Genomic DNA, 144,179 nt, shown 5'->3' on the forward strand with positions numbered 1-144,179 from the left:
ACATTTCCTACTCTCTTGGAGTCAATATTCAACTGGAGACTGAAGTCACTATCTGAGTGATCTTTATCTAATTTAATTTCTTCATTTTTAGTTACTGTCATCAGTCAACTTTTTGTTGCGGTGACCAAAATACCTGACGAGAACAACCTAGATAAGGAGAACTTTATTTGGAAACACGGTTTCAGAAGTTCAGTGTGTGGTCAGCGAGCTTCATTGTTCTGGACCTTTTCAGGTGTCTTTGGCAGAATGTTGTGGTGGAAAACCGTGGCAGAGGAAAGCTGCCCAGCTCTTGGGAGCAGGGAAGCAGAGGGAGAGACAGTGAGGAGCCAGGGACAAAATATAATATCCAAGGACAATCTCTCAGTGACTTACTTCCTCTGGCCACACCCTAGCCATCTACAGTTACCACCCAGTAATTCATTCAAATTATTAATCCATCAACAGGATTAATCCACTGATGAGGTTTCAGCTTTCATGATCTAATCACTTTACATTCCTGCATGGACACAGGAGTTTTGGGGGGGACACCTCAAATCCAAACAACAACAATTACTTAATTTCTCCCTCAGTTTTCTTCATATGTTAAAAGGAGGGTCATGATCTCTTACTTAGATAATACACAACTTTACAAAAGTAAATGGATAATATATGGAAAATTGAGCATCAAAATGGTTGATTATAGTTGGTTGAAAACTATTTGCTCTACTAAAAATCTATCAATCATAATGATAAAGATGAAATCAGAAAAACTAATTTGTTTCCAGATGAACTGCTTATCAAATCATCTTTTATTTTGAAAATTGATAAAGGAAAAGAATTAAGCATTCATCAGGGGTTGGGGAGATAGCTCAGTTGGTAGAGTGCTTGCCTTGCAAGCACAAGGCCCTGAGTTCGATCCCCAGTACCGCAAAAAAAAAAAAAAAAAAAAAAAAAGCATTTATCTGCTTTTAAAATAGAAACCATATTTTAGGGTAACTAGCTTCTGTTATTGAAGGAAATCTCTAATTTGCAGAAGACTGTCAGCTAGTAAATGTAGAAGGTAACAGAAAATTAGAAAATCATTAGTTTGCCACCCTTAAGGAAAGTATTGATTCAAGAAAGGATAAAACCATTAAATCATTAGGTTAGTGGTTGACTGGGAGGTTGACCATTCATTCCATTTGGACTGAGATGGTCCTAGTTTATGACTGTTGTCCAATTATAAATATTAATAGCACCCTTTTCAGCCTCAGTGTGATGGTTTGGATAATAAATTATAGGGTTGCCTTATTGATAGTTAACTGGTATTTGAATGGAGCCCAAATAATATCATGAAGAAAATAATCTGATTACCACGGAAGCATTGAACTGTTATCACTTCGCCCCCATGTCAATCTTGGTATCACTAAGGGTAGGACACCCAGATATGCAAGTTTCCTCATGTGATTCAGTAGAAATACACAGCATACCTATGAAGATCTTTTGTTAAAAACCTTCAACTTAAACCTTATCAGGTCTTTAGATCTAACTTTCTGCTTACAGGTAACACAAGGATTAGAGGAAGCAATCAGACAGATTCAGAAGGAAAAACTGGCTTGGGCTTCAGCAAGTCAGTATCATGACTGTTCTAATTTCAAAAGTCTTGGCATGGTTTTGAATTGGACCCTAATTTGATTAAAGCAGCTAGAAGGGACCTCTTGGGGACAGTCGGAGAAATTTAAATATGCATTTGGTTTTACTGTTGATATGGTTATGTATGAAAAATGTGTGTACACATACATATTTTATATATCTTGTGTGTGTGTATATATATATATATATATATATATATATATATATATATATACTGGTACTGAGGATTATACTCAGGGGTGCTCTACCACTGAGATATATTCCCAGTCCTTTTTAATTTTTTACTTTGAAACAGGGTATTGTTAAGTTGCTGAGGCTGGCCATCCTCCTACCTTAGCCTCTCAGTCTTTGGGATTACAGGCATGTACCACTATGCCTGACTGGAAAATATTTTTGCTGTGTAGGAAACTGTAGGATTTTCTGAAGAGATATATACTGACATTTTTAGGGGTAGAATGTTATGTCTATAATTTGCTTCAAGATACTTTAGCACTAAAAACAGTAAGTTGTCAGGTAAAAAAGACAAAACATGTAAAACATCATGCACGTCATGTTGAATGTCACAGATGTAGTAACAAGTGGTTGGAATACTATAAAGACAGCTAGGGTGCCGTAGGAAAGAACATAACAGGGGAAACTACCTATGTGTGGTGTCAGGAGGTCAGATTTTCTCTCTGAAGGATGTCTCCTGAAGGAGCCTGAAAAAGCAGTGTGGTAGGGCAGATGGCCTGCAGAGCATTCCCACCTCCTGAAATTCAGCCCTTGTGGAATTCCCTCTGTGGAGTGTTGGTCTGGACTTACCAACTTGCTTCTAATGAACAGAATATGGGCAGAAGTAATGGGATTTCACTTCTAACATTGTTATCAAAAGTCTGTGGCTTCAGCTTGAGCATTCTCTTGTCCTTTCTTAGATTACTTGTGGTGACAGAAGACACTGCCATATTGTGATCAGCTTCATGGAGAGGTCGGTGTGGTATGTCCTCAGCCTAAAAACCTGTTAGGAACTGACACCTGTCAATTATCAGGTGATTGCACTTGGAAGCAGATCCTTCAACATCAGGTGGTCTCTTCAACTATGACCCACAGCCAACTGCAACCTCAGTAGAGACCTTTAGCCAAAGACACTCAGGTGGTGCCGGGATCCCTGATGTGTGGAAGCTGGGGAGTAGTATATTTTATTTTATTTTTTTATTTTTTATTTTTTCCCAGGGTTTGCAGACATTTTGGGAGTAGTCTTGTTTACTTTTCCATAATTAGAATCAGTCTATTTATTTTTTAAGCCATTAAGGTGTATTGCATTTTTTTTTATTGTAAACAAATGGGATACATGTTGTTTCTCTGTTTGTACATGGCGTAAAGGCATACCATTTGTGTAATCATAAATTTACATAGGGTAATGTTGTTTGATTCATTCTGTTATTTTTTCCCTTCCCCCCCACCCCTCCCACCCCTCTTTTCCCTCTATACAGTCCTTCCTTCCTCCATTCTTGTCCCCCTCCCTAACCCTAACTCTAACCCTAACACTAACCCCTCCCACCCCCCATTATGTGTCATCATCCACTTATTAGCGATATCATTCGTCCTTTGGTTTTTTGAGATTGGCTTATCTCACTTAGCATGATATTCTCCAGTTTCATCCATTTGCCTGCAAATGCCATAATTTTATCATTCTTTATGGCTGAGTAATATTCCATTGTATATATATACCACAGTTTCTTTATCCATTCATCAATTGAAGGACATCTAGGTTGGTTCCACAATCTGGCTATTGAGCAGCTATGAACATTGATGTGGCTGTATCTCTGTAATATGCTGATTTTAAGTCCTTTGGGTATAGGCCAAGGAGTGGGATAGCTGGGTCAAATGGTAGTTCCATTCCAAGTTTTCTAAGGAGTCTATTAAACTACTGTGTTTGGGGGCGATTTGTTATACAGAAGTAGGTAACTAATACAGATAGGGTGAAAGAGAGCAAGAAGAGCATAATGCGCAGAAAGAAAACATATGAGATAGGCACCCAAGGTGATGGGAGTCTTTGAGGAACTAAAAGAAATCAAATATGATTAGAATTCAGAAAGCAATAAGGAAAGATGAAGCTGCAGACATGGATATGGTGTGGATTTTGAGGCCTATGAAGACCATGTCAAAAGTCTGTTCTTTACCCTCACGGGCAATGAGAAGTCCTTAAAAGGATTTAAGAAACTGATGTTGTAGAGGCTCAATTGGCTGATTCACAGAGAATAGAATCAAGGGGGCCAGGAAAGAAGCGAATCTGGAGGAAGAGCTGAGTCACCCAGAGGTGGTCGTGGAAAATATGTGCAATTGCCTTTCTCAACTCAGACTTTGAAAAGGTCAGCATTGCTTTATGACATACTCTGGTTACACAAAATTGCACAGGGATGGACATACAAATCAACACCAGCTAATATACTAGCTACCCAATGACCAATCAGGTTTTTTTTCCTCCGAAGAATTTGTACTTGTAGATAACAAGAGATTTGACAGTGATGTGCAGTCACTAGACAGTGAGGCGAGCTTGTTGTTGCTTTTCTGTCCACACTGAATAGGAAGAGGGAGATTAGGAAGTGGGTTTGCAGAAAGAGGAGGAAAAGATAATGGGAGGGAGAAGCCATGTGACCCGGGAAGGAAAGGAAGAGGAGGGAAGCTCTTCAGGTTCTTGCAGCCTTCCAGTTCCTGTAAAAGTCAGGCCAACTAGTCTTCCTGTCCATAGATTTCATGATTTCTCTTTCCTCAACCAATACTCATTTCACTGGCGTTGACTTTAGATTCTTTCCCTTGCAACCAAAAATAAAAATAAAAAGGTTTTTTTTTTCTATAATACATTTCTGCTTCATGATTGAATAGATACTTTGATTTCTATTTGTGGAAGTTATAAGGCAAATACTCTGTTTTATGCTGTTAACACTTCTATATTACTGAAGGCGTATCTTTGGACTCATGAAGATGCATTTACTTCAGTTCAGGAATTCTCAGCTCCATTTAGGCAGTCCATTGCTGACACTACATAATGGTCGAACATACAATAATGATTTCTGAGTTCTCTCACATTCTTAGATCTAGTGCAGAATATGGGCGGTGAGAGCATTTTGTTCTAAATTCCATAATTGGGTCACAGACCAACGAAGTAATAGAAGGGAGACACAACTGAGATGCCATCTAGGAAAGCGTTGCTGGCTGCCTTCAGACATTGGTACAGAACGGCAGTAGCATGCTTAGACTTTGGACCCTGTTGACTGGAGGTAGAGTATCTTGGTTATGAATGTGGACTCTGCGACCTGATGGCTTAGGTTTGAACTCCAATTTTCTCAATCACTGCTAACTGCAAGATGGGGAGTGCATTACTTAATCTCTCCTGGCCTGTGTTATCTATAAAGTGAAATAATAACTGCTTATATCATAAGTTTTTTTTTTTTTAGTAAAGGTTGAAACATGTTAACACATTTGAAGGGCTTAAAACTGCTGGGCATCGTGTTGGGAGCCTGTAATTTCAGAGACTCTAGAGGCTAAGGCAGGAGGGTCACAAGTTCAAGGGTAGCCTTGGAAACTTAGTGAGACCCTGTCTCAAAATAAAAAAAGCAAATAAAAAAGGTTGGGGTTATAGCTCATTGTTAGAGTGAGTCATTCCCAGGACTGAAATTAAAAATAAAGTGCTACAACAGTGCCTAGCATAGAAAATGATCAGTAATGTTACCTGCTAAATGAGATGCTTATGTAACACGTTCAGCATACCGACTCAGGAAATGTAAACTATTATTATTTTTTTGCTGTAGTCCTGCATGTTGAGTTCATGTTTCCTATTCACAGTAATATTTATCCAGATGTTGTTTCTTAGCTATCTCACTGTCTTTACATACATGTGTGCAAAAAGCTAGAAAGTATCTTGATTTTGACCTTTTTTGTAAAGAACTAGCTGACAAAATGCGCCTGTCTTAGTCCTTCAGACTGCTATAATAACATACTATAGACTGGGTGATTTTAACCAACAGAGCTTAGTAACTCCAAGATCAAGGAGCTGGAAGATTTGGTGTCTGGTAAAGGTCCTCTTTCTCACATAAACCTTCTCTCTCTAACCTCAAATGGCAGAAGAGATGAGTGTTCTCTGTGTTCACTTTTTTTCTTCTTCTTTTGGTACTGGGGATTGACCCAGAGGCGCTTTATCACTAAGCCATACCCCCAGCCCCTTTTTGAATTTTGAGACAGAGTCTCAATAAATTGCTTAAGCTCTATGTTGCTGAGGCTGGCCTCAAATTTACAATCCTCCTGCCTCATCTTCCAGACTTGCTGGGATTACAGGCATGTACCACCATGCTTGGCTTCTTTGTTCATTTTTATGAGGACATAAATCCCATTCTTGAATACTCTGCTCCTATGACCTAATTACTCCCCAAACACCTCAGCTCCTCACCTTCGGGGTAAGAATTTCAACATATGAATTCTGGGGGGACATAAACACTAATCATAGCAGTCCCAAACCAACTCTGTAAACAAATATTACTTAGTGATCATTTTTTAGTTGCTGCCTATTCCATGGTAAATAGTTTACAAGTGAAACCTCACAACAATTCATTTACAAATAAAGAAGCTGAAGCTATGAGAAATCAAGTAACTCGTACAAGATTATAGATCCAATAGTGGGCAGAGCCAGGACTAGACACAATACCTTTTTATTTTAATTATTATTATTATCTTAGTTGTAGATGGGCACAACATCTTTATTTTATTTATTTGTTTTTATGTGGTGCTGAGGATTGAACCCAGTGCCTCACAGGTGCCAGGTTAGCTCTCTATCACTGAGCCCCAGCCCTAATTATTATTATTTTTTTAATGTAGTGCTTAGGATTGAACCCAGTGCCTCACACATGCCAGACAAATGCTTTTACAACTGAGCTACAACCCAGCCCACTAGAGCCAGGACTAGAATCCTAATCTCATTTACTCAAAGCCTGTCAGTAACTGCTGTCCATGATGCCTGTGAGATAACTGGATGTGTACCCATAAGGCACTGTTTCTGAGAACTCTTTTTAGATATTTCAAAGACCAATGTTTCAAGAATAATAGTTGAACCTTGCTGGGGATATAGCTCAGTTGGTAGAGTGCTTGCCTCACAAGCACAAGGCCCTGGGTTCAAATCCCCAGTACCGGAAAAAAAAAAAAAATAGTTGAACCTTTAGAGTAGACAATACTGACCTTATAGGTGAGTGAACACTTTGTTAGGATCTGTGGATTCAGCACTGAAAATCAAGTCCTTTACAAGTAGAGGAAAGAGGAGGAAGTGACACATTAGACAGGATATTTTTCTGATTTGAGTGAGACTTGCGATTTGGTGGTCCCCAACTGGCTTTGGCGTAAGAAGCATAACTGGACTTGAAGCCTGACTTCTCCTCTTATCAACTATGTGAGTGTCACCTTGCACTAGTCATATAATATCTGATCCTCAGTTTCCCCATCTGTAAAATGAGAATACACCTGCGTTGTAGAGCTGTTGAGGGGATTAGAAATAGTATGTAAAGTACCTACCATGGGTTTAAGATAGCTGTGCAAAAAATGATTGTTAAAAGAAAAAGTCTGATTCTGCACTGAAATCACTTCTCCAGAGTCCCTTCTGAGAAATGTCTTCATAGTAGGTCTTAGGCTCTGATGTAGGTATTAGTTTTAAGCCAACACCATTTCTCCATCTCACTTTGATAATACTAATTTTGGAGCTCTATAATTCAATTGTTACCAATGGGGCAAGGATGGTATTTGTTATTCTATTCTGAACAGCTATGTACATTATTAGTATGGGAAGAATTATCAAACTTTGACTACTGAAACTTCCTTTGGTATCTAAAAAGATGGACTGAGTCTCTTTCTTTTTTTTTTTTTTTTGTTCACATTGATTCAACAAAAACTTCCAGATAATAAAACTTTCGATATCTCTGCAAGGAGTTTCTTCAAGTGATAGTTTATTTTCATCTTTTACATATTCCCATTATTCAGCTTCTAGATGGATCTATTTTGAGATCTTCTTGTCCCTTCTCCCCACAAGAAGGAATTGGTTTGAGGTGATCCATTTATACCAGTATATTTTCAGAATAATTGGCCAGGATTTGGGGATACCCTGATGTTGAAAAAGGGATCCACACTCCTCTCACACACTCCTGCCTTTTAGTCAGACTACAGTTTGTTCAGAAGTCACATCTTTAATGAAATTTTCATCATCCTTTTCTTCTCTGATTAAAACTACAAGTTCAGACTTTATAATTCTTTTTTTTTTTTTTTTTTTTGTTTGGTACTGGGGATTTAATCCAGGAGTGCTTAACCAAGGAGACAAATCCACAGTCCTTTTTATTTTTTATATTTTTGAGACAAGTTGCTGAACTTGTGATCCTCCTGCCTCAGCTTCCCCAGAGGCTGGGATTACAAGTGTGCACCACCGAGCAGGCCCTTTGTAACATTTTATCATACTTTTTGTATCGAAATATAATTCACCTACAATCAAATTCACTGTTTAAGCATTACAATTCAATGTTTTTTAGCCTATTTACAAAGTTGTGCAACCATCTAACTCCTGAACATTTTCATCAACCAAAAAGAAACTCCGTACCCAGAGTTAGCAGTCATTTCCAATTCCTCAATTTCCTTCACCTCCTGGAAATCGCTATTTTACTTTCTTTCTATATGGATTTACTTATTCTGGACATTTCATATAAATAGAATTATACACAATGCGTCCTTTTGTATCTGTCCTCCCTCAATATAATGTTTTCAAGTTTCATCCATTTTGCAGCACGTACCAGTACTTTCACTTTTTGACAAGTGCATTTTGAGACTGAATGAGAAAAGGTAAATCTGTAAATCGCAGTCTTGTCTTTTCCAATTTACTTTGCTTAATGCAGCAACTTATATAATGCACACAGTCTGCAACTAATTATTTAGCATAATTGGGGGGTACGTTTGCAATCTATCATGTACATTTTAATAACATGCATATAGAGTCCTGTTACTGTAAAGCCGGGAAGTACTTGGTTCCACAGTAACGCTGTGATTGGTCTACGCACGACCTGTGTCGATTTTGATTGGCTCACCCAAAGAACGTCGTCTCAGCCTGAGTTACTAATGGCCAACATGGCTCCATAACTAGCTCCTGGAAACCAGCAGACACGTGGCTACTAGAGGCTGGGGCGAAGGTGGGAGGACCTAGTTTTCCTTACCGCAAGGGGGCGCTGGCTGTTCCTTGTTGCCACAGTATCATTTCCCAGAAAGCCTCCCAGCGACCAATCAACTGGCTGTCTCAATACCGCTTTCAAAGTCGGCGGGCGCTTTGCCCAATAGTAAGGCAGACACCACCCCTAACCCTAAGATTGATGGAAAGTTCCACCAATTACCTCATAGATCTCGGATATCTCCGCCTCTCTCGCATAGGATTGACGATCCTTCTGACCAATAAGGAACGCCAGGTCGGCGGGTGGATGAACGCGGCCCTCTGTAATGGCGGAGCGTGGCGGGGACGGGGGGGACGGTGAGCGGTTCAACCCGGGGGAGCTCAGGTAAGGGACGCTCCCTTTCCTCATATCTCGGCGCGCTGGCTTCCCAGGGACTAGATCCGCTTGCGGCGATCCGGGGTGGACGGTGGGTAGGAGCCTCGGCGGCTCTGGGCGAGGACCGCATGGGGTTGGCGAAGTGGGAAGGAGAAGGTGGCTTGAATGAGAGCCGGGCCGCGGCCTCCTGCGTGTTCTCCGCAGCTCTCAGCAGTTTTCGTGGGGCCTCGCCGCCCCCCGCGACCCGCGGGCCAGGTCTGGCGCTCCCACCGTGGGGCCCCGCCTAAGCCGCGTGCCGCCTCCGCCTCGGCCGACCTCAGCCTACCCCAGCCTTCCTCCCGGCTGCTCCGTTGGCCCCGTTTCCTCATCGGCGCCCCTTTCACTCGGCGGCCAACTCTCGGGACCCCTGGCCCCTTTCGACTCAGCCTTTTCCATGCCCTGTACGGCCCTTTGGGGCCTTCACGTTTGTCCTGTTATCCTGTCTCCCACATGACTTGCAACCTTAACTTAGTGTCGCTTTTTTTCTTTTCTCGCTTCTATTTTTTGCATAATATTCTGTAGTTGTGAATGGTCACTGCAGCAGCCGTTCGTTAGGCGCTTACTGTGTCCAGTAAGTCCTTACTTAGTGTTCTCTCATTTACTTATCATAACCATTCTTTGGAGTAGTTGCTGTTTTCATTTTGCAGGCCACGGACTAGCGGCATCATCAGTTAAGTTACTAGCCCATCTTGAGCCAACAACCTGATCTAAGTAGAGTCAGTAGAATCAGAGCGCATAGGTGGAGTTGGTGGCTCCAGGAAGTGGCTTGAACCCTGGCAGTTAGGCTCTAGAGCCTGCTGCCTTGATCAGTATTCTCTTCGTCTTACGCCATTGCCCTAAGGAGTGCTGTGACCTTTCTTCCTGTGGAACCTCAGTGCCTATGGAATTTGTAATTAAAATTCGATTAAATGAGCGACCTGGAAGAATCTTTTGTTTGTAGGTGATTTTTGCAGAAAAGAAGAGGCACTATGCTTTATGTGTATTTGATGTGTGTGTGGTATGTGTTTCTTGTATGGGAACATTGTCATTTCAGATGTTCAGTTCCCATTCTGAATTGTGCTGTTGTATAAATGAAAAAGAGCAGTGTAGATTATGAGAATTCTGTCATTGTTTAGGCTTTAAGGTGAAATTGCCAAAGGAAGTGGTACTGTTATTGTTTAGAAAGAAATAATTTCTTTTAGATTCTGAATTGCTGCACAAAAAATCCCCACTTTGGCGGGAATAAAATTTTGTCTTATTTCAGAGATGAATCTCAAATTCTTTGAATCTCAAATGTACACTAATGAGTGATCAGAGTGCATTATTGGGGTCTTTTAGTGATGAAAAGTTTATTCTTTGATTTTGATCCCAAAAAGTTACTCACCTATTCTGAGATAGATTTATTAGGGAATATTTTGCATTTTAGAGATCTTCAGCTTTACAGTGAATAGCCTTGTACACTTAATAGTCTAGACATTAGTGCAAAACTGATTTAAATAGGGCTTTAAATTAGGTGGTCTTTTGCCTCTTTGGTTAGAACACATTGTGCAGACCTTTATTTTATTGTTGCTCATGATTCATAATTTAACTATTTATGTAGCTGTTTTGATGGCAGAAGTTGGTTGGGGCTTTGTTTTGTAACCCGAATGTATTTCATGGTTTGGCAAATAAGGTGTTTAGTAGATATAGAGTAAGCAAGTGAAGATAGATTTAGAGATGGTTCACTTATTGGTTGGCATTTATTGTGTGCTATGAAATAGTAAAGCCCTGAACCAGACCAAAAATGGTCTTTGTCTTCAAGGAGTTTCCATTTTAATTAAGGTTGATGTAAATTTTAAGCTGAACCAAACCCATCAGAGAGGAAATCAGCTTACAAGTGTGAAGTGACTTCTACAAGATCCCTGGGTAGTGGTAGGTTCTAGATTAAAACCTAGATATATTGACTAATAGTTTCAACAATTTACCTTCTATATATAGGTAGTATTTTTACATTCTTGCTCTTTTAAAGTATTTGCAGTTTTGTCTTCAAAACATTGGGATAATGGTGTATCTGGATGGCATACTTCAAGAAAGAAAAAAATACATTTGTATTTTCCTGGCGTTCTGGTGAAAATTTTTGTGTGTTCTACTCACGCACGTAGTCTTTTGGTTACCGTGTTTTAAGTGGTGGGAATGCAAATCCCCTACAATAGATGGAAAGTTCAGAGACCTAAATGTCATTTATTCCGTTAAGGTTGACGGCCACTAAAATAACTTCTAGAGTTATATAAAAGTATAGATCCTTTACCTTGGTCTTTTGTTTACCTATTAATACTTATGACAAGGTACTTCAGATTTAAATTTCCTCTTATAAAAATGGGAGTAAGAACTATCCTGGTGTTACTACTGACTAGCTAGCTGCCTTAAATTATTGTTTCCTCTGCCAGAATGGATTGTTGCGAGGATTAAGAAAGTTAGTTCAACTAATGGCCATATAACTACCTGGTAAATAGGAATTACCCAGTGTGCACTATCATTAACAAACAATGTGGTACTACAGTATACTGAAGGGAAACATATACTAGTGGGTAGTAGTAATGCAAAAGTTCATAGCTTTTATCGTAATTGAAAACTCAAGTTGGGTAATGAACCAGAGAAGGGACTGCAGGAGGCTAGAGGTAGGGAAAAAGTTTTGAGGTGACATTCGAACTGAGCCTGAATAATGAGAAAGCAGCTAGTCAGTCATGTAAAAAATCTGGAAAGAACATTCCAGGCAGAGGGAACGATAAGCACAGAGGCTTCAAAATAAAGAACTGGAAATATTTGATGATCAGGAAGACTAGAGTTTGTGAAAAGGTCAACAAAGGCCAGGTTATTTGAGTCCTGATAATATATAGTTAGGTAATAATTATTAACACTATTGCCAAAATTCATGTTATTTAACAGTTGACCAGTACTGTTACTTTACAAACATTACAGCAGTGGTAATAGTAGCTAGTACTTATGTAGCACTTAGTTTTAGTTGCTGTTCCAAGTACTTTTATTAGTACATTTAATCCTCACTGCAGGTTCTGGGAAGGTGGTTGTGATAAAGCAGAGTATATAAAGAACTCAACACATTTTCTACACATCACTGACATCAGAAATAGCAACTTTAGGCTGTCGAAGGAGGAAATTATGAGAATTTTGTCATCATTTTAGTGGCAGACTTTTGAAAGCCATCTCGTCAAATAAGTACCTCTTATAGGTAAAACACTGTTAGGTTTTGTGGGGAGATGAAAGTAACGATAGTTGAAATAATTTACTGAGTACTATCCTAGATGTTTAACAGAGATTATTTCATTGAACAGAAATATGAGGTGGATTTTATTTCTGTTTCCTGTTCATTTATATCTGAGGAAACTCAACTCAAATTATGTAACTAACCTGATAACAAAAGGCTATGACTTTTTCTTGATTTTAGAGCCTAAATGCGTGAAGCTATTAGCAGGAAGTATGAAATTCCCAAAGGAAGAAATATTATAGTTTTTTTTTTTTTTTTTTTTTTTTTTTTTTTTTAAGAAAGGTGAGGCAGACTGAAAGGAAATAAATCTAAGATTAAGATATATTATTAACTCAAGTCTGAAACAATATCTTTCCTTGGTGATGAACTTTTTTCTGCCCTAAAGGTTAAGACGTTCTTTAAGTAACAGTGACTATCTTGGAGGTGCATATATTTTGAAAATGACCTGGTTATTCTGATACTATCCATATTTTACAATCACTGTTTTTCACTCAAGCTTTACAACATTCTGAGCAGTAGGATCATTTGCAAATTTGCTTAAATATGTTTGTCTTAGTAGTTCTGGGCTTGTTTACAGTCCTGTTGTTCTCCTAGAAGGTAAATTGGTTCTTCATTAGCAGTTTCTCAGTGTGTCAGATTTGAACTGTGGTGTGAAAAATTTAGAGAAAGTTCAAAGGAAAATCATAAGCAGAGGGTTGAAAAATGTAGGAAAGTTGTACAAAACTCAGCCTGGTGAGGAGAGAATATAAGAATGATTATTTTCAAGTATATATGAAGAATATAATGTTAATCTTCTCTTGGGAACATAAGTATGGGCTGCATATATAATGTAGAGATTTATAGTAGCTACTGGAAGCTCACTAAATTGACTATGGCAGATTGAGACAGGTTCTCACAGTGTTACCAGACTGGCCTCAGATTTGAAATCTTCCTGCCTCAGCCTTTCTGAGTATGTGGGATTATGGACATATGCCTGTGCCTGACTGTAGTAAAAATAATTATTATGAGATTCAACATACTTTACTTATAAAGAAGCTTAGGTACATTATCACGTAGGTATTCATTGGTTCATGCAACAGATACTCATTGCACTTTGTCTAGACCTAAGTATGTGCTAGAGACATAAGAGTGAACAGAATTCCTACACTGGAAGGGCTTACATGACACCATGGTATAGAAAAGCCACTTGTTTGTGTGTGAATACTGACTTTGTCACTGAACTACCTTTGTTGCCTTGGGCATGTTATTTTACTTCTCTGTGCCCTACTTCCTCATCTCTAAAATGAAGTTAGTAGTAGTATCTTTCTCATAGGATTGTTACAGTGATTAAATGACTTAATATTTGAAAAGAGCTAAGAGCACTGGCCCTGGAACATATTTAGCACTTTTTTTTCTTTTTTTCTTTTTTTTTTATTATTGTAAACAAATGGGATACATGTTGTTTCTCTATTTGTACATGGAGTCAAGGCATACCATTTGTGTAATCATAAATTTATATAGGGCAATGTTGTTTGATTCATTCTGTTATTTTTTTTCCCTTCCCCCCCACCCCTCCCACCCCTCTTTTCCCTCTATATAGTCCTTCCTTCCTCCATTCTTACCACCCTCCTTATCCCTAACCCTAACCCTAACCCTAACCCTAACGCTAACCCCTCATATTTAGCACTTTTAAGGTTAATGATGTTTGTTTTAAAGTGCTGGCACGGGAGCCGGGGTAAGATAATGTTGTCATTTATGATATTATTTATTTGCTTACATGCCATGGAGAAAATACACGAGGGTATTTAGCTAGAGTAAGGGGTAGGTCAGGGTGTAGTGAGGGAAAGGCTTTCCCTTTAAATAGAAAGACAGGTGATCTCTGAAGCTACCTTTTCTATCCCCCTTTAAAAACTTTGTAATTAATTTCAAATTTAAAGTTGCATGAATAAAGTTTGAACACTATTATTTTTCCACTTCTGCTTATAATATTTGCTCTTTTTTTACTCTGAACCATTTGTAACCATTTGTAAGATAATAACTTTATGGCCTTTTATCCCCAAATACTTCAGCATGTATTTTCTAAGAATAGAGATACTCTTTTGCTGAACTACAGTCCAATTATCAACTTAGAAATTTACAATATTTTATTGTCAATTGATATAATAATGTCCTTTATAGTATTTCTTCCCTTTAGGGTAGAATCCAATCTATACTTTGTATGTGTTTTCATGTCTCTTTAGCCTTCTTTAATCTGGAACATTTCCAAAGCCTTCCTTTGTCTTTTCTGTATAACATTGACATCCTGAAGAATACTCTCTCCCTTTAATAGACCATTCCTCATTTTGTGTTTGTTTACTACTTGCTCTTTATTAGATTAAGATTGTGCATTCTTAGCTGGAATAGGTGATGTGTCCTCTGTCACATGTTATTCACCTGTCCTTTAGATGATATTTTGATCATCCTGTCAAGGTATTGCTCAGTTTTTCTATTATATAGTGTTTTTCATCCTACCTTGTAGCTATATCTTATGTGGGGAGACAGTTGTAAGACCATTCAAATATGTCCCTCATCCAAATTTTCTCCTACATTTGGCATCTTGGGGTTATTCTCACTGATCTGGTTTTTACCATGAAGGTTGCAGAATGATGGCTTTCCAATTCCACGTGCCTTATAAATTTGATTTAATTAGAGGTCAGTAGCTACTCTTACTGATTTTGAAATTAAAATATTATTATTATTATTTTTTTTTAAATTTATTTATTTATTTATTTTTTTTTACGTTTACATAGGGTAATGATGTTTATTATATTTTCCCCCTCCCCCCCACCCCTCCCACCCCTCCCACCCCTCCCACCCCTCTTTTCCCTCTACACAGTCCTTCTTTCCTTCATTCTTACTGTTTTAAAATATTATTACTCTCTCATCCAGGATGGCTCAACAGCAGGCCTTGAGGTTCCGAGGCCCTGCTCCCCCACCAAATGCAGTGATGCGAGGCCCACCACCTCTCATGCGACCTCCTCCACCTTTTGGTATGATGCGAGGCCCTCCTCCACCACCTCGGCCCCCTTTTGGACGTCCTCCTTTTGATCCTAATATGCCGCCAATGCCTCCTCCAGGAGGGATACCTCCACCTATGGGCCCTCCACACCTTCAGGTAAGGCATATAGAAGTTGTCATTTCTTTGTTGGCATTGGTATCAATATTATGTATGAATTTTGCTTTAAAAACTTGCATTTTTAAATAGTTTTATTTTATAGGAAAAGAGAAGCTAAAAGAGACACCCATGTATTAACATGTTGCTCTTAAAATTATGGTAGCAGTAACTAGTATAGAAATTTTAGAACAGGAATTCAGATGATGATAGAAAAGTATACATAAAAATCTAGGATTGAGTAGGATAGGTCTTATCTACCTTTAATAGTTTTGTGCATTATCTTTTAATAGTCTGTCTTCTCTATGGGACATGAAGGTTGAAATCTTGAGATATTGAGTAGAGGACATTCATTTTCAATGATTTATATTGCCAGTAAATATAAAAAATGCATGTGTGTATATGAATATTCCTGAGTAATTATTTTCCTCAGAAATGATGCCTAGGATAGAATCTGGAAAGTGACAACAGATTTTGTAAGAATAATGCTTGAATGTTTTTTCTTTCCACCAAAAAAAAAAAAATTGTTGTTAGTATTTTAGAAAAAGGTTTACTATGGAATTTCTTTAAATGAAAACTTTTTTTTATGGTATTGTAACCTGAGGCTTGTATCCCTCTTTAGTGTTTCTACACTTGTTTTCTGAATTGAGGTCACTGAAAGTATCGACTTTCAAATGTTTGTTTTGGAGATTGTCTTCTTTTTGAGTATGTGTTTATACTTTCTTAGTTTAGACTGCATGTTTCTGAAACCAAGTAAATTTAGTGTTGTTATCTGCTTTTCATTAGGTTAGAAAATTAAGAATTAACTATACTAAAAATTGAAAAAGATAATGATGTCCTTTTTAAGTGATGTGGTTTTGTATTTGCTTCACGATTAGAAAAAGATAAAACTTTTTGAGCTAGTGACTAGAAATTTACTACATGTGAATTTCTTTTATTTGCACATTTAAGAGTTAAACTTTGGAATATTGTAAAATGTAATGAGCTAGCGTAACCCCCTAATGGGGGTTAGCAAATATTGTGATGAAATACTCTTTGATGTAGTGATGGTTTTCTTGGTCCTAATGGATAATTTTGTGGCTTTACATTAAATGCAAATGATTTTTAGGTAAGGGTACAAGAGACATATTTGGGGTAGATAATTTATGTATCATGGGTCTGTGTGCTGATGCTTGAAGGACATGAAACAATCAAACAAATAAGCATGGGAAAGAAATATTTTTAGGAAAATGAATATAGATTAATACAAGCATAGTTTCAGTTCCATTTTTCCAGCTGAAAGTGCTTTGGACAATTGAATTTCAGTATTACTTATAAATCATAGGAGTCTTTTTTAATCCTTGTTCAGAATCTGTCTTTAAAATGTCAGACCCAATATCCATTATATTTTTAGGTTAGAAACTTTTTTTTGCACAATGAAAACTTTTTCTTGAAGGATCCTTGTATTAAAGAAATTGGGTATATATGGTAACAAAAGAGGCAACTTTTAAATGTTAGTAAGTAATTGCAATTAAATTGTTTGGGATCTTGCATTATGTCAATAGTCATTGAAGAATGACAGTGAAGGAATTTTCTGAGATATGATTATGTTAAATTAAAAATTATATATACTGTATCCTGAGTCAAACTCTGATTTTCCCTAGAAAGGACAATAGGAAGCTGGGGTTATTTTTCAGTTGCATAATGCACATGAAGTCCTAGGTTCAATCTTGGCACCAAAAAAAAAAAAAAAACTTGATTGGTAATTTTTTTACCATATTTTAAAAACTTAACTGATATTCACATCTTTGATGAACTTTATTACTATTATATGAAAAATAGGAAATGGTGACTGTTTTCTTAGCTAATTTTTTTCTTGTAAGAAAAGAGAATAAAGGGTTAATAAATCTATATGATTTTTCTTTTTTGGTTATTTCTAAGTTATTTTGTGAAATAACGTTTTCTCTTATGGTAGTATCTATTATGAGATATTAAAATAGAATATAAAAATGAATTTTTTTCTAAAAGCATTCCTGTGCCCACTGTTTGAAAAATAAAGTACAAAAAGTTCATCCATAATGCTATAACCCATAGTTGACTAATGTTAGAATTTGATGTATATCTTTATTTCTGTTTAGTAATCATTTTTATTACAGAAACTTTGCTTATGTAGTAGATAAATGTATTTGAATGGACTGTAAAACTATTTTCTCTTTTAGTGTTTTACCTTTGGGATAAAAGTCATAATAATTTGAAGGAAATAAGGTAATTACAAGTGAATGTAACCATTCTTGTGAATTAACAGAGACCACCTTTCATGCCTCCACCCATGGGAACCATGCCTCCTCCTCCGGGTATGATGTTTCCACCAGGAATGCCTCCTGTGACTGCTCCTGGCACTCCAGCATTGCCTCCTACTGAGGAGATATGGGTTGAAAATAAAACTCCAGATGGGAAGGTAAATTATAAATACATTTAACTCATTATCTCCATGGTAATGAAAGAATAAAAACTTGAGTTCTGGCAGATTGAGATCAATTGTAGTACCTTTGTCAAATAAGAATGAGCCTGAGCCAGGTGCAGTGACCAGCAGCTCCGGAGGCTATAAACCCAGCAGCTCCGGAGGCTGAGGCAGGAGGATAGCATAAGAATGAGCCTTAGTTGAGCAGGGTTTTTGGTGGGACTCCTGGAAAAGTAACTGGATTAGACTTCTACACTTTCATGGAGTGCTCGCCTACATTGACCTGTGTTTCTGGAAGCTTATGTTCTAAATGATGTGTCACAGCTTCTGAAGACAATTCCCAGTTTTGGCGATGGCTAGCAGGGGTTATCATAAAGTTGTACTCATAGCTAAGACTAATTACAATGGTAGGATGCAAAACAAAACTAGCAAAGAGAAAAAGATGTATGAGGCAAAGTATGAAGGAAATCAGGTATAAGCTTCCAAGAGTCTTCTCCCAGAGGAATCAAGGATGTGGTTAATTTCCATAGCATAATATGGTGACAGCATATGTTAAGTGTTTCCTAAGCTCACCTGAGCCTACAAGTCTTCACTAGGGGTTTTACATAGTTGCCATCTGCCTACCGTATACCCAAATTCTAGACTCCTAGAAGGAAAGCAGATGTTCAGCAACAACTATGTCATTAGCATAAACAGTTTAGGTGTAGGAGACATTCCTGTTAGGAATAGTGGTAAGCCTCTCAAAATCCAAATTCCCAGGTCCTAGCCAATGGCTGACTTTGAAAGAATAGCAGTCTCAGGCCAGTCTTGTTGACTTTTGCCCAAAATGTAATTTTTTTTTTTTTTTTTTTTTGTTGTATGTGTTAAAAATGCAATATGTTCATTATAGAAAATTGAGAATTACTATAGTCCAGTAAAATATGGATAACCTATTTTTATATATTTTCTCTTTTCTAAGTTATTTTAAAAATCTTTTAAGACAAAATATAGTTGCATAATCATTTTTAATAGTAGTTGACTGATTCTGTGTTACCAGTGACTTTTGCTTCTTCTGCAGGTTTATTATTATAATGCTCGGACTCGTGAATCTGCGTGGACCAAACCAGATGGAGTTAAGGTTATTCAGCAATCAGAACTGACACCTATGCTTGCAGCCCAAGCACAGGTTCAGGCCCAGGCCCAGGCCCAGGCCCAGGCGCAGGCTCAAGCCCAGGCCCAGGCCCAGGCCCAGGCACAGGCGCAAGCCCAGGCCCAAGCTCAGGCTCAGGCACAGGCACAGGCACAGGCGCAGGCACAGGCGCAGGCACAGGCCCAGGCCCAGGCCCAGGCGCAGGCGCAGGCGCAAGCTCAGGCCCAGGCCCAGGCACAAGTACAAGCACAAGCAGTAGGAGCTTCTACCCCTACAACCAGTAGCCCTGCACCTGCAGTATCCACTTCAACATCATCATCCACCCCATCCTCTACCACTTCTACCACAACAACTGCCACTTCGGTTGTGCAGACAGTATCAAGTGAGTACCTGCCAAGCATGTGTTTATATTTAGGGGCTAGAAAAATATACAAGTAGGGATTGTATGCTGAAATGATCCTAGTGTTTGTGGTATTATTCTTGATGTTATTTTAAACATATTTTTGACATTAAAATCTGGGTTAGAGAAAAACAAATTTGTAATAGTAGGAGAAATTATTTGCTTTGTTCAGTTTATGAAATTAAACTGCAGAAGTGCAGTTAACTGTTCAACTTGGCCAGCATTACTGGCAGGCACTGTAGGGTTTGCAAAATAAATCTAAGCCTCGACTTATGAACTTATAGAGTAATTGAGGAGGCAGGAATAATACATGTGAAGTAGAGTAATGTGCAGAATTATACAATGAAAATAAATGATGTAAGACTTTGAGAAATGGAGAGTTGAGTGAGTTTCGTACATGGGTATTGAAATTTATTACAGAGAATATGGAATAGGATTTGACAAGATTCACAAAGAAAGGATTTTCAGGTAGGAACAGTATGAACAAAGGTCAAGAAATGAGTAGTAGTGCAACTTACAGGATTGAAAACTTCTGAGGTGAGACAGTTTGTATTGATTAGTAGACTAGATAAGAGTGAGACCAGGTTATAAAAGGTCCTAAAAACCAGGCAGATGGGTGAGAAAAGCATTAGGAAGCCTGTATAAATGCAGTGCTTTGAAAGATTTTTCGGGTGCTAGTGTTTTGAGTAGTGGAGAAATCAGGAGAGACTTAGGAACTTTTTCAGTAATCTCTAAGCAGTGGCGGATTCTAGAATGGGATTTAGGCAGACGAAATGAGCTGTGATAAGATCAGTCAGAAAAGCAATAGAATTTTCAAGTATTAAGTCACCAGGGCCCCTCAATTAGATCTTTTCCCAAAAAGGTGAGAAGGTGAGAGAGTATAAATAGAAGATTCCAAGGAGACGGGGATTTATTTATTTATTTATTTATTTATTTATTTACTTGTGTGTATTGATGTTGCTCTTTACTCTGCAAACTGAAACTGAGCCCAAAGTACTTAATAATTTTATTGATTTGATTATTGTTATGGTACTGCACTGAAGATACATGGCTTTCCTGATGGGGTGATTGTAATTCGTTTTATTTTACTATCTGGATAACGAGTAAGAATTTTAAAGTCTTTTTTCCCAGTAGCTTCAGGGACTTGGAATTATTGGTGTGTAAAAATATGTACATGAGAGAATTTAATGACAGTGGGTTCAAATTTGAATTTATTTTATGGTACAGGAAATAACTGAAGAAGTAAGATATGTGTAATAAAGTTTTTAGAGACCCTACTTTAATAATTTTTAGGTAGCCTGAGGGAAATGTAAGAAACAGGAAAATGTAAATAATACTTTACAAGTTTGTTTTCTTTTGTAGCTGAGATGAATATGGAAGTGTAAGAGTTGTACTTACTAACTGGTTGAGGGTCCCTTACCTTTTTATAGGCTTCATTCCTTTAAAACCAGTGTGGCAAGGCAGAAAACTGCCAGTTTGTGGAGTACCTGTGGTGGCAGTGGGAGAAGGATATTGATAAAGGCAGTGTAGTTCCATGTGGAGGCTCTTTGTTGCTTAAACTTTCTTCCCTGCCTTCTTAGGAAGGAGAAATAGTAGTACTTTATTTTGTTTTAAGGAAGGTGTTTATACTGATATTTTAATTATCCTATTTGTATATTCTGTTTCTTTATCACTACTCCATCAGTAAGCTCAGAGATATCTTTGGGATAATCAACTATTCTATGAAAAATGCCATTTGCTGTTTTTTCACATTGCCCTTCAGTGACTGGGAGGCCAGTCCCTGAGAAAAAAATAGCAAAATCTTGTTCTTTTGACTACTTTTAAACATTAGTTTTGATGTTGTCTCTCTGAGTATTCCTGGTTATCTGTTAGTTATGTTTCACTTGGTTCAGTATCTTAAAGTATTGTCATACTAGTCTTAATATTTTTTCATCTGTTATATATAGTCACTTGTCTTAAAATCTGAGACTGGGTTAGCAGTATATTTGGAGGTATAGAGCTTTACTAATTATCTTAACAAATGGAATCAGTAGGAATTTACCCCCTAGTCATAGGTATCATTCTCCCAGTTTCCCATTTAATTCTTTGATTGCTTTTACCCCTTTCCTCTTATGACTCATTACCACTAATAAAATAAGACTATACTGTGCTGGAAAATAAAAGGAATGCCCTGAGTAAATACTTTTTTGCCATCCTCATTGGTGATCCTTTGTACTTGAAATTTGATTCCCATATGAATTAATTTTATTTTCCTGGTGGTAGTACTTAGGATCATAATTTTAGTAGTATTTGAATACTGTTATGATATCTTAAAATGTACTACAGTATAGGTACGTGTGTAGGTAGGACTAAAAATTAATATGTTTTAATCCCTATTGAGCATAAACTCATTTTGTGTAAATTTTATGAAAAATAAGCATGAAATCTTCGCAGGGAGTTTGGGAAGATTAAATATATTTTCAGCCATTATAGTAGATTACAAATGCTAAATGGTGTATGTATGGGACTGGGCAAATGTTGCATGTAATTTGTATTTTTCACACTGTTATAAAATTATATTAATATGATACTGTACCTTAAGGCTAGGTCTATGCTAGACCAACAATTCATTCCTGGGCCCCTGAAGATACTTGTTTGGCCCTGCTGTCTATTTAGCCAAGGTGAGTCCCTTATTAACAAGTATGAAATTGCTCACATCTTCCCAGCCTAAGTGAGTTTTTCATTTTTAGAAGCTAGGAAAAGATACAGATTTTGTTGTCAGATGGATTATTGGTGCTTTGTATTAAGCAGCGTGCTATCGTCTGTAATTAAAGACATATAAAGATTGGGAAAGCACTCCCCTGCCCCCCATTTAATTTGTTAAATTCATTTTCAGGCCAATACAGGTAGAATTTGACACTTTTTTTTTCTTTACATCAAGAGAAAGATAAGCTACTTGCTACCAGTGAATTACCAAAGTGAATTTTATTTTGAAATGAGATAGCTATGAATAAATAACAAAAATGTTTTGTAATATGTGAGAACAAACTTTTTTTAAAAGAGAAATTTGGATTTTATTTTTTGGTTAACTTTACGTGACTATTAGGAATGAGGCGTTTTATTTTTGATAATTAAAAATAATGTATTAATAGAACCTAAATTATCCTGAATTTCACATTCTCCTGGTCTTAAAATGGAAACCTGAACTTTTTTTTTTTTTTTTTTTTTGTGCTGCTGGGAATTGAACCCAGGACCTCATACATGCTAGGCAAGTGTTCTACCACAGAGCTTTAACCATAGCCCAAACCCAAACTTAAGAAAAAAATGTTTTCTAGAAGAATTTTTAAATGATCAAGGAGAAACCTGAGTTATTTTTTGACTTTGGTCATTCATATCCAGTCAGTCATTATTATTTGCATATCTTTTTTCCTCTGTTCTTCATTGCTTGGAGAATTCTAATAATGTAATTGTTTTTCCCACTGCTGTTCTACCTTTCTTCCCTGTGCATATGCTAGGTTTAAATGAACATTGATTATTACTGTTCCACACAAAATCCATTAGTCTTTCTTCCTCATATTTTAGGAAGTCACACACCATGAGAATGCATTCTTAATAAAAATTTCAAACTCTAAGATGGTAGGTATATATTGTTAAAAGTTAGCTGGCCACAGTTGTGCATGCCTATAATCCCAGCTACTTGGGAGGTTGAGGAAGAAGGATGGTAAGTTTGAGGTCAGCCTGGGCAACTTAGTGAGACTGTGCCTCAAAATGAAATAAAAAAGGACTGGGGATGTATCTCAGTGGTAGAGTGCTTGCCAAGCATGTGCAAGGCCCTGGGTTCATTTCTCAGTACCACCAAAAAAAAAAAAAAAAAAAAAAGTGAAAGGCATGGACAGAGGTAATTACTGTTAACATATATCAGTATATGTTCTAGATCATTTTCCCTTTCCGTACCAAGCAAAACGCAGACTTCCTAGCCTTCTGTTCAAGGCTTTCTACTATCTACCTCTGGCCTACATTTCCAGCCATAACTTGCTAGTTTTGTTGGTACACCTAATGTTTTACCGGTTGATTGCTGACCTTCAATTTTTTGAACAATTTCTTGTTGTGCTCTAATCTTTGCCTCTACTCAGAATCCTATCACTTGTTTATTTTTTCCCTTCCATTCCTTTTCCTCTCTGAAATCTTGAATCTTGCAAGGCTCATCATCCCACTATAAAATTTTCTGTAGCTTCTCTACAGTTAGAGGTGTGGTATTCCGGTCTTGATTTATAGCCCTTTATGTTTATCCCATTTCACTTTGTTTTTATTTTTTATATTTCATTTTACTATTTTCAAGCTTCTTGAAGACTGAGACCATTTGAAAATTTCTTTACAGTGCATGGAATGGTCCTTTAAATACTTAGTGACTGAGTGAATGCTGAATGAATATAGTAAAATGGTTTATGAAGGAGTGATACATTTTTTTTTGTTTTATCTTTTATCAGCACCCACAACACAAGATCAGACCCCAAGTTCTGCTGTTTCTGTTGCCACGCCTACAGTTAGTGTTTCAACTCCTGCTCCTACAGCCACACCTGTGCAAACTGTTCCCCAGCCGCACCCCCAGACGTTACCTCCTGCTGTTCCTCATTCAGTACCTCAGCCAGCAGCAGCAATACCTGCTTTTCCACCAGTAATGGTACCTCCGTTTCGTGTTCCCCTTCCTGGCATGCCAATTCCACTTCCAGGTAAACCAACAGATTGCAATAGCCTTTGCAGCTCTGTTTTCATATTGTCAGTTAGTTTGTTCTCATGTGTCTGTTGCATTTGAAATTTGCCTTGAATCTCACCTGTGTGAAATGTTTTCGAAAGATTCATGGCTAACTGCAATATTTCTCTTTTTAAGTTTTGGTAAATGTCCTTTTTTTTTGTTGTTGTTTACATGTCTTAAAATTAGAGTCACATTTAAAGCTACACTTATTTTGTATAATAGCTGCATTGAATTAAAAATGAGCATCTTCTCATGTAAATATGTTCTAAATGCAGTATTTTTAAGGAATTGAGTCTGTGAAATTGAGAAATCACCAGCCATAATAGCCAACACAAGTTGAATGCTTTATATACAGTACACTGTTCTCAGCACTTTTTATGCATTAATTTCTTTCATTTCACAACCATCTAAGAGGTAGGTACACTGACAGGTTAAATTATTTGTCCAAGGTCACATAGCTAATAAGTGATGGTGTTGGAATTTGACCCTGTGCCCTGTAGATCCAGATAACAGGATCTTAATAATTATGTTATGCTGGGAAGAAAATGTGAGTTACCGAACTTAAACAAACCAGAAGGTTCCCAAATAACATTTGTGAAGTAAAGTATAACATTCATCATTTAAACTTTAGGTGTTATGGTGAATTTGCATGTTTTATTGTCTTATGAGGAATTGTTAAAACTAGATAAGGAATTAAAAGATTGTGGAGTAGAGTTCTTCCTATAGGTAGTGGGTAGTGGTTGTGTCGGGACTAGGGGTAGTATTGGGAATTCTTATTTGAGTGCGGTAGCTGTTGTCAAATGGGTTTATTTGATCCTTGAGCCATGATTCATTTTTCTTGTATTATAGTTGAAAGTATACCTTAAAGAGGTCAAGTTTATAAGGCTAGTTTGTAGCAAGGATGAATAAAACCTAGTGCCCAATCTCTCTATTTTTGCCACTTTATTGTACTTGTTTCTGTGTAAAAATAGTTGTGATATAGCTGTTTGTTAGAATTGCACACATCTTAATTTTCACTGTTGTTCAGTTGTCTTTTTCCTCGTGACCACTTTGAAAATGACACTTCCAGATAATATACCTTGGCAAGAAAGGAACCAAAATTTTTAACAATTAGTGGTTTTTTTTTTTTTTTTTGATAGATCTTTTACACATTATTAATGTAATTTTATATTATTAAATGTGCTATATGTGATGTGTAAGAATCTCAAGTCATTAAAATTAGATGAAAATAAGAAATGTTTTCTTTAATTCTAGGGATTATCCATTTTCTAAGTTAAATTTAAGACAAGCAGCTAGTACTTTCCTCGGGATATAATTTTTGTAGGAAACTAAGTGATAAATGAAGAATAGCTTAGCATTTGTCATAACCACTTTTTGAAATTTTGACCTGCTTTAGAGTTAAGGACTGTGTCTAAATAAATTCTGGATTCTGAGTGATCTGAAGGAGCTGGGTTGTTAAATCTGTAGAGAGAAGATTGAAAGGTAGCATGATAATACTGCTGAAGTATTTTGAGAGGTGATCATCTGAAAAACCTTTTTGTGTTGCTCTAGAGGATCAGAAGGTGAAATGTACAGAATAGTAAAATTCATTTCTGCAGAAAATGAAACTGTCACAATAAAACCCCTCCAGCTGTAGCTGCAGTTTGATGTCACATGTTCTTCCCAGAGCCTTGTCCCATCATTAAAAAATTGTCCTAACACATAGTACTGACCATTGGGTGACCAAATTGTGGTGGCATATGTGATGTCTGGCAGTAAAAGGCATAAATGGCAGTTGTTATGAAATTTTGTAGGTCAATTGTAAGAAAGCTTGAATTGGATAGTTTTTAAGATTTTATCCAAGACAAGATTCTTTGGAGAGGGAGCTAGTCTCCTATAGAAAATGATACCTGTATTAGTTTATTTTTCTCATTTTCCTTTTTAATTCAATTCTATATAGTGAAAAAGAGAACTTTTCTCCTTGACAGATTTTTGGTTTTATGTACACTTTACCTCAGTTTTTCCCTGTTCATTTCTTGTCAGTATTAAGGAGAACAGGAGAAATTTATATGTAATTTATTTTGGAACCTTAAATTCTATTTTAAATAGCATTATCTGGCTCTAACGAGGATGATTATGGGATAATCAAACATGATGAAGGGAAGGAGTAGAAGAATTAGGTAAAGTATAGGAATAAAGAGTAGAATTTGAGAATAGTAAATTGCATTGGGATTATAGGATTTCTAAAATCATTTTGAATTTTAAGGAACTTGCTGTCATTGACATCATGATTATCCAAAATGTTAAATGAAATTTTCTAATTTCCAGATTAGAGCATAATTTGAGGACAGAGTTGTAGGAAAATTGGATAAGTGTTCTCTTTAAAAAAAAGTTAGGTATTTAAATGTGTGGTTATCTTGTGAGTATTCATGATATGCATGCAGTACCCTGAGAGAAAACTTTATCTTGTTAGCCATGAGAAGAAATATGTATAACTCTGTGGCATAGTGTTTGTTAATTAAATGGAAGAGTTTTTTTTTTTTGACCCAGTTGATACTTAGCAATGGCAATTAAGTCTCAATATGAGTATATTTAAGTTTCATCAGTTACATAGTTAAATTAATTTTTTGGAGGATGGTTTTGGAGAACATTCTTTGAGAATAAAGTTAATATAGCCCAAGAATTGAGTTTCTAGTGCCTGTTTAATAGGTTTTGTGGTCCTGTAGGTGGCACTATTTATATTAATTTAAACTTAACACAGGCTGTAACTGCCCTAAGCAAATGAATTTTTCTATTGCTTTCTTTTAATACTTGGGAAAATAAAACTATACATATAAATTTACTCAGCTTCCTCTTATGATCCAGTTTTTTTATTTTAGTTTAAGAGGTAATGAAAGTTTAGCTCTACTATTCTCTTCTTTTTTTGTGTGTGATGCTGGGGGTTGAACCCAGGGCTTTGTGCTTGACAGGCAAGCACTCTATGAACTGAGCTATATCCCCAGCCCAAGCTCTAATATTCTTTATCTAAAATAATAATTAGAAGCTAAAGGCACTTTTCAAATACTAGCAGTATTTTTGTGTGTGTGTGTGTGAACATAGTTACATTATTTACAAATGGATCTAACTCTGAATTAGGAGAGATTTCTTTTCCTGTCCTGGGGAAAGTAGTTGTTTGTTATTTTTATTTATTTTTTATGGGTACCAAACTAAGTTTAGGTTTTTTTTTCCAGCCAAAAAAGATTTTTTAAATTTATTTTCCTAATATTATTCTTCAGCCTTCAGTCTTTTTCTTTTAAATTTGCACTTTATTTTGAATTTTTCTTAGTTTTAGTTTTCCAGCTTTTACCTTGATTCCCTTATGACCATTGTAATGCATCATAATGAGTCTTCAGTCTACTCAGAAATGTACATAATTTCCATTCTTTAATGCAAGTGGTATTTCTTTAGCCAACCTAAATGTTAGCGGTTTTTGCAGCCATCAGCCTATATGGTGATTAGTAATAGTAAAGGTGCTGGATGTTTCTTAGTTACATCCTGCCTCCACAATGTTCCAAGCTCTTGTAATTCCATAGAGCAGGCACTCAACATGAATATTTTGTCATTAGTTGAATGCTGCTATCCTTCATCTTTGCCTTTCTTTTATTTGAACCATTATTTGCAGTGGAATATTTGGATCCATTTCAAACCTTATTTTCTTCCTATGCCACCTACTCCTTTTGTCCTTAGTCTTTTCTTACTCCTTTTCTACTTCTGCATAGTTGTGCTACATCCCTCAGCTCCTGCATGTAGTTTCAACTTAGCAGCATAGAGTGTCTTGTTAGTGTCATGCTGCGTGTCTGCCTTTCTTTGGCATCTAAGCAAGAGCAGCATGGATTTGATGTCCTGTGGGAAAATGCCCCACTTGAGAATTTGTTACATATATGTAATGAAGGGGCTTTCTTTTGTTGAACTTAACCTCTGAGACTCCTTCAAATATTATCAGGGCTGGTAGGTACTTGATGTTGTAATTTAGAATTAGAATCATTAAATTAAAATGACACCACTTCCCACAAAATGTAAAACAAAGAAATTTTACTCCATCCTTGGTCTTTTTCATTGGAAAGAGCATTCTAAATTGCAGTGGTAAATTATTTCCCTGAATCCCAGTGGTAGCTGACATACCATGGCAGCTTTCCAACCTGTGCTTGCTTATCCATTTTACAGGTGTAGCAATGATGCAAATAGTCAGCTGCCCGTATGTAAAGACAGTCGCTACCACCAAGACCGGTAATTTTTAAAACCATCTTAGTTTGTTTTGTCTGTAAGTTGGCATGGTAGTGAATGTTGTTGTTTATCCTTTTATTTATTTTTGCCCAAGTGAGTGGATTTTTTTATATTTTTCTTTTTAACGAGTAGTATAAATGCAGTTGTCATATTTGGCCAACACTTAATTTTCCCAATTGCCTGTAGTATTAGCTTCTTTGGTTCACAAAAGCAAATAAGGTCAGATCACTTTATATCTTAATTTATGTAATAAGTGTAAACAACTTCATTCTCATATTCATAACATTTAACTTTATTTTTGATGTGTGTTTTTAAGTTAAATATAAAAAAATCATTTCCATGTGTAAAGTGATGTGATTATGCTTGCATGCTAGTGAGTATATGTGTGTGGATATTTGTGTGTATAGTATAAATTTAATTTATTGAAGTAACATAATTACCTGGAACTTAGATTTAAGAATCCCCCCTCAATTTTGTTTTCATGTGTCCTTATTTTAATAGTATTTTATTTTATATAGTATTAGCTCATTTAGTTATCTTGTAAAAATATATATCTTGGCTTGTCTTTTCAAAAGTAGAAGCAGCCTTTGCTTTCTTTTAGGAAAAGAATAAACTGATGTTGTACAGGGATAACTGACTCAATCTTTTGGATTTGATAAACTCAGTCATTTACTTTAAAACAGAATTTTATTATACTATTATTAAGTATTTTAAAAGGCAATAATTTTGCCTCAGGAAATATGCACATTAAATATTATTATCATTTCATTAGAATTTGAGAAATTATCTTTAAAAAACATTTCTATTCATATGTACCATGATTTTTATAATTTATGTTAAGACATATAAGAGGAGACCCAAATTTCTGACTGTTCTTCAGGTACTTAGGTTGAATTTCCATGTTGAATTTCAGAATTAGAACTAAAAACCCAGAGAAAAAGAGCTGAGTAATATTTGAATCACCTTTTTATATATATATTTTTTGTTCTAACTGGTCCATTCACTTATTAATATTTAATAGAAAGATTTAGCTCCTATTTTAAGAGTGTGTTTGTATCCCAATTTAATATGTGATTCTAATTTTTTATTATTCTTTTTTTAGGTGTATTGCCAGGAATGGCCCCTCCTATTGTACCCATGATACACCCCCAGGTTGCTATTGCAGCTTCACCTGCTACCTTAGCTGGAGCAACAGCAGTTTCTGAGTGGACTGAATATAAAACAGCAGATGGGAAAACCTATTATTATAACAACAGAACATTAGAATCAACCTGGGAAAAACCCCAAGAACTAAAAGAAAAAGGTATATTGTTTTAATGACTTGGGGCATAGTATGAACTGTAATGAGTATACTGTTTGAAATTCTGAAATGATTTCTTTTTAACATGCTGGATACCTAATTACACAATTATGGGATTATTATTTTTACAAAATTGATGGATGTGTATTTATTTAAAAAGTCATTTCTTCTATTTACATTTTTGCCATAATTTTTTCTGTCTGGGGAAATTAAGTCATATGTGCACATTATACACACAAACACACACACATTTTTCTTTTGTTGATAATTGTTATATTGTCCTTGAGATTGGCAAAATTGATCAGGAAGGAATGTGTTTATTGTAAAGAAAAGAACTTAGGCTTTTGGAATCTTAGGTGTAGAAGACTCCACTTGCTGTATCATAAGTCCCTATTTCTATTTCTAAATTCCTTAGTATCTTATCCCTTTGAGCAAAATATATGATGACTACCAGTGATATGCTAATGACCTGAAAGACGTATTCCTTTGAAGTCAGCAGGTCTTTAAGGAGTTTCTTGATTGCATTGGGTTCAAAATCAATGGTATTACAAGGAGGAACATTTTATCTTAATGCTTAACAACTAGTAGTAGAATATCACAACTGCTAATTCTCTGCAAATTCTTTAAAAGTTACATCAAAACCTTTGCCATTAATTGTTTAACAGAAAAATTAGAAGAGAAGATTAAAGAGCCAATTAAAGAGCCCTCTGAAGAACCTCTGCCAATGGAGACGGAGGAGGAGGATCCTAAAGAAGAGCCCATGAAGGAGATAAAGGAGGTACAGGGCCCTGACCTGCTAATCTGGTAGCCAACCTTCATTGATTGGTACAAGTTACATGTAACTGAATATCTATTTGGAGTATAGTTAAATAATTGCTATAAGTTTTATTTTTTATATTGAACTGAGGCCCTAAGAAAAGAGTGGGTCTTAGACTTGAGCTCTAGCCTTCTGACTTGCAGACTGATACATGTTTAAGCTAGAAGTGCAACTTCATTGGATAAAAAAATGTGGTGTGTGTATTTATGTACATACATATAGTGTTTTATTCAGCCATAAAGAACAAAAGTAAGTCATTTGCAGGAAAATGCATGGAACTGGAGACCATAATTTTGAGTGAAATAAGCCAGTCTCAGAAAGAAAATTATCTTGTTTTTTCTCATATTTGGAAGTTAGTGGGGAAAAAACAGAAGAGGAAAAAAAGGGAGTGAACACCATGAAAGAAGGGAGGCCATTAGGGCAGAGGAGAGGGATCAGGGGGAGTGAGGAGGGGAGGGGAGGAGAATGAAAATGATCAAATTAGGTTTTTATATGTGTATGAATATACACCAGTAAAAGTTTTTATAAAAGCATGACTTCATATTTAGGGAATGTTGAGTGATTATATTTTCTGTCCTCCCTACTATTGTATTTTAAGTGTGAAATGATCCCTTTTTGTTACTAAGAGGTCTCTTTTGTGGAAACTTCCTTTATTTGGTGTGGGAGCCAATGGTAGTCATGTTTCAGTACTAGGGAAGATAGCAGAAATAAGAAACAACCTCAGATGAATAGGTCTTCTCTAATTTCTATATGGTATAGTTTTCCATTTCTGCTCCTAAGCATATGGTTATTAAGTTTGTAAGATAGGACCGGCTGCTGCTACTTCTGGGTTCTGCTATTATGAAATTCAGTTCTTTTGGTGGGGCAAGGATTTAGGAATTCTCTCCCAATTCTAGTAATAGACTTTATACTTTGTGATATTTACAGTGATAACTGACTTTTGTATTTTTTCATGTTATTAATTAAATATGAATAATATCATTTCCCTTAGGAGCCCAAAGAAGAGGAGATGACTGAAGAAGAAAAGGCTGCCCAAAAGGCAAAACCAGTAGCTACTACTCCTATTCCTGGTACTCCATGGTATGTACTTAGCTTAATTTAATGAGTTGTTTTTATTCTATTTTTTTTTTTTTTAATCATACCTGTTTAATTTTTTTCTTTCTTTAGGAAGAAAAGGTACTTTTAAAAAAGCATACATCAAATATGTTTTCATCTAGTGAATATTTTGGTCCTTTTTTGTTACATTTGGGTTGTTTAAACCCAAAATTCAGTTGCTACAAGTGTATTTTTCATTTCATGGTCTATTAATGTTTATTCTTAATAATTATATACTTGAGCCACTGAGAAATCCTGAATCTGCTGGGGGTTTTTGATTTTGGTACTGAGGATTGAATGCACTGAGCAATATCAGCAGCCCTTTTATTTTTTGCTTTGAGACAGGTTCTAAGTTTCCCAGGATGGCCTCAAAACTTGCGATCCTCCTTCCTCAGCCTCCTGAGTCTCTGGGGTTACAGGTGTGTGCCACCACACCTGACCTGTATCTTTCTATATTTGAAATGTTTTAAATTTGCTTATATTTATATACATATTCATTCCCACTTTATAATTACATTTAAAGAACTAAGTAAAGTTGTGTCTTTTCGTAATTTTTATAGTTATGTCCTTATAGTTTTTATAGTTTAGTTATATCTTTTTATTTTTTTCCTATAGCATCCCAAAGTGTGGATTTTTTAGAATTAATTCCCTGTGGTATTATTCAGTAGGGTCTTCCATTCCCCAAATTTCCTTCAAACTAGCTAGCAGATTTAGAGCTATGTGGTCAGGTTGAGGTTTGCTCTTTTGGCCAAGATTAATTCCCTCAAAATGCATCTAGTTGTCCTTTTTTTGTGATGTTAGCAACCATTGATGATGACAACTAGATGTACTTTGAGGAAGTTAGTGGTTTTCAACCAGGAGTGATTCTCCCCAGTGGACATTTGGCAATGCCAGGGGACATTTTTGGTTGTCACACTTCAAGAGTATTAATAAGCATCTAGTAATTAGAGGCCAGGATGCTCCTAAACATCCTTCCATGCCCAGGAAAGTTCCCCCTGAGAAATATTTATTTGCCCAAAATGTCAGTAGTGCAAGATTGAAAAACCCTCGCCTAAATCCTATAAATCATTAAGGACTGAGAGTTGCAATGTATTTCCTTTATTCTCTTTTAGTTTATTAACTGAAATACTTAAATATTTCTCCTCATCAATATTGGTTACTTAGAGGAACAAACTATACAGGAAAGAAAGGATTTGCCAGTTTACAGAATAATGAGTTAATTTGAGTATTCATAGATTTAACTATAATACTATACATTCCTATCCATTCATTCCTATCTATTGAAGTTATCCTTATTGATGATCAACTGTCTTATCTTTGGTTTTCTTAAAACTGCTCCTGAGCATTTTTGTTAAAATTTTGTCTTTTATATCTTCCTTTCTTTCTTAGATAAGCTGTTCTAGGCTTCTCTTACTATTTCCTGTCTCAGACCTGGAATTGGTTGTTTCTTCAAGGAACCCTGTTTTCTTTTTGTGAGAAGTGGTATTTATAAATCAGAGCATGAAATCTGTTTTTCAGTGGGGATAACATAATTACTCATTTGCATTGCTCATATGATATACAGTATCAGTACCAATACTATCACTTAATATGATTGTTGAAGACAGATAACTTTTTTTTCTAGTTATTTTTATGTGTAGGGCATTTCACCCTAGAGATATATATAGCCAAATTATTGTGTTTTAAAGATATTTGGCATAGTTGCCTTCTATAAGGTTATTTCACTGACTTCAAAAACAAATTATTAAAAAATAATTATGGAAAATATGTATCTGGTTCCAAAGTCACAGTTATGAAAATAGCCCGTATTCAAAGAATATATTCCAGAGTTGTGATTTCTCTCTTTGAACATGTACATGAAAGACCAATAATCAACTCTAAACTCCCTCAGTTTATTTTCAGATATGGGTCTATCCTCAGGTAACTAAAAATTTTAGAGTTTGTATGATTCTTACTTTTCTTCATTTGTTTTTCTTTTCCTTTTCTGGACAGCAGTAATTTATGTATGAGGTCTCTTAGATCTAGTCTTCCTCTAAGCCTCTTAAAATTTATAGTTTTCTTAAAAACTTTTTTTGTCTTAGTTGTAGATGGACACAGTACCTTTATTTCATTTGTTTATTTTTATGTGTTGCTGAGGATCAAATCCAGTGCCTCACTTGTTAGCAAGCACTCTACCACTGAGCTACAACTGCAGTCCTGTATCTATAGCTTTTGCACTCTGCTTTGAGTTAGTTTCTTATTGTTTTTCTGACCCCTGAGTCAGGTCTGGTAGTGACCATCTTATTTTCTCCAGTTCTACCCAGAATGTTATAATTTGGAAAACCTTTTTCTGAAACTTTACAAGTCAGTCTTAGAGTGTTTCTAATGCATTTAAATTTGGTGGTTTGTAATTGTACCTGATCTCTCTCTCTCTCTTTCTCTCTCTCTCTCTCTCTCTCTTCTCTGGCTTCTGGGCCCCCTTAACCTTAGGTAGGCTGTTACTTTTCTCCTTTGGTTTACTGGGGTATTGTTCTGTTACAGGGCTACAAAAAGACTACTTTGCTGCTAAGGTACCTGAATAAGGCTGCTCTGTGCCCATTCAACTGTTTTTAGTTTTTATAGGTCAAGGATACTTGACATTCCCATAAATGATAGTTCCTTCCTCCAGAGCATCTACCTACTCTGCAATGTCAGGTTCTTTTCATGGGATTTGCTTTTTGCTGTTTGCTTGCTCAACCCAGAGAGAAGCCTTCTCTGCATGCGTTCTCCATGTTGGGACCCATGATCCCAAGGTTGCAGTTATTACTATCACTAGATCTTAATAGTTTTTTGGCTCAGAAGAGTCAATTAGTTTGAAATTGGGAATGAAGAAGGAAGGTTGCTATGTTGCATAATTGATTATATGTAAGTCTGTAATATTATTGGAAAAGAATGGCTGAGCTAATTTCACAAAAAGCATAAGTTACGAAAATTATATGAAGTTAAAAATTGTAGGGTTCTGCTAGGTATAGTGGCACATACCTGTATGCCTATAATCCTAGCCACTCCAGAGGCTGAGACAGGAAGATAACAAGTCCAAAGCCAGCCTCAGCAACGTAGTAAGACCCTGTCTCAAAATAAATTTAGAAAGGGCTGGGAGTGTGACTCAATGAAGCACCCCAGAGTTAAATTTCTGATACAAAAAAAGTATGTTGTAGAATTTTACCTTCATCAAACCACCACATTAATAGAAGGTTTGTACATATATCTTCTAGACCTTTTGTTGTATTGTTTTATGAATAGGTGTATAGGATATGTGTGTGGTATACGTGTGCATCATGAAATATTTCTAAAACAGTATATTGTTCCTGTTTTTTATTAAATATGTAAATCTTTTTATAACAGCATAGTTTTTCTGTTGTATGAAAATGCATGGTTTTCCTACAAATGGATGGTTAGATTGCTTTCCTTGTTTTGTTTTGATCCTGGAGTTACAAAGGACATCTTTATAAATATTTGTGAATACATTAAAGTTATTTCTGTTGGATTGATTCCGAGAAGTGAAATTGTTGAATTAAGTGATAATAATTATTTAAACTTTTGGAGAATATTGCTAAATAGAACTTATAGGGTTTTGGACAGGGCTTGGGTGAAGGAGTTATAATTTTGCAAATTACTTTTCCAACTAACATCCTGAGATTACCAGTTTTCCCTCACACTGGTATATTTATATCATATTCCTTTTAAATCTGTGTTTTTGGAATGCTGGTGTGGTTGAAACTTTTTTATATTTATTGGCTGTGTGGTTGCTTTTGCATAGTTTTTGTTCTTTTTTTTTTATGGACTTCCTTTTTTTAAAAAAAAAAAAAAACGTGGTGGCTTTTTGTGTATACTCCTTTGACTTTTACATGTGTTTTAGTTTCTCTCACTGTGTTGATTTTTGCTTTGCTATCTTGTCCCATATACGTTTTATATTTTGGGAGTAGGAGGTAGCTTAGTGGTATAGTGCTTGCCTAGCATACACAAAGCCCTAGGTTCATTCCCCAACACCACACGCACTTTTCGTAAGGTCAAATTGATCTCTTTATTTATAGCTTTTAGGTTTGGTGTCTGTCTTAGGAAGTATCCTTACTGCACCCCCAAATACAAGCATATGTTACTAGTGCTTTTGCAGTCCATCTGAATGTATGAAAGGTAATGATTGTTCAAATGAATTATTTTCTAAGTTATTAATGAAGGAAGTGTAATTTGAATTCCCTACTTTCTAATTTCATTTTTCTCATAAAATAGATGAAGTGCTAACTTTAAGCATTTTAAATAGATCTTTTTGTCTATTGATATCTTCAAATGTTGCTTTTCAGTTTATTGTTTCTTGGAGATAAGTTAAGGAAGTAAGTGTAGAACTTGAAGTCTCCTGGTTCCTTTACCTGTACTGGAATTTCCTTCCTGGTATTTCATGACCTTTTTTTTTTTTTTAAATTTATTTTGATTGTAAACAAATGGGATACATGTTGTTTCTGTTTGTACATGGAGTAACAGCATACCATTTGCATATTCATACATTTACATAGAGTAATGATGTTTGATTCATTCCGTTATTTTTTTCCTTCCCCCCACCCCTCCCTCCTCTCTTTTCCCTCTATACAGTCCCTCCTTCCTCCATTCTTGCCCCCCTCCCACCCCCCATTACTTGTCATCATCCGCTTATCAGTGAGATCATTTGTCTTTTGGATTTTTGAGATTGGCTTATCTCACTTAACATGATATTCTCCAATTTCATCCATTTGCCTGCAAATGCCATAATTTTATTATTCTTTATAGCTGAGTAATATTCCATTGTATATATATATACCACAGTTTCTTTATCCATTCATCAAGTGAAGGACATCTAGGTTGGTTCCACAATCTGGCTATTGTGAATTGAACAGCTATGAACATTGATGTGCCTGTATTTCTGTAGTATGCTGATTTTAAGTCCTTTGGGTATAGGCTGAGGAGTGGGATAGCTGGGTCAAATGGTAGGTCCATTCCAAGTTTTCTAAGGAATCTCCACACTGCTTTCCAGAGTGGCTGCAGTAATTTGCAGTCCCACCAGCAATGTATGAGTGTACCTTTTTCCCCACATCCTCTCCAACACCTATTGTTGCTTGTGTTCTTGATAATCGCCATTCTAATTGGAGTGAGATGGAATCTTAGTATAGTTTTGATTTGCATTTCTCTTATTACTAAAGATGGTGAACATTTTTTCATGTTTGTTGATTGCTTGTGGATCTTCTGTGAAGCATCTGTTCATTTCCTTAGCCCATTTGTTGATTGGGTTATTTGTATTCTTGGTGTAGAGTTTTTTGAGTTCTTTATATATTCTGGAAATTAGTGCTCTATCTGAAGTATGAGTGGCAAAGATATTCTCCCACTCTGTAGGCTGTAGACTCTCTCTTTGCATTGCTGATAGTTTCCTTTGCTGAGAGAAAGCTATTTAGTTTGAATCTATCCCAGTTATTGATTCTTGCTTTTATTTCTTGTGCTATGGGAGTCCTGTTAAGGAAGTCTGATCCTAAGCCAACAAGGTGAAGATTTGGACCTACTTTTTCTTCTATAAGATGCAGGGTCTCTGGTCTGATTTCAAGGTCTTTGATCCATTGTGAGTTTTGTGCAGGGTGAGAGATAGGGGTTTAGTTTCATTCTGTTGCATATGGATTTCCAGTTTTCCCAGCACCATTTGTTGAAGAGGATATCTTTTCTCCATTTCATATTTTTGGCACCTTTGTCTAGTATTAGAAAATTGTATTTATTTGGGTTCATGTCCGTGTCCTCTATTCTGTACCATTGATCTACCTGTCTATTTTGGTGCCAATACCATGCTGTTTTTGTTACTATTGCTTTGTAGTATAGTTGAAGTTCTGGTATTGCGATACCCCCTGTTTCATTCTTCCTGCTAAGGATTGCTTTAGCTATTGTGTGTTTCTTATTCTTCCAGATGAATTTCATGATTGCTTGCTCTCTTTTTGTAAGGTATGTCATTGGGATTTTAATTGGAATTGCATTGAATCTGTATAGCACTTTTGGTAGTATGGCCATTTTGACAATATTAATTCTGCCTATCCAAGAACATGGGAGATCTTTCCATCTTCTAAGGTATTCCTTAATTTCTTTCTTCAACGTTTTGTAGTTTTCATTGTAGAGATCTTTTACCTCTTTGGTTAGATTGATGCCCAAGTATTTTATTTTTTTTGAGGCTATTGCAAATGGAGTTATTTTCCTCATTTCCCTTTCAGCTTTTTCGTCGCTTGCGTATAAAAATGCTTTAGATTTATGCGTGTTGATTTTATAGCCTGCTATTTTGCTGAATTCATTGATGAGGTTTAGAAGTTTTCTGGAGGAGGTTTTTGGGTCCTCTAAATATAGAATCATGTCATCCGCAAATAGTGACAGCTTAAGTTCCTCTTTTCCTATTCATATCCCTTTAATTTCTTTAGTCTGCCTAATTGCTCTGGCTAGAGTTTCGAGGACAATGTTGAATAGAAGTGGTGAAAGAGGACATCCCTGTCTTGTTCCCGTTTTTAAAGGGAATGGTTTCAGCTTTTCTCCAATAAGAATGATGTTGGCCATGGGCTTAGCATAAATAGCCTTTACAATGTTCAGGTATGTTCCTACTATCCCAATTTTTCTAGTGTTTTGAGCATGAAGACGTGTTGTATTTTGTCAAACGCTTTTTCTGTGTCAATTGAAATAACCATATGATTCTTATCCTTAAATCTATTGACATGATGGATTACGTTTATTGATTTACGAATGTTGAACCATCCTTGCATTCCAGGGATGAACCCCACTTGATCGTGGTGCACGATTTTCTTAATATGTTTTTGGATACGGTTTGCCAATATTTTGTTAAGGATCTTTGCATCTGTATTCATCAAGGATATTGGTCTGTAATTTTCTTTCCTTGATGTGTCTTTTCCTGGTTTGGGTATGAGGGTGATATTAGCTTCATAGAATGAGTTTGGTAGGGTACCCTCCTTTTCTATTTCCTGGAATACTTTGAGAAGTATTGGAATGAGTTCTTCTTTGAAGGTCTTGTAGAACTCGGCTGAGAATCCGTCTGGTCCTGGGCTTTTCTTGGATGGTAGGTTTTCAATGGCTTCTACTATTTCATTGCTTGATATTGATCTGTTTAAATCGTGTATGTCCTCCTGGTTCAGTTTGGGAGGAGCATATGTCTCTAGAAATTTGTCAATGTCTTCAGTAGTTTGTATTTTGTGGGAATACAGATTTTCAAAGTAGCTTCTCATTATGTTCTGTATCTCAGTGGTGTCGTGATATTTCCTTTTGCATCAGGTATTTTAGTAATTTGAGTCTTCTCTCTCCTTCTTTTTGTTAGTGTGGCTAAGGGTTTGTCTATTTTGTTTACTTTCTCAAAGAACCAACTTTTTGTTTTGTCAATTTTTTGACTTGTTTCTTTTGTTTCAATTGCATTGATATCAGCTCTGATTTTAATTATTTCCTGTCTTCTACTACTTTTGCTGTTATTCTGTTGTTCTTTTTCTAGGGCTTTGAGCTGTAATGTTAGGTCATTTAGTTGTTGACTTTTCATTCTTTTCTGGAATGCGCTCCATGCAATGAATTTTCCTCTTAGTACCGCTTTCATAGTGTCCCAGAGATTTTGATATGTTGTATCATCGTTCTCATTGACCTCTAAGAATTTTTTAATCTCCTCCCTGATGTTTTTTGTTATCCATGTTTCATTCAGTAGTATATTATTTAGTCTCCAGGTGTTGGAGTAATTTCTGTTTTGTATTTTGTCATTGATTTCTACTCTTAGTCCATTATGATCTGATAGATTTCATGACCTTTGTTTGACAATTTTGTGAAAATAATTTTGTATTCTCTGGGATAAACTTCAATTGGGTAAACTTCAATTTCTGGTTCTAAGAATTTTTAATGTTTTTTGAGAAATAGTTTTATTTAGTTGCTTATTTCTTTGCAGTACTGGGGATCAAACCTGGGGTTTTGTGCATGCTAGGCAAGCACTCCACCACTGAGCTATACCTTTAGCTCCTATTATTCCAATTTATATTGATATATTTGTGACTTTTTTCTTAGCATTTGTCTCCTTTGCTAATACACAAGGTCCACAGAATCAAGGACTGTTGCCTAAAAGGTCTTGAATTTAGTTTAAAGCACAGCGCCTGGCATATACGAAGTACTCAGCTATTTGTTGAACAAACAAATCTTTTTTTTTTTTTGCAGTATTAGTGATTGAACCCTGGGACTCACATGTGCTAGGCATGTACCTACCACTGAACTACACCCCCAGCCATTTTTTAAATTTTGTGATAGGATCTTGCTAAGTTGAACTTTAAATCCTCCTGCCTCCATCTCCTAAATAGCTGGAAGAAATTCTAGACCAGGAGGCATCAGGACTGAATCCCTGCACTCCATGTGGCCTTGTCTGTAGATAACCCACCCAGTAAATCAGGGGAATCCAGAGGACAAAGCCTGGTTGAGGAAGCAGCCAGCCAGCACAACAACTAGGAGAGTGGTATCAGAACATGAGTGTCTTAATTTTCACAGCTAAGAGATGGTACTGTGGGCACCATGTGGACAAAGGAAGCTACTCCCTTTTCTTTCAAGGCATAAACTCCTGTTTCTCACTTTTGATAAATGTTTTTTTAAAGGACACAAATTGTAATTTTTTACATTGGTTATTAAGATTGTGCAACAGTTTCAGATTTTAGTAGTTCTGTACTATTGCATATAATAATGACTACCTGTATTTGCCATGCTTTATCTGTAGTCTATGTTGGTTTTAACTTGACAAAAAAAAAAAAATTATTATTATTTTTTTGTACTGAGGATTGAACTCTGGGCTGCTGTACCACTGGGGCCACATCCCCAGCCCCTTTCATTTTTATTTTGAGACAGAGTCTTGCTAAGTTGGTTAGGGTCTCAGCTAAATTGCTGAGGCTGATCTTGAACTTTAATCCAACTGCCTCAGACTCCCAAGTTGCTGGGATACAGGTGTGCACCAGCATGCCCAGCTTAATTACCTATTTTATCTCTGAATTTAAGTCAATTTTGTGTTTACTAAGAGTGGCATGTAATTTTTTCTTTCCTGCTGTGCTTCTATAGTTTTTGTTTGTTTCTATAGTGTTCTCCCAGTATTTTATGACAAATTTGATACTTAGAGAAACATTTAAATAATTCTAAGTATAAATGTATGAACTGTCTAGATTCTGTAAGTTAACATTTTACCACATTTGCTTAATCACTTATCTGTCCATCTCTCAGTACATCTCAGTCTTGTTTTATTGTTGCATTGAAAGTTGTAGACATTAGTATGTTTCACTCCTATGTACTTTATCATGCATATTACTCTTTTAGGGTAGTTTTATGTCAGATGAATTCTTTGTTGTTTCTTGGTTAATTCTGAACGGTCTGACATCTCTATATACACATATACGAACCCCTGCTGGAGTTTTGATTGAGATTGCACTGAATCTTTAGAAAATTTAGAGAGAATTGACATTGTAACAGTATTATCTCTAACACTTTTCATGAACATGATTTCTTTCCATTTATTTAGGTCTTTAATATCTCTTAGTGTTATGATTTAGATATGGTATATTCCCCAGTAACCTTGTGTGATAGCCAAAGTAGCAATGTTCAGAGGAGAAATTGCTAGATTATGAGTGCTATAACCAAATCAGTAGATTAATTAATTCAATAGATTAACAATTTGAAAAAGCTACTATACTGGGTGGTAGCTGTAGACAGGTAGGTGTGACTGGAGGAAGTAGGAGTTTTTATTTTATTTCTGTTGCCTCAATCTTGCTCTCTGCTTCCCAGTACTATGAGCTGAACAGCTTTCCTCTGCTTCACCTTTCTACCATGATGCTCTTCTCCACCTTGGGGCCCAGAACAATGAAGTCAGCCCACCGTAGAATGAGACCTCCAAACCCAAACTAAACTTTATTACTCTGAGTTGTTGTTCTGGATATTTTGATCTCAGTAACAGAAAGCTGACTAACACACTTTAGCATTGTTTAGTGTAGAATTGGACATAATTGGCTAGATTTAGTCCTAGGTATTATGTTATCTGATGCTGTTGCAAATTAGATTTTTTTAAAAAAGCATTCATTTTCTACTTGTTTGCGATTTGTATATGAGAATGGAATTAATTTTTATGTATTAACTTTGTATCCCAGAACATTGATAATTCATTTCTTATAGTAGTTTTTTAGATTCCCTGGAATTATCCATGTAAACAACCATCATTTACAAATAGAAGTGTTTATTTCTTCTTTTCTGATCTTTTGTCATTTTTTTCTTCATTTCTTACTGCCATAACCTTTAGTACAATGCTAATTAAATAAAATAAGTTAAAGCAGATGTACGTGTTCCCTATATCAATGGTACAGTTTAATCTTTTTCACCAGTTACAATATTAGCTGTAAGCTTTTCATAGTTTCCTTTATCAGATTGAAGATGTTCCCTGCCTTTCCTAATTTGCTTGTGTGTGTGTGTGTGTTTTAATCAGCTATCCAAATCCACTGATCAGTTTTTCATTCTTTTAATCTAGGGAATTATACTGGCTTTTGAATGTTAAACTGTTTTTGCATTTCTGGGATAAATGTTATTTGTCATGGTACCTTTCCTTTTTTTGTGTGTGTGTGGTGCTGGGGATTTGAAACCAGGGCCTTGTGCTTGCAAGGCAAGCACTCTGCCAAGTTAGCTATATCCCCAGCCCCTGGTACTTTTCCTTTTAATGTATTGTTGCATTTGGATTTACTTTATCAGTTTTCTTTTTTCATATAGTGAGTTCTTAAGTCATTGGTGAAGTATTTTTTCTTTTGTAATGTAACTATTTAAAGCACTAAGTTTCTTTGTGTCCTGCAAATTGTGATATGGTATATTTTTCTGCCATTCAGTCCATACTTTAAATTCTGCTTTTTGATTTTGTCTTTGACTCCTGAATTATTTAGAAGTCTTTTATTTCATTTCCAGATAGGGTTTTTTCTAGATATCTTATTTAAATTATTAATTTAATTGTCCTGCAGGCAGATAGTATACATTGTATGATTCGATTACTACTATGTATGTCTTCTATTTGAATACTGTTTGTTTTGAGCCATGTTGGTCTGTTGCTGAGAGAATGGTGTTGATTTACTATAATTGTAGAATCGTTTATTTCTCTCGTGAATTTGGTCTGTTTTTATTTATTTTTAACTATTATAGACATGCACATTTTATAATTATTATGTCTTCCTGATGAATAATTGTCCTTTTTATTATTAGGAAATTAACCTCTTTATTTTTCATTATACAGTTTGTCTTAAAGTTTCTCTTTTTTAAAAAACAGCAATTGCTGCCTTTTATTCTTTGTTTGCATGGTGTATCTTTTTCTTTTAGCTTTTCTATGGCTTTGTATTTAAACTGTGTTTCTTATAGATTTTCTTTTTTTATATTTTTTAATGTTCTAATTAGTTATATATGACAGTAGAATGCATATGACATGTAGAATGCATAGACTCCACATTTTGACATATCGTACATAAATGGAGTATAACTTCTCATTCTTCTTGTTGTACACGATAAAGTGTTTACACAGGTCATGGAATCATATATGCACAAGGGTAATAAAGTCCGATTCATTCTATCATTCTTACCCTCATACCCCACCCTTCCCTTTATTCCCCTCTGTCTAGTCCATATTACCTCTATCCCTCTCACACACACATTATGAATTAGCATCTGAATATCAGAGAAAACATTCGGCCTTTGGTTCTTTGGAATTGATTTATTTGACTTAGCATAATATTCTCCAGTTCCATCCATTTACCAACAGATGCCATAATTTCATTCTTCTTTAAGGCTGAGTAATATTCCATTGTGTATATATACCACATTTTCTTTATTCATTCATCTGTTGAAGGGCACCTAGGTTGGTTCCATAGTTTAGCTATTGTGAATTGAGTTGCTGTGAACATTGTGGCCATGTCACTGTAGTGTGCTGATTTTAAGTCCTTTGCATGTAAACCTCTAGGAGTGGGATGACTGTCAAATATTGGTTCCATTCTAAGTTTTCTGAGGAATTTCTATACTGCTTTCCATAGTGTTTTCACCAGTTTGCCATCCCACCAGCAATGTATGCTCTTACAGACTTTAATATAGCTTTTGAGTGTATCTTACATTTTATCTATTGTCAGTTCTTGCTTTTTAATTGGAGTATTGAGAGACTTAATATTTAATGTAATTTTTGGTATGGTTGGATTTAACCGTACTGTTATTTTCTGTTTGTCTTTTCTGTTTTTATGTTCTCACTATTTCTGTTGATTTATTTGCATTTGTTTAGTGTTTAATTAATCTTTTGGATTTTTGGTGATACCTCTTTGCATTTTTGTGTTGGTTGTTGGTTTAGGAATTGTAATATACATACCTAACCTCCACAGTCTATTTAGAGTTAATATTGTACCATGTCCCATAAAATATGGAAACCTTGTTATCAGGTCCTTTTCTTAACCTATACCCACTGATCTTAGTTGTAGGTATCAAACATATATGACTTACATGGGTGAAAACCCAACCACAAAACATTTTAAAGAATGTAAGAGGGAAAAATCATTTGTATTTACCATTTTTGTTGTTGTTCTTTTTTTTTTTTTTTTTTTTTTTTTTTTTTGTTAAAGATACAGATTTTCCTTTTATGTCATTTTCTTTCAGCACAAACAACTTTTGTCAAACAGGTCTTCTGGAAATGAAATCTCTTAGATTCTCTTCATCTGAGAGTATCTTGTTTGTCCTGCCTGTAAAGGATGTTTTTGCTGGATGTTGAGTTCTGGTTGGTAATTTTTCATTCCAGAACTTTAAAGATGTTCCAGTGTATTCTGTGCCCTGGGTTTTTGATAAGAAATCCATGATCATTGGGATAATTTCCTAATTTGTGTTATTTGTGCTATTTTTCCCCCAAACCTTATTGTGATTGAGATTTGATTATCTTGTGTCTAGTACTGGTTTTCTTTCTTTCATTCTTTTTAATTTTTTATTTGTTCTTTTTAGTTATTCATGTCAGTAGAATATATTTTGACATTTGCATACATGGAGTACAACTTCCCATTCTTTTGGTTGTACACAATGTGTAGTTATTCTGGTTGTGTATTCATGAATGAATATAGTATAGTAACGTAGGACTGGTTTTCTTCCAAGTTTATCCTATATGGGATTTGCTAAGCTTCTTTAATATATAATTTATGCCTTTTATCAAATTGGGAGATATTTCTAGCTATTGTGTCTTCAGAAGTTTTTGGTTTTGTACCCCTATTTTTTTCTCCTGTTTATGGGATCCAGTGACATGTTAGACGTTTTATTACAATCCCATAGTTTCCTGAAATTCTTTTTATTCTTTTCTGTCCCTCTCTGCTCTTCTGGAGGACTAATCGTTGATCTGTCTTCTAGTTGATGGTTTACTGTTATCTCCATTCTGCCCTTGAGCCAATCCAGTAAAATTTAATTTCCATTATATTTTATTTCTATAATTTTCATTTGATTCTTTTTTACAACTTCTGTTTCTCCATTTAGAACTCTTTTTGTCATTCATTTCAAGCATACTGTCTTTTCTTTGTCAGAAATTCTGGTTGTTATTGTTGCCTTAGAGTCTTTGATTGTTTCAACATCTAGTCACTTTAGGCTTGACAGCTGTTGATTAACTTTTGATTATCTGGTCAAAAGATATGGTTTTTATTGGACATCTAGCTGCCTGGTCCACCTAAGGACCATGGTTAGATGGGGAACTTGTGAAGGGGGAGAAATGGGAAATGTATTCCCTTGCTTGCTTCTTAAAATTTTGACTCATATACTTTTGTCTGTTTATTTTTTTAAAAAAAAATCTTAGATTCCTACCAGGTGTAGTGCACATCTGTTATACCTGCTACTCAGAAGGATTGCAAGTTTGATACCAGCTTGGGCAATTTAACAAACCTTATCTCAAAATAAAAAATTCAGAAGGCTGGAAATGTGGCTTAGTAGTAGAGGGCCCCTGGTTTCAATCCCTGGTACTACAAAACAAACAGCAGTAAGAGCCAACTTCAGAGACTTCTCACATACTTATTATTTCTCTTTTGTCTTAAGTTCTTTAGTTATAAAACAGGAACCAGTATGCTATGGTGAGCTATGGGGCTCTAGTACAGTTGGTACTTCCCCTTTAGTTTTTATACTAGATATAATCACTTCTTCATAGAAGGTTGCATGTGTAATTTTGGTTTATTATTAAATAATAAATAACAACAATAAGAAATATTAGGAGCTATCATGTAATTGATGGGGTGCTACAGTCTGTTCTTTAAGTTGTAGAATTGCTTACTAGCATTATTTGTTGCCATTAAACTCATTCTTTGTGATGGTTTAAAATTTAGTACTCTCAAATTGAGTGCCAAATCAAATTCCTACGCATTCTGAGTACAAATTGTTTTGCTTTTCCTGTTTTGTTTTTTCAGTATATTGCACTGCTGTTTTTACTTTAGCCAGTCAGCTCTTTTCTGTTTTAAAGGTCTTGTTTGGTTCTCTATAAATAACTGTTAGTAAGAGGAACATGTCCTTGCTCTCTCCCTTTTGACAGGTTGAAATGAAAAGACCTAGCTATATATGTTCTTTAACATAAGAAAATGATATTTTGAATCCATTTCTTAGGTGTGTGGTTTGGACTGGAGATGAACGGGTCTTTTTTTATAATCCCACCACTCGTCTTTCTATGTGGGACCGACCTGATGATTTGATTGGAAGGGCAGATGTTGACAAAATTATTCAGGAACCCCCTCATAAAAAAGGATTGGAAGACATGAAGAAACTAAGTAAGTTTCAAATTAGGAATTTCTCCTCTAATTTTAATTTTTTAAAATATTTTGATAGAAAGTATGAAGTCAATTTAGGAATATTTAATTTTTAAAAATAGATTGCTATTCTGCTTTGAGTGCTGTAATGAAGATATAAAAAACAGAATTTGGATAAGATTGTGTTTTGTAAAATATGTTTTTTAGCTTGTTGTCTTGGTCAAGATTTTCATTCAGTTCAAGATAGATATGCTGGAGCTGTTGTTGCTTGCTTTATGCTCATTACTACTGAAGCACTCCTTAATGAGCCTTTCGGCACTTTTTGGGCTCTGTGATATATATATTTTTTGCAATAATCAAAAACTGCAGTTTTTAAATATTTCATTGACTAAGATTTTCTTGTTTTAAACATTGAGACAGCATTTCAATACATATACAAATATTTATGTACAAATAATTATGTAATTTTCATTGTGTGTTTGTTGTGTATTTCTTACTGGCAGTTTGCCTGTATTGCTATTATTGTGTTTTTATAGACTCCCCTTAACCCCATGTAGTGTAGAAGCACAAAAATCATTTAATTCTATTAATAAAACAAATCTTAATATGTCTTTCTAGTGATTGAGAAATTTTCATTGATTAGTATGAATGTAGTGCTGACATTTTCTGTTTATGAGTAATTTCCCAATCAGTGCAACTTTGCCTATCTAGTATTGAAGGTATTAGGCACCTGTTTTGTCCCCTTCAGCAATATTTGCTTCATAGGTATGATAGTAATATTCTATGGCCATAGTGTTAAATGAAGCCAAGAAAGAATGTGACTTGCTTTTGTTTTTTGTGAGTCTGTTTCAAATATTTGATTCATTTAGTTGATACGCATTAATATGCATCATAAAAATATACTATAAGTCCAGAATCAGGAAAATTTTATGTATTTGTAAAACTAAGCATTGAACAAGAAAATTTTCAATCTGAATTGAAAATTGAAAGGGAGGATAAAGAGAAGCATTGTTTGTAATGCTTTATTACAAAAATGGGTATTAAGAAGTGGATATTTTATGCAAATAATGATTTTTTAAAAGAAATGGTTGTGAAATATATGGATTTAATTGTTCATAACACTATTTGAAATGTTTTTGCCAGGACACCCGACCCCAACAATGCTGTCCATCCAAAAGTGGCAATTCTCTATGAGTGCAAGTGAGTGAAATACCTATAAATTACAGGTTATTTTTAGTGCTTTTAAAGCAAATGTTCTGGTAGTGATTAGCAGGATTTATGCCTATATAATTCAGTGATTGCATGCTTATTTTTATTCAAAGTTTTGATTAAATTTTGTCTTATAGTTAAAGAAGAACAAGAATTAATGGAAGAAATTAATGAAGATGAGCCTGTCAAAGCAAAAAAACGGAAGTAAGTAATATATATAGTTTGTGCAATTCCAGATATTTACCTTTTAACATTGATTAGGTTATCAGTTTGTGATTGGAAGTCACAAGGTAATATTTGTGTTATCAGGAGGCAGAAGTCATGTTGCTCTCTTAGACCTCATATTAAATAACTTTTATAATACAGAAATTGTATTCTTTCTGTTGCTAGACTTGGAGAAGATTTGGTTATTTCAATATGTATTATGATACCAAATGGCATTTTAGAAATTGATTATGCTTTACAAAAATTCACTAGATCTAAATTTTGTTAAAAAGGTTTTTCCATATAGACCCCAGGAAAAGTCATTCTAGAGATTTCATAAAAATAGACACAGACTTCTCTCTCTTTATATACTTAACTTATGACGTACAAAGTCCTGAGTCTGGTCATTACTACCTGTTATGAAGTAGGCCCATGAACTTAGAAAGTACTCAGAGAAAGAGATTGCTAGAAATAGAAGAATTAACTGGGCCAGTACTCTAGAATTTAGTGAAATATGAATGTTACTTATTATGTGGGGGTGGAAGGTTGGAATAGAGGGTGTGTGTGTTGTGGGAATGGGACCATTATTTAGCAGCAAAAAGGAAAGCTTGGAGACATTATTAGGGACTGGATAATTATAGTCCTAATCGGAAAAGGACAGATTGAATGCAGCCAAACTATGGCAAGGAAACGAGTATAATAATCCCTGTCAAGGGTGGTTCTTTTTTTAAAAAAAATTCATTATTGGCAATAGTATTAAAGAAATTAAGATATTAAAGAGAATCACTTGTAATTTGTCACCTTGACACAGTTAGTCTCATTTTTACAACTAACTTTTTAGTTCTTGACCAAATGTTATCAGTTATTAACCAATTTAGTATTCTTTTTTAAAAAAAATTCTAGAATAAGACACTTGTTTTCTGCATTATTATAAATGACTGTATTCATTCTGTTTATGTACCATAATTTTGGATGTTTCTATGATGTTAAACTTTTTAGGTTGTTTTTAATTGTTTGTTCTTATAGACAACTCTGTAAGGTTTTTAACTGCTTTTATCAGGAGAATGTCAAAGAAGTCCTTTATGTGGATTGCCCGAGCTTCTCTATTTAGGTACAAAGCTAAAAGCCTATTTTTCCTGGCTTAGTTTTTCTTTTATTTCTTTTATTGAGATAGATAGTGATAGTTTGTATTGTGACATTTTCATTTAATATAATTCTATAAATTATATTAGTTAATATATTTCTTGGATGTCTAAACTCTTTAACTATTTAAATACTTCTTAAATAAATTATTTTAAGAGGGTATATTGTTTGGCAAATTGCTTTTACCTGTTTGTTTTGTGCATATCTTAGGTCACAGACTATCTCGCTAAGTTCCTGCAGGTCATGGACTGTGTCTTCTATTTTGATTCATTTCCTAAGTTGCTAATTACCTCTCACATTTATGGGTTAGCCTTAGTTCCATTTAAATTTCCTGGGCTACCTATGGTTTCCTATATAGCATGCTTTTGAATTACCAGATTTCTGTAGGGAAAATAAGTCGATTTTGTTAATCCTATATACTTAGCAGATCATATTTTAAAAAAGAAGATCTGTTCAAATACACCTGAGTTATTGAATTTCTTTTTGGGTTATTTACATGAATAGGCCTTTTTCATAGTAATATGTGTTGAGAGGTGACTTGATTTCATGTTTACAATTTTGCTTGAGTACCACATGAGCAACAGGCCTACCCTTAGTCCTGAGGTACATTTTTGGAGGAACAAGAAGTAGTTTAAAAAGTCACTGATGAACAGTTCTAATTCCTACTACTACTACCTAACTACTCCTGGGCCCATGTTGCTCTCTGGGACCTGTCCTTCATCTTAAATCTCAACTTATCACCCAGAAAGTGAGTAATAAAAATGTCAGGTAGGTAAGGTATATATCTCACATATCCACTTGGCCAAGTTTGCAGATATTTTATTTTTAAAATAAATATTTGAGATTACTAAGACTTAATACTAGTTTTTATTAGATTTTAAATGTTATGAATTTATAACAAAACATTTTGGAGAATACCATTTTTTCTATATCATTTCAAGAACTAAAACAATTATATTCTGTGCTGTTTGATTCTAACACATAGTTTTACAATCTGTGCTATATACATTTTTTCCCCCTAGTAGATAGATCAATTTCTATATCAACTAGTGTCAGGGAGAGACAGCACATTAAAGGTATATATATTTTCCTAACAATACATCATTGTAACATCATTAGAAACTCGGTAATCTTATTACTATTAGAATAAAAGTTGTTTATCCCTTAGAATTCATTTGAAACCCCTAATATAACTTGTTTTTGCCAAAAATATGCTGCTCAGTAGTGAGTCTTGAAAATTCCATTGATTTTAAAATTTTAATATGATTTTTTCTTAATATTTTGTCAGTTGATGCCTTATGTTTTATTTTTCATAGGCGAGACGATAATAAAGACATTGATTCAGAGAAAGAAGCTGCCATGGAAGCTGAAATTAAAGCTGCCCGAGAAAGGGCCATTGTCCCTCTGGAGGCACGAATGAAGCAGTTCAAGGACATGCTGCTAGAGAGAGGGGTCAGAAAACAATCTTTGGGGGAGATATTTCTGTTTTGTATAAGTAATATAAATATGTCTTGCTAAAAGGTCAAATCTAAGGTTAGTGCTCATGTTGTAGGGGGGGATTAAGGGAACCCTATCAACTTAATGTGTACCTTTTTTTTGAAACAGCCTTATCCTTGGCTAATTATATCATGTTTCACTAAATCCCATTTTACTGTCCTTTTAAGTACAAATAACATTTAACATTTGTTGGGTCATTTAATTTTGGTGAGTAATATATACGAGTATTAACATTACAGAATGGCGGACTACTTCGGATAGGTAAGGTATACATGATTCTTCCTTTAATATCTTCAGAGTGGCTTTTGGTGAAAGGAGAACTGATATTTTTTGATATTTTTAGAAACTTAATTGAGAAAGAAATTCAACGTTCGGGTTATATTCACAGATTTATTTGAATGAGTATGACTGTTCAATTTTAAATCACAACATTGTTCACAAGATTGGAGATAGTATGGGAAATCAAAATGCAAATCCTCAAGGCCTTTTCTGATGTACTGATTTTTTTAAATGTTTTAATGAGTAATTAAGTGTGTGTTATTTCTATATAATATAGAAATGTTCAGAGCCAATTAGTGTGGAAATGTGCTATTGCTAGCCTCCCACTGTTTTTCATTTATTAGTGATGGAAACTTCAGTTTGGTTTTTATGTCTCCTTTATAAACAGATGTCCTGTAGATTTCAAGCAAAATTTTGACCTTTATGTTTTTAGAGCAAATTTAATGATGAGGCAATACATTTTTTATTTTAAAGGTGTCTGCTTTTTCAACATGGGAGAAAGAGTTGCACAAGATAGTTTTTGATCCTCGGTACTTACTTCTCAATCCTAAAGAAAGAAAACAGGTAAAAGGAAAATAACATTGTAAGAAAAGTATATATCATTTGACAGCATAGGGTTTTTTTCCTAACAATACTTTAAAAATAGTTTTTCATCTTAGTACACAGTCATTTATGGGTCTTTCTGTAGACTTTTCTGCGTCAGAAATACTTGGATAATTTTACCCTTATGGACAGGATTGTTATTCTTTCAACATTTTTCGTTCTTATGGCATATACACAGTAAGGTTATGTGTAAGATGGTTTTAAAATTTATTACAAGTGCTTTTATTTATTTGCTTTTTATTGGGCAAAATATGCAAATTTGGAGGAAAATGGCAAAATAAAGATGAGTAAAATGGGGGGAAAACCCATATATATTCCAAGCCAGTAGGTAGACCACCGGTGAACATTTTGGTTTTTATTGTTCTTGACCAATATGTATATGTTATATGTATATATGTGTGTTGTTCATAGATAGTACTCAAAGGCATAAGCTTGTGTCTCATACATACAACATACACAAAGTTCACATCTAAGTAGCATCTATTAAACTGTTTTCATCCTTAGAGAAATGATGACCACTTCAGGGTCTCTGCTGAACCAGTTACCTTATTACTGATCTTCCATTTTATTACCATGATGATTTAGTGAAACATATCACCTCATGGTGATGGCTTTTTTCCTTAAAGGATTACATACTTCCAATTTATGTAATTATTGAATTGTCAGAATCATTCTGACACAGATCTGTGAAATGGTAAGTATTTGAGCCACTTACTGTAGTGCCATTGAGCTATGAAATTTTTTTTGGTAACAGCATTCATCTTTAATATTTATAATATAATGATTAGAAAATTCACACAGATGGTATGATTTTGCATGTAAACCTAATAATGAACTTTAATGAATAGAGAAAATTTATAGTGTGCCGGACATACATTGTAGTACTTGTAATAGAAAGACATGACTTTCCAAGTAAATTTGCATCTGTGTTTCAAGTTTGATAGCCATTTTTGGGTTTTAATCATATTCGTATAAGATCATCTCATTTTCCTGTCAGTTGATGGCCCTATCAAAACCTATAAATCAACCTTGATTCTTTATTTTTCCCATTTCCATTATATCATCAAATCTACCTCCAAAACATTTCCTAAATCTGACCGGCTATTCACAGTTTTCCTTACCAACATCCTAATCCAAGCCACTATGACCAACTCTATTTAATTATTTAATTATGACCAACTCTTTTATTTAATTTTTTTTTTTTTTTTTTGCAGGGGTTGGGGTTGGGGCAGCTTGTACCTGGGATCCTGGGATTGAACTCAAGGGCACTCAACCACTCAGCCCCAGCCCCAGCCCTATTTTGTATTTTATTTAGAGACAGCGTCTCACTGAGTTGCTTAGCGCCTGGCTTTTGCTGAGGTTGGCTTTGAATTCTCCATCTTCCTGCCTCAGCCTCCTGAGACACTGGGATTACAGTTGTGTGCCACCATGTCCAGCACTATGACCAACTCTTATAATTTGTGTAGCCCATAATGAATGTTCCTACTTTCATTTTTGCTCCTCTTAGTAAAGTTCTTTTTCCACACAGCAGCCAGACTAGTTTTAAAATTTAAGTGATATCAGATGTAGTCAATGTTCCCTTGCTTAAAACTCTTGTTTCCCACTTCATGTGGGATAAAACTGAAATTCTTCTTGTCTTATTACATTTTATATATACTCAGTCCTATACGTTCATTGTAGCCACACTAACCTTGATATTCCTTAAATAAGTCAGGCATATTCTGATATTTGCTATTTCCTCTGCCTGGAATGTTCTTCCTCCAGGTATTAGCATAGTTAGCTCCATCATTTCATTCACATACTTGTCTGAGTGCCTTCTGATCAGTCTGTAGGTATTATCTCTGCCTTTATTTTCTGCTTATTTAGCACTCAGTTCTAATTGTCTAAAATTACATCATTTATCATGTATCTCCTCCTACCATAGAATATAAATTCTATGAAGGCTGGAACTTTACTTTTTCTATTGTTCTGTGTGTAGTATCTGAATCACTGCCTAATCTAAGTATCCCAAAAGTCTTATTTTAAATATTTTGTGACTTATTCTTCATGGCCCTGAATTTTATAATTTCTATTTGAATGAAATCATTAGTAATATATGAGAACTGAAATTCTTGACCTGTTTTGGAAGCAAGTGATTATTTCCATAATAGAACTATACTTAAAAAGAGAAGTATAATTCTATTTTTAAAAAAATATTGTTAGTTATAGATGGACACAATACCTTTATTTTATTTATTTATTCTTGTATGGTGCTGAGGATGGAACCGAGTACCTTACCTGTGCTAAGCAAGCACTCCAGCTGAACTACAACCTAGCCCTGTAATTCTGTTTTAAATATAGTAAAGGTTCTTTTGCCTGGTAGACTTTTTTTTTCTTAAAACTGTATTGTAAGGCTGAGAGGAAGGAGAAGTTAATATTTGCCATTAATGTATACATATTTGCATGGAAGTATAAAATCAAGGAGAACACAAAAAAGGTGCTAAGTTAACCATTTGTACTTTGTAATTTCATGTCTGAAATTTGTGTGTTGATGTAAAAACAATTTCATTTCAGATGCTTCATAATCTAAAATGGCATGTCTTTCAGTTGTCTTTTTCTAGTTATTTGTAGATTTTCATATAGTTTGCATTATCATTAAAGATATTTTATATAATTTTAATTATTTTAGCATAAAATTTTATTCTTTAATCTTATTTTGAATAAAAGGTCATTTAAGGGGGTAGAAATATTTTTATCTGTTAGGTTAAACTTTTAAATGAATAACATTTTTCAAAAAAATCAGACTGTTTTCATGTAGAATTTTAGGTTCTGGCATAGAAAGTAGTTACGCTAGCATTTAAAATAAGTGACCTCTTATATCAATAGACATTTTTAATATACTATATGCTATTAACAGCTTTTTTTTTTTTATGGGCATAAAACAAAATACATTAAATTGCCATACCATCTAGTCTTTAAAGGTATATCCAGTGATTAGTGATCAGAGATACTGCTAAATATTTACCCCAAAATGTTAATAGTGCCAAGGTTGAAAAGTCTACTGTGGGGTGATTTAGGCTGGTTTGTTGAGAGTCCCTTGGAGCAACTTTATCTAGTTTGATTCTTGATAAGTAGTATCTCAGTGGAAGGGTACATCCAGGTCTTGGTGCTTTGGTTCTAAGAGAACTTTCTTAATATTTGGTATATATTAAGAGAATCCCCACATTTTGAGTCTGGTGTGCCTCATTCCAAATTCATGAACCCTCAATCCAGAGATATTTTGTTTTAAATTGTAGAACTGGGGCCAACAGGTTTATAACGGAAAGGGTCAGATAATTAATATTTTAGGCTTTGTGGGCCATATTGCCTCTGTCACAACTCTGTATCTACTATTTTAGTGTGAAGTAACATGTAAGGGAGTGAAACATGACTATTGAATAAAGACTTTATTTATGGACCCTGAAATATGAATTTACTCTTCATGCGTCATGAAATTCTCTTTTTTCTAAAAACCTTTAAAATGTAAAAACTGTTTTTGAACTGTACAAAAACAATCTGCCACCTAGGATTTGCTACCCTTTGCTCTGGAGAATAGTATTTACCTTTTGTTGGAGCTTAAGAGCTGCACTGTCCAGAAACTAAAAAGCTGGTGAGGAGATCTAGCAGTTCTTAAATAGGTTTTCATCAGATCCTCTTTGTTGTAGCTCTACCACACCCACACTTACATAAATGTCCAGTGCTGTCATTTTCTGAGCTATTTGAGGATTCTCTGTAATAATTAAATAAATTGCTTCTTTGTTTTCCTGATGGCTGGATCATGCCCAGCTCTCATGTCTTATATCCTTTACCATTTGTTCATTTGCTTTGCAACTTCCCAAATGGCTCTTTCTCATTTTCCTGCCTTTGACGGTTTATGACTTTAAGAAGAAATACATTCCTCAACTCTAATTTTATTAGGATTTGAAGAAAGTGGAAATCGTATGTATAGTTCATCATCTTGATTTTGCTTTGTGTATTTGTTTGTTCATTTATTTTGAAATGGGGTCTGGCTATGTTGCCCAGGTTCTCCTTGAATTCGTGATCTTCACACCTTAGCCTCCCAAGTAATTGACGGTACATTATATAATAGTTGTAAAGCTTGATTATATTTTGGTGAAAATAGTTTAAAGAGAAACATTGAAATAAAATTAAGCTATAGGTTCCATGTTGTTGATTTTTGTTTTTCTGGAAGATATTAGAAGGACTATGATTTCTCTTGACATTTCTAAAATTACTTGAAATTACAATACGTAATCAGGGGGAAAATTCCAAAATTAAATAGACTTTTAGCTTTTCTTTTTCTCTTTTATTCTATATACCTAAGCAGAGAGTGGTATGCTTATAGTATTTCATTGAATCCTTTAAAGTGATCACAACTTGTACTATAGATAATCTGCTTTTAGCTCTCTATATTTAATATTTTTTTCTATTACAGTTTGGACAAAGACTTTTTTGATAGGTGAATTACCTATATGAAAGACTGACTTGTCAAATTGGTATATTTTTGTGATAGGTGTTTGATCAGTATGTAAAGACCAGGGCAGAGGAGGAACGCAGGGAAAAGAAAAACAAAATAATGCAAGCCAAGGAAGATTTCAAAAAAATGATGGAAGAAGCAAAGTTTAATCCAAGGTATGTGATTCATTACTGTCAAATAACAAAAGATGTTTCTTCTAAAATCAGTTTAAAAATATATCTCTATCTTTTGGATATTTGGACATGAAAAGCTGTGTTTGATTGGTTTCTGCCTTAGTCTTGTTCTGATCTTTTTTTTTAAAGTGTTTCCTTTAGTCAGGAATAGTGGCACTTGAGTGTAATCCTAGTGGCTCAGGAGGCTGAGGAAGGAGGATCACCAGTTCAACTTAGCGAGGCCCTGTCTCAAAAATAAAAAGGCTGGGATGTGGCTTAGTGGTTAAGTGCCCCTTGGTTCAATCCTGGGCACAAAAAGAAAGAACAAAAAGAAGTATACTTTAGAGAACCCTATAGGTAATATAAGAAGGTTACCTTTGATTTAAATGTTTTCCTGTGAGAATAAATTGTTCTCCATGGTTACCTTTGATTTAAATATTTTCCTGTGAGAATAAATTGTTCTCCATTTCTCCAGGGACTGGAAAGTGATATAAAATCTGTTCTTATCTTCATAAAGTTTTTTTGCATAATAAATTGCAGAGGAGAAAAATTATTTTGATTCATGTGAAGTGGTAAAGGACTTTTCAAAGTTTTCTAGATTGTTTTGTCTAACATTTTTAATGTTAATGTGTATTGTATACATGAATGGGCTTAAGAAAATGAGACATTTTAAACTCATTTCTAGCATTATAGCAGTAACTGAAGCAATTATTGAGTATTTTATGTGCTTAGGTACACTTAAAAGAATACATATATATGTATATATACATGAGAACATATATATACACACACATACACAAACCCGTTATAGAATTTCAGACTCTTCAAGTGGTCTTGAGTTTTTTCGTAGTTAGAAGGATAAATTCGTGAGTCACAGTTGACTGTGCTATAAAAAACATTTTTGGGAAGTTGAGGAAATTCAAATATGCATTTGATGTTGAATTATGATTGAGAATCATTAATTGTTGAGTTATTGTGGTTATGGCACATAACAACTTTAGTTATCTTACTGAATCTTCACAACAGTCAGTATTTAGATACTCATGATATATCTGTTTTACAGATAAGGTAAGAAAAGCAAATAGTGAAACTGGGATTTTAACTTTAGCCCAGTATTGCACAGAATAGTACCAGTAGGGGAAATTATTCTTAATTTATGGTTTAGTTGGAATAATAATGTTATTAGGTTGCTATGAACACCTCAGTATATGGAGAATTTTTTTTTTTCTTTTCCTTTTCTTTTTGAGACAAGGTTTCATTATGTTGCCCAGGTTGGCCTTGAGCTCTGAATTTAAGAAATCCTCCTACCTCAGCCTTAAAAGTGTTGGGACTACTGGTGTGTGATACCACATCTAGCTATGAAACTGTGTATTTATTTTTGTAGTGCTGGGGATTAAACCCAGGACTTAACTCATGGTAGGTAAGTGCTCTGCTAGCCTCATGGAAAGTATCTAAAACCATAGGGTAGACTCATGGAATCTTTAGTGTTAAATAAAAAAGTTCATCTCATTTAAACAGTTATATCTTGTTAGTAGAAGTAGGAAGTGATGGTGTTGTAGCTAGTGTATTTGGTATTATAGTTTTGTTTTTGAAATGTGAAAAGAAACCTTTGGTATTAAAACAAATTTCAGAAAATAAAGCTAATAGAGTTATTTGTGACCATGAAGAAGGTAATATTCTTCAGGAGGTTATAGAATTTCAGACTCTTCAAGTGGTCTTGAGTTTTTTCGTAGTTAGAAGGATAAATTCGTGAGTCACAGTTGACTGTGCTATAAAAAACATTTTTGGGGAGTTGAGGAAATTCAAATATGCATTTGATGTTGAATTATGATTGAGAATCATTAATTGTTGAGTTATTGTGGTTATGGCACATAACAACTTTACTCTCAGGAGTTGCATGCTGAAATAGTTATAGATGAAGGTTTATGGATGTCTGTAACTTATTTCCAGGTGATTCATTAAAACTCTTTATTGGTCTGGGAAGAATTGAAACTCCAAAGAGGTTTTCCTTTCGTAGATCTAAATCTTATTATAATGTGATAGTCTACTGGTATTATTTCTGGGCAGATAGATTTGTTAAAGGTATCTCTACAATGCAGGTTATTTTAGAAAACAAACAATGTGCTCTGTCCCTACTTTGTACATTTAATTCTAACATACAAATTAGGACCATTTTTAATCAGTAGAAGCAAATAAGGAAGAACTTAAAAAACCCTAGTAGAGCTAGTAAATATACAACACTGGGGTTTGTTCCAAAGGAAAAGAATGACTGATAATTACTTAACTGTTCCTATTTCTTCTGTGTCTCTTTTTCTTTAACTGGAAATTTCAGGCATACTGTGGTCAACTATACTGTGGTCAACTATACTTACATCCTCCCTGGACCCCTACCACCAACTCACCCATTTCCCCCCAAAGGATTTTGTTTTAAAATGTGTAGTGCTTTTCAGGGTTAAGAAATAAGTCATGTAAAAAAAAAAAAAAAAAATTGCACACAAATCTAATGATAAAAGTTCATTTTAGTCAGTTATGCTAAAAGATGAATATTTTATAAATAATGTCTAAATAATTCAATTCCCACTTCTACACTTTGGTTTTGCATTTTAAAAGAGATTTACTTAAGATAGTAATATGTCTCAATTTTATGTTTCAATTTTAAAATTAAATTAAAAAAAGGTATTTATCATAAAATATGGTTGTGATGAACTTTATCATCCCTTTTCTGAGATAGAGATTTTTGTTTTACCTTAAAATTTTATTAGGGTTGCATATTTATTTTTCAAGTCAGGTTTACAGTATTCTGCTGTTCAGAATGTTGAATTAGTGAAACTTGACATTGTGACTAATTTGGTTTCATACAAAAGATAATTATAATATGACTTTGGCTACCAGAAGGGTAAAAATAAGTTACCTATGAGTGCTACTTTTAATTTTTAGTCGATGTTTTAACTTTGAAATTCTAAAGTTAACCAGCTAATTTTTTTTCCTAATTAAAGTTGTAACATAAATTGGTTTTAACACATACAAGAATATATTTTGATTTTGCATTGGAATAGTTTTTTAAGGGGAAAATAAGCTTTTATTTCCCCTTCTACAAGTGTGCTAAACATGGGTTTTCTTTTCTTTTTTTTAGAAATTCTTACTATTTTAAGTTGAAAACATCAAATATTAAAATATTTACCAAATATATATGAAAGTTCATAATGCCTAGTATTCATGGACATACTTTTTAGAAAATACCTAACATCATTAGGCTTTATCATATAATTTAAAATGTTTTGATATTAGGTTCCTCCAATTTTTTTTTTTTTTTTTTTTGGTCTCCTCTTTTGATTAGATGATTATTATTATTGATCTAAATAAACCTCAAGTAAATTACTCTTTATTCTAATATATCTACTCTCATATTAGACCTATCAGTTTCCTCACAGCTTAAGTTCTTTTGTATTTTTCATATCTCTGTTGAAACTTTCTCTTTGTTCGTTTATTAAGACCATATTTTCGGACTGGGGATATAGCACAGTGGGTAGAGTGCTTGCCTTGCAAGCATCAAGGCCTGGGTTCAATCCCCAGCACCGAAAATAAAAAATAAAAAAATAAAGACCATATTTTCAATGTTTGGAACCTATTTTTCTTAATTCTTGCGGTATGATTGCAATAGTTGCTTTAAGTAGTCTGCTTAGAATAACATCTGGACATTTGATGTTCAGTTTTTATTGATGTAAAATTTTTTTCTATCATTTACATTTTTTTGTATGTATAATGATTTTAAAAAAATTATTGAATATTGGACATTGGGGATGATATGTAGAGATTCCAGAGTCTGTTGTCTTCAGCTGAAGAGTGGAAATTTTTGTTTCAACAGACATTTTAATTATCAGGAATCCCCTTAATTTTATGCTTGATTTTATAATTTGTTAGGGTAGACCTTAAAAGTAGTTTTTTTTTTTTTTTTTTTCTCAACCTCCCAGCTTCTCTCCATTATGGATATTTTGTGTACTTTGTTGTCTTGATACTATTTCTCCTCCACTGATGAATCTCCATTATCTCTTTTTTGCTTTTAACCCTGTGACACCATGGTGTGTAGGAAATGGTTGTTTCCTACTCTTGGACAGTTTGGCCTTATCTGTGGATTTGTCAGAAATCAACCCTAAGTGAGATTTTTTTTTGGTGGGTTACCCTCTCTATAACTTTTCCTCCTCCTTTCCCCTCCTCCTCCATCCTCCCTACTCCACAACCCCTGTTGTACATGGGATTAAATTCAGGGATGCTGTGTTATTGACCCAGAAATATCTCCAGCCCCTGCCCCCCTGCCCCTTTTACTTTGAGGTAGGGTCTTGTTAAGTTATGACACTGGCCTTGAATTTGTGATCCTTGTCCTTTAGCCCCTGGAATCATTGGGATTTTGTGGGGTGCGGTACCAGGGAACCCAAGGCTTTTAAGCACTATGCCACATCTCTAGCCTTTGTTTGTAGACAGGGTCTCCCTGAATTGCTTAGAACCTTGCTTAGTTGCTGAGATTGGCCTGGAACTTGCGATCCTCTGTTCTCAGTTTCCTGAGCTGCTGAGATTATAGGAATGTGCCACCATGCCCAGCTTCATTGGGATCTTTATAGTTTCTTCCCCTTCTGTTTTAGTACCCAAACTGTAATCTTTTTTTCTTGTAACTTTGGGCCCACTGTGCTCCACTTGCATTCTGACTTTCTGCAAAGGTCAATGGCAATAGGACTTGTTTCATGAATTTCTCTTTTTTTTTTTTTCCAGACAGCTAAACTTTTTTTGCCAACTCTTGTTGAATTCTAGAAATCAGTTGCCTCATATACTATGTCTAATTTTATAGTTTTTTAAAGAAAGAGAGCTAATCCATTAAGAGTTATTTCATATGACTAGAAGCAGGTTTCATCTTAAGGGTAGAAGTAAATGAACTCCTAAGTCTGTTGAAGCACAGATATTCTTTAATCTCTGATCTCCTGCCTCTTTTTTGTTTTTTTAATGTGTGTATGCATATTTATCTTTCTGATTCCATGCTGATGGCATACTAGTCAATAACCACATTTTTCATTCTTTAGCCCTTCTTAAGAACTCTTTTTTTTGTGACTCATTGTTCACTGTTTAGGCAGATTTTGGAATTTAGTGTGTCTGGCATATGTTCTTACTGGGAAAATGGTATCTTTTACTATACTTCTCTACCAGCAGAAATAGCTCAACCAAAGTTAGCACACTTACCATTTTGTTACAGAGTTACTTTTAGTGAATTTGCAGCCAAACATGCTAAAGATTCAAGATTCAAAGCAATTGAAAAGATGAAAGATCGAGAAGCATTGTTTAATGAATTTGTGGCAGCTGCAAGGAAGAAAGAGAAAGAGGATTCGAAGACCAGAGGTGAGAAGGTAAGATGGTTTTAGTTCCAGTGTGTGATTGATGAGAATGTGAATGGGAAAGAACTAATCTGGTGCTGTTTATTAACCTCATTCATGGGCATAAGTATTGGACCTATGTTTGCTTTTTGTTGTTTTAAGTTACCTTTTAAAGTTGTTATATGTGTGTGTTCTATCAGTTTACCTCCATGATGCTTATTTAAGTAGCTTCACTAAACTATATAGGATTGCTTTAAGTTTTATTAACACTAAAATGCCTACTAAGTGCAGAATTGGCTTTTAGGACTGCCTGCTAAGTGGGACCTGCTAAATGTCTGCTAAGATTTCAAAACTCTTTATAGGTCGTAACATTTGAATTTCAAAGAACTATCTTTTTTTTTTAAAACCCTCTTAAAAATAGCATTTTTGTGACTTTCTTTCAATACACATCTTACATATAAATTATTGCTTATCAGAATTAAAGGTTAGTTATAAAAGATTAATGAATTCCAAATGTCATTTGATAGCAATGTCAGGAATGGAGAGGAGCTTACCACTGAGGAGGCAAATTGGTAGGGAGATGCAGCAGTGGTGTGTGAACCATCAAAACATGCAGCCATTCTCCTTAGTGTCCCGGTGTGCTTTTATGAATGGGAGAAAATAACCTCTGGAGCTTAATCATTCTTGACATTTAAAACCACCTCTTATTCTGGAAAGTTAAAACATTACAGATTCTATTAAGAAATGTAAATGAATAGTTTGTTACTTTTGACTTCTAGAATAACCTGTTTGATTAAAGAAAATCAAGTAATTAAATGTTTAATAATGTATGATTGTTTTTATACAAGTTGAATGTGTTTCTTTGTATTTTTAACTTAATTTTCTTTTTCCATCTACTTTTTTTGTAACTGTTTTATGTATTCTATTTTATAATGAGTGGGTAGACTTTACAGTTTTGTGCTGTGCAGCCTGTCAGTTCAGTCTGACAGTTATCATTCTCAGAATGCAAAATATTATGGAATTCCCTAGTGAGGATAGAATTGGATTCTCTATGTGATGATTTTAGCCTTTCTCAGTTCCAGTAGTTTACTTTTTTTTTAGTCTTTTTCCTTACAAAATGGTGAGCATTTTGTCCAGAATGTGTTAATTTAAAAAATGAAATTAAATAGATATGACATATAAATAAATCAAACATTTATTTTCTTTTGATTGCAAAATTGTAATTCTTTATAGGTTTGGCTTATATCATTACTAAATAAAAAGTAATAATAAGTCAGGAAATTGCTAAAGGAAAGCTTTCTGAGCCAGTTTAACAAATACATAATCAATTTTAACCAGTCCATCAAAGGAGAAATCTTTAAGGGTTTAAGTATCATAGATTTTATATTCACATTCTGAGAGTATTTGTTAGATGAAATTTTATCACTTTTATTTCATGACTTCCACTGTATTATTTATATTCTTATGAAATATGTTGTCTGTAAAGGTTTAAAATTAACTGACTTCTGTGAAATCTGTTTTTCCCCTTAAGTAGTTTTTCATTTTATAAAAATGTCTTTAAAAGTTACTTTTTTAAAGTTATATTTTACTTAGCTTACATTTATTTTGTTGGCTAAAACAGCTACCCTCAGGCTTCTGTTTATTTTGAAGTTTATTTACTTATTTCTTATAACCAAGTTTTGTAAAGTTCAAGTACTTTTTAGAATATCACATTTGAAGTTGCATGTAATAGAATTGATCTTTTGGCATTTTTCTCTTTTCCCTTTTTAAAATTTTCTGTTAAACAAGCTAAATAATTTAGTAATAGGGAAGAAAACAGGAAGAAAATCTAGATCTTGACTTGAATTAATGGTAAATGACAATTTTTAACATTGACGAAGCTATCAAATAATTTCCACACAGAGAGCAGCCTTAGAAAGCCACTTAGAGCCTGTTACGGTAATCTCTCCCAATGAAAGAAAGTTAAAATTTAATTTTATTTATAGTGTGTATGTACATCAAAATGTTAAAACCATATGAGAAACCCTTACTTTATAGGGTTATCTAATATTTGATGACTTTTAAGTTAATAAGAATTTCTATGGTTTAAAGAAAAATTCCTATTTGTTACAGATTGTATGTTTTAACATAGGTGTTGTGAATTTTGCATTTAGTTTACCAAACATATTTAGGAATTTGTTTTCATCATGTTAAAAGTAGACAAGATGAATAGAAATTTTATCACTACTGACAAGTAGTGATAGTAGTGATTTAATCACAGTATCAAGTGCTTTCTTTTATGACACTTTATTTTTGTATATTCTGAAAGTACATTTAAAAAATATCCTTTTCCACAGAGAATATGAGAAACACTGTGATAGAACCCAAATGAGTATTTTCTTAACTGTGTTGAAGTATTGGGTTTATGAGCACTACTCATTAAACAGTTAAGAGCCAACTTCAACATTGGAGAGATCCACAAGTGATTAGTTCTTGTCTTCTAAAAATATTTCTGATATAGAAAATCTGTTTCTTAAAAATAACAGAATGAATCAAACAACATTACCCTCTGTAAATTTATGATTACACAAATGGTATGCCTTTACGCCATGTACAAACAGAGAAACCACATGTATCCCATTTGTTTACAATAATAAAAAAAAACAAACAAATAAAAAAAAAGAAAATCTGTTTCTTATAACTTTACAAATGTTTTCCAGAAAGGATGTTAACCTCCTCTAATTAAAAGAAATGAGATTATAAGGGGAATTGGTATGTTAGGAATAGGCAGAAGGAATGATTCATTTACTTTGTGCACACATCTTAAATTCTGATTGCATCCCTGATTTCTTAATTCCCTTAAGACGGGAAGACAGAATATCTAGTCCCTATGGTGGAAGGGTCTTGATGTGGTCAGAAACCCTTATTGAAATGATTTTGACTACACTGGGAACATTTCTGTGGTAGGAATACAAAGTAATTCAGATGAGATGGAATTTTAAAAAACATTTAGGTCCTCAAAAGACTGTAAAAATGTTTTTACCTTTCTTCCCTATTTAAAAAAAAATATATATGTATATATATATGTATATATATATATATATATAATTTTGGAATAGGGTCTTAAGAATTAATATTATTTAATAACTTTGGCACTTAGTATTTTAAGAATGGTATTTGAAAGTAGTTCTTTTAGTAACGATTAATTATGATCAATGTATTTCTTACATGTTAAGTTACAAACATTGCTCTTTTTAAACCAGAATACAAATTTTTATTCTATTTTGATTTTAGACATTTAACCGTATAAGTTTGTAATGACTTACTATTTGTGCTCAAAGATTTCTAACTTCTCCTATTTTAATAAATGAAAATTTTATTCATCAATTTTTAAGATGTAATTCTTGCCAACTCTATGTTATTTTATTATCAATTCATAAGCCTGAGTCTTACCTGAAAATGAAAGCAACTCAATGCAAATTGACACCCTCCATGAAAACATGGGCAGTTCTGAGGTCAAAAGTTAAACAAACCAAAAAAGTTTTATTTCTATGTAGTTTTTTCTTTGTATAATACAACTTATTTTGAATTAGACAGATTTTAAATGAGAGTCTGTGTGCTTAATTGATTTTTATACTTTTAATAGAGAAGCAATTTTGTTACTATTTTTAAGATTTATTCTACTCTAAGTGCATTTTAAAAGTTATTCTCATTTAAGGTAAGTAAATGGTTTTTTTCCTACTTGTAAATACTTAGCTATAATAATTTTATCATGATATATCATTCTCCCCCATCCCACTACCTGTTTTAAAATATAGATTAAATCAGATTTCTTTGAACTATTATCAAATCATCACTTGGACAGTCAGTCTCGATGGAGCAAAGTAAAAGACAAAGTAGAAAGTGATCCACGTTACAAAGCAGTGGATAGTTCATCAATGAGAGAAGACCTTTTCAAACAGTACATTGAAAAAATAGCCAAGGTAATCATTATGTTTACTTGTTTTTTTTTTTTTTTAATTGTGTTTGTTCTTTTTAGTTATACATGACAGCAGAATGTCATTGTGTTTACTTGTATTATTATCACTGAATAATAAAATTCTTAACTGTTTAAGGGTGTGTGTTTTTGTGGGAGGGTTGGAAATGTTGGTATTTTTAACAAATCTGGTTGATAGGGGGATGAGGTACAGTGTTTATAGATATATTTTGGTAAAAACTACATTCAAAATTTTTTATTTGGCAAACTAATTATTCTGTGAAAGCATATTTTGATGGAGTTGGTAAGAAAAATAATATAATTTACTTTTACAGAATTTAGACTCCGAAAAAGAGAAAGAGCTTGAAAGGCAAGCTCGCATTGAGGCAAGCCTTCGGGAAAGGGAAAGGGAGGTTCAAAAAGCTCGTTCAGAACAAACAAAAGAAATAGATCGAGAGCGAGAGCAACACAAACGAGAAGAAGCCATCCAGAATTTCAAGGCTCTTCTGTCTGACATGGTATTTGTTAAGCTTTTGTTGTCTCCCTCTAAAGTATGAATGTTAGAAATCCATTATATTACCTTATTGTGAACATTTAATGTTCTTTGACTACAAGGGATAATTTGTTGTTTATAAAGCTTTTAAAAATTGAATACTTGGTATTAGCCCTGTAGAATAGGAAAACTGTAGTTACTTAACAAACTTAGAAATTAGATGTTTTGCATGTATGAAAATTCATAATCCTTTGGTCTCAGAATTCTGTTTTTTAATTGTTCTTGATGAAAACCATCTTAATTACACACTTACCTGTCATAGTATTAAAGTGTACAGAACATAATTGGACTTTTTTCTTGATGATTTAGGGTCATCATTGTGATGATCAATTATTATACATGTAGATGATATGAGATGTAGGACTGGAGGTGTACTGACCCCAGGAGATACCCTGAAACTTTCTTGAAATCTTCTGCCTTACCTCTCAGGGTTGTTGAGGTATGTAGGGTTTTTTGTCCCTACACTGATGCCCCCAGACTGCTATGTTATACTAGTTGGTTATATTTTTGCCCTCTCTGTCACCTGTTTCATATACTTCTTTTCTCTCTTTAAATGGGACTTTTCTTATTATTCCTGTTGCTTCTTCTAACTTTTCTTTTTTCTGTTTCTGGACAATTCCAGTAGTTTTGAAATTTCTCTCCTCTCCTTTCACATTCCCCCAAGTTGATCTGCTTTATTTCTATCCTAGACATTTTTGTGCATGGAACACTTGCCTAGCATGCACAAGGCCCTGAGTTCATTCCAGAACAACACACACACACACACACACACACACACACACACACACACACATATTTGTTATTCTCCTGATTACTTGCAAGAGGTGAAGGTTCTCTCTACTCAGAGCAGGTCAAATGCAACTCCTTAGCATAACATAAAACACAATTCAGTCCTTGATTTCCCCACACTTTATTATCTTTGCTTTCCTCACTTGCTCCCTGAGTTCCAGCCTTCTAAACTGTCCTCTAATGATCCATACCATCCTACCATTGCTTTATGGCAATCTTTTCACTGGGAATGCTTTGAAACTGTTCCTTCTGCAGTGACATACTTTCTCATTCTTCAAGAGTGCATGCAAATCTCTTCTGTGCATCTACTTCCTGTCCACGTAGTTAGATTTGATCTTGTTCCTTTTATCATTCTTGTGATTAGCATATACTTTTCGGCACTTATTACATGTAATTGTTTGCTCCATTTGTCCTTTAAAAAAAGAGTGTACTCTTTGAAGAAGGTGATAACATCTTATTTTGCAGTCCCAGTGCTACATACAGTATTTATCTGGCACATATTTAGATTTTTGATAAACATTGACTGAATAAGCATTTCTAAATTTTTCTTAACCTATCTTTTCAGTCTCCCATATTGGCAGCAATGTGACTTAATACTACCACCATCAGTGGTATTGGCAAGCCAGCCAGACCTGTTATATCCTCTGTTTCTTTTGTTTTTTAAAAAAATATGTATTATTTTCATTTGACAGATCATATCAGGTATACTATAATCTTATTGTATTTATACTATGTAGAATAGTTAAATCAAGCTAAAATAACAACTATCACTTTGCATAATCATTTCTTAAGGTGAGACATTTTAAATTTATTCTTACTTCTATTTTCAATATGTAGTACAATATTATTAAGTCATCCTGCTGTGCAGATTTCAAAACTCATTCTTGCACTCTCTAAATTTTGTATCCTTTGCCCACTAAGTCCCCATCATCTTTTCCATTCCCTGCTACTCCATTCTATTGTCTCCTTTTGTGAGTTCAACTTCTTTAGCTTCCACATATAAGTGAGATCATGAGGTTTTTGTCTTTCTGTGCCTGGCTTATTTCCCTTAAAAATGTTCTCTAAGTTTGTAAATGACAGGATTTCATTCCTTTTAAAGGCTGAATAGTATTCCATTATGTGTTTTATATATTTGCATATATCTATTACATTTATTTACATAGATGTTATATTTTTTATTCATTCATTGATAGACACTTAGTTATAATGCTGCAGTGAATATTTGGGAGTGCATTTCTCCCTTCAACCTATTGATTGACTTCATGCTGATTTTAATTACTTTGTATGTGTACCCAAGAAGGGGATTGATGGATCATAAAGTAATTTTGGTTTTAGTTGTCTGAGGAACTGCCTATGCTAATTTATGTTGTCATCAACAGTGTATGAAAGTTCCCATTCTCACTAAAAGACTTCTTTGAATATCTTTTTTTTTTTTCTTTTCTTTTTTTTCGGGGGCTCCTGGGGATCGAACCCAGGGCCTTGTGCTTACAAGGCAGGCACTCTACCAGCTGAGCTATCTCTCCAGCCCCTGAACATCTTTTTGATAAAAGTCATACTTAAGCCTGTGTGATGGTAAACATTTCTAATCTTAGCTCTGGAGGCTGAGGCAGGAGGATAATAAGTTCAAGGCCAGCCTAAGCAACTAATTGAGGACTTAAGCAGCTTAGTGAGATCCTGTCTTAAAAAAAAAAAAAGGACTGGGGATGTGGCTAGGTGGTAAAGCTCCTTTGGGTTCAAGCCCCAGTGGGCATGCGCATGTGCACATACACACACAAAGTCATACTTGGTTATGAGGTAATATCTCACTGTGTTTTCAGTTTTCATTTCTGCAATGATTAGTGAGCTGAGCATTTTTTCATGTACCAATTGGCCATTTGTATGTCTTCTTTTGAGAAATGTGTATTCAAGTCCTTTTGCCCATTTTTTAATCTGGTTCATTTGTTTTCTTCCTGTTGAGTTGCTTGAATTCCTTAATATTTTGGATATTTATTCAATTATGGTTTGCATTTATTTTCTCCCATATTGCACATTGTTTCTTCATTTGTTGTTTCCTTTGCTGTACAGAAGCTTTTAGTTTTATTCAGTTCCACTGGTCTGTTTGTCTATTTTTACTTTTATTATTAGTGCTTTCAGGGTTATATCCAAAAAATAATTGTCTAGACCAGTATCATAGACCTCCCTTATATCTTCTCTGAATTTTAACAGTTTCAGGTTTTTTGAATTTTGAATTGATTTTTTTTTAATGGTGTGAGATTAGCGGCATTTTTATTCCTCTGCATGTGGATATTCAGTTTTAACTAGTACTATTTATTGGAAATAACTGTCCTTTCCCCAATGTGTGTTCTTGGTTCTTTGGTTAAAAATCAATTGACTATACTTGAATGAGTTTATTTCTGGGGCTTTCTGCTTTGTTCCTTTGGTTGATGTGCCTGTTTTTATGCTGTACCATGCTGCTTGGTTTATAATTGATCTATAATATATCTTGAAATCAGGGAGTATGATGAGTTCAGGTTGTTCAAGATTGGTTAGGCTCTTATGAATCTTTTGTGGTCTCATGAACTTAAAGTGTTCTTTCTGCAAAAAATAACATTGGAATTTTGATAAGGAGTGCACTGCATCTGTACATCACTTTGGGGTAGTGTGTACATTTAATAATATTCCTCCAATTTGTGAACACAAGATATAATTCAATTTATTGTTCTCTTCATTTCTTTTATCAGCGTTTTATAGTTTTTCAGTACATACGTTTTTCACTCCTTGGTTAAATTTATACCTAAGTATTATCCTTTTTAACTATTTATTAATCTGTGGAAGTGCTACTAAATTTTAATGTAGATTGTATCCTACAATTTTACCAAATTTGTTTTATCAGTTTTAATAGTTTTTTGGGGTTTTCTATACATCACACCATCAACAAACAGATGATTTTATGTCTTCCTTTCCTGGTAGGTTATCTTTTGTTTCTTTCTCTTGCCTAGTTGTTGGGGCTAGGACATTCAGTACTATGTTGAAAAGGAATGGTGAGAGTGGGCACATTGTCCTGTCCTGAACTTAGGAAAAGTTTTTCAACTTTATATTGTTGAGTATGATGTTAGTTCTTGGTTTGTCTTATGACCTTTATAGTATTGAAATATATTCCTTCTATAACTGATTTGTTGAGTTTTTGTCATGAAAGAGTATTTTGTCAAATGCTTTTTCTGTATCGATTGATGATTATATCATTTTATCCTTCATTTTGTTAATATGGTATATCACAATTAATTGATTTGCTTTTGTTGTCTTCTTGACTATGTTATGTCTTGCTTATGGTAAGAATTATTCAAGTAAGTAGTTGATAAGTCTAAATTTGAGCACAAGATTTATCGTGTTGCCCTTTTTTTTGAGATCTTCAGTATTGCAAGAATACAAACTTAATACCATCATATTTGATAAGGTGTTAATACCTAGGTACTAAAGTTTTTATGGATTATGTTTGATGGAAGATAATGTCTCTCCATTCTTTCCCACCTTCCTAATTCTAAACATGTATTTGATAGTTTAGTTGAGCAGTGGGGAGGTAAGAATTCTGGCTTGAAGTATGCTTTCAATTATTTAACTAAGAGCTACCACAAGCTTTTTTTCTAGATCATTGGCAACACACATTGCTTAGTTGTTAATTAACTTAGTGGTATTCAAGTGTCCTGAACTAACTAACTTGCTAGAAGTTCTATTTAAACAACCTTTTAACATGAGATTCATTTTATAATCTAGTCAAAGGAATATATTTATTTTTCAGAAAATGTTACTTTTTAGTTTCTGAATGTGACTCTTTCTAAAATAAAAATTGGATTATCATTCCTCAGCTAAATAATTGGACCTCTTATTATTAAAATATGAAGTCTCTTTGGTAATTATATATATGACAGGTAATTCTCTGTGTTTAGGTACGTTCTTCAGATGTGTCGTGGTCTGATACTCGGAGGACTCTCCGAAAAGATCACCGCTGGGAATCTGGATCCTTATTGGAAAGAGAGGAGAAAGAGAAGCTTTTTAATGAACATATTGAAGCACTCACCAAAAAGAAAAGGGAGCACTTTAGGCAACTTCTGGATGAAACCTCTGCGGTGAGAATCTCTATTTTTTCCTATCTTTCATCTGGATGAATCTTCCATATTTCAAAAAGTAAAACATTGATATGATTTTTAGTGTTGTGGTCTTTAGATCTCTTACTGGAATTCATAGTTTTTATGACACTCTCTTCTCTGATTTTTTTCTTTTAAATATGTTATGGCATTCTTACTATTTAGAAATTACTTCTTTTTGCAGTTTTCAAATTCATAACTGCTCCTGTGCTAATTCAAATTGTCCGTAGTTGTGTGTGATCAGTGATCCCTCCTGATTATAGATTCAGTAAATTCCTTCTTTTGCTCCATTTTCAATTTGGTACTATGGCCCCTTGTTTGGCAGTTTGTACCCTTTGTTATCCAGGTTTTGTTCCTGTTTATCTGCTCTCTTTTTGGTGATGGTTTCTTCAGAAGTTATGATGTTTGCCCATGTAAATACAGGGTTTGCAGGTGATTGTCTTAGGCCACCTTGAAAGTATGGCCATGAAAATAACTCTTGTGGCAAGCCAACAAAAAGAAATTGCATTAAAGCTGCTTCCCTGTCCCTAACTAGTCCAGTTACGCTTGGGCATTACAAGAGATCGCAGGTCAGTGTGTAATATTATGTACCATATGTGCTGCAGTTTGACCCCCTAAATAAAAGTGAATTGTATTTATGTTGTTTATTCACTTTGTCTTTTCAAAGATTACCCTAACATCCACGTGGAAAGAAGTAAAAAAAATCATTAAAGAAGATCCTCGGTGCATTAAGTTCTCTTCTAGTGACAGGGTAAGAAGGTTTTGTCTGAGATCTGTCAGTTTATATATATATTAGTTGGGTGCTTAATCAGCAGCGTTAGTTTATTTTTTATTGTTTAATAGTCATAGTTTTATTGCCAAGTTTCAGGGAGGGGATCTCCAATCTGCCCCAGCATATTAATACCTTGACCAAAATGAAGTTGATGGTTTTAAGTCAGTTATTTTCAACTCTATGAAAAATGAATCGAATTTTTAAATTCATGTTTTATTTTTTGCACAATATATTAAGAAGGCATTATCTTAAGTTAAATTTTTATTTATTGGGGATAAACTTATGTTTTGGGATCTTAGAGATTTAATGAAGTTATGGTTTTATTTTATAGTCAAGTCCCACTACATAGACCTATTCACACTGGCAGTTGATACTAAAATATCAAAACACCTGACTTTTAAGCTACACTAACAGAACACTACAATGAGATCCTGAGTTCTTGTATGTTCCAGAGACTTTATAGTACAGAAACCTCTCAGAATCATGAGGTTTATAAAAACTGAGTCCTGTTGTCATGCACTCTGACTCCAGTATAGTGAACAAATTCACCTAAAGTTTAAAATTGTGAATGATATTAAGAAAAGTATTCTTTACTACATTTTATTTTTATCCCTTGGCCCTTTGTGTGTTCTTTCTTCCCATCATTCCCCTTGCCTGGTTTGTTCTTTAGACCTGGTATCTAAAAACAGATCTAATATCCTTCCCCTTCATACTCTAGTACATTGGATTTTCAATGTCTGGACCACAAAATATACATGACTGGGAAAGAGTTATAGACTGATAAATGGGAGACCCACTCTCAGTTTCTAACTTACCTGTTTAGAATTGGTAGTAAGTAAGACCTTTTTTTACTAGAAAGCTAAATGCTGAATATAAGTCTTTTAAGTTCTGAGTGTTTCCTTGTACTTGGTATATCCATAAATTATATCCCACTAGTGTCTTTGTGCTTTTAGATATGTCAGTAGGAAATGAATACTTAACCCTTAATCTCTTTATTTTTAAAAAAATTTCTACCTCTTGAGGTTGTTACGAATATTGAAGGAGATGATCATTGTAAAATGCTCAGCAGTGTAGTACTTTATGGTTTTCCATTTTTGCTTTTTAAAATTTTTTTGCCTTAAAAATATGCATTGCAGATTATATACTTCAGTGAATTTTATAGAACCCAGAATATATCTGATTGTCTTTTTCTTTTGACTTTTTAATTTTATTACATGAGTTAACGAATTACTGGTTTAATTAATAATTAACATTTATCCCCCCCAATAATCTTACTGTCTTTGTATTTTTTGGCAGAAAAAACAAAGAGAATTTGAAGAATACATCAGAGACAAGTACATCACAGCTAAAGCTGACTTCAGGACGCTTTTGAAAGAGACCAAATTTATAACATATAGGTGTGTGCATTGAATTGTTTCATGTTGACAGTCATTGTCTTTACTAGTCTTTACTCTAACGGCCAAAGCATACTTTGCATTCACACACATGTTGACATTAATTTTTAGGAATAAGAAGATGCCAACTTTTATCCAAAGCCAAATATAGCCCATATCTACTGTACTTTTCCCCCCTCCCATTTTTTTTTTTTTTTTTTTTAAAGAAAGGGCCCAGATGTCAATTCTTATTTTGTGTTACCCACCCATCTGGTTTTTAAAACATACTTTTGTTTTTACTTCACTGCTTTTTTTGTTTTTTTTAGGAGTACCCCCAACTTTATAAGAATGGTATTTCATGAAGAGACTTCACTATCAATTATCTTTGCCTCCTCTGAAAACTATTCAATGTGGTTAGATCATTCTAACACCTGAAATCCTCTACTGAAGCTTAGCAAAAACATTTTTTTTCCCTCAGAGGAAAGCAGTTTGCTGGATATGTTTAAATAATTTTTAAAAAGTTATAAAATCAGAGTCTTTAAAACAAGATTTCTGTGTAGCATATCCAGTAGTTTTCCAACCCCAGTCATTTACCATTAGGGAGACAATTTTGCATTGCTTATCAATCAGTATGCAGGAAATCATTTTTGTTTCATGCTCCAGCATTTCGTCCTTTAAGAGAAAAATTTGAAACATTTTAATGAAGGGTATGTGCACGGGAGGATAGATAGTGCTGAGGGTGTGGTTTTTAGGTATTTTGTCATTTGGATTTTTTGGTCAGGATCCTTAATGTTTTGCATCAGCTTGGGCTTTTAAATTAGATGTGAAGTAAGACTTCTTTCTACATTTTTATAGTTAATTTAGTGAAAGATGTGAAAGTGAAAGCTTGTGAAAGATGCTGGGATTGGCAGCCCCGCAGACTGAAGTCCTCTGTTCATCCACAGAACAGGTACAGCACGGGCAAGATTTACCCACCCACCCTCAGCCCTGATCTGGAGGGACCACCAGTAGGGGTGGGAGGGTAATTCAGCTTCTGAGGCCCTTTCACTCCTTGGAGTCTTTGCTGAGGTGATTTACAAAGGTGACTACTGCAGTGAAATTTTTCTTAAAAAAAAAAATGGAAAAAAAAATGGAAACACAATTAGGAAGTAGATGGACATTTCCAGCTCATTTTTGAAAGACCAGTGAACAGCAGTCAGTAATTCTTGGTCTTCTTTTTCTTATTTCAGATCCAAAAAGCTAATCCAAGAATCTGATCAGCACCTGAAAGATGTAGAAAAAATTTTGCAGAATGACAAACGGTATCTAGTACTGGACTGTGTGCCAGAGGAGAGGCGTAAACTGATTGTGGCATATGTTGATGATCTGGATCGCCGGGGTCCACCGCCACCTCCCACAGCGTCAGAGCCCACTAGACGATCAACAAAATAAATCTAAATACTCTTCCACAGGGGTATCTATTAATTCAAAACACTTGCATGAGCCAATTTTCAGGTTTTACATATATGTGCATTAGTCAACCTATTGGAAAACCATCTGACGAACAGGAGAAGCAATCTCGAACAGTTTCTGAACAGAACATTTTGGAAATACGCTTTTCTTTGTGTGGCATGACTGACATACATACTCAAATATAGGCTATCTCTAGTAAATCTAAAATATTGAAGCTAAAAATCATCTTTTTATGAGGTGTGGAAGTCAGTGACTTGGTGACGTTCTTTCTAGCAGTGTTATACATGCAAGACAAAAGAGCATTTGTGGTTTGAACTTGCAAGATGCAAATACCACAGACTCCCAAGAAAACTTAAGTTGGGGTTTGTTTTGATTTTGTTTTTTAAAGCGGGTAAAAGAGAAAACACTGAAAATTGAATTCTTCCAGAGGCTAAGAATATTATAATGGACATACTTTTACCTTTGTCTCTAAAGAACAGTTTAGTTTTATTTGTTCACTTATGTGCTTTGATTATTCCCTCTGAATTATAGGCCAAGTCTTGTTGTTTAGCCTAAGAGAAGATTTATTTAGTAATTTCTTCTCAGGTATGGAACCACATTCATAACTAACATGTTGACCAGAATAGAACTGCTGGTTGGACATATTTTATTCTCCATTAAATGATCTTTATCAATATTCTGGATTAGACAACAAAATTACCTTTCTGGGTGTTCCCTGTAAACTATACTCCTGTTTGAATGTTAAACTTTTGTTTCTAAAGTTTAAGATGTTTGAATGTTCAGTTTATGTATTTGAACTACAATAAACCAACCCTTTTTATATATGTGGATTGTATATGATTATTGTTACAAAAGTATAAGAACTAATTTTTTACCTATTTTTAAAAGAAACAGCAAGTGGAATTTGAATCTTGAATATTACATAGTTTTAAAAATTTTGAATATGAATCCATTATTTCCCACTATAAAGAAAAGAAATTTGTAGAGTACTATTTTTTGGGTGCTGAAGTCCCTTAGTAATACTTACTGCTTACTAGAAAGAAGATGCTGGTTTTTGTTGTTTTTCTTTGCTTTGTTGTGTTTTATTGGCATTTATATTAACATTGATGGTTTGTGCTTTTTTAACATCCTTTCAATATGTCATGCATATCACACCATGAAACTGATTCTCAATTGCATTTTCTAACTTTATCTCCCCAGTCAAAAAACAAAATAGAACTTTTTATCCTCTCATAGCTTGTCAGTTTAAGTGCCACATAAAAGTTTTTTCCTGTGACCTCATACCTACTGATTACAACAGAAAGAGGGAATACAAACAGACCTGTATTTGTAAGTTATATGTATATAGTTAGAGACTATGCACATCCGTATTACTTGGTAAATAGCTTGAATCTATTAAGTGCCATGGAAATTATGTGAACTCTGTAGAAACCTGGCCCTGATTGATCAAAGTAAGGTCTTAATCTGAAAAAATGATAAATAAGGTTTGTATTTTTTTCCTCTCTCGTTTTGAAATTTATTTTTATAAATTCACCAAGTGAAGTGTTTGCCAAAAGGAACCCAACTATTATAGAAATATTACTGCTCTTCAAATGTTTTTACATCTTATTTTGTTCTTCTAAATTCCACACAGAATTGTTTGCTTACTTAACCACATTCTGTTTTCTTACAGTAGATCAGCAGTGTTAAGAAAATGACTTGGTGATATCTCATACTTTTAAAATATTTGAGTTTGGTTGTTCATATAAAGTACAAATCAAAATTTTCTGTATAGATTTTTTTTTTAAGCAATCAAATCAGGACTTTGCATGTCACATTCGTAATGAAAGTTTTATTATAATTATACTGTGTTTCAGTATCAGTATCTTCATATGGTGCTTCTTTTTTTTTTTTTTTTTTGGTGCTAGAATTTGAATCCAGAGGTGCTTTACCACTGAGCTTCATTACCAGCCCTTTTTATTTTAAGACAGGGCCTTGCTAAGTTGCTGAGGCTGAACTTAAACTTGCAATCCTTCTTCTTCAACCTCCCCAGCTGCTGGGATTATAGGCATGAGCCTCTGTGCCTGGCTGATGTAGTGCTTATCTACAGACTCTGAAAATCATTTTACCCTGAGACCTGAGCCACTGTTAAGGTCAGACTTACCGAAAAGCCCCATTTTTCCAAGTGATGATTTTAAAAAGATGATATAAGACACAGCTTTAAGTTTCCAAAAACTATCTGAAGTCAAACATAATTGTTTTTATTTCTTTACAAGTTAAAATGTCAAACACTGAAAGCTTACCTCCCATATTTTCTAAATATATAGTGAACATAAAACATTTATTCAAATGATTCATCACAAACAATTTTAATGGTGATTCCTTGTATAACTATTAGTATCACAAAACAATATTTTGGATTCTTCGGTTAAATTATACTTTATCTGAACGTGAAACTTTCAAATAAAATTTGGATTGAAGCAAAAACAGTTCTACCTTTTGTGTTAAAAAGCAAACTATGACCATTTTTTGAAAAAATAAAAATCCCCAAACCCACAGATTGAACATTAAAAAACAACAGATCTTTGCACAGAATATTCTTGGTATTTCATATTTTCCATTGCTCACTTTAGAGGTATTTTCCCCCTCAATAAAAATACTCAAGAATTCCATATGAAAGTAATGATGGATAAAAATGTCCTTTTTGTATTTAAAAGGGGAAGAAGTATGTCATAATTATTTTTTAGCAGATATGTTTATCTTGCTATAAAATGAAGTTATTGCCTATTTAAATTTTGCCATATGTCTAGGAATATTTGATTTTTATTGCTTTTCACTCTGTATTATCCTTGTGATTTTTATTTTATATTAGCCAATTTGCTTTTCATACTTTTTCACACTTACTACTCAATTATTTTTATAACTTAGAAACCCTACAATATTTTAAAAGTTGAGTAGAGTTCCAGTTCAGGGTTCAGGGGTTAAATTACCTTTTAACAAGAAAGATTACCACCTTCATCCTTCATATTTGAGGTTTGCCTTTAATTAATAGTTAATATCTATGTCATTGACCGCCACTTATAGTTTATCATGGGAGAAAGGAGATATTGGGAGGGAACAAATTTCTGCTTTAAGAAAAATAACTTGCCAGCATTTTGGAAGGGAAGGAAGGGTGGTTTTTAAAGAAAAAAATTTTTTTTCTATATCACAATATAGGATGTCATGTTAGGCTGCTAAAATTCTCAGACTTTGAAGCTAAAGACTTATTTAAGGGGCCTTAAAAAGATCGTTGAAGCAGACTATAGTATACAGCAAAGTTTAAACTTGACCAAAAATAGATATAGTTTGAAATTAGCCCAGAATTGGGGTAAGGTTGGGTTCCTTATTCTGTTAACTTTGATCGGAAAAATTAACATGGATTTTCATCAAGTAAACAAACATTTATTAAGCAAGTGAAGATAGCTCATTAAGTAAAATTTACTCAATGTGTTAGAGAAACCTCTTACATGGAAGTAGATTTTGAACTTTGGTTATGTGAAATAAAATTTGATAGATGACATTAGAGCCAGCAAATTTAGAAAGAAACAATGTAAATGACCTCAGCCTTTAACAAACAAAAGCTCAACTCCAGCCAGTATAGTACAGGACTGGTTCTAAGGTGAATGCAGTAGAAAAATTCACTATGAACAAGTAACTAAATAGCTTAACTAATCATTTTGGCAGCAGCATCTTTATACAACACTTTACATGATTTTTTTGAACTGCCAGATTATAATTCTGAAGCATAATTATTACAGTGTTTTACTTACCAAATTGCACATTTTGAAAATGCAGAAGCATATTTGTAATTCCTAATGGTTAATAATTTTATATGGTAAAAGCAGCATTGATAAGCAGCAGTACAAGTAAATACAATAATCATAATTTGTTTTTCTTTGAAATTTTATTTATCACAACCCTCTGTCTCTTGATCTTCATGTTCCCAGGGGATAGGATCATTGTCTTGTACAGAAGGGACAGTGTCCCTTTCATGCCAAAACTGTTCCACATCAGGGAGGTTTGGAATCTCTGCCTTGTCCATTTTCTCTTTGCTGGAGTTGGGAGAGCCGGGTTTCTTTTTCTTTGAAATGGGTGCTGGGGATTCTGGGGATGCAACTTTGTCAGGAAGGACCTCCAAGTTACCAACTGGTGTTTCCTGAGCCTCAGAGGCAGTTGGAGGATTTGGGGTTACCATCCATTTCCATAAGCCTTTCAAGCCTTCCCTGAATTCTTCTGACATCACTAGAAAAATTAGAGGATTTGCTGAAGAAATGGAAAACATTAGGACTTGAGACAAGGCTATGAAACCCTGTGGTGGACTTGAGCCTCCAGCCTTTAGATGCCATACCCACAGCCACGCTATCCATTCAGGGAGCCACAGAAGAGCGGAGGTGATAGCAATACTGAACAGCATAACTGTGAGTTGCTTTGAATGCATCTGGTTTCTAAAATTTTGAGTCTTAGTTCCTCGGTTTTTACATTGACTATAAGCTCTCCAGAAATAAAAGCTAGCCAGAAGTAATGGAAGGCAAAATACCAGGAGAGGGTAGAGCTTACCAAACATTGACATGAACTCTTCAGCCACAGCTGGTATGTCCATGAGGCACATTTCCACACCTGCGTGGTGCCTGGTGTTGCTAAAGAACCATTCTGGCAGGGGTAGCAGGCTAGCCACAGCCCAGATGGCCACCAGCACTGAGCAGATGGTGCAGCTGTGGATACTTACTTGTTTGGCTGGTTCACTTGAATACATGTAGCATATTTTGGCCACTGCAACAATTGTCAGGCTCTTGGCTGCCATGCACATGTGGATGAACCAGTCAGAGGACTTGCAGAGAAACCAGCCTAGATCCCAAACACCTTTGGAGTATGCTGTAGCTCGAACAGGTGCCGAAAACAGCAGAAGGGAAAGATCAGCCAGACTGAGATTCAGAATCAGGGAGTGGATCATGGATGACTTTCCTTTCCAAACACTGTGAAGGAGGATGCCAATCACACATAGGTTCCCCACAAAGCCCACCAGGCAGACAGCCACCAACAGAGCTGGGATGATGGTCCTCCAGTCCTTGGAGTCAGAGGGCAGGTACCCTCCAGCAAAGTGAAGGTAAGCAAAAGATACGTTCATGATGCTGGAGTTGGAGTCAGCAAAGGCAGCGGCCAGCATCACCTTCTCCATTCAGTTCCTTCTTAGGAAGTTAGCTTATTTAGGTTTGTTTTCTGCCTTGGCTCTTCAGCACAGGAAATAAATTCTGTCGTCAGTGTCAAATGACACCTCTGGACCCTCCCCCTTGCTTGTTTCCTGAGAGCAGAATGTGGAAGAAGGCTGGTTACTAAGATCTTTGCTGCATGCAGTATACCTGTGCCTGCACTAAATGACAGGCAGCAGCAGCACAAGGATGCTGCTCATTAGCAAGTCTAATACCGAATAGCAGCCCTGTAGAGTAATAAAAATAAAATACGTATAAAAGATAAATGAGAAGAACATACACATAAATGGAATTTGTTCCTGGGGGGTGGTGGGAGCAGGGGGAGGATCACTAGAACCAGTCAAGGCAATTATTTTCAACCAGCTGTTTCTAAACTCTTGACTGAGGTCTTACTATTCAGTAAACACTACATCTGAACCAAGTCCTTTACACTTAAACATGCCTCAGAATCAACTGGATGGCCTGATCCAGTAGGTCTGGACTAGGTCCCCCAAATTTACATTTCTGAGTTTCAAATGCGGTGTTGCTACTGGTTGGGAGACTACACTTGGAGAGTCAGTTTTAAATGGAGAATCAGTGCTGCTGCTTCTTTCCCTTTTGCATGCAGAGAATCAGCTTCCTTGTTACCCCACCCTCACCATCCCCTTGGTCCTGTCAACAGCTTGCACAGCTGGCTAGTGAAAAAAAAAATTGGGAAGAAGACCTATTAAATCTAATTATGGATGACTCAAGTTTAGTCTATTGTGGGTCTTTTAGAGGTAATCGTGGAGCTTGGAATTAGAGCTGGTTTACATACAAATGAGGCTTTTAGAAAAGTGATGGTGATGAAGGCAACCACATGATGAATGAAGCTGCTTTTCAGAGAGAATTCCTGAAGGATTTACTGAGACAAGCAAAATAAAAGAAAAATCAACAATTTCTATGTTGCAGGCATTTAAAAGGAAATAGCATTTAAAGTTGGGAAAAGAAAAAAATTTCAGATTAAATGATTGTAGAACCAGTCTAAAATTGGAAAACATTACAAGGCAATGGACACTGGGGACAAGGAGAGGAGCTAGCATTGTTCCGAGAAAGGGGCAGAGTTGAAGATACGTTCCACCCTAAGCATGACTGACTCAGGACTGCTTTTAGTGTGATCCAGTAGAGATGGTACTGGGCTGGGCGACAGACTGGATTCTGGTACTAATTTTGCTCTTACCAATTCTTCTAGGAGAGGAAAGGGATGACATTTTAAAATTCCTCCAAGCCCAGGTATCAGTGATAAGTCTGACCAATAAAGCTACCTACCAGAGAAGCTTCAATGGTGCTGGGTTTGTTTGATCTGTATTCTTTCTTGTTTTCTCTGGAAGATAGAATGATGGCTCTGACTCTTGTAGACGGGTGTGGGGTGTGGTGGAGAGGGAGTGGTTACAAACAGGTACAAAGGACCTGTTTTGGGATGATAGAAATGTTATAAAATTATGGGGAAACACGTTTGTACGACTAAATTTACTGAAACCTTAAATTGTATATGCAGGATATGTGAATTTGTGATATTACACCTCAGTAAAGTTTTGTTTTTTTATTTTTCCCCAAAAAACTATATATTATGTAAACTATGCCTCAATAGAGCTTTTTTTTTTTTTTTTTTTTTTTTTTTTTTTTTTTTTTTTTTAATTTGGGATTGTGATACGGTGATGGACAGATTTCCTGGCTTTTAGAATGCTGCGTAGCCTCCAGCAGAGGGAATATTCTGTTCTGAGATTGATTAGAGGGGAAAAAGGGTTTAAGGAAAAAGAAATTGTGGCCTCAAAGGACCAGGGCAAAGGGCAGTGCTAGGTGGAGAGGGATATGGGGAAAAGGGAGAATCAGAATGAGGGGAGTTGGTGGCCTCTGATGCCGGGTTTCTCTGATTGGGAAACGGCTGTCTGTAAAGCCTGGTCTATTTCCACACTCATGCTATAACCCTTGCAACTGTACAGCTCCCTGCCCCAAAACCCTCAGCTGTGTCCCATCCTGCCTTTCTTAGTAGGGGATACCACCTGCCATGATGTTGCCAGGAGACAACTTGTGGAAATTGTGAATGAGTAATTAAAAATTTGGGCCAGAGGCATTTAAAAAAAATTCTACTTTACACTGAAAGTAGAATTTATATTTAAGTAGCAAGAGAACTTAGCCAGCTTAATCTTCAAAAGAACCCAGATAAAGCAAATTGTGGCCAAACTTATAACTGGTTTCTGGTAAAAGCAGAGCTAAATGTGAACTTTCACCGATACTAGGCAAAGTTTGCTCTGTAGCTTAGTTCCAGGGAAGGGTGAATGATCATGACAATTTTTTTGAGGGCATCCTAAGAGTCGGTCTTTGTGCCATGTGTTCCAGGCACTTAGATCCTCATGACAGCTCTGGAAGAGGGATATGATTGTATTCTCTATTTGCATAGATGATGACACTGAGATATAGCTTGCCTGTGGGTTAGTACTACACAGCTAGTAGATAACTGATTTGGAGTGGGAACCCCCACGGGTCCAGAGTTGGGTTTCAGAGCTGTTTATAAACTGCTATCCTGCCCCACCAAAGAAATTGTGGGATGTTCTTTAAAATAACATGATCCTCAAATTAACAGAGTTCAGTCAACAAAAACTGAGCCTTCTGTCATGAACAAGAAAAGCTCACGATTTTCTTTCAGTGAATATGTATCAATCCCTTCTTGTGCTAGGTGTGATGCTAGACCCTGAGAACCTAGGCTGGTAGAACAGTCCTTTTTCTTAAGGAGCTACAATCTAGGGGGAGAGACAAAGAAACAAATCTCAGTGACAGTGAAATTGTCATTGAAGAGTCCTGGTTGCTATGGATGCCTGGAGGAGAGGCATCTGACCCACACCAGGAGTTGGTGGGGGGTGGTCAGGGGAGAGTCTGGAAAGGCTTCTTGGAAGAAGTGATATTGAGCTGAGAATTTAGCCACGCACCTGCCCACTCATTTCTGCCAGAAGGAGCTTATCAGTGCTATGTATTCAGTACCTCTGTTTAACACACCAGAAAACAGCTGCTGCTTCTCAGAGGGGTTAGCACTGTTTACTTCCCTCTCTGAGAGTGAACCTCTGTGACTACCCACAGGTGTTCAGGCTTTGAACATGGCAGATGAAACTCCATTGGAAGGGAGTGAATCAGGCTGGGCTTCACTGACCAGCTGCAGTTTGTTAGCCGGCTGGAGAGCTTTTAAAGCATGCTCAGTTCCGTCTCTGTGGGCACTCACAATTTAGCTCGTAGTTCTGCAGTTCTTCGCTGTTCTTTCACTACCACACACGTGTTAATGAAAGACCGTGAATATGGTTACTTTTTTTTTTTTTTTTGCTGACCATTGTGCTCTGTTGAGGCTCCCATTCTCTCACACCCTGGTTGTGTTCCTTTTGTTTTTGGACCACTGTTGTTTTTGTGGAGTATCATTTGCTGAGGGGCCTTCCTGAGTGACATTTGCATTATTTAAAGTCTGGTGTTCCAGAGTGTTGGTCCAGGTTAGGGATACAAGCAACAAGCCATCTCTAAGGTAAGTGAGTAGGTTCGACTGGGTTTGAGTGACCACTCCTACAAGAGACTTGGCCTGCTTTTGTTGTTGGGGAAGGACTTCTTAAGTCCCACTGTAGGGAAGATGATGGAGGGAGTCTGTGCTGTTACTAGGTGATCATCAAGTCTGGAAGATTATTATCATTACCTAATAAGCCATTTCATACCTGTTTGCTTATGTTTCTAGACTTGATGGCCACCTTGCATATTTCAAATCCCATAGACCTGTGTCTGAGAGCCAGGGACTAGGAGATAGAAGACCTCAACTCTATCTTTGAAAATGAGACTGTTAGATCATAAAAGATCGTTTAGGATTAGAGTCGAAACCTTGTTTTCCAGTTTGGAGATAGTGATTTGTCTCATAGAAGATGGCGTGACACAAGCTGGAGTCTGGATGCCAGGTGGATGTATTTTTTCCTTCACTCTGTCCTACTTCCTGGCAGGGTTATTTTTCTTTGTTAATAACTGCCCATTTTGACTTTATGGAGCAAGAATAAAATTTGCATAAATGTGATGGCTCCTTGGAAAGCAGAGGAGGGTAAGAACATGAGGGTGTGTCTGCATCGTACCAGCTTATGTAGAACTTTAAAGTCTTCCTGAAAAACAAAAACCCACAGTCCTATCCAGACATGACTGTGGCTGATATTTTGAGGCATATTTTGTTCCTTTTTTTAAGAGTTTGCTTTTATATTATTATAATGTAAATTATAATAGCCATGATTTTTGTTATATTGTAATGAGGGGCTCCAGTCAACCAAAAAGAGGTGTCTCAGGGGTTAATCTATCCACAGTGAAGAATATGTGTGTTACTAACTTGTAGGCATGTCGTCCTAGGACAGAGCCTTTTCAGCAAATAAAACATTAAAATATTTCAACAGGCTCAGGATGGTCCACTTAGACATAACCAGCCCATCCCTGACTACAGATGTCTTGTTTTTTAGAGTATAGTTGGCTGTGGTTTCCTACTGAAAGACATGTTCCATTATTTGGGGGGAAAAATCTAGCTATTAAAAAAACAATCAAAAGTCCATTGCAGGCTGGGTTTGTAGCTCAGTGGTAGAGCGCTTGCCTAGCACGTGTGAGGCACTGGGTTCCATCCTCAGCACCGCATAACAATAAAGGTATTGTGTCCATCTACAATTAAAGATATATATGTAAAAACAGTCCATTGCCACCACTACCTCGTACAAGGATTTTTCTTTTTTAAAGTTTCAATGACTTATAATTCACATGTCATACAATTCATCCCTTCAAGTGTACAATTCAAGGTTTTGGGGATATTACTCTCTTCTTTTTCCCACCCTGACCAGCCAACATGCTTGTTGTAGTCTCTCAATGTGACTAGATCTGTTTCCATGACTACCAAACACAGCAGGGGGCCCAGCATCTTACACAGGCATCTAACATCCCAGGACCCCATGAGCCAAGCAAGGAAGTGTTAAGAGATCCAACAAGAATTTGATTCCTTGGTGGCAAAAGAAGAAAGTAAAGAACATTGTCTTCCTTGAATCCCAGACTTTGCCTTTTTAAAACGAGCAAGATATCTTTTGTGGTCTATAGATTTGGCTCTTTTTGTTTACTTTTGGGAGGGAAAAAATTATTATTGAAACCTGAATAAATCCTTTAGATTTCACCTACTCTTACTTGCTTTTCTAGACTCAACCTGCTTCACCTGCTTTTAGGTACTCACTTTTGGTTGACGGTAGATAGCACCTCTGATGTGTCATGATGGTAAGGACTGAGGCGGTGTGATCCAATCACTCTTCGATAAATAGCCCCAAACCCTGGAGGTTGAGACTTGCTCTTCTGCCTCCTCACATAGCTGCTTCCTGAATGTCTTCTCACTTACAAACTTGTCTTTTCAGTGATTGGCATTTTGTACTGTGAGCAAAATAAACCTGGTGTGGTGGCTTTTTTTTTTTTTTTTTTTTTTTTTTTTGCTGTTCACTTTACCACTAAGCTATATCCCCAACCTGGTAAAATTTTTAGCATGAACAATAATACATTGTGCTCCAAATCTTTCAAAAAAAAAAAAAAAAGCTGTTTTGAAGGAGAAGGGAAGCTATAGATCTAATTCTAAATGTTTCAACCTGGGTACAAAATGTTTGTCAATTACCTTTTCTGTAGAATGCATTAAACAAAGTTTTTTTTTTTTTTTTTAAACACTTTTTCTTCCTCATACAAATCCTTGTTAAAATTACAGGAAGTTCTAATTTTCTTCTAAAACTTCTCTATCATAATGATCCCCGTGTAATTGGGAAGTAGAACTATCTCTAATTTTTACCTTCATAATTTTAAAAAAATTAAGTAGAAGAGGTGGCGATATCATGGATCAAAGGAGAAACTGAGGTGTCCCAGAGGTTGTGACTTGTTCCTCATCACAAAGCTAGTTTGTTACTGAACTGAGATAGATCTTGTATCCTGATTCTGGTTTCAGTTCTTCCCATCCGACCAGCCTCAGTGAAACATTGGTATCTCTCAGTATATTTTCAGGCATTCTGTGTTGGTTTCTTATTGCAGCTGTCTATGTAAACTACTACAAATTTAGTAGTTTAATCAATACAACTGATCTTGTAGGTCTAAAGGTCAGAAGTCTTAAAATCAGTCTTTCTAGGCATGGTGTTTCAGGCAGCTGAGTGAACTCTTTTCTACACAGATACAAAAGATTAACATTATGTTATCTGTATAGTAACACTGTAAAGTTCTCATTCACAAGCACAGTTTCAAGTATTAACAACTCCTTTGCTATCTTCTTAATGTCTTAAGATAAAGCACTCCTCCAAAAAAAAAAAAAAAAAAAAAAAAGTCATAAAATCAGTGTGTCAGGGGCATGTGCTCCTTCTAGAGGTTCTAGGGAGAATCTGTTTGCTTACCTCTTTTACTTTCTTGAGGCTGCCCATATTCCTTGGCTGATATTCCCTTCTTCCATCTAAAGACTGCAGCACAGCTTCTTCAAATCTCTTTGGCTTCTGCTTCCATCACCACCTCTCCTTCTCTAACCACTCCTCCTGCCTTCCTCTTACAAAGGATCCCTGTGATTTTACTGCACTTGGCATGAATAACTCCAGATAATTTCTCCATCTCAAAATCCTTAAGCACAGTTGCAAAATGTCTTTTGTCAAGTGAGGTAACAAACACAGGTTCCTGTGATTAGGGTGTAGACTTATTTGGAGGGATATTATTCTTTCACATATCCTAAAAGAATTGTTAGTGAATTTGGGAAACACTGAACTAAACAAAATTAAGTAGGACTGAATTTTGAGAAAGAATAATTACTAGAGCTTACATTTGTTACTACTTTATTTTTGAAGCACTTACATGTTACATGTATTAAAAAATTTTACATGTATTATCTCACTTCATTCTTATGACAATACTAGAGTTCTATTTCCTTTAAGTGAAGAAACTGAGGTTCAAAGTTAAATAACTCAAGGTCACACTGCTAATAGGCAATAGCTGGAATACAAACTTGGATCTGTCTAGCTGGGCATGATAGTACACAACTGTAACCCCAGCTATTGAAGGATTGAGGCAGGAGGATTGCCAAGTTCCAGGTCAGCCTGGGCAATTTAGGGAGACCCTGTCTGAAACAACAAATTTGAATCTATTTGATGCTAGAATCTGTGTGGAGATTCACAGTATTAAAGTTTTAATATGTAAGGCAGAGGATTTAGGATCCAAAATTTTCAAATTAATTTATCTGGGATCACAGCATCTTGTCAAGCTTCTTACTGTTCTTTAGAACACACTTTACGAAACATACTCAGTGGCCTCTATATCACTGTTATCCAATATAATTTTTTGTGATGTAAGTGTTCTATATTGCCAGTGTCCAAGATGGTAGGCATTAGCTACATGTGTTTATCAAACACTTGAAATATGGGTAGAATGACTGAAGGAGTGAATTTTAATTTTCTATAATTTAATTATTTAAATTGAAATAGCTGTATGCTTCTAGTGGCCTCCGCATTGGACAGTACATCTCTGTTCTTCTACCTCTAATGTTCAAGTCTAACCCAAGCCTAAATAATACTTTCACTCATAGTACTGTATTTGGCAATTGGTATCAAATGTCATTTGAAGAGTGTTGAAATCTTTTGAAATACTTTTGGCAAGGATGTGTTTCTGTGATGGGAAGTAATGGTAAAGCAGAATATCAGGAATCCTGTGAGTAATCAATGGGAATCTGAATACTACTGAGTCTTCTTTGGCAGAACTATATGTAGAATTGTTTAGTCTGACAGGCTCCCCTAAAAATAAATGTCCAAGTTAAATTCTTCGGTCATTCAGCAAAAATCTAGGAAGCCATTCTGAAATTGTGGAAAAATTAAGGAATTGGAACAAAGTTTCTATCAATTTTTTGGAATCACTCTGAAGAGACAGGATGTACTTTGGTGGAATTACTACCTGTTCTATTGCATAAGACCATACCATTGGAGATACTGTAGTGCAATGACCAAGTTCATATTATGGGCTAATGGTGTTCAGATTTACTTTGGTCATGGCAAACTTTTTTTTTTTTTTCCCAGATGTAATATACAGATAAAAGGGAACTAATGACTTGAAGCAAGTGTTGGGGTGGAATCATGGTCCTATTTTTCTGATCCCCTCTCAACCCTCACTTACTGTTTTGGCCCTTCAGGTGCCTCTTTGAAACTCTAATAGGGTATATAAGTCACAGATAGACTCTATAAAAGATTTTAAAAGCTTAGAAGCCAGGAGAGTTTCTGAATTTGTCAGAGAAGGCTGCTGGGAAAGGTGAGACGTGATGCTACCCAGATATCTCTATTTGCATATTTTTCAAGTACATTGTATACCATGCCTAATTTTGAAAGAATCCTATTAGATATTTTTGCAAATTTGCCTTTTCTCTTCATGTTATGTCATAAGTAACTTTCTGTGGTATCAATATTGATCTACAGTTTAAAAATGGCTAAGTATTCTTTTTCATGTTTGTGAGGGACCCTGTAGAACGGGGAGAAATGGATGTCCTTTAGGATCTCATGTCACTGATCTAAGCCAAGTCATTCCCACCAAACTTGGGTATGCTCCTTACTCAGAATTGGCAATTATTTTTTCTAAAGGGCCATCCTTGTCCATAGACATCCAATGGAACGGGACATCACTGAAATGGCTTTAAAACTTGCTGTGGCTTTTCTTTATTTAATGGTCACTGACAATTTTTTTTTTTTTTTTTTGTGGTTACTGGAAATTGAACCCACAGGTGCTTAACCTCTGAGCCACATCCCCAGTTCTTTTTATTTATTTATTTTTTTAGACAGGGTCTCACTAAGTTGCTAAAGCTAGCTTTGAACTTGAGATCCTCCTGCCTCAGCCTCCTGAGCTGTTGGGATTACAAGTGTGTGCCACCATGCCCAGTCAGTCACTGACAATTCTAATAATTCTATTTCCAAAAGATAGAGAAGGTAATAGTGAAGTAATGAAGAATGGATCACTTTTTTCTTCCCTCTTTTCTCTATTAATCTGTGATTAACTAAAAGAACACTTCCAACAAGATTTGTAAGTTATAAAATAATTTATTTAAAAACAGTTTTACTTGAGTCTTGGTAGAAAATGAGATTGATGAATCTGAGTCTACCTTAGATTCTACGTAAGATGATCATTGGAAGACAACATCATTGATTTGGCTTAGGTATTTTCTGTGTTATGTGGGTATTATATGGATAATGGATTCACACTGAATTATTCACATCTATTTTAAGATCTTTTCCTATCCAATCTTAAGGGAAAAATATCAGTCTCTACTGTTGGGCCAGCCACTGTCAGCATATCTTCAGCAGTCTCTTAAAATTACTATTTTTTTTAATCTTTATGGTAAGAATACTTAAAAAAATTTTTTAACATGAGGTGATGGGCATATTAATTAGGTTGATAGTGGTAATCATTTCATAAACATACATAAATCACATACAATTTTAAAATTACTTTTAATAAATTATACTATTGTATAAATGATGTTTTGAAATACATATACATTGTGAGATGACTAAATCTATACACTTTGAATATAGACCATTTCTGTTTGTCAGTTATAACTCCAGAAAGTTGGAAACAAATATTTTTAAAATTATTATTCAATTACTATTATGAAAATTATTATAGGACAATATCTATGGTTCAACTAATAATTCTGATAGTCAACACTTATAGAGGGGTTACTGAGTACCAGGGACCTTAAATCCGCCTTTCACACAAACCTTAACTAAGAGGTAGCATTTTCATTGTGTCCATCTTCCAGATGAAGAGAAGTAACTGATTCCAAATCAGAGCTGGTAAGTGATGGACCTGGAATTTGGTCCCGGGCAATCTGGCTTTGGCATTTGAATTACTAGGCCTGTCTCCAAACTGAGCTTCTTCCTGAAAACTGTAACAGTAGGGATTGAGTTATCAAAGCAAGGTGTGAGATCAGCCACTGGGGAGTGGCAACAATGTGTACACAATATGTTGAGGCTATTTCTTGTAAGAGTGCTTATTTCACTCGAAGTGTTGACTAGAGTCTAGATATCTCAACTGGTATCCTCTCAAGCGAAGTCCTGCTTTCTGTAAAAATAACCTAATAGTTTGGATACTCTGCCGTAGATCTCTTTATGCATATTTATAAATAAATTATGTATAGGTATATAATGTTGATTAGCAAATTTCCACTGTAAATTTGCTTTTATAATCAGCCCTGCGTCTCTGGTTAAGTTCATCTCTCCCTTGCTATTAAAGAGGCCATGGGAGTATTTGAATATACTTTTTTTGGTTGGATGGGGTACTGGGAATTTATTTAATACAGAGGAGCTTTTACCACTGAGTCACATCCCCAGCCCTTTTTATTTTTTGATCAAGGCCTCACTTAGTTACTTAGGCTCTTGCTAAGTTGCTGAGGCTGATTTTGAACTTGTGATGCTCCTGCTTCCATCCCGAGTCACTGGGATTATAGGTTGCACCCTATGCCTGACTTGAATAAACTTTTTAAAACTATTTGGTGAAAACATTTGGTTTTCAATCTTGTTTTTAAAATTTCACATTTGCTTCTTCAACTGTTTATAGCATAACTACCACTGTCAAAAATAGTAATTTAATTAGACCATGAAGAGAGAAGGCAATGTGGGTAATTTTGAGATGCTTTTCTTGATTCTCAATGTAAAAAAATGATCTCTTCAAAATGTTCGAGTTTACTTTTCTTATCTTTCTTCAATTAACTGATGAACCACTGAAGCTAACCATTATCCTCTGGGCCATGAAGGGAAGGGTGTTGGTCTATTGTGCCTTGAGGCCAGTTCATAACTGTAACTTGTTGTATTTTACTACAGTTACTATTAGTAAAGCACCACAAATGCAGTGGCTTAAACAACAGAAATGTATCATCCCACAGTTCTGAAGTTAAAAAGTCTGAGATGAAGGTGAGGTTTAGGACTGGCTCCTTCCGAGGGCTCAGGGAGAATCTGCTCTGGGCTCTCCTGGCTTCTGGGGGGTGACTAAAATCTTTGGTATCCTTGGTGCACAGATGCATTACCTTAGCTTCTGCCCTCATCTCTGCATGGTGTTCTCCCTGTGCACGTGTGTCTTTCTCCAAATTGCCCCTTTTTATAAGGATACCAGTCATTGGTTTAGGATCCACCAATATTCTCATTTTAATTTGACTTCTCTCAAGGCTCTTATCCCCAAATTGTCACATTCTGAGAGACTAGGGGTTAGGACTTCAATGTGTGGATGGGGCCACGATTCAAACTATTTCATCACGTTTCAGAATGAAGTTGGGCATCAGTTCTCTTGCCTGTTGGCAACTCCCCCTTCTCCTAAAAGGTGAGGTGGGAGGAATGTTGAAGGAGGTAACCGAAGAATTTTTTTTCCTATTAGCTTAGTGAAGTGAGGGAAGTCTGAGGTGTGGCCTTCACTCTCAAATCTCCACAGGGAACAAGAGGGCAATAATGAACCAGGTAACAGCTGAAAATGTTTGCAAACTATCAAGTGTCAGACAAATGTATAATTAAGTCATGACTCCTGAAGTGTTGCCTGTATTTGCAAGGAAAATGGGGGAGTGGGGAGTCATAAGTAAAAGCTCAAGGTCCTGGTCAATACTCACACAATCCTTATAAGTTGCATCCTGTTTATTTTCCTGTCTCCTCTTCACTCAATTGCACAATTCCATATTTGACATCGTAGCCTAGTTTTACAACTACATAGGACTCTGCAGAGGCGTCTGAACTGTTGATTAGTGGGCAGTGCCCCCTTGTGACAACTCGAAATACTCACTGTTCAGCTATGGAGAAGAGGCTGTGGTGTACTGAAGGCAGTTTGAGGTGTCAGTGAGTCACATGTAAAAATAGAGGTGGAACTAGATGTGAATGGAGCTATGGAAGAATGTTTCTTTGGGATAAGACTATTGAGGCAGGAACATGAGCACAGACACTAAAAATGGATCAGATGCCTGTGAGAGGGGGGGTGAATAGTCCTCTAAGTCAGGGTTTAAAGAACATCAGCACAGCAGAAAGGCAGAATCTAAAGTCCCACCCCAGATCTCCTGAATCAGAACTTGCATTTAATAAGCACCTCAGATGATCATCTGCTTGGGACAGTGGGAGAGGCACAGGGGTGCAGCAGAGCAGATGTGTTTGCTGCATGAACTAGATGTAGACTTGGATTGGAATCTGACTCTGTCACCTCCTGACTTGTGAGCTTGGGTAGCTCAGTTACCTTCGCTTAGTTTCCTCATTTCTGTGAGAAACTGGAATTACTGTAGGAGAACCATCACCACCACACCCCAGGCAATGTGTGAAGCACTTGATCTCATTAGTGAGACAATGAAGGCATTTAACGCCTGATAAATGCTCACCAAATTTTTAAAAATGATGATTGATTATTAGTCATAGCAAAAAATGGTCTTTGAGCAAGTAGACTGAAAGAGAAAGGAAGGCCTGACTGAAGAAGTCTGCAGCTTTAGAAGTGGAGGAGGGATGTCGAGGCCTGCTGGGAGCAATTGCTCTGAGGGCTGAATTTTGAACCCCTGACTTACTCTTGACATCCTTAATGCAGAAAGAATGCTTTCAAATGAAACCAATCATTAGAGAGTTTGCTCAACCTAATAAGCAACAAGGAAACTTTAAAGTAGGGGTTCTCAGCTGGGCATGGTGGCACATGCCTGTAATTCCAGCAGTTTGGGAGGCTGAGGCAGGAGGATTGAGTTCAAAGCCAGCCTCAGCAAAAGTGAGGCACTAAGCAACTCAGTGAGACCCTGTATCTAAATAAAATAAAGAAAAATAGGGCTGGGGATGGTACAGTGGCGGAGTGCTCCTGAGTTCAATTCCCGGTACCCTCCCCCCCAAAAAAATAGGGGTTCTCAGACTTTTCAATCTGAGGACCCCTTTACTTTACATTCTTAAGTTATTGAAGACTCCAAAGAACTTGTGTTCACACAAATTATATCTATCAGTATTAGTAGAAATAAAACCTGAGAAAGTATTAATTCATTTAAAAAGAAGTCAACCCATTATAGGTTAATGATTTTTTTTTTAGTTTATTTTTATTTTTAATTTTTGGTAATAGGGACTGAGCCCAGAGGTGCTTTAGCACTGAGCCACATCCCCAGTCTGTTTTTATTTTTTTATTTTGAGACAGAGTCTTGCTAAGTTGCTCAGGACCTCACTAAGTTGCTGAGGCTAGCTTTGAACTTTCAATCCTCCTGCCTCAGCCTCCCAAACCACTGGGATCACAGGTATGCACCACCATGCCCAACAATATAAGTAATATGTTTATAAGAAATAACTACACGTTTTAAAACATTGAAGAGTTTTAGGTTTTTGTAAACCTCTTTAAAATCTGGCTTAATAGGATGAGGTTGGATCTTCCTGGATCTGCTGCTGCACTTGGTCTGTTGCAGTATCACACATCATGTAACCTCTGTTACATGATTCCACTGTACACTGAGAGAGTGGAAGTGAAAAGGCAAGTAACAGTTTAGTGTTACAGGAAATGGCTATGATCTTGTGGGCCCCTGAAAGGGTCTAAGGGACTTCCAGAAAAACGGGAGTTTAAAAAATTAAAGAACATTCATTGTAAGCAAATATATGTAATTGAATCCAAAGCACTTACATTTCTACACGAATTAATTGCTTAATGGGACAGAGCTCTGTTGGGATTCCAAGTTGACTTGAAATCAGGAGGTAGAATTTCTGTAAGAATTCTCGCTTTTCATTGATTGGGACTGGTCTTACATGTGGGTGTTACCTTACTTCCACAGGAGTCTTTGATTAAATGTACTTGGCAATTGTTGATGGATTTTTCAGTTGAGCTGCAGGAAATTTGGCATTTTGCACTCTCTGGCTGCTCCTGCTAGTTGGGATGTGGTGATTAAATTGCAGGATGTGATCAAAGCATTGCTCGACTTTCGTGTCATATTTTATCTACTTGAGAGAAAAGAATGGTGGTACAAAACGGAGCAGAAGTCTCTCTAATTGAATATATGTCTCTCCAAATACAGCTGTCAAAGTGTATTAAATTGGAGTGGGCTATAAAATCTTTGCACACAGACCAGGAATGCCCTATGAGCTTGTGATTTCTCCATGCTGGGAGGGCGTATTTTGCAGTAACTTGATGGCAAAGAGCCTCCTGACTTTTTTTTTTTTTTTTTTTTTTTGTAAGTAGTTGTAGATGGACACAATACCTTTGTTTTATTTATTCACTTTTTTATGTGGTGCTGAGGATCACACATGCTAGGCAGGCACTCTACCACTGAGCCACAACCCCAGCCCCGAGCCTCCTGTTTTGTTTTGGCTCCTGCAATGACCATCATGAGCACGAGGTTGGACGAGAAGTCTAACATCCCAATATTTGGGATGGTTAAATACAATGCAGCTCATGGAAACTTCAGGATCAACTTAATATGCTTTAATAATATTAATATTGTAGGAAATTATTTAATGCACTGAATTTTGGGGGGAAGTTTAGAGCTTTGTTAGGTAAATCAAGCAATTTTTTATTCTGTTTACAAATAAACCTGTGTATAATGTAATGAATGATATGAATGTTTGGCATCCCCGTTGACTGTTTAAATGTTAAAATAAAATTATATTTGTTTCTTGAATGTATATTATCTGGTTCTGGGGGAAGGTGAGGTAAATGCTAAAGAGAATTTTGTTTCTGAGAATTTTCCTTTGACCTGTATGCGGTTGATGATCAACAGGCCAGAAGTACTTGGCACTTTTCTGCAGTTGCACAGATTTGGCCAGCAGAGGGCAGGAGAGTAAACAATAACTTGCCTGTACCACACACAAGCTGTGTGACCCAGAGTTCCAAGGCTGAGATCCTGTGGGTGACCTCCTCTTGGTGAGCTGGAAGGGATCCAGGTCTGAGAGCATCAACTCACCCTAGGCTCAAGTTGATGGGGCTTTGAAAGAAAGCCCTGTTCTTGCCAGGTCTTCTGATTCTTCAAGAGAAGAAAACATTCCAGATTTCTCTGTGAAATTTTCTAATTTGAAAGTATTGGTTTCAAAACCTCATTCTGGGGGTTGGGGAGGGGGATGTGGAACAGAGTCATGTTAGTGGGCTGAAATTGGTCTGTGGTTTGACTCCTAGGAATGCTACAAACAGCTCGGAGTTCCCTTTATAAAAGGAAATTTCCATCGTATTTCTTTAAAAGGGAAAAGATAGGAATATAGAAAACAAAGGTAAAGCCATTTTAATATTTCAGGGAAAATTCATGTAGTTTCCTTTGTGATTAAAATTTTAGGGTGACAATAAATTTGTTTTGGAATCCTGAGGTAGAAGTTGATTTTCCTGTTTGACAAGAATTTTCCATCAAGTAACAAGTTACTTTCTAAGTCACTTTTACTACAAGTTCAACTGCTGGGGAATGACAACAGACACTGTTCAGGTTTGGTAGGATTCTTTGATTTTTAAACCTTCTGTCTTGCTTGCCTGTGGCTTGCACATTTGTCAGTTTGGTTTCTTGCCTTTTTTTTTTTCCCCCTGAGTAGCTTTTCATTTATTAAAAAAAATTTACATTTATTATATTAAAATATGAAAGCTACTTATTCATTTATTTAGTTTCTTGACTTTTGATATGAGAACTACAGTGGCCCTGGGCTCTACTCAGAGCCTGCCCTGAGGCCCTGCAGCAATGCCCCAACAGGTCTGACTGCAGAGCCCTGGCCTCTGACTCTGTTCTGTTCTTTCCTCTGCATAGCAATCAGAACCATCTTTTCAAAATTCAAGTTTAATCTAGTCTTTCCTGCTTCTGTCTTCCCTTTGACCCTTAGAGTCCTTTGTGGGGGCTTCTTGCACATTAGGATGGGAAAGTCCCCGCAGCCTGGCCAGCGTCTGTTTTCTCCCTATGTGTCTTAACCATTTCTTCTTTTCACTCCAGCCATCTTGGCTTTGTAGTTACTATGTTTTCTGCCACCTCAGTTCTGGGACAAAACTACTATAAGTCTCCGTACCAGAAGAGCTCTGGTTGAAGTTACAGGTGATGCTACAGGTAGAAAGTTTTGTTGGTATATAACAAGAAATGTGGTGTGCAGTCCATCTTGATGCAAGTGTTTTTGAATTAGGTTACCCTTTATTTAGAGCATCAGGAAAGAGGATAAGGAGTATTATGAACCAGAGGCTCTAAAATGTGGGTTAAATCAGTGCTGATTATCTTAACATAATATTGAATTTCTAAGGGACACTTGACAGAGAACTTTCCTGTAACATTCAGCAGTTGGCACAATGGTGCACGCCTGCAATCCTGGTGACTTGGGAAGTTTGAGATCAGCTTCAGCAACATAGTAAGACCCTGTCTCAAAAATATAAAAAGGACTGGGGATGTGGCTCAGTGGTTAACTGTCCCTGCTTTTAATCCCTGGTATAAATAGTCTTCTAAGAAGTGTGAACTTTTACCTTTGAAACCATAAGAAAAATGGCATCTGTTAACATGTTTGAATAAACTGGTTGATCTTAGACCATTAGCTTACCAATCATTCTATAATAGCTGAGAATATATTTAATAAGAACTTGTCATGAATCTCATAAACACTCTTCTCCCCACGTTTTAGATCTACACTGTCCATAGTACTTCCTGTGATGACAGTGCTATTTCTACTGTCACATGAAATGTGGCTGGTGCAATTAAGGAACTGGATATTTTAAATAAAATAGTCACTTGTGGCAATTGGCTACTCTATTGGACAGCACAGGTATAGATTACCTGGTTGTTAAAAGTATCTGAAATAATTTCCTTCTGTGGAACTTACCTTTGAAGGAAAAATACAAGGGTGATTCTAACAGATTAAAGCACCTTATTTCATTCTTCTTTAAAGCTGAGTAACTGTTCAGCTTTAAATAAGAATGAAATTAGGGCATTTGCTGGTAAATGGATAGAACTGGAAAATGTCATATTAAGTGAAATAAGCCAAACCCAAAAAGTCAAAGGCTGAATGTTTTCTCTGATATGCAGAACCTAAGTCACAATAAGGGTGGGGGACAGGGAAGAATAGAGGTACTTTATATTAGACAGAAGGAAGTGCAGGGAGGGGAAGGGGTATGGGGGAAGGAATGATAGCAGAGTGAAACAGACATTACCTCATGTACATGTATGACTGCATGAGTGATGTGATCCTGCAATATGTATAATCAGAAAAATGAGAGGTTACACTCCATTTATGTATGATCTATAAAAATGTATAAATGCATTCTACTGTCATGTGTCACTAATTAGAATAAATAAAATAAAAATTTTTTAAAAAGCACCTTATTTTATCAGAATGCCTCTGCACATGCAGGTCCTATTGTCTGGAATATCATACTTCAACTTGTTCCTTGGCATACTTCAAATCTTTGTTCAAGCATTGCTTTCTCTGGGAAACCTCCCCTTATATTTCTCCTAAGATCAGAGCACAGCACCATGTTCCTGTCCCTCATGGAAGGGGCGTGTGTGTATTGGACAGAGTGATGCATGGACGAAATATTGATCCTGCTAGAGACATGGCAGCAACCCAGGAAAGAGCCTTTGCTTTGGGAAGTGAGCCTGACCATGTGTGTGGAGACTGGCCATAAATGAGATAGATAGGATGACCCTCTTTTGTGACAAGAGAGCAGACCCTGAAGAAGGTACAGTCACTGGGAAGGTTTTGCAATGGACGTGGCAAGAAGTGGGAGTGGTTGTCTGGTTTCTGTTCTCTTGGGTTGGGCTTCTTGCTGATCTGAAGATGGTGACTGTGAGTTGCATTTGGATTTGGAAATCTCAGTAGTGTGCTCCACATCCTTCCATAGCTAGCCCATTAGCTTCCCATGACTGGTCTTTGGGAGATGCCATAAGACCAGCAGAATAGGAAGTCATGCTTTTTCACAATGCTCCTTACCAACACTGGAATGAACTGTGTTGTGTTGCTCTTACCACACAAGAGAATGTCAACTTGGCTGTGTAGAATTTGCCGATCACATCTAATGTGTCCTTCTGGCCTTCGGAATACTAATGTGAAAGAGAAAACAATTCTCTGTCAGGGAAGATAATTGGACCTAACTAACTATAGCCTTTTGGGCTCATGATTCGGTGATGGCAAAGACCCATAAACACCTCAGCTGGACTCCCTTCCCATATGGAGGGGACCATGCTTATAGCCTACTGGGTGGTTTCTGGTAGCCAGTCCTCAGGTGAAGTGTCTCTGGTGGTGGTTCCCTGCTCACAGTCTGGGAAAGAGCCCTCTGTCCTGGGGAGGCGACAGCTGAAACCACCCAGCCCTTATGTGGCTGCAGCTGAGCATCATGAGAAGCAGCACTGGAGCCCCTGAGGCCCTGGGTCCTGCCAGCTGCTGCTTTAACAGACACTCTTGCTCTTTAATTTAACGTGGGTGCTTTTTTTCTTTTTTTTTCAATCGATTTTTAGTTGTACAAATACATGAATTAATTCTTCTAAAAAAAAATCGTGAAAGATAGAACTGGTTTTTTCTTTGAACTGCTCTCTGTAATTACAGGCCTTTCCTCTTGTCCCCAGAGGTTACAACTGATATTAGTTTAGTGCATATCTTTGCAGACTATTGGATTTACCTACTCAATTACTTAGGCTCACATTTGTATAAGATAGAAAAATCTCACACAACAATAACTTAAATGAGTTAGAAGTTGCCCTTAGACATAAGAAAAGTCTAGAAGCAGATGGTCCAGGGCTGGCAGGGTGACTCCATGATGTGATCTGGGCATAATCTGTTGTCTCCATTCTCAAGGTCACTTCCTGATCCAACTTGATGACAAAAGCTTTAGCCATTCTATCTGCATGTAGACGTGGAAAGAAAGGTGGTCTTATTTGCATATGAGTCTGATTTTATCTCAGTGACCAGAATTTTGTCGTATGGCCACACCTAGCTGCAGGAAATGCTGGGAGCTGTTGGTGTATAGCTGAATTCATGCATACAACAAATAAAAATCATGGTTCTATTAAATGGCAGGAGGAGAGGGAAATTTGCAATCCGTCATGCAGATGATGCAGATGTGTACACAAAAATCAAACCAAACAGAATTTTGCAACTTGTTCTGTCCAATGTATTTTAGAGATCTCGACATCTTAGTACTTGTAGTTCTGCATTTCATTCGCCATTAAATAGTATCATGTATTACAGAAATATCATTTGTTTAGCCATTTCCGAGTGGTCATTTAAGTTATTTACAGCTTTTCACTAATAAAACATTACTGTGATGAGCTGGGCATGATGGCTTCCAGCAACTCAGGAGGCTGAGACAGGAGGGTCACGAGTTCAAAGCCAGCCTCAACAACTTAGTGAGACCCTAAGAAACTCTGTGAGACCATCTCTAAATAAAATATTAAAAAGGACTGGGGACATGGCTCAGTGGTTATGTGCCCCTGGGTTCAATCGCTGGTACCAAAACAACGACCACAAAAAAATTATGGTGATGAATACCTTTTGGATATATTTCTTGTGCACATTCCAGATCAGATACACAGTGGTGAAATTTGTGAGTTGACATTCATACACATCTAAAATATGTACCAGATAGGGCCAAATTTGCCTCCAAACTGACAATGCCATTTCACACCCACTTTATCACTGTATGAGAATTCTGTCTCACCAAATTTTGCCTGTACTTTGTTACATCAATGTGAAGTTTTGAGCACCTTATACTGGCTCCAGAGAAATTCCCGTTATTAAAGAGTTTGCTACCAGGTATGTAAATTAGTTTTAGAACTTGCTATCCTCCTGCCTTAGCCTCCCAAACTGCTGGGATTATAGACATGCACAAACACGCCTACCTTAAAAGCTATCTTTTAACTGATACATAAAAACAAAAGTTGTGTATATTAATGGGATGACATGATTACATGTCTTTATATATATGTATATTTTGTAATATTTAAGTTGGGTTAAACATACCTACCTCAAACATTTTTCTTTATGGAGAAAACTTTCAAAATCCTTTTAACTTTTTGAAATGTAAAGTACACTTATTATTATTATTTTTTTTTTGTACAGGGCATTGAACCCAGGGGTGCTTAGCCACTGAGCAACATCCCCAGTCCTTTTTTAAAATTTTGCTTAGGGACAGGATCTTGCTGAGTTGCCGAGGCTGGCTTTGAACTTGTACAGTACACTATTATTCATGGTTACCCTAGTTTACAACGGCATATCAGAACTTCTTGCTCCTCTTTAATTTAGTAGGCACTGATCACCCTTTCCCCACCTCCTTCTCCCTCTCCTCTATTGTTCCCAGACTCTGATAACTACTATTCTATTCTCCTATGAGATCGACATTTTTAAGATTCCACGTGTATGAGAGAGATCATGGATGCCTCACTTATATCACTTAATGTAAGGATCTCCAGTTCTCTTCATGTTGTAAATGACAAGTTTCCTTCTTGATGGCTGAACAGTATTCCATTGTGTATATGAACCATGTTTGGCTATTGTGAATAGTGCTACAGGAACATGGGAGTGCAGATGTCTCTTCAATGTTGTGATGTCATTTCTTTTGGAAATATACCCAGGAGCAGGATAGTTGGACTATATGGTAGTTCTATTTTTAATTTTTGGAGAGCCTCCATAATGTTTTCCACGATGGCTTCACTCATTCACATCCTGAGAACAGTGTGCACCAACCCTTGTTGTCTTTAGTGTTCTTGTTAGTGGCAATTTTTACTGGGGTGTGGGAGGTGGGGAGATAGCTAATTGTGGTTTTGATTTGCATTTCCCTGATGATTAGTGATACTGAGTGTTTTTTCATATGTTTTGACCATTTGTATGTCTTTTTCAGATGGAGGTGGGTATTGCTATGTTGCCCAGAATGATCTTGAACTCTTTTTTAATGGTGCTTTATAGCTGTACATAATGATGGAATTTGTTGTTACATTGTGTGCATGTATGAATATCTAATAATATAATTTGGCCAATATCACTCTGTCTTCTTAGCAGTCTTTTATTTTTTATTTTTTACAGAGTGCATTTTGATTCATTGTACACAAATAGGTATATCATTTAGTTTCTATGGTTGTGCATGATGTAAATTCATACCATTTGTGTAATCATACATGTACATAGGGTAATGATGTCTGTCTCATTCCACCATCTTTCATACCCCCGCCCCCTCTACCCTCTCATTTCCCTCTATGTAATCTAAAGTTCCTCCATTCTCTCGCCTCCCCTTCCCACTCCCCCATTATATATCATCATCTACTTATCAGAGAAAACTTTCAGTCCTTGTTTTTTTTTGGGGATTGGCTTATTTCACTTAGCATGATATTCTCCAATTCCATTCATTTATCTGCAGATGCCATATTATTCTTCTTTATGGCTGAATAATATTCCATTGCGCATATATACTACATTTTCTTTATCCATTCATCTGTTGAAGGGCATCTAGGTTGGTTCCACAATCTAGCTATTGTGAACTGAGCTGCTATAAACATTGATGTGGCTGAATTACTGTAGTATGCTGATTTTAAGTCCTTTGGATATAAACTGAGGAGTGGGATAACTGGGTCAAAATGTGAATCCATTCCAAGTTTTCTGAGGATTCGCCACACTGCTTTCCAGAGTGACTACACCAATTTGCAACTCCACCAGCAATGTAAAAGTGTGCCTTTTCCCCTACATCCATGCAACATCTATTATTGTTTGTATTCTTGATAACAGTCATTCTAATTGGAGTAAGATGAAATCTTAGAGTTGTTTTAATTTGCATTTTTCTAATTACTAGAGATGTTGAACACTTTTTCATATATTTATTAGTTGCCCGTATGTCTTCTGTAAAGTGCCTGTCCAGATCCTTAAACCATTTATTGATCGGGTTCTTTGTATTTTTGGTGTAAAGTTTTGTAAATTCTTCATAAATTTTGGAGACTAGTGCTATGTCTGAAGTGCATGTGGAGGAGATTGTGAAGATTTTCTCCCACTCTGTAGGCTCTCTCTTCACATTGACTATCTTTTAGGTCTGTTGCCCCCCCCCCCCCCTTTTTTTTTTGGTACTGGGAATTGAACCCAGAGGTGCTTAACCACTGAGCAACATCTCCAGCCCTTTTTATATTTTATTTAGAGACAGGGTCTCACTGAGTTTCTTAGGGCCTCACTGAGCTGCTGAGGCTGACTTTGAACTTGTGATCCTCCTGCATCAGCTTCCTGAGCTGCTGGAGCTACAGGTGTGTGTGGTTTGTGCCCATTTTTAATTTTTTTTTTCTATTGTGTTTTTGGAATTCCTTACATATTCAGAGTGTTAAGTCCTTATCAGATGAATAGTTTGCAAATACGTTCTTTCAGTCTGCAGGTTGTCTCCTCACTTTGTTGATTATTCCTTTTTCTGTGTCGAAGCTTTTTCATTTGATGTAATCCCATCTTGTCTATTTTTACTTTCATGTCCTGGCTTTTTTGAAGTTGTGTCCAGAAAATCTTTCCCCATTCCAATGTCTGAAGTGTTTCCTGTATGTTGTCTTCAGTAGTTTTAGGTCTTACACTTGAGTCTTGAATCTATTTTATGCTGAGTTTTAAAACTGGTGAGATAGGGGCCTAGTTCCATTTTTTTTTTTTTCCTCTGTGAATATCTAGTTTTCTCAGCACCATTTATTGAAAAGACTGTCCTTTCTCCAATGCATGTCCTTGGCTCCTTTGTTAAAAATCAGTAGGCTGTAGATGCCTGGGTTTACTTCTAGGCTCAGTTCTGTTCCACTGGTCTGCATGCCAGTACCATCCCAGTTCCATGCTGGCCTGATTACTACAGCTTTGTAGTATATTTTGAAGTTGGTGGGGTAATGCCTTCTGCTTCATCCTTTTTGTTCAAGGTGGCTTTGTCTATCCAGAGGTTTCTTGTGGTCTGAAGTAATTTTACCACTGACTTCTACTTTTGAGTATGACTGCTTGTTTTATAGCTGCATCATGGTCATCGGTGGAACAGGACTGGTCTATCAGAAGAACGTCGTGTGCTTGGGTCTTGTTACTAAGAGCAGACATTTACTGAGGGCACACTTACCCTCTGCTCTTCCCATGTGCTGTCATGGGCCTTCTCAATGCTAGATGCTATCCTCCCATGTCCAGGTTTGGGTTTCTCCAAAGCTCATGCCCTCCTCATGCTCCTAGAATCCAATGTTTTTAGCAGTTTTCTATATCTGGAATTCTTCATAGTCAGGTTCTTTAAAGATCCACAAGTAAATAGTATCATAAATAAAACACAGGACTGGATGGGGTAGGTGTCATCAACCAAATGCCTTGAAGAAACATTCAGCAACTTCATCCCACCTTTGGTCAATGAAATTCCTTCCTCTTTTGGCATTTGGGCCCTAGTCTATCAGAAATTTATTTCTACCTTTAAAGGAGTAAAAGCAAGCAAAGCAGTGATGCTTCTTGTTAGGTTCATAAGGGGTGGCACAGTGTCTGTCCTACTAGACTCCCAGGTTGTCCTTTTTTGCCACTAAATACATTTTTTTTTTAAAGGATGGCCTCACTTGGCAAGAGATCACACACATATTATGTCAGTGTATTTAAAAAATGGATAATTCATTTGTTAAATGAATATGGCAATTATTAATTTCAATTTATCCTGTTTATAGGGAACAGCTGTTCATTAACATTTATTTAACTGCTAATTTTGGAGCCAAACTAATTACCTCAAACACACAGCGCTGTGGTATTCTGAATAGAGAAGGCTGTAACTGCCCTGCATGCCAGGATACAAAAATAGCTAGCTCTCCAAGGTGCTATTTTGATGATGACCAGGAGGGGGCGCTCCTCAATTGACTTTCAGACCATATGCAGCAAATGGTCCATCAGGACACAGATGCTACAAGGTACTCAAAGGCCAGAATGGCAAATTGTCCCCAGGGACCTCGTGGGAATAAAAATGAATGAAATGGTAAAGTGTAAGAACTCACATATCCTTATTAGTCCATCTTTGTTTTTTCTCTGTTGATCAACATATAGTTATGAGAATCTCTGTGGTGAGAAAGACTGTTTCAAGCATAGTAATAAATGGCCATCAACCCTCATCCTGAGCTCTCAGAAGGTTCGGAAGGATTGGCGGGATTATAGGAGAACATACTGTTGGAAGGGGATAGGCAGAGAAATTTGAGGAGTTGAGGGTTGGAACTGTTTCTCAGAGAAGCCGATTTTTGTCATGTGGGACTATGGGCCCCAAATGACTAGATCTTCTAATTTTTCAAGGGAAACCAGATATGTAGATTTTTATATGAAACTTCCAAAATTTTAGATACTCACTCAAATATTAAAATAATACTGTGTGGACCAACAAAATACATCTGTGGCTTGAGGGATGCCAGTTCCTAACTCCTCCATCAAAAGCTCTTTCCTCTGTGGGTAATGGAGGGCTGGTGAATAGAATCTTTTTGGGGGCCAAAATTTGATATGGTTTGCAAGCATTTCTTTGGTTCATACAATTTTCTTTCCCTAAAAAACCGAAGCTTAAGCAAAATTCTTTACCTTCTCATACTTCATTTTTACATTTTTCAAGGAAAGAGTTGGGTTTTGTTTTCTGTGAAGTCTAATGTTCATGATTGACAATTTTAACATGACTTTATGCAAGAAACACAAAACTTACAGAGAACGCTAAAATAGTAATTTTCATGTAGTAGTGATTTTACTTTAATTTTCTTTTCTTTTATGGAAAAATCACCTTCACCATGGGCTAGAGGGCCTCAGATTTCAATGTGTATAAGTGCCTGGGACCCTTGTCAAAAAGCATATCTCCTGAGAGTCTGATCCTGAATGATTGGCATCTATAGAGTCCGATGCAGAGGGTCCCTGGAACACAGTTTGAGAATTTGCACTAGAACTTTCTGATTGACATTCTGCATTTGTTTTTATCACCACCTATTTCCTCACAGTCCCCTAACACAGGGACTGGAAAGCTAAAAACCATGTTCCCCTGACCCGTTGGCTTCTAGGATTCTGGATGCCATTTAGGTTCTGGTGAGAAGCTATTGAGATTTTGAAGATGGAGGGAGGCAAAGGCCATTTTCCCCCACCCTGAGGTTTTGTGTGACCAATATATGTGTATGTTGGCAGTGACTGGCTCTCTGTTCTCTGTTCATTCTTTAGCTTCATCGTGTGGGGAAGCTGTGGTCTCAGCAGGGGTGGTAGCCATAGCCATAGCAACAGCAATAGCCTGGCACCTCCTGGCAGTAATAGTTCTTGAGCTCCAGCTTGTGGTTGTGGTAGTGTGTGGTTTGAGAATCGGAACCTGTTTCAGCCTGCATTCACAAAGTTCTCCGGTGGTAATAAACAACCTCAAAATCTTAGGTGGTTTCTAGCTTATGTCGCGCCTTCTGTGGATTGCCTGAGGGCTGTGCTCTTGTCTCCTCACTAGGATCTGGACTGAAAGAACAGCCATCAACTCATTTTTTTTTGCTGGGTCCCATGCCAGAGGGGTGGAGAGGTCTAGGAATGTGTTGGCAATTGAATGCTCTGGTCTGGAAGCAAAGTCTGTCATCTACTCTAAAAAATATCAATGTCCAAAACTCCTCATATGTCTCACCTCACCACAGAGGGGACTAGGAAATGTTCCCAGAAGGTGGAGACCTGGGAATATTTGGTAAAGAGTACTTATGATTCCCATGGAAGCTACAGGAAGCCTTTTACATTCCATTCAGCTAATTCTGCCACTGATTTTTGTAAATGACTGTCTCTGTATTAAACCTCAGTCTTATGATATCGATAGTGGCTTTGGTTTCCTGCCTAAACTTTGACCAGTAAATATTATCTTATATCTATACTACATATAGATCTGGAATTTGTATTAACTAACACAGTATTTCAAATAGTTCTTTGAAAATGAGCACATGCAGGCTCCACCCTCTCTGTTAGTGCAATACTATTCTCTGTTCCTACAACTATGTAGTATATACATCTAAACCCTGCACTTCTCTATCTGTAAACCTTCAGCCATTGATTAGATCAATCCATCCCTTGAGATCACCCACAGAGATACTCCACATGAAGTTATACGGGTAATAGTCTCACTCCTTTCCTGCTGGCAGGTCAGCAGAGTATTATAGTTTGAGGGTCACCTCTAGAACACGGTCATCTGAATTCAGATCTTGGCTCTACTGTTGCCTGGAAGTATGGCTCCAGGGAATGTTCTTAAACTTTCCACGTGTCTTTTTCCCCTCATCTGTAAATTGGAGATTATATTTTCTACCTAATAGAGTTGCTTTGAGCAGATTTTAGGATGGTAACTGGAACAGTCAAGAAAGTTACTGTTCAGTGGTTCCCAAAGTGAACTCTGAAGTGTGAGACATACCTGGTACCACAGGTTTTTAAAAACATTTTCTTTGTTGTAGATGGACACAATACCTTTATTTTATTTATGTGGTGCTGAGGATTAAACCTAGTGCCTCACATGTGCTAGGCAAGTGTTCTACCATTAAGCCACAACCCCAGCCCCCCATAGATGTAGGTGTTTTCTGTAGCACACAGCCTAACATTGGATAGCATTTATTTCAGAAAAGCATATCCCCTTCAATTCTTTTAATCTTTTGAGGACAAAGTTGCCAGTTTCCTTTAACACCTCTTTTACACTAATAGGAGTCATGAATGACTCGGGTGTGAGAAACCTTGCTCCAGTTCATCAGCAAATTTCTGCATTCACTCAGTTTTGTTCCCTGATCCCTGCAGTTATGTAGCCTCCTCAGTGAAAAGCTTATCTGTGCCTGTCCAGAGTAGACTGGATTTGTGGTTTTCCTACCAAAGAAGGCTCAGCCGTGTGAATGTCGTCAGCCTGGAAGCTCGTTTTGAGGCTGTATGCCAGTGGACTTTGCTGAACTGTAGCAGCCAGACACATTCACTTCGTCCTCTTCCCTTTCCTATTTCTGATCATAGTGTCCCCACTTTGCTGGTAGTTTCCATATGTCAAGTTTTGGGGAGTGGCTATCTAAAGAACTGTGAGAGATCGCTGGGATCTGAGAAAAGCAGGGTCACCTTGGATCATGCTCACGGTGGTGCCAGATGGGCAGGAGCTGGCAACTTGATCAACTTGGCTACAACCAGACTGGATGGCTCACTGTCCTGGTAGACATCGGCCCTCTTCTCTGATGTCACTCCCTGCTTTACATCTGTCCAGGCGGTGGTTCTTCACTTCTCCACCAGTCCAGTTTCTACTCCTTCTCCAAGACCCACTACACATGTCTCCAACCACAGTGGCAGATCCTGGGTCTTACTCATTTTGGTTTCCCATACAATACTGAGTCCATAATTGCTAAATAAATCTTTGCTCAATGAATACAAGGACACAGCTTTTGGTGTCTTGAACAGTCTAGGTGACTTTTTCCTAACATTTGTGGTTATGTCTTGTTTTCAAAACTAGCTTGGGTACTGCTGAGGGCAGGAGGAACCAGACTTGATGTTCCTTTGTATAATCATCATGGTCCTGCCCATAGATCCTTAAACAACACTGCTTCGATTGGAGAACTTTTGTTCAGGTTTTGGGCATACCCGGGGTGCATCTAGGGATGGAGATATCTGATCATAGATATATTTATGTTCATATCTCTATATATTTTATACCCCCAAACTTTTATGATAATATTTAGAGTTCTTTAAATCTCCTAGGAAGAAGCAAGGGCTGTTGAATGTCTGACAAAATGTCCTCTGCTCCACCTACCCCATCCTCTTCTCCTTGTCGTTCTTTGGGTCTGTCTGCTACACCCCCTCAAAACTTTTTTCTTTTGCCGGGGTAGCTCCAGCTCCTCTGATAACATTTGTCACCTTGGATTTTTTTTTTTTATAAAGCCACCATCTTTTTCTTTCCTTAGCCTGGAAATTCCTTGCACTCCCTGACTGCCTGTTCTCATTGTCACATCCGCAGAGCCTAGTGTGGTTCCTGGCATGTAGCAGTCATGGACTAGATGGTGTTTGGATGTAGGAAGGCATCCCCATTACCTCAACTCTTATCTGCAGTTTTATTAGTTAATAACCATAATTGAACATGACTATTATCACAACTTGAATTGCAACTTGAGTATATTGGAACAAGTCAAAGATTTAGCATGGTAGGCAAGGTAAATTAGGAAATCTCCGAATAATGATATATTCTAGATGATAGAAATCCTAAATTCAATACTGAGTTTCTATTATTTTCACTAAATCTTATCCAGTACTGAATGACTTCAATTGGGGTGGGCAATGTGAAGAACCCGGGAGCCTTCTCAGGACTCAAGTCAACATTTATGTTCTCTACTTCGACTTGTAAGGAAGGACCAAGCAACACAAAGACAACCTAAGGCTGCCATAGACAACTAAAACCAGACCTGAAGAGAATGGTTCTCCCTCTCTGAGGTCATAGTGACTTCAAGAATATGATTTTCCATATTCTATTACTAGGACTTTTACTTATGGTGGTAATTCTACCCTTAAAAAAATCCCCCACTGTACACTGAAGAGAGATGCAAAGAATGAATTGCCATGTCAGGATTGTTTTTCTGCATTATGCTGGCCTGATATTTAGACTTGAGCTGTATTTTTTTTTTTTTTGATGCAAATAATGTGCAGGCATGTGCATGTCCTTGTTAAATTACATTGCTTGAGTCTGTGTGTTAAGCGCAGGAGGACTCTAATCTGTCTTTCCTATATGTGGGACTTGAAGCAAGTTGTTGAGAGAAAAGACCCCTCCTGTGCAGAGCTGAGCATTGTGCTTGTGGTGTAGTGGATGTGGACCATGCCAGGGAGATGCTGCATAGGAGCATTCATTTCCCTCTAGAGCAGGGGACACCCCACCCGGCATCTAGGTTGACACTGATATCAGGGGAGCCTATGAGTGGCCTTGATATTCTCATGTGTCTTTCCTCAGATACCTTGGGCCTGTGTATTGGAATCCCCAGCTCCATCCTCTTCCATGACGCCTTCATCAGGAAGTCACCTAGAAGTCTATTTTTGAAAATTATCTGCCTGTATCACCTCTTGTGGTCAGAGTGGTCACTGTTAAAAAATCATGCTAATTACAGCAATAACAAGAGCTGTCATTTATTGGCCATCTGCTTCATTCTGGTAAGTTGTTAAGGGCTTTATGTGCATTATCTTATTTACTCTTCACAAAAAAGCCATTGTCATAGATATTTTTCATTTTGGGAAGTGTCCTTGTGTATATCTTCCTGTGACTTTCTTTCGTGTGGGGGAACCAGATAGTGCCCTACCTCCCGGGGCACCTCACTTTCCCGCTCCTGTCTCCCTGATCAATCAATCTGACTCTTGTGTTGGATGACTTGGGCCTGATCCAGGACATGAAAGGGCAGAGGCGGGGGTGTAGAAGCCACGGTCTGGCTGACAGCAGAGCCTGGACAGATGTCTTTCTGCCCAGCTTCAGAGCACCCGCGACTCCTGCTGCTTTTCCATGTGTGCTGTAGATTTCCTTGCTTCTGTAGATTCCAATCAGATCTTCCTTCACTTGACCTCTGTAGCTTGAAGCCAAGTATCCTATCACACGTATGAACCACATCTGCTATTGTCCCTATTTTGTAGGAAAAGAGACTGAAACTCTGATAAATTAAGTAACTTGACCAGGATGGCACACGATCATATTGCAGGGCTGGGACTCAACTGCATACCAATGTCAGAGACCACAATCTGTTCCTCCCACTGGTCTCTGCCAAGCAAAAGGACTCTTAGCTCTGCTCGCCTGGCCCATCTGATATGGTCACATCTCCTGAGAAAGACAAGGGAATGGACTTTATCTTCAGAAAAACACATGACTATGTTTCTTTATTCAAAAGATGTGAGCTGTCTTATTTTCTTGACTCAGGCTGCTCTATTAGATTCTCCTTCTTTAATCCTCTTTTCTCCCTTTTTCATGCACCAAAGGATTGCAAACTCGTGAGTGATTTTTAATTGAGCACCATTTTTTTGTTTGTTTCTTGAAATCTAAAGCTCCAATTAAAAAATACAAAAATACCCAACTGCATAAAACCTCATCACTTGAGCTCCAAGACAGGAAGCGGCCATAAAACAGTGACACGCTGGAGATGAATTACGTGCATTTATCAGTAAATGGTGCTGTGTATGCTAATGGGCTGCAGCCTGGGAACTCAAGGCCTGGCTACATCAGGCTGGTTAAAAGCTCAATTCATTAATGGGAACCTGTGAAGGATGGACTTGAGTGTCTAGTGCCTGCTGCAGGTCCCACAAGAGCAGCTGGTATGTGACTTTTCCTCTGTAAAGAATTCTGCAGAATTGTGTTGGGGGTGGTGGTTGGGATCAAGCGGAGACTTTCAAGAAATCTGGACCTAACCAAGGTATGGGAATCTGAGACAAGCACATGTCAAGTTTGCAGGATGTATCAATTACTAAGGTGTGTGTGTGTGTGTGTATGTGTGTATACATTCCTATCCATATACACGTATATATGTATATATGTGTGTATATGGATAGGAATGTACATATGTTCATGTATATATGGATATCCACATCTATTTATGTGAATTTGGATACATATGAAGTATCTCATATGTACACATATAATGTCATTTAATCCTCCAGGAAACTTTGATATGTGTAGTATTAACACTATTTTTTATAGGTGGGGAAATTGGGATTCAGATGAATCAGTTGGTGAAGGTTATAGAGGGAGGGAGGAAAAACTAGGACATAATTTTTTTTTTTTTTTTAATTTTTATTTTGGTACTAGCGCTTGAACCCAGAGGTATGTTACCACTGAACCACATCCTCAGCTTTTTTTATTTTGGGATAGGGTCTCACTTAGTTGCTGGGGCTGGCCTTGAACTTGAACTTGTGATTTTCCTGCTTTAGCCTCCCAAGTCACTGGAATTACAGGTATGTGCCACCATGCCCAGCTGGGCTGCCTTACCTTGCTGGACCTGTTCTGGAGCTAGGGGATCTCTAATAGTCAAAGGATTGATTCATAAGCATGGATCTTAAATGTAGACAGACCTGGTTTTAAGGCTCTTCCTCTCACTGCCTCTGTCATCTGACAATAACCTCCCTGAACACCAGTTTGTGACATAGTTTTTTATCATTATTATTTTAATTTTTACAGACTGCATTTTGATTCATTGTACACAAATGGGGTGCAAATTTTTGTTTCTATGGCTGTGCATGATGTAGATTCATACCAATTGTGTAATCATACATGTACATAGGGTAATGATGTCTGTCTCATTCCATAATCTTTCATACCCCTACCCACTCCTCCCTCTCATTTCCCTCTACGTAATCTAAAGTTCCTCCATTCTTCTCTCACCTCCCCACGTGATTGTGTATCATCATCCACTTATCAGGGAAAACATTCAGCCTTTGGTTTTTTTGGAATTGGCTTATTTCAATTTGCATGATATTTTCCAATTCCATCCATTTATCTGCAAGTACCATAATATTATTCTTCTTTATGGCTTAATAATATTCCATTGTGTATATATACCACTGAAAACTTAGAGTTGTTTTAATTTGCATTTCTCTAATTACTAGAGATGTTGAACACTTTTTCATACATTTATTAATCATCTGTATATCTTTTTGTGTAAAGTGTTTGTCCAGTTCCTCGGCCCATTTATTGTTTGGGTTCTTTGTATTTTCGGTGTAAAGTTTTATAAATTCTTTATAAATTTTGGAGATTAGTACTCTATCTGAAGCGTGTGTGAAAAGATTTTCTCCCACTCTGTAGGCTCTTTTCACATTATTGATTGTATCCTTTGCTGAGAAAAAGATTTTTAGTTTGAATTCATCCCATTTATTGATTCTTGAGCTTTGGAAGTCTTGTTAAGGAAGTCTGATCCTAAGCCAACATGATGAAGATTCAGGTCTACTTTGTCTTCTATTTGGTGCAGGGTCTCTGGCCTAATTCCTAAGTCCTTGATCCATTCTGAGTTGAGTTTTGTGCAGGGTGAGAGAGAGAGAGAGAGGGGGAGGGGGGATTAATTTCATTTTACTGCATATGGATTTCCAGTTTTACCAGCACCATTTGTCGAAGAGGTTATCCTTCCATTGTATGTTTTTGGCTCCTTTGTCTGGTAAGAGGTAACTATATTTTTGTGGGTTTGTCTCTGTGTCTTCTATTCTGTATCATTGGTCTACCTGTCTATTTTAGTGCCAATACCATGCTGTTTTTGTTACTATTGTTCTGTACTATCATTTAAGGTCTGGTATTTAATACCTCCTGCTTTACTCTTTCTGCTCAGAATTGCTTTGGCTATTCAAGGTCTCTTATTCTTCTAGTTGAAGTTCATGATTGCTTTCTCTATTTCTTGAGGAATGTCATTGGGATTTTAATTGGAATTACATTGAATCTGTATAGTGCCTTTGGTAGAATAGCCATTTTGACAATGTTAATTCTGCCTATCTAAGAACATGGGAGATCTTTCCATCTTCTAAGGTTTTCTTCAATTTCTTTCTTTAGTGTTCTGTAGTTTTCACTGTAGAGGTCTCTCATCTCTTTTGTTAGATTCATTCCCAAGTATTTTTTTTTTCATGCTATTGTGAATGAATAGTTTTTCCTAATTTCTCTTTCAGAGGATTCATCACTTATGCATTAGATTTATGCATTAGATTTATGTGTATCAGATTTTATATTCTGCTACCTTGTTGAATTCATTTATTAGTTCTAGAAGTTTTCTAGTGGAGTTTTTTGGATCCTCTAAATATGGAATCATGTCATCGGCAAATAGTGTCAGCTTGAGTTCTTCTTGTCCTATTCATATCATTTTAATTTCTTTGGTCTGTCTAATTGCTCTGGCTAGAGTTTCAAGGATGATGTTGAATAGAAGTGGTGAAAGAGTGCATCCTTGCCTTGTTCCAGTTTTTAGGGAGAATGCTTTCAGTTTTTCACCATTAAGAATGATGTTGTCTATCGGCTTAGCATTGATAGTCTTTACAATGTTGAGGTATGTTCCTACTATCCCTATTTTTTCTAGTGTTTTAAACATGAAGGGGTGCTGTATTTTATCAAACACATTCTCAGCAGCTATTGAAATAATCATCTGATTCTTAACTTTAAGTCTATTGATGAGATGAATTACATTTATTGATTTCCAGATGTTGAGCCATCCTTGCATCCCTGGGATAAAACCCACTTGATCATGGTACACTATCTATTTAATATGTTTTTGTATGTGATTTTCCAGAATTTTGTTAAGAATTTTTGCATCTATGTTCATCAGGGATATTGGTCTAAAGTTTTCTTTTCTTGATGCATCTTTGTCTGGTTTTGGGATCAGAGTGATACTAGCTTCATAGAATGAGTTTGGAAGGGTTCTCTCTCTCTCCTTTTCTATTTCCTGGAATACTTTAGGGAGTATTGGTATTAGTTCTTCTTTAAAGGTCTTGTAGAATTCAGCTCAGAATCCATCTGATCCTGGGTATTTTTGTTGTTGTTGTTGTTGGCGGACTTTTGATGTCTTCTTCTATTTTGGTGCTTGAAATTGATCTGTTTAAATTGTGTATGTCTTCCTGATTCAGTTTGGGAGGATCATATGTCTCTAAAATTTTGTCAATGTCTTCAATATTTTCTACTTTGTTGGAGTATAGATTTTCAAAGTAGTTTCTAATTATGTATTTCAATGGTGTCTGTCATGATCTTTCCTTTTTCATCATGGGATACTTTCAGAGTGTCCCAGAGATTTTGATATGTTGTATTGTTCTCATTTACTTCTAAGAATTTTTTCATTTGATCCCTGATGTCTTCTGTTATCATTGCATCATTCAATAGCATATTATTTAGTCTCCAGGTATAAGAGTAGTTTTTGTTTCTTATTTTATCATTGATTTCCAATTGTATTCCATTATGGTCTGATAGAATACAAGGTAGTATCTCTATTTTTTTGTATTTACTGGTGGCTTCTTTGTGGCATAGCATATGATCTGTTTTGGAGAAGGATTCATGAGCTGCTGAGAAGAAAGTGTATTCACTCAATGATGGATAAAATTCTCTATACATGTCTGTTAAGTCTATATCATTGATTGTATTTAATTCTGTAGTTTCTTTGTTAAGTTTTTGTTTGGAGGATCTATCCAGTGGTGACAACTGTGTGTTAAAGTCACCCACTATTATCGTGTTTTGGTCTGTTTGATTCTTAAAATTGAGAAGTTTTTTTGATGTACATAGATGCTCCATTGTTTGGGGCATAAATATTTAAAATTGTTACGTCTTGCTGGTTTGTGGTTCCCTGAAGTAGTATGAAATGTTCTTTATCCCTTCTAACTTAGACTTGAAGTCCACTTTATCTGCTATGAGGATGGAGACCCCTGCTTTTTTACTGAGTCAGTGTGCATGGTATGTTTTCCCCCATCCTTTCGCCTTAGTCTGTGCCTTGTCTTCTTCTATGAGATGAGTCTCTTAAAGTCAGCATATTGTTAGGTCTTTCTTTTTAATCCAATCTGCTAGTCTGTCTTTTGGTTGATGAGTTTAGGCCATTAACATTCAGGGTTATCATTGTGATATGATTTGTATTCCTGGTCATTTTGGTTTATTTTTGATTTGTAACTTGACTTGGTTTCTCCTTTGATTGGCTTTTCCTTTATGGTAGTTCCTCTCTTTGCTGACTTGTATTGTTCTTCACTTCCTCCTCATGAAATATTTTGCTGCGAGTGTTCTGTAGCGCAGGCTTTCTATTTGTTAATTCTTTTAACTTGTGTTTATCATGGAAAGATTTTACTTCATCACAAAATCTGAAGGTTAGTTTTGCTGGGTATAAGATTCTTTATTGGCATCCATGTTCTTTCAGAGTTTGAAATATATTGTTCCAGACCCTTCTAGCTTTTAGGGTCTGGGCTGAGAAATCTGCTGATATCCATATTAGTTTCCTCTTGAATATAACCTGATACTTTTCTCTTGCAACCTTTAAAATCCTATCTTTATTTTGCATGTGAGGTATTTTTATTATAATGTGCCTTGGTGTGGATCTGTTGTAATTTTGTGTATTTGGTGCTCTGTAAGTCTCTTGAATTTGATTTTTTTCCATTTTATTCTTCAGGTTTGTGAAATTTTCTGATATTACTTCATTGAACAGGTTGTACATTCCTTTGATTTGTTTCTCTGTGCCTTCCTGAATCCCAATAATTCTTAAATTTGGCCTTTTCATGATATCCCATAATTCTTGGAGGTTCTGTTCATGATTTCTTACCATCTTCTCTGGTCAACTTTGTTTTCGAGACTGAATATTTTGTCTTCCTTGTCTGAGATTCTGTCTTCCATGAGTTCTTTTCTGTTGGTGATGCTTTCTATTGAGTTTTTAATTTGCTTTATTGTTTCTTTCATTTCAAGTATTTGTTTGGATTTTTTTTCAGAATCTCTATCTCTTTATTGAAGATAGAGCTCTTTTGCTTCCTGCATTTACTCTTAACTGTTAATTGGAGTGATCATGTATTGCCTGCATTTGCTCTCTTATGTCATCCTTTGTTTCACAGATTGTTTTAATTATATACATTCTGAACTCCTTTTCTGTCATTTCTACTGCCATGCTGTCATTGGATTCTATCAGAATAGTATCTTGGTTTGTTAGGGACACTTTCTTCCCCTGCTTTTTCATATTGTTTCTGTATATTCCCCTCTAACAGTGAAGATCTGAGGTATTGCAGCTTCGCCCCTGCAGGCTTATTGTACACCTGCAGGTTTCCAATACTCCTCTTTCAAGGGGAAGATCAATATTAGCAGCACCCAATACAAACAATATGCAGCCCTACACCAGATAGATGTTAGCAGTATTGTAAGATAGGATGAGCTCGATTATTATCTATAGTATAGCCCATAGACTTGCAATGAGCTCTACAACTTCTAGTGGTGGACGAAGAGGAGGGGGAGGGGTGTAGAATGTAACTGTTAATGGGACAAGAAGTGAGTAAATAGAGGTGCCTGATCAGGGGAAGAGTGAGAGCGGGATCAAAAGAAGTTGGTCTTTAGCATGAGAAAGGGGAGAAAGAGACTCCAAGGAAATAGGTAAATAAAAGGAAAATAGAGTAAGGAAAAAAATAAGTAATTAAACTACAAAAAATAAAAACCCACGGTTCAGTCATCCACCACTCAAACCTCCCAGTCCCCAGTATCTCCGGGTTCAGTCATCCACCACTCAGACCTCCCAGTCCCCAGTATATCCGTGCGGTACGTGTCAAAGGGCCTCCAGTTTCCTGCAGGCGTCCCAGGATGGGAGCCACCTCACCCAAAGATGGCAGCCACGCCCTCAGGGACAATTCAAAGCCTCTGCACCAGCCTCCAAACATGCTGGGGAGCCACAGCACAGGCGCTGAGTCTCTGCCGGGTGGGCTCTGAGGTCCAGAAGCAGCTACATAGTTTTAATTGGTTATCACGAGGCATAACAGGATCACAACAATACATGGCACAAAGTGGACATGTGTTGACACTCCATCAATAAATGTGATATTGGTATAATTATTTTTAACTTATTTTGCCTTTTAGGGTTACACATTTCTCATGTTTATTTCTCTATACATCTAAAGTGCTGCAGGGTTTCCTTTTCCTGCCTCCAAATTATTGAAACTGTAGTTCTAACTCGCAGTCATTCCCAGGGCCCTCCAGTGTTAATGCTTTGGTGCTGGGTGCTGCTGGGAGTGCACATGGGAAAGGGCCTGTATCAGCTGAGATTTGTGTTTGGAATTGTACATGATAAATATAGTCCAAACAAATTTAAGCAAAAATGACTGCGTTTAGGCTAGGGAAGCACGTATAACAAAACGTTGACTTCAGGCTCCCTGTGGTCCAGGCTCAAACGGAGCAGTCGCCACTTGGCTTCTCTCTCTCATGTCTTCAATCTTGCTTTGCATCACCTCGTCCCTAGCTGGGCTCCCTTTCAGGGTGGCAAGCTAGTAGCTGTTCCAATTCCACATCTCCTCAGGCTCATGCCCTGGGGAATAGTGTGGACCCTCAACGGTCCCAGGATTTTTTTTTTTTTTTTTTTTGATCATTTGAGCCCAGAGCACCACCCAGTGGTGGGCCCAGGGGAACTGGTGTACCTATTACCTGTTGTCCTTACAAAGAACTCCATGGAGTGGGTGAGGATGGGGGGCAGCTTTCTCTTAAGGGAATTGTGATGGGCCTTTGACAGGTAGAGAGCTGGATTATGGGGAGCAAAAATTATAAAATGTAGTAGGAATGTAGTCTCTGCCCTTCAGATACTTACAGCCTAGAGCAGGGTCCAGCAAACTTTGTTAAGAGACAGAGTAAGTATTTCAGGCTTCATGAGTCACATGGTCTCAGTCAGTTATGCCGCTGGTGTAGTGTGAAATAGTCAGATAATTTGTAAACAAAGGAGCATGCCTGTGTTCAAGTGGAACTTTATTTATGATTTATGTAATTTTTTAGGCAGTAGTAGGGACCAAATCCAAGGCTTCATAAATGCCAGGCAAGTGCTTGACCACTGAGCTAAACCCTCAGCGCTGTGGACACTGATCTGAGTTTTATACTTTCATGTGTCTCGAAGTATTTTCAATTTTTTTTCTAACTAATGAAGAACATGATCATTCTTTGTTCATAGGTCACACAAGAGCATCCAGGGTTGGATATGGCCAACCCCGGGTCTAAAGGTAGATGTCGGTATTTTCTTTTCAGCTCTCCTCCTTTCTCCCACAGACACTTTGCTTTATCTCTCATATTGCTTGCAGAAGGGGAAAATACTGCTGTCGGTATGTGTGGTGAGAATCTATTTGGTGTGATATATACTCACTTCCAGGTTACTGTGAGCAATTTTCTATTTATCCTGTTACTCTGCCCCAGATCATGTTGGAAATACTTAGAGTATTTCCTTTGAGAAAATACTTAGAGTATATCCTTTGAGTACTAAATCCTAGATGACTTGTTGATCATCAAACTTTTTTTTTTCTCCTTATAGTGCATCTTCTGAATAATCATAGGAAGCAGGGAGAAAGTGAAAACCCTTTGATCTATTAAAATTTTTTCCCCCAGTACTACGGATTGAACCCAGGAGTACTTTACCACTGTGCTCCATCCCCGGCCCTTTTAATTTTTTATTTTGAGACAAGTGTCACTAAGTTATCTCAGGTGTCAAACTTGTGATCCTCCTGCCTCAGCCTCCCCAGTCTGAGATTACGGGCTTGCGCCACCACGCCCAGATACAGTTTAACTTTTAATTGTGATTAAAGTAAAATTATTCCTATTCTGTAAAGGAGCATCAGTATTTTACCTTTAAAAATTTCTGAGCTCTTTCTCTTCGTATATGTGAGCTTGGTGCAGCCAAAATAAGAGTTGAGGTTTCATTGAGATCAGCACTTGAGGATATATACTAGAGATGCTTTGCAATGAGACTTTCCTTCCATAGTAAAATTTGGAATATCAAGATAATATATTGAATTGTGTACAATGCTGAATTTGTTTCAAAGATCTTTTTTTTTTTTTAATCCTGAGCCTGTTCTTCCTACCTTTTATCTCTTCTAAAATTGTAAATGTAGGGGTTGCTATGTTTTGGATGTGGTTTATCTCTCAAGAGTTCACTTGTTGGAGTCATGGTCCTCAGGATGGTGGCATTGAGATGTGAATATGGAACCTTTTAAGAGATAGGACCGAGTTTCAAGATGGCGGACTAGAGGGTGGCTGCATTTCATGTTGCTCCAGAACTCAGGATTCAAAAGAGGAGATCGTGAGAGAATTGGGACCAACTCAAAGCCGCCGGGTGAGTCTCTCCTGTTGGGGAGGAGTCCCGGATGGGGCGGTAGTCCTGGAATGCAGGGAACTTTGTGAAGTGGAGTTGCCCAACGAGACACCCCTCCCCCGGCTGGAGCAGTGAACTCGGACAACTGGGAGCATCGTAGAGGAGGCCGCTCAGCACAGCGCTTGGACTTGGAGCAACCCACCGGGGCTCTGGGCAGCTGCCCAGCAGAGGAGCTACGTGGCGAGCTGTTTGGACTCAGAGCGACTGCTCCTGAACACCGAGGGGCTGCCCAGAGGAGGAGGAGGAAGAGCGCGGTGGGTCGCTTGGACTCAGAGTGACTGCACCAGAGCTCCAGGCAGCTGCCCAGAGGAGGAGGCGAGCGGTGAGTTGTTTGGACTCAAAGCGACCGCTCCTAAACACCGGGGGGCTGCCTGGAGGAGGAGCATGGCAGGTCGCTTGGTCTCGGAGCGACTGTTCCTGAACACCCGGGGGGCTGCCCGGAGGAGGACTCGGAGTGACTGCCCAGGGCTACGGGCAATTGGCGGGAGGAGGAGGCGCGCAGTGAGTTGCTTGGACTCCTAGCGACTGTACCAGAACACCTGGTGGCTGCCCGGAGGAAGAGGCGTGTGGCGGGTCAATGGGACTGTACGGGGCTCCAGGTGACTGCTCAGAGGAGGGGCCACCTAGCCAGGCGATTAGGTGCAGAGCAGGGTCCCAGGACCTAGGAGGCTTCTTGGTGGAAGAGCTGCACAGAGACACGCTTAGGGGCGGAGCGAAGGTTCCAGGACTGCAGGCAGATTCTCTGAGGAGGGGCAGCCTAAGGAGACTCGTCTGCGAAGGGTGAGGCTCCCAGGCCCAGGAGGTAGGTCCGGGCCCCTGGGAATGTTGCAGAGGAAGGCAGCCCAGCCCAGGCGGTAGTTGTGGATTAAGGGGAACCACTAGGAGGGGAACTGACCAGCAAGACCTCCCCACCGGGTGAGTCTTCCCTGCCGGGTGAGATTTTCCCACAAGGATGGTAAAATCAGAGACACAGGCCCAAACAGGCCTTGCCTCAGCCCGCAGCCTAGTTCCCCTTTGGATGACCATTGGTCAACAAGTGAAGGCACCTCTGCCCACTAGCAGGGAATATACCCCACCTGAAGGCCACCACCCCTAGAGAGGCAGCTTCCTTGTGGAGCACCGCATTATCAACTTCCTCCAAGACTTCAGGCTACTGAAGGCTAAGAGGGGATATACTAGAAATCTTCAGGGACATTATAAGTCAATAGAGGAAATCTGCAATACCTTAGTGGCCCACTGATTCCTGAACAATAGGAGAAAACAAGGGAAGAAAATGCCCCAAACAAATCTAGATGTTACATCAATAAAATCCAATGACAGCATGGCAGAAGAAATGACAGAAAGGGAGTTCAGAATGTACATAATTAAAATGATCAGGGAAGCAAACGATGAGATGAAAGAGCAAATGCAGGCATTGAATGATGAGATGAAAGCGCAAATGCAGGCATTGAATGATCACACCAATCGACAGTTAAAACAGCAAATACAGGAAGCAAAAGATCATTTTAATAAAGAGTTAGAGATATTGAAAAAAAAACCAAACAGAAATCCTTGAAATGAAGGAAACAATAAACCAAATTAAGAACTCCATAGAAAGCACAACCAATAGGATAGAACACATGGAAGACAGAACCTCAGATATTGAAGACAAAATATTTGACCTTGAAAACAAAGTTGATCAAACAGAGAAGATGGTAAGAAATCATGAACAGAATCTCCAAGAACTATGGGATATCATGAAAAGGCCAAATTTGAGAATTATTGGGATTGAGGAAGGCTTAGAGAAACAAACCAAAGGAATGAACAATCTATTCAATGAAATATCAGAAAATTTCCCAAATCTGAAGAATGAAATGGAAAATCAAGTTCAAGAGGCTTATAGGACTCCAAATACACAAAATTACAACAGACCCACACCAAGGCACATTATAATGAAAATACCTAACATACAAAATAAAGACAGAATTTTAAAGGCTGTGAGAGAAAAGAACCAAATTACATTCAGGGGGAAACCAATACAAATATCAGCAGATTTTTCAATCCAGACCCTAAAAGCTAGAAGGGCCTGGAACAACATTTTTCAAGCCCTGAAAGAAAATGGATGCCAACCAAGAATCTTATACCCAGCAAAACTTACCTTCAGATTTGACGATGAAATAAAATCCTTCCATGATAAACAAAAGCTAAAAGAATTTACAAAAAGAAAGCCAGCATTACAGAACATTCTCAGCAAAATATTCCATGAGGAAGAGATGAAAAACAAAGAAGCAAATCAGCAAAGGGAGGAATTATCCTAAAGGAATTGTCAAATAAAGGAGGAACCAAGTCGTGTCAAAAAAATAAATAAATAAATAAATAAAATTTAAAAAATGAACCAAATGACCGGGAATACAAATCATATCTCAATAATAACCCTGAATGTTAACAGCCTGAATTCATCAATCAAAAGACATAGACTGGCAGATTGGATTAAAAAGAAAGATCCAACAATATGTTGCCTGCAAGAGACTCACCTCATAGAAAAAGATACCCATAGACTAAAGATGAAAGGATGGGGAAAAACATACCATGCACATGGACTCAGCAAAAAAGCTGGAGTATCCATCCTCATTTCAGATAATGTGGATTTCAACCAAAGTTAGTCAGAAGGGATAATGAAGGACATTTCATACTGCTTAAGGGAAGCATAAATCAGCAAGACATAACAATCATAAACATCTATACCCCAAACAGTGGCTCATCCATGTATGTCAAACAAATCCTTCTCAATTTCAGAAAACAAATAGACCATAACACAATAATACTAGGTGATTTTAACACGCCTCTCTCACCACTGGACAGAGCTTCCAAACAAAAATTGAACAAAGAAACCATAGATCTCAATAACACAATCAATAATTTAGACTTAACAGACATTTATAGACTATACCATCCAACCAAGAGCAAATACACTTTCTTCTCAGCAGCACATGGATCCTTCTCTAAAATAGACCATATATTATGCCACAAAGCTAATGTTAGCAAATACAAGAAGATAGAGACACTACCTTGTATTCTATCAGATCATAATGGATTGAAGTTAGAAATAAATGAAAGAGTAAAAAACAGAAACTACTCCAACACCTAGAGATTGAACAATATGCTATTATATGATGAATGGATAACAGAAGATATTAGGAAAGAAATTAAAAAATTCTTAGAGGTAAATGAGGACAAAGAAACATCATATCAAAATCTCTGGTACACTATGAAAGCAGTACTTAGAGGAAAATTTATTTCATGGAGCACATTAAATAAAAGAAGTAAAACTCAACAAATAAACGACCTAACACTACAGCTCAAAGCCCTAGAAAAAGAACACATCAACACCAAAAGTAGTAGAAGACAGGAAATAGTTAAACTCAGAGCTGAAATCAACGAAATTGAAACAAAAGAAACAATACAAAAAATTGACAAAATAAATAGTTGGTTCTTCGAAAAAATAAACAAAATTGATAAACCTTTAGCTACACTAACGAAGAGAAGACGAGAGAAAACCCAAATCACTAAAATTCGGAATGAGCAAGGTAATATCACAACAGACACGATTGAAATACAAAACAATTAGAAGCTATTTTGAAAATCTATACTCCAACAAAATAGAAAATTTCGAAGACATCAACAGGTTTCTAGAGACATATGAATTGCCTAAACTGAACGAGGAGGACCTACACAATTTAAATAGACCAATTTCAAGTAATGAAATAGAAGAAGTCATCAAAAGCCTACCAACAAAGAAAAGTCCGGGACCAGATGGGTTATCAGCCGAGTTCTACAAAACCTTTAAAGAAGAGCTCATTCCAATACTTCTCAAAGTATTCCATGAAATAGAAGAGGAGGGAACCCTCCCAAACTCATTCTATGAAGCCAATATCACCCTGATACCTAAACCAGACAGAGACACATTGAGGAAAGAAAATTTCAGACCAATATCCTTAATGAACATCGACGCAAAAATTCTCAACAAAATTTTAGCAAATCGCAGACAAAAACATATTAAAAAGATAGTGCACCACAATCAAGTGGGTTTCATCCCAGGGATGCAAGGTTGGTTCAACATCAGGAAATCAATAAATGTAATTCACCATATCAATAGACTTAAAGTCAAGAATCACATGATTATTTCAAAAGATGCAGAAAAAGCATTTGATAAAATACAGCACCCCTTCATGCTCAAAACACTAGAAAAAATAGGGACAGTGGGAACATTCCTTAGCATAGATGGCCTTTACAATGTTAAGCCCTTGGCTAATATCATTCTAAATGGTGAAAAACTGAAAGCATTCCCCCTAAAAACTGGACAAGGCAGGGATGCCCTCTTTCACCACTTCTATTCAATATCGTCCTTGAAACTCTAGTCAGAGCAATTAGACAGACCAAAGAAATTAAAGGGATATGAATAGGGAAAGAAGAACTCAAACTATCCCTATTTGCTGATGATATGATTATATACTTAGAGGAACCAGGAAATTACACCAGAAAATTTTAGAACTCATAAGTGAATTCAGTAAAGTAGCAGGATATAAGATCAATGCACATAAATCGAATGCATTTTTATACAGAAATGATGAATCTTTGGAAAGAATAATTAAGAAAACTACCCCATTCACAATAGCCTTGAAAAAAATAAAATACTTGGGAATCAATCTCACAAAAGAGGTGAAAGACCTCTACAATGAGAACTACAGAACACTAAAGAAAGAAATTAAAGAAAACCTTAGAAGATGGAAAGATCTCCCATGTTCTTGGATAGGAAGAATTAATATTGTCAAAATGACCATACTACCAAAAGTGCTATACAGATTCAATGCAATTCCTATTTAAATCCCAATGACGTACCTTACAGAAATAGAGCAAGCAATTATGAAATTCATCTGGAAGATAAGAAACCCAGAATAGCTAAAGCAATCCTTAGCAGCAAGAGTGAAGCAGGGTGTATCGCAATACCAGATCTTCAACTCTACTACAAAGCAATAGTAACAAAAACGGCATGGTATTGGTACCAAAATAGAAAGGTGGATCAATGGTACAGAATAGAGGACATGGACACAAACCCAAATAAATACAATTTTCTCATACTAGACAAAGAGGCCAAAAATATGCAATGGAGAAAAGATAGCCTCTTCAACAAATGGTGCTGGGAGAATTGGAAATCCATATGCAACAGAATGAAACTAAACCCATATCTCTCACCATGCACGAAACTAAACTCAAAATGGATTAAGGAATCAGACCAGAGACCCTGCAGATTATAGAAGAAAAAGTAGTCCAGATCTTCAACACGTCAGCTTAGGACCCGACTTCCTCAACAGGACTCCCATAGCACAAGAAATAAAAGCAAGAATCAACAACTGGGATAGATTCAAACTAAAAAGTTTTCTCTCAGCAAAGGAAACTATCAGCAATGCGAAGAAAGAGCCTACAGAGTGGGAGAAAATCTTTGCCAATCATACTTCAGATAGAGCACTAATCTCCAGAATCTATAAAGAACTCAAAAAACTCTACACCAAGAATGCAAATAATCCAATCGACAAATGGGTTAAGGAAATGAACAGACACTTCACAGAAGAAGATCTACAAGCAATCAACAAACATATGGAAAAATGTTCAACATCTCTAGTAATAAGAGAAATGCAAATCAAAACCACCCTAAGATTCCATCTCACCCCAATTAGAATGGCGATTATCAAGAATACAAGCAACAACAGGAGTTGGTGAGGATGTGGGGAGAAAGGTACACTCATACATTGCTGGTGGGGTTGTAAATTAGTGCAGCCACTCTGGAAAGCAGTATGGAGATTCCTTAGAAAACTTGGAATGGACCCACCATTTGACCCAGCTATTCCACTCCTCGACCTATATACTCAAAGGACTTAAAATCAGCATATTACAGAGATACAGCCACATCAATGTTCATAGCTGCTCAATTCACAATAGCCAGATTGTGGAACCAACATAGATGTCCTTCAATTGATGAATGGATAAAGAAACTGTGGTATATATATACAATGGAATATCACTCAGCCATAAAAAATGATAAAATTATGGCATTTGCAGGCAAATGGATGAAATTGGAGAATATCATGCTAAGTGAGATAAGCCAATCTCAAAAAAACCAAAGGACGAATGATATTGCTAATAAGTGGATGATGACACATAATGGGGGGTGGGAGGGGTTAGTGTTAGGGTTAGAGTTAGGGTTAGGGAGGGGGGCAAGAATGGAGGAAGGAAGGACTGTATAGAGGGAAAAGAGGGGTGGAAGGGGTGGAGTGGGGAAAGAGTTAGGGCCAAGTAGGAAATTATCAGGTCAACTAGAGGCCCTGTCCTCAGAAGACACTGTGGGATTCCACTCTCTCTGGCTTACTGTTGGGCAATGTAATCTCTCCCTCTCTGCCATAGGCCATGAAGTCTTCACCAAAACTGAGCTGATGCTGGCTCCATGTACTTGAATCTCTAGAACCATGAACTAAATTAACCTTTACTTTATAAAGTTAGCCTGCCTCATGGACTGTTATGGTAATAGAAATCAGACTAATACAGAGGTACAGATATGCACGCACATGTCTTTCTGTGGACATGTGCGCTATTTCTGTTAGGTATATATTCAGCAATGAGATTTCTGGGCCACAGAGGTACGATTTAACATCATTAGAAACTATCAAACTGTTTTGTAAAGATATTTGTTTTACATTCCTACAGAAATATGTGAAGGTTCTGACTGTTTTGTATCTTGTCCACTCTTGTTATTCTCTTTTAACACTGGAATATGCATTGTATGGATCCCCTCTGCATCCTCCCATTTTAACGCTTCTGAGACTGAGTTGCTTTTTACAGTTTATATCAAAAGAAACCTTGCAGAAGAATGAGGACTGAGAAACCATAGGTTGTCTTTGATTGTTCATATTCAAAATTCGCATTCATAAAAGACATTTTGTTTGCTGATTGCCACCTTGGCTGAGAGATTTATTTAGTAGCATCATTAAAGCTAAATTTAAGTGCAGACACCTCATTGTTGGGTTTAATGTCTTCAAAAAGTTCATACTGTCATGCAACTTGAAACAACAGTTATATGTAAATTGCCACACATTGCAACTAAAGGCAGCAGAATTTTTTAAATGTTTTGGAATAGTTGATAATTTCTTAAACTCTTAAGAGTCTAGTATAAAAATTTATGTGCTTGAATTTGCCCTGTTAAATTTAGAAAGAAGCTATTTAACTTCTAGTAACATATATTTCAGTTAAGAAAAATAGAAATTCATTTGGAAAAATGAGACCTAGAATAGCCAAAGCCATCCTTAGCAAGAAGAATGAAGCAGGAGGCATTGCAATATCAGACCTTAAACTATACTACAGAGCCATAATAACAAAATCAGCAAGGTACTGGCACCAAAACAGACATGTAAACCAATGGTACAGAATACAAGACAGAGACAAACCCACATAAATACAGTTGTCTCAGACTACACAAAGGTACCAAAAACATTCACTGGAGAAAAGATAGCCTATTCAACAAATGGTGCTGAGAAAATTAGAAATCCATATGTAACAAAATGAAATTAAATCCCTATCTCTCACCATGCATGAAACTCAATACAAAGTGGATCAAAGACTTAGGCACTAGAACAGAGACCCTGCATCTAATAGAAGAAAACAGACCCAAATTTTCACCATGTTGACTTAGGATCTGACTTCCTTAGCAAGACTCCTAAAGTGCAAGAAATAAAATTAAATCAATAAATGGGATGGATTTAAACTAAAAAGCTGCTGCTTAGCAAAGGAAAGAATCAATAATATGAAGAGAGCCTACAGAATGGGAGAAAATCTTTACCACATGTACTTCAGAGAATTAATCTCCAGGATATACAAAGAACTAAAAAAAAAAAAACCTAACATAAAAAAACCAAAAAAACAACAAAAAACAACAAAACAAAAACAAGTAACCCAATCAACAAATGTGCTAAGGAATTGAACAGACACTTCACAGAAGAAATACAATTGATCAAAAAGCATATGAGAAAATGTTCAACATCTCTAACAATTAGAGAAATGCAAATCAAAACCACTCTAAGATTTCTTCTCACTCCAGTCAGAATGGCAATTACCAAGAATACAAACAACAATAAATGTTTGTGAGGATGTGGGAAAAAGGTACACTCATACATTGCTGGTGGGAATACAAATTGGTGCAGTCACGATGGAAAGCAGTGTGGAGATTCCTCAGAAAACTTGGAACCACCATTTGACCCAGCTGTTCCACTCCTTGGTTTATACCCAAAGGACTTAAAATCAGCATACTACAGTGACACAGCCACATTAATGTTTATAGCAGCTCAATTCACAATAGCTGAACTATGGAGCCAACCTAGATGCCCTTCAGCAAATGGATAAAATAAAATATATATATATACACACACACACACACACACACACACACACACACACACAATGGAATATTACACAGCCTTAAAGAAGAATGAAATGATGGCAATTGCTTGTAAATGAATGAAGCTGGAGAATATCATGCTAAGTGAAATAAGTCAATCCTAAAAAACTAAAGGCTGATTGTTTTCTGTGATGTGTGAATGCTAATTCACAATAAAAGAGGGTAAGGTAGAGAAGAATAGAGTTACTTTGGATTAGGCAGAAGGGAGTGAAAGGAGGGGAAGGGGCATGGTGGCAGGAAGGACAGTCGAAAAAAATAGGACATTATTAGCCTATTTGCTTATATGACTACATGACCGGTGGGATTCTACATCATGTACAACCAGAAGAATAAGAAGCTATACTCCACTTATGTATGAAGTGTCAAAGTGCATTCTACTGTCATTTATAAATAATTAGAACAAAGTAAAGTACATTAGCATATCAAAAGTTTAAATATTTTGAGAAGTGCCTTTCAAAATATGAGTTTTCTTTATAATAAAAAATGATAACATCATATAGGAAATGTAGATGAAACTGTTCATTTTTTAAAAATATTTCAAAAAAAATCATACATTTTCTTGGTTTTAAATTTGAGAGTTATTAAAATAAATAGTCCAACTGAAATTGAATTCTATGCATGTATGAGTTTGTCAGGATGAACCTGCCTACTATGTATAACCATAAAGCTCTAATAAATAACAAAGAAAAGTGAACAGTCTCACATCCCCTTCCTACCCTGTAACCTCCCTGCGAGCATCCGAGGTTAGCAATTTCTTATGTAAACTTACGGAGATTTCCTGTATACATACAAGGAATTATGCATATCTTTTCTCACTTGGTCTTTTAAAAATACAAGTGAATACACACTTTGGTACTCGACTTTTTTACTAGAGAATATTTTTTCACTTACTTGAGCTTTTTGGTATCACAGAGGTGAAGACAACCAGTGTGAGTTAGAGAAAGTGAATAGTTGACAGAATGCCAGCAAAACTGACCAAGGTTGACAGTGAAGCACAAGAATTGGAAGCAGGCTGAGTCTTGAGCAGTGCTGGGGGAGCCCAAGAAGAAAGAGGTGTGTTGTCACCTGAGGACAGGTGGATGGTTATAAGTAAGTTGAAGATTGTGTGTCTTTTTTTTTTTTTCTGTCCCCAAGTACTGCTGCTTTATTGGTAGGTAACTCCGTCATCTTGGGGAAGATGAAATTCCTAGTTCTTTTCCGATGCAGCATCTAAGTATTGTCTGTCTCTGGTGTGAAGGTCTTGGAGTCCTTAGAGAAACTGGCCAAGGCTGCGGGCTCTCACCCCAGAAAAATCCACATAGGTACCGATAAATTTGACTTTGATGGTTAGGGGTTTATAGACGACCTGGAGCTCATTAGTAGCCAATTCCCTGAAGCAAACAGCTATGATATGGCTGAGAAATAATTTGTGTTCTGTCTGAATTAGTAATGACCCTATTGTTTTTATCATTTCAGGAACTTTAGAAAATAAAAAAGCAAATTGTAACACTTGGGAACTGTATACATTTACAGATGTTTTGCATCTGCCCAATAATGTTTGATTTTGGTTACTTAGAAATTTCATGGGTAGTGTAGTTAAGATCACAGGCTTTCTTGTCAGAATGTCAAGGGAACAAGATCAAAATTCTGTCCTGCCACTTGCCTGGTACAGGAAAGTTAATCTTTCTTAATGTCACTGTTTCATTTGTAAAGTAGGGTTGATAGTACCTGTCACAGCAAGGCGTGAGGGTTATAGGAGACGGTGGAAAGCTGTGGGTGTAGTGTCTGACACAAATAGCAGTTCATTAATGTTATCTGTCAATTCTGCCCTGAGGATTAAGATTCTGAATATTCTGGAATTATATCAGGTGAGCCTATATCAGATTCACCATTGCTTTAAAAGATAAACAATCTAATCACCTGGAGACTAATTGAGAAATCCAAGACCATGGAATGTCAAGTGGTGAAATTATAGTTAGAAACATGTGGTTGGAGTTCTATTGGCCACTTGGGGAAGGGAGTTTTATAGGGATACCAGAGATGTTAAATAAGGCTTGTGGAACAGGATAATTATTGTAACAGTAACCTCAGCATCTTGTGTTCAGACACATTGGTCTTCTCACTACTCAAAAACTTTTTATTACAGTTGTTCTTAACCAAATATGTTAAATGGCAATCCGTTCATAAAAGCAAGCCGAGAAACACCGGACAATCATTAAGCATGCCTTTCCTTGCTTTGGTCTCATGATTCCTGAGAATTAAGAGGAACCTTAGGAGTAAGTGTTGGGGAATTTATACATATTAACAAAAAACTCATTGAAAATCCCATCTCTTCCAAATGTGGATGCTCTTCCCCATCTTATTTCAAAGACAAAAACTTGTCATTTTACTTACTTTTTAACTTAAATGGGGAACAACCTACCAGGACTTCTGAAAATTGATCAGGTGTTTGCCAAGCAGAGGGGGTGTGGGTGGTGCACATGTGTGTGTGATACATGCATGTATCTGTACATGCATGTGTCTGTTTCTCTGCATCTGTATTTTTTTCCAGTCATCTTATGCCTGAGAAAAGACACTGAGAAAGGCAAGAGAAGTACATTCATCACTGGGATCTGCCTCTCTGCCTGACTAGTGGCTCCCCAGGGAGTCTTAACAAGGTGCTGCTGAGTCCAAGTTCTTCTCCCCACCCCCAAAACAATCCAGGAGACACTATAATTTGAAGCTGTTCTATCACCTTCACCCCAGGCTCTGCAGGACATCCCCTCCCCCATTCATCTCCAGGCCTATCAGGGATGTGGGCAAAGGAAGCATTAAAATGGCTAGATTGATGGCCTTGTGATCACATCCATCTTCATATTGGTTGAATATTATGTCAATTATTCAGCATTCAGAGAGATCATTGCAGGGGAATCACATTCAGAAGAGCCAGGAAAACTAAAAGGTCATAAATTCCACCCAGTGTAGTTGCTGGTGACTTTGGAATTCGGTGCCAGCTTTTCCGTGGTCACACTGGAATGCAGGTGTTTCTGACCTTCTCTTAGGGGTGTTTATTATCCAGCTTCACTTCCATCTGGAACAGAATCGGCTTCCCGAGGTGGAAAAGGGCTGAATAAAAGTGGACACGCAGCAATCCTATACTGAGTTTCCTCTTAATTCTGGCATCACCTTGCTGATATGTCTGAGAAATGTACTTTTCTCCCAGTTGATTCCTCAGTGACACCAAATGGCACCAAAGTATGTGCATGGAGGAGCAGTTGTGCACGGGAGGAAGATCCTTGCTCTCGCAGAGCCTGGCTCCAGTGGGAGCGGCAAAGAGCAGGAACGCAAGGACCTGTCCGTAGCGTAGCGGGACTGCTCTGGGGGCGATGGGGGTCAGAGAGAACTGTGGATGATGGTGGATCTGGGACCTGAGGGAGGAGCCCGTCCTTGAAGATCGGGGTGTAGGAGGAGCTCCGGTTCAAGCCGATGTGTAGGGAGGTTGGGTCATTCAAGAAATAGTGTGGCAGGAAAGGGCTACGAGGTGATGGAGATCGGAGAGGCACAGTTCTGGAATTCAGAGACCAGGTAGTTGCAGGGCCTGAGTCAGCTGTGGGGCTGAGGCAGCCTCAGTCGTCCTTTCTCACCCTGAAGTTTGTGATCACACCAGAAAGATTTCAGACTTGTCACTCAGAGTAGCAGACATGAGTTTATTAGAAGGGACAGAAAAAGGGGACATTCTTAAGGGAGAGAATGAGCCATCTGAGAGGAGGACAGGTCCCAGGGAAGTTTCCAGAGAATCCTGCCCAGGTCCACCTCTTGCCTTTTGACTGACAGCATGGGAACTTTTGTCTGCCTGGGGGAGAGGGTGGTATGGGGCTGGAGTTGAGCTTTCTTGGCCCTCTGAATGGCCCTCGGCAGGCTTTCTTTGTGAGGCTCTTGATGTTTTGGTTGCCCCAGGCGCCATTGAGGGTTGTGAACTAGTTTTGGTGATAAGGGATGGTCCAGGCCACCTGGTAAGGTGTGACACTATCTTGAAACAATAGGTGTTCTTAATAGGATGTAATTGTGGCTGGGGGAGGGTTTGCCATACCAGGTCCCCATCTTTCAGATGCTAGCCTGTCAGACAAGGCTCCCTGTCTCCCTATGGATTCAGTCACCATTCATTGTCCTTCCCAGCTCCCTGGTTCATGGGGGAGTTACCTAACTAGTTACCTAACAATGTATGTATTTTTGTCCTATAATTTTTTTTTCTTTTTTAAATAGTTGATCAGCTCAACCTATTCCACTTTAAAGGCCAAGAAAATCTCTTACAAATTCCCAAAGCAGGGCATACTCAGTTTCATGCCTGGTTTTCAGTGTTATTCTGGACCTACATTGACATAAACATTATTCCAAATATTTGTACCAGAATTGGAATGTGGGTCAACAGCCTGATATTTAACCTGAATGATTGACTGTTTTAGGTTGTGTGCTAAAACTGAGTCAGACATATGTGTCTTGCTAACCAATTATGTCCTCTAAAACATCAGCTTTGTGCAATTCAGTTCTGTTGCCCCTATACTTGAAATTGCTTGCTTTTGAAAGCCGTTCTGAGCAGCCACTATTTGCCCGGTGCTGTAGCAGCTACCTAACAAAATCAAGAAAGTTGGATTGTATTCCAAGTATAAGGAAGGATTTTAAGCGGACACTTGGCATATTTTGGTTTATGTTGGAGGCAAGTAGATTTTTGTTTGGTGATAAGGTTGTCATTGGGGGAGGAATTGGAGCAGCAAGAGAGAAGAGGGAATAGTTGCTCTTATGGCAAGAGGTGATGGTGGCTTGGACTAGGGGATTATCCTTGTGGAGCTGGTGACAAATGGACAGAGTTGGGAGCTTTTCAGGAGGCTTTGAAATTTGGAGCCAGGCACCCTGTACAGGGAGAGAATGGAATGAGAGAAGCAGGATGGCTGCTAGGTGCTTTAGGATTTTTAGGCATTGGTTACCCCAAAACCTAGCAATAGATTAGCAATAATATAGCAACCTCCCTGCTTTGGGGACTTTCTCACCAGCTCTGCATCTCTAATGGCCTCCCATCTCCTTTACCTTTGGGGCTTCTCTGTACTTTGTTTTGGGGGTTGAATATCTTCAAATGGGAGGGGCCCTCATTATTTAGAGATTTTTTATTTACAGCCTACTGAATGCCCAGACCTGGATTAGTCTTTATAGGGAATGTAACTTCTTGAAGCATTATTATATGTACATCCATTGTGATTCTCATGTTCATGTGACCACAGAGCTTCTCTTTCCACAGTTCTTTCAATACTCTCTCATGGGACTTGGTTCCACTGAACAACATCCTTGTTATGCAGAGTATGTCCCTTAGGTAATCTAAGCTCAGGATCCTGGCTCTACCCTGTTTGGTTGCATGAACTATGCACATTGCTTATCATGCTTAAGGCTAACTGTCTATGTCTATAAAATGGGAATTGGACTTCCTATGGCACTTGGGAAGATTTTAGGAGACATTGTTTAGTACATGTCTGATACATGTTCAATCAAAAGTGAATTAGAGGGCTGGGGATATAGCTCAATTGGTAGAGTGCTTGCCTTGCAAGCACAAGGCCCTGGGTTCATTCCCCAGTACTGCCAAAAAAAAAAAAAAAAAAAAAAAAAAAGGTGTTGGGGGGATTAGAGCTGGAAATGGTGGTGCATACCTGCTGTGGAAGACTGAGGTAAGAGAATCATAAGATTGAGTTCAGCCTAGGCAATTTAGTGTTTTTTTTTTTTTTTAAGACATTAGCTGATACTGCCGTTCTTACTGTTGCTTTTACTGACTTGAATAGTCTTGAATCTGTTAAAATGAAATTAATAGTGTGTCTTGATATTTTGTCACATTCAATGGGACATAGAATCACAAGTAAAAAGGACCATAAAGGGTGTGTCTCCCAATCCCTTGATGTAACTGGGTTAGAAACATTTGGAAGGAAGACCTAGAGTAGGATTTAAAAAAAAAAATTATGATTATTAATGCACATGAATCATACAGATTAATGGGTTTCCATGCAAAATTTCCATGTAGTGTATTTATCCTCCCTACAATCCTCTCTTGCCCTCCCCTCTCTCTCCCTCCCCCAGACTCCCTTCCTCTTCATTGACAGTCCCTCTTCTACTTTCAAGTCATTTAAAAAAATTTCTACACATGAAAGAAAACATGTAATACTTGACTTTCTGTGTCTGGCTTATTTCTTTTAACATGATGTCCTCCAAGTCCTTTCATTTTCTTGCAGATGATATGATTTTATTCTTTATGATTGAGTAGGATTTCTTGATGGCCCTACATTTCTCTGGTATTTCAAGAAATAGTAGTCATGCAAGGATCTGCTCAAAGAAAGACTTCTTGGTCCTTACCAAGGTACTGCATACCAAGTCCTGTCCTTAATGAGTCATAACCCACCTGTACAAACTCTGATGAGCCCTGCAATGAAGAAACCTGCCAGACCTTGCTTATTATAGAATTTCCCACTCATTTTTTTTTTTTTTTGCGGTACTGGGGATCGAACTCAGGGCCTTGTGCTTGTAAGGCAAGCACTCTACCAGCTGAGCTATCTCCCCAGCCCTCCCACTCATTTTAACTGGAGAATTCTTTTTTTTTTCCACAAGTCTTATTAATATCCTAAATAATTTGTATTAGAACATCCATGGGAAATACTACTACACCTAAGGAAGCCATGCTTGACACTGAGGCTTATCCCAAAAGCAGAAGCCTCTCCTGACTGAGGGCTGGAGGTGAGAGGCAAGCAGTGAACAGCTGAGGGTCCTGGGCCGCCCGCACCCTGATGCCATCAGCCTCAGCAGCACCGAGCCTCCCTCTGATTTCTTGCCTCTATTTCATCAAGCTCCAATTGGCAGGGGCTTTTTAGGAAAAAAGAATCTGTGGTGCCCAAGGGATTTTACAGATGGGGAGGCACCATCTGGCTCTGTAGGTTGATTGGTGAACTTCAGCCAAGAGAACCTAAATGAATTGTGCTTCCTCTTGCCCCCTTTTTCTACACCCCCTTCCCCGAGCCTGGAGACTTTGCAGTCTGAATCAGAGTATTTTGTAAGGGGAGGGGAGGAGAAAATTTGAGTGGCAGAAAGAGTTGAAAACTAAAAGCTATTGAAATGGGATAAATTTCAATAGAAATTTCACCTTTAAAAATGAACATAATTCATAGAATAGTTTGAGAGATGGGTAAGCCCTTTAAGGAAATATTACAGGTTGCAGAGTAGATCCAGCAAAAGATTCCCTGGGGTTTTGTCCATGACAGAATGGCAGTGGGAAAGAGGTTAAAAAAAAATCCTACCAAAGGCTCTGTTTGTTCCCATTTCTTTGTCTCTAATTGAGTAACATGGGAGGTATTTTCTTTTTTAGGTTTCAAACTTAAACTCCTATGCATCTTCCTGTTCTAAAACCCAGTAACCAAAGGAAAGCATGATGGTGCAGGCCCGTAATCCTGACTTGGGAGACTGAGGCAGGAGGATCACAGGTTCAAGGTCAGTCTCAGCAACTTGATGAGGCCCTAAGCAACTTAATGAGACCCTGTCTCAAATTTTAAAAAATAATAAAAAATAAAACTCAGTAACTTTCTTCTCTCTCCAGGAACGTATTCTGAGTCTCGGCAAGAGAAGGGTGAGGATTACTCCAGTCCCTTCCAGAATTAGTGGCCAAAAAGCAGGTGGAGGGACTTGATGTCTCTGGAAACACCATTTATTTTGTGGTCCATAGAGACTTGGAGCTTCTGTCAAGTATTTGAGCTTGGGAACTCAACAGTTTAGTGGTGGTTAATCCAAAGGTGTATCAGTTTTCTGGAAACCATGCTTCAAAATTCATTAGTTGCAGATATGGCATTTCCAAAATGGCATTGTGATGTTGTATTAAGCCTCTATAAGCTGTGATGTGGTGGGGGTGACTGATACACAGGTGGTTAACTGGTGAGGGAATTAGGTGAGGAGAGCAGTTCTAGAAGCTTGGAGAAGGGGAACTGTTATGGTTTAGATATGAGGGGTTCCTCAAAACCTCATGTGTGAGACAATACAAGGAAGTTTAGAAGTGCAAAGACTGGGTATGAGAGCCTTAACATAATCAGTGCATTAATCCCCTGAGAGGAATTAACTGGGTGGTAACTATAGACAGGTAGGGTGTTCCTAGAGGAGGTTGGTCATTGGGGCATGCCTTTGGCATACATATTTTGTCATTGTGGGAGAAGTCTCTCTGCTTCATCATGGCCATGTCTTGAGCTGCTTTCTTCTACTACATTCTTTCACTATGATGTGCTGCCTCACCTCAGGCCCAGAGCAACAGAGTTGGTGGTCTATGGACTAAGATCTCTGAAATTGGGAACCCCAAAATAAACTCTTCCTCCTCTAAAATTTTTCTTGAGTTTCTTGGTCACAGCAGGTCACAAAGCTGACAGAAATGGAGACCCTCAGGGGCTGGGATAGTCTGGGACTGCTTCATGGAGGAGCTGGACAATATTTTTAATTATTTTAAACTATTTCTAAAAACTAAGATCTATTGCACAACATGTGACTATAGTTGATAACTTTGTATTATACTCTTGAAAATAGCTAAGAGTAGATTTTTTTAGTGTTCTTACCATGAAAACTAAGTATCTGAGGCAAAGTATATGTTAGTTTGGTTTAGTCATACCACAGTGTATGCATAGTTTAAAACATGTATGTGATAAATACATACAATTCTGATGTCTATTAAAATAAGTTAAAATTAATATATAGACATAAAATTTAAATACTACAATTATTCAGCAAAATAAAAAAAATATAAGTTCCTTTCTTGGCCTTAGTGCCTTATTTTTCCTTCTCAGAAATAGCATGTTTTCTATATTCCTTTCAAAGGGAGTCTATGCTTACATATATGAGCTTATATGTTATGATTTTTTTTTAAGTTGCAAATGTTACTCCAATATTCCACCATTCTTCATCTTTTTAAAAATTTTTCTCCCATTTAATGCTCAACTACTGGCTACATTTCTACACAAGTAGAGTTGCTTCATTCTGTTTAACTTGCAGAGTATCCATTGTATGCAAGGGTTGTAAATGACATTCCAATACTCTCCTGATGGATATTTAGGTTGTTTCTGATTCTTAACTACTAATAGCATTATTGTGCCATATTCTTGAGCATGTCTTTGTGTACCTACATATTAGTCAGTTTTCCATTATGGGAACAAAATATCTGAGGTAACTGACTTAAAAAGAGGACAGATTAATTATGACTCAATTTTGGAAGTGTAAGTCCGTGGTTAGTTGACTTCATTGTTTTTGGGCCTGTGGCGAAGACGTACATCAGAGCAGGAGTACATGTCAGAGGAAGCCTATTTACCTCAAGGCCAGGAGGCAAAGGATGAGAGGAAGAGGCCGGTGTCCGCGAGTACCTTTGTGGGCAGGGATCTAAGACTGTCTACCAGGCCCCACCTCTTACAGGTTCCATCACCACCTAGGAGGGGGTCACAGGCTGGGGACAAAGCTTTTAACACAAGGGCCTTTAGGGGACATTCTAAACCCAAGCTATAGCACAGAATATATTAATAAAAGTGAAATTTATGGATCTAAGAGAATGTGTTAGGTTTTGATAGGATCAAGTGATATGTTGGAATTACATTCCTTCCAAGTCTGTAACCATGATCCCTGTTTGCACTGGGCTTATCTTTCAAGTAAGATAATAAGGGATATGAACATAATTTTCAGAAGAGAAAAATGTGAATAAAGACTTAGACCCAAGAATAAGAGCAACATGTTTGGAGATTACAAAGTAATAAGCCATTTTAATAACCATGAATTACCAAATTCTTGCCAGGCTCGTTTTTTTTGGGGTGAGGTGGGGAGGTGAGACCAGGGGTTGAATCCATGGATACTCAACCACGGAACCACATCCCCAACCCTTTTAAAAATATTTTATTTAGAGACAGAGTCTGAGTTGCTTAGGGCCTCACTGAGTTGCTGAGGCTGGCTTTGACCTTGCAATCCTCCTGCCTCAGCCTCCTGAGCCACTGGGATTTCAGGTGTGTGCCGCCATGCCTGGCTCTGAGTTCTTTATGTACTATTTCATCGACTCTAGATGGCAGGTTGCATTATTTTTGCCATTTGACAGTTGAGAACAGTGAGTCTTAGCTGAAGTAATTTCTTCAAGGTCACATAACCAGTAAAGTGCCAGAAACTAGGACTATGCAACCTCAAAGCCCAAACTCTTAGACATGAGATTTTATTTTTTGAAGTGTGTGTGCATAGGCAAATTAGGAGAATATAAAGTAATTTCTAGAATTCAACCAAATATTGAGACCTTATTTAGTTTAAGGGAACTTTAAGGTCATCTTTTTTGCATGTTCCACCCTACACAGGTGCTGCAGTCTTCTGAGGTCTGCTTGATGCTTCTAGTGATTTTAGCTTGAAACAGAAGTAAAGGTTCCCTGTGTTTAAAGGCTTTCATGGAATATTCCAATTATGGAATATTCCAACCTGTATCTGTTTACTCACAAAACCCAGAAGTACCTCTTAACAGTGACCTCTCCTCTTTTGTTCCCTCACCAAATCTGACTGGCATCTCTGATGGGCTATCTGCAGGCTACTGCCTTAGAACAGTTTTATCTGTGGCTGGACACCATGATGAATGAGAAAATTCTTTCATATATTAAGTTGACAGTTTACTTCAACTAGTTTAACAGTTCTGACTCTTTAAGTCATAAAAAATAAGGTTAGATCCGTATTGAATTTTCTCTTTCTGGTAGGCAGAGGGGAGGTAGAATGTAATTCAGAATAAAAAAGGGATTAACATAGGCTTTTGGCTCAGCAGTTTGTTGAATTCCAATTTTTTCTTTGATATGTGAATCTCTGGCATGAACACAGCCTTTGATCATTCTTCCTTTTTCTGTGGTCCTGAAGTTTGATTTTTACCTAGACTGGAGACCCTATGTTTCTTATTGAATAAAACCTGATATTTGTTTCCTGTAGGAGGTGAAACACTACTTTCGGAATTTTCTTTGAGAAGTAGGGCAATGCATTCCATGGAATGGATGCTGTGGTGAGAGTAGAAGGCTCGTAGGATACAATATGGATCAACTCTATAGCTTCAGGGAACCTGAACCAGTCAGGTGCAAAGATAGCATTGAGTGTGGGCCTAACCTGGGCCAGAACCCTTGAGGGCTCCCTTGGGCAGTAGCTCTGATAGGATTTTGCTTATTCTGTTGTCAATTTCAAATATCATATCCTCTCCATGGCTATTGATCTTGGCAGGAAAACACAAGATGGGGTCAGTGTTGGGAGGTACTCCAAGGATCTGTGAGAGAATTGGGAGATATGGATTGGGGCATTTCATGGCTGACTAAGTCTTGTAACCACATAGAAATCTTACTACTTTGGCAAGCTAATAGAAAACAAATCTGGATTTCAGAATGGCTTGGGAATCAGGCATTTTATTTTTTCCAGGTAGCTTTGACCAAGAATTTTGCAAAATTGAAGTCTGTCCCATCTCACAGAATGATCAAGGCTCTAAATTCAGATTTGAGTTATACTCTGGTTGTGCCCTTGACAATAAACTTATTTTCTAAGCCTCAGTTTTACTCCTTTTTAAAAGAAAGTTTATTTTTCTAAAAATTTTTTTCCCAGGGCTAGGAATTGGACCCAGGCCTTGTGCATGCTAGGCAAACACTGCCTTTGAGTTATAACCCCAGTCCTTATTCCTTTTTTTTTTTTTTTAAGTTGGGATAATATCATCTATAACATAGGTTTGTAGCAACACTGAGTCTGATGGGATCTGACCTATAATTGATGTTTATTGAGCACTTACTAGTGAGATGTGGTCCAATATAACTCTTTGCTGAACAGCACATGGTACGTTTGCAGAGAATTCATTTTACAAAAATACTTGAAAATGTTAATTGCTTTAATATACTTTTCATAGGCAGTATATAGGTAAAGTCAATAAAAATTACTTTAGATTTCTGTAAATTCTGGGGTGATGGGTTTAGAATGAGATTTCAGTGTTGATTGACCAGCATAAATCTACCCCACTCCTCAAGGCACTCAATATTCCTGAATTCATCTTTGCTCACTGCTTAGGTAGCAGGGAACCTACCTGGTGCTGGTTATAGAGGCCTAAATTCAGAATCTGCCTACCTATAAGAGCCAGAAAGATGGATGACTTTACTCATCTGAAACTGTTATTAGAAAATAAGTACACTAACCTATCAAGAGACTGAGAGGGAAAGGAGAGGGGTGTTCCCTGGGGAGAGGGAGGACAGGACTTAAGAGGGTGAGTCATGATGAATTGATCAGCACCTGTAAACAGAGGTGTGAGCCTGGGGCTTTTCTGGCTACTGGAAATCCAGCCCAGATGTCCATGGCTCATTCAATGGCTGTTCAATTTAAGTATATGCCATTTGTACATTTGATAGGATTTTGAGACATTTTATAGCCTTTGCCTGCTACTGTTTGGAGACATAATATCAGAAATAATATAAGATCCACCTTCTTTCTTGTTTCATTTTTGAGAAGTTTCCTGCAAAAATAGCTCTCTGAAATCCAGGGTTCCTCGAATTATCTGTGATAAAATATAGTAAAAGTGAATTATAACAAAATGAGCCCTCATTTTTTATTTTTAGAGTCCACAGACATAGAAGTACTCTGTTAAAGAACCATAAAGTTTCCCAAATGCACACTTTAAATTTCTGACCTTAATTCCTCATGTTCTGGTAACAAATGACTCATAGGCTATAGTTCATGTAGCAACTGCGCATCCCCTCCCTTTAGATCTCAGCTTTGCATCTGCCACAAGAAACCAGACAAAACTGAACGGGGATCTTCTAACCTCCAAATGTGGGTCAGGATCTATGTAAAGGTCTTTCAGAAAACTCTGGCCAGTTGGTGTGAGCAAAAAGGAAAATGGCAGCCAGGGTGTGTGCTTGTGGGACGGGAGGTGCCATTGTGGGGTGAGCTGAGCAAACGACCCAAGCCGTTGTCCTCAGAGGGAAGTTTTCAGTGCTGCTAATTTTTATGTCTCCTGAAAATTGTCATGAAAAGTTTTGGGACCTGGTCCAGGGATGTGACAGATAACTGAGTGTGTGAGAGCATGGAGGGGCAAAATCATGAGCTGGTTTCCCAATTCTTCCAGTGTCCAGGTTTCCCACTGTGTTGACACCTGGTGCCAGCCACTCCTATTTCTATACCCAGATAACTTTTGATCATGTAACTCCCAAGATTTTTGGCATAAACTCTCAAAATTGTGTGCTTCCCATACAAATGCTTTGTAGATTGTCTGTTTCAGGGAACTGAAATGTCCACTTGGGGTTTGGTCAGACAAAAGACCAGCTCTTTCCAGGTTGTTGATGACAACTTTAAGAACCATTTGGTATCTAGGGGAGGTGCCTAGAATAAATCCTAAGTGAATTTGCCAGTGCTTTTCCTTACCTTACCTGAGAAAAAGGTATAAGAATATAGGCCTGGGTTTATAGTCAATATTCGTTCCCAACTCCCTGCCTTAAAATAGGCTTACTTAGCAGAAAGATACTGCTAAAAATTAGAATTGGTCACACAAAGCCTTTGGTTTAAGAGATATAGACCAATTTGAATCTGTTTTTAAAATTCAAGAAGTTCCTTTGATATCATCATTCTGTGGATGAGAAGTGAGACATCGCAGAGGAGTAAATAATTGTGGACTTTGGAGGGAAGTAGTTAGGTTTGAATCTGCTCTGTGTCCTTAGGCAAACCATTTGATTTCTCTGAATAGTAATTTCTTCATCTTTGAAATGAGAATAATAGCTGCTTCTTTGGGTAATTCATTCAACAACTATTTTGAGAGTCTGTTACAGGGTTAACACTGAAGATACAGTTGTGAATGAGAAAGACCTTATAAGACCTTAAGACATTGTAGGAGTTTGTTTGCAAAAAAAAAAAAAAAAACCTAGCAAGTAAGTGCTCAAAAGATAACTATGAATAATAACAATGAAAGTAATAAATTGAAACCCTAGGATCCAGCATGGAATGTGACCAAGCACGCTTTAAAGTCCATATTCAAATCTTTCAGCAATCCCAATTCTAATTCAGCTAATGTCTGAATTTATTATCAAGGTTCCTAATCCTTTGAAGTCAACAGAGTCCACGTGCTATTAGGATTTGTGTTAGGGATTCAACTATGTATTTCCCTAGCTTTCCTATCTGTTTATTACATGTAATTAAATGTGTCATTTACTTTAAGAGGTTTTCAAATCAAGAATCTCAAAATGAGTAGGGAAGAAAAAGTTTCTGTCAGAACATAATAGGACCAAATTCACCTATTTGCTTTTTTTGTCCTTTGGTATTTATGGAATATCTTTTGGGTGTTTGGCACTGAGGACATGGTAAAACAGGAGTTTCGTTTTGTTTTGTTTTTTCAGTAGGGAGACAGATATGTAAGTTTATAATTCAGTATTACAGGGTCAGGCACTATAATACAGAATGTGATAGAATTCTGAGGTGGCCCCCAAGGTTCCTGACCCCTCCATACCAGATAATTCCCTTCTCTGGAGGTGGGTGGGTCTGATAACTATGGTTATCACTCTTGTGACAGGGGGCTAATCATTTGACTTTGAGTTAATTAAAAAAAAATTCCTGAATGGACATGAACTAATTAGGAGAATCCTTAATATGAACTGGCCCTTCCTGAAGTCAGAAGAGAGTCAAAGTATCGCTACTGAGTTTGTAGTAATTTGTTTGTAGAAAACAAACAGAGGCACATATGAATTGGGATGACGGGAACTTTCTTACTCCTGTAAGCAATCTCTGCTGGGTTACATGGAACTGAATCAATCTGAACCTTCTGGGTGCCAGTGATTGTGAAATTTGTTAAGTGTGAACTGTTGTTAGATTCATGTCTGTGGAGAGGAGATGAATCATCTGAAGATTATTTTATGGATTGCATATTTCCATTCCGTTAATACTTGTTGAACACAGTTTATGTGCCATATATTGTTGGAGCAGGAGAAAAGGGGAAAGTTCAGAGAGGTATAATGCAGACTTTGTCCTCAAGGAGATTTCTCTTTATTCCAATGTTAGCTGATTCCACTATAATATCCAAATGGAGAGCTAAGGAATTTACTAGGAGGGTCTCAAAGGAGAGAAATGATTAATTCATTGAGTGCAGGAAAACCTTCAGTCGTAGCATTTAAGCTAGGACTTGAAGGCTGTTCCCATTGCTGCTGGTTGCCTTTCTAAAAGCCATTCCTTCTTCTTCATTTATGGGAAGAACCTTGATTTTTTTTTTTTTTTTTTTTTTTTTTTTAAATCTGTGCTTCTCCAGGGTGATTCACAAATTGATCCTAAATAGTAATCACCGGTTCTTACACATACAGTTCACAGAAATGAACACCCCATGGCTCTGCCTATTGTCCCTACCTTTGCAACTATACAGGCTGTTGGATGTTGGTGAAATAGCATGTAGGCCTCACGAAACCTGAACTAGTTACTATCTGGCCTTTGTCAGGGCAGAAGAGTTTCAGTTTGGAATCCTACTCGTCAATATTTGCTTTTGTTTCCTGTGCTTTGGGGATCCTAAATGATCCCAGAAGATCATTGCCCATAACAATGTCTTGAAGTAATTCCCCTTTATTTTCTTCCAGTAGTTGTTTCAGGCCTTCCATTTAGGTCTTTAACCCATCTTGATTCGATTTTTATAGAGGGTCAGAGATGGTGGTCTAGTTCAGCTTCTGCATGTGGGTATCCAGATTGTCCAGCACCATTTGTTGGACAGGAGTTCATTCCTTCTCCAAAGCATGTTTTTAGCACCTTCGTAAAAAAATTAGGCTATTGACATGTAGGTTTATTTATGGGCTTGTTATTTTGTTCCTTTGGACTATATGTCTGTTTTTAATGTCAGCACAGGCTGTTTTGGTTATCATGGCTCTGTAGTATGATTTGAAATCAGGTATTGTGATACCTCTAGCATTGTTCCTTATATTCAGAGTTGGTTTGTTTTTTGGAGTCTTTTTTGCTTCCATATGAATTTTAGGATTCATTTTAATTTTTAAATCTTTTTAGCTATATATGACAGTAGTGTATTTTAACATATTATACATACATGGAGTATAACTTATTCTAATTAGAATCCCTTTCTTGTGGTTGTACATGATGTGGAGTTACACTGGTTGTGTATTCACATATAAACATAGGAAAGTTATGTCCAATTTATTCTACGTCATTCCTATTCTCATCCACCCTCCTTTCCCTTTATTTTCTTTTGTCTAATTTACTGAACTTCTATCCCTATCCCCTTGCTGTGTGTTAGCATCCACATATGAGACAGAACATTTGATCTTTGGTTTTTTGGGATTGGCTCATTTCACTTAGAATGATAGTCTCCAGATCCTTCCAATTACTGGAAAAATCATAAACTTATTCTTATGGTTGAGTAATATTTCATTGTGTATATATACCACATTTTCTTTATCCATTCATCTATTGAAGGGCACCTAGGTTGGTTCCATAGCTTAGCTATTGTGAATTGAGGTGCTATAAACATTGATGTGGCTATGTCACTGTAGTATGCTGATTTTAAATTCTTTGGGTATAAACTGAGGGGTGGGATAGCTGGGTCAAATGGTAGGTCCATTCCACGTTTTCTGAGGAATCTCCATATTGTTTTCCAGAGTGGTTGCACCAATTTGAAGTCCTACCTGCAATGTATGAGTGTAACTTTTCCCTCACATTAGGATTTTTTTTTCTTAGTTCTGTGAAGAATGTCATTGGTATTTTGGTGGGGAGGGCACTGAATCTGTAGATCATTTTGGTGATATGGAATTTTTGACAATATTAATTCTTGCAGTCCATGAACTTAGTTTTTCCATCTTCACTTTATTTCAATAGTGTTTCATAATTTTCTTTACAGAAGTCTTTCATTTCCTTTGTTAAGTTTATTTCTAGGTATTTCATTTTTATAGCTATTGTGAATGAGCTTGACGTCATAATTTCTTTCTCGGCAAATTTATTATGGTGCAAAGAAAAGATTTTGCTACTTAACTGAATTCAGTTATCAGTTCTAGTAGTATTTTGGTGGAGTCTTTAAGTTTTTCTGTAGATAGAATCATATCCTTAGACAGGTATCATTGGACTTTCTCCCTTCCTATTTGTATGCCTTTTCTTTCTTTCTCTTTAATTGCTCTGTTTAAATTTCTACTGAATAAAAGTATTAATGTACTTGTCTTGTTTCTGATTTTAGAGGAAATGCTTTCAGCTTTTCCCCGTTCAGTATGATGTAGCCTTTTATTATGTTGGGGTAGGATCCGTCTGTATCTAATTCGTTCAGGACTTTTATCAGGAAAGGACATTGACTTTTATTGAATACCTTTTCTGCATACATTAAGATGATTGTATGATTATTATCCTTTATTCTATTAGTGCAATAAATTATATT

The 144,179-nt window shown here is 36.7% G+C and overlaps 2 protein-coding genes across 7 annotated transcripts; one reads left to right on the plus strand and one right to left on the minus strand.

The window, feature by feature from the left end:
* The first annotated feature begins 9,086 nt into the window (after positions 1-9,086).
* Positions 9,087-76,227, plus strand: Tcerg1 (transcription elongation regulator 1). Of its 6 annotated transcripts, none has more exons than XR_007109084.1 (23): positions 9,087-9,158; positions 15,337-15,562; positions 17,844-17,996; positions 19,057-19,510; positions 23,995-24,237; positions 28,443-28,505; positions 29,605-29,805; positions 30,468-30,580; positions 31,611-31,699; positions 46,355-46,515; positions 47,638-47,694; positions 47,841-47,907; positions 50,367-50,502; positions 51,301-51,390; positions 55,961-56,079; positions 61,316-61,466; positions 65,231-65,395; positions 65,724-65,906; positions 70,654-70,833; positions 71,519-71,602; positions 72,920-73,020; positions 73,852-73,945; positions 74,226-74,367. XR_007109084.1 is itself a non-coding variant. In XM_047555468.1 (23 exons), exons 1-23 carry the CDS (start codon positions 9,100-9,102, stop codon positions 74,425-74,427), a joined length of 3,348 nt encoding a protein of 1,115 aa, XP_047411424.1. In that variant the 5' UTR covers positions 9,087-9,099; the 3' UTR covers positions 74,428-76,227. The 6 variants fall into 6 exon arrangements, 5 of the variants coding, with proteins under 5 accessions (XP_047411424.1, XP_047411425.1, XP_047411421.1 ...); XM_047555468.1 differs by lacking the exon at positions 73,852-73,945 and adding an exon at positions 48,968-49,018 and having other exon boundaries at positions 74,226-76,227; XM_047555469.1 differs by lacking the exons at positions 28,443-28,505; positions 73,852-73,945 and adding an exon at positions 48,968-49,018 and having other exon boundaries at positions 74,226-76,226.
* Positions 76,228-78,370: 2,143 nt separating this feature from the next.
* Positions 78,371-79,642, minus strand: Gpr151 (G protein-coupled receptor 151). The gene has a single exon (XM_047554762.1). The coding sequence runs from the start codon at positions 79,640-79,642 to the stop codon at positions 78,371-78,373; it is 1,272 nt and encodes a 423-aa protein (XP_047410718.1).
* Positions 79,643-144,179: the final 64,537 nt, after the last annotated feature.

The sequence above is a fragment of the Sciurus carolinensis genome, chromosome 6, assembly GCF_902686445.1.
Source record: "Sciurus carolinensis chromosome 6, mSciCar1.2, whole genome shotgun sequence".
In the NCBI taxonomy this organism is placed as follows: Eukaryota; Metazoa; Chordata; class Mammalia; order Rodentia; family Sciuridae; genus Sciurus; species Sciurus carolinensis.

Bases quoted from the DNA above. Each gene is read 5' to 3' on its own strand.
- Tcerg1 (XM_047555468.1), top strand. From the start codon at position 9,100: ATGGCGGAGCGTGGCGGGGACGGGGGGGACGGTGAGCGGTTCAACCCG. The intron at 28,506-29,604 runs GTAATTTTTAAA...TTCTTTTTTTAG, and splicing joins AGTCGCTACCACCAAGACCG to GTGTATTGCCAGGAATGGCC. The intron at 51,391-55,960 runs GTAAAAGGAAAA...TTTTTGTGATAG, and splicing joins ATCCTAAAGAAAGAAAACAG to GTGTTTGATCAGTATGTAAA.
- Gpr151 (XM_047554762.1), bottom strand. From the start codon at position 79,642: ATGGAGAAGGTGATGCTGGCCGCTGCCTTTGCTGACTCCAACTCCAGC.